The 138,191-nt window shown below is 42.3% G+C and overlaps 1 protein-coding gene across 2 annotated transcripts; it reads left to right on the forward strand.

Annotated features, from left to right (window-relative positions):
- Positions 1 to 979: 979 nt before the first annotated feature.
- On the forward strand, positions 980 to 88,091 carry PAWR (pro-apoptotic WT1 regulator). 2 transcript variants are annotated; one of them, XM_048500589.1, is made up of 7 exons: positions 980 to 1,341; positions 1,648 to 2,294; positions 50,853 to 50,981; positions 65,229 to 65,263; positions 77,557 to 77,698; positions 78,868 to 78,972; positions 83,917 to 88,091. In XM_048500589.1, the coding sequence occupies exons 2-7, from the start codon at positions 1,800 to 1,802 to the stop codon at positions 84,001 to 84,003; spliced, it is 993 nt and encodes a 330-aa protein (XP_048356546.1). In that variant the 5' UTR covers positions 980 to 1,341; positions 1,648 to 1,799; the 3' UTR covers positions 84,004 to 88,091. The 2 variants fall into 2 exon arrangements, with proteins under 2 accessions (XP_048356546.1, XP_048356545.1); XM_048500588.1 differs by having other exon boundaries at positions 980 to 1,110.
- Positions 88,092 to 138,191: the final 50,100 nt, after the last annotated feature.

Genomic DNA, 138,191 nt, shown 5'->3' on the forward strand with positions numbered 1-138,191 from the left:
ATAAGCAAAGTGTACCATTCAATCAAAAGTTAATGGCAATGATCAGACACAGTTTACGTCCCAAATGAGCCACACACACTTAGTCCAACTTGTCACAGGGCTGGCATGATGATAAAATGGAGGAAGGGAAAATTATCCACACCACCTTGAACTCCTAGGAAGAAGGGGAGAATACAAATATGACTGAAATTACAGTAAAAACACACAACATGCTGCAGTCTTGTACATTGTTACTTGAATGCCATGCCAATAATTTCATTCAGTCCTTGGCCATAAAGTTTAATTGCTAGTGGCAAAACATAGTTCTTCTAGAAGACTGGACAAACTGAACCCAGAATGCCAAATATTTTGTTCCCTTCTTGTCAGCAGCAAAAACTCTTTAAAGGCTTTCCCCCTTTTAAACAAACATGTACCCCAATGCCATCTCAACAGATTCACCAAACTGCCACAGCCAGCCAAGCCTGGCTACATAAGACAAATCTCTATTATTTGAAGGCATAGAACTCATCCCAGATCTTTCTTTTCCGTCTAGTTCTGATTGGTAGTTCTTTGATCCATGGCGCTTCTGATTTTTTCTAGCACCCATCGCTATCATTGTGAAGAAGGCAGGCTTCACATCCATAGCATATAGATACAGGTGCTGTTAGCCAAAGCATAGGTCTGATGGTGACAGTGCGTGTGATTTATAAACCTGAACACGACTCCCGCTGGAATTGGCTTCGGCTGTGTTTAAGGAACTGGGTTGTGCTCCAGATAGTGGTGAGTTTCCTGTCACCTGGGCGGCCCGGCGAGATAACATGAGCCGGGCAAAAGGGAGGCACAGGCGCTGCGATCAGGTTACACACGAAGCACCGCTGGGGAGTTACTTACCCACACGCAGGGTTCAGAGGAGCCTCCACGCCCCTTCACCCATTGTCGGGGCCACCTCGGCAGTTTCCGCTCCCGCTTCGGCTCCCTTTGTCTCCGCCCTACGGAGGACGCTCGGGAAGCTTCGGAGCTCCGCTGACTCTTCCGGGACTCCGCAGAACAGCGCGGCGCCCACCGCTCACCTGCAGCAGCCGCGACCGCTAGCAGTCTGCGCCGCCCGCCCGGCGCTCGCTCGGGAGCCCGGTAAGAAGCGCAGGGTGCGCCAGGGCGCTAGAAGGGTGTCTCACGCGGTCTGCCCGACGGTTGTACCACAGGCTCAACTTCTCCCGGACCTGCTGGGAACCTTGGAAGGAAAGGGAGGCGAGGCGGCTCGGGAGCATTTGCAGCTGCTCGTGGAAAGTTCAGCGGGAGAAGAGGCGAGTTTGCTGGGGGGGAGAAGAGACGGGCTGGGGAAGCAGGAGCGAGACGAGCTGGGTAGGATTTGGATGAGCGATCGTAGTTGAGGAATATGTTGGGGAGTGATAGTAAATCGAAGTTTGGGAGCGGAAGGGTTAATTACCCTAATCCCTGGCGGTGTGTGTGTGTTTCGGTGGAAACGGATTGGAGCCTCGGAAGTGGGGTGACAAGTGATGGAGTGCCGAACTATAGTGGGGGCGGCGGGGGGGGGGAGAAGAGAAGAGCAGGGGTCCTGTGGCTGCCGTGGGGGATCCCCCGGGATTCGAGGAGCAGTTCCCTGGAGACGGAGATGCCGCCTGACTCGCTCCCTTTTGTCTCCCGCAGGGTGTTTGGTGTCCTCCCTGTCCCCCTGCTGGTGCCTCTCCCGAGCCAGCCCCATTCGCGTGCCCGCCCGGCTCCTGAGGCTGGTCAGCCCGAGGGGCTGAGTGGAGGCAGCGCACTCTCGGTCGCTCCCTTCGCCCGTCGGGGAGGAGAACATGGCCACCGGGGGCTACCGGGGCAGCGGCGCCAACACGACCACCGACTTCCTGGAGGAGTGGAAAGCCAAGCGGGAGAAAATGCGGGCCAAGCAGGCACCACCGGCCGCGGGGCTGGCGACGGCAGGGGATGGCAAAAATTCGGGGGGCGCCGCAGTCCCCCCCGCCGCCACCATTTCGCCTCCCCCCGTCGAGCTCAACAATAACAACAACAGCAGCGAGCGAAGCGGGGGCGTCAACTGCATCCCTCTGGCCAGGTGTGGCCCCAAGGAGCCCCAGTCGCCGTCCCTGGCTGGGGCCAGGAGTGGCGGTGGCGCGGAGGCTTTGGGGGGCAAAGCGGGGGCGGCAGCGAGCCCTCCCGAGGAAGAGAAAGTGGCGGCCAAGGGCAAAGGCTCCTCCGGCCCCAGCGCCCGCAAAGGCAAAGGGCAGATCGAGAAGAGGAAGTTGCGGGAGAAGAGGCGCTCCACAGGGGTGGTGAACATCCCAGCCACCGAGGTAAGGCGACGGCGGGACGGGAAGGGTCCTTCTGGGGAGCCCGCGCGCCTCTTCGGAGCCGCGGCCGGCGCTGCACCTGAACAACCTGGCGGCTCGCTGGGCGGTGGCTCCGCCCCCTCGGTCGCAAACGCGGCGCCTGGCATTGGTTGCTTCGACAGTTCAAAAATGCGGCTGCTCACCTACGTGTTGCTCCACGGGGCTGGGAGGCAAAAGTGGAATTCGCCTTAATTTACAGTGAGATCTTTGGGGCTGCCCCGGAGCCGGTGGTTTGTGGACCGCACCTGGAAAAGTTTGTTGCCACCTTTGTTGGGGCTTCAACAATGTCCATGAGCAACAGGATGGGTTGGTTCTTGCAAGAGGAAACCTTTAGCTCAGACTTCACTTTTGGAGCTGCCAAGAGCTGGTAATGGCAGTGTGAATATTCAGTATTGCATAGGCTAGTATGTTGGATTGGTGATAATTTGGAAGCAGGTGACTGAAAGAAGGAAACCACTTAACAGGCACTAAACTGCCTCCATGCCTTTTCCGCCTCTTCTTTTGCTCTAATATTATGAATTATATGTACATATGATTATTTTAATCTGGTATGGTGGGTCTGTCCTGCTTCGCCAAAGTCAGAAAGGCAAGTTTTGAGAGTATCAAGTCTCTAGATGATTTATATGCTTATAAAAGTCTCTAGATTATTTATATGCTTATAAAAGTATATTTGCATAGAAAAGTTAGGTTTCTTATGGTCACCTGTGACCTTTAACTAGGATGAAACTGGAATTCAAAGAAAGGCCTTATAGAACTTCATGCTGTGTAAAAAATTCCATCAGCTCTGCATATTCTGGAGTAGTTATCCCAGTTCTGTTTTCAAAGATCGAAATAAAGGTTTGTGAATATTGATCTTACATTTTCCACTTTGTTTCTGCCTTCTGTGTCAGTCATTTCATCAGATCATTAAAAATTATCTTGACCAAAAATAGTGAATAAAGGAAATTAAGATTCAGGTGTAAAATGTAGAGTTGTTTTAAATCCAAATCAATTTCTTGCTATAGAAAAAATGCAGTGGTTTCAGAAGGGAAGAGAAGAGTATTTTTGTTAGCCAACACAACTGCCTTCTGTGGTTTTCTGCTAGTATAAAAATCTGGCATTAATTTTAAAATGATCTTAAAGGAATTTAAAAGCATAATAATCATATTTACCTTTTTTTCTGAAGCTTAGAGGAGAAAGATTTGGATAAATTTAGTGCAGGACTTTCTGCCCCATCTTTTGGTCCTATTCAGTAAACCAGTAAATGTCACTATAGTCTAAGCATTTGTGACTTGTTCTGTGTATAGGAATGTTGTAACAGATTCCTAAAAGTCTGAGAGGATTAAATCCTGTTTTCTCCTGAAGTCATCTAATCCTTCTTTTCATAACTACAGAACTGCTATAGAATAAGTTGTTATTCTATAATGCAAAAATGTGCTCAGGTGAGTAACAGGTGGGGGCAGATTCTTATTCCTTGTTGTTGGGGTTGATTCTGCGAAACTACATCAAACACAAAAGTTAAGTGAGAGACTGAACTGAAGCTGGATCCAGACAAGATTGAGGCGGTGTTGGTTGAGAAAGTTGATGATCTAGAGGAGACTGACACATCTCTACTGGGTGAAATAAGATTACTTTTATCAAATAAATTAACAATTGTGGAAGTGTATCTGCCCCACTAAGTGTTGTTATGGGATCAGTAAGGTTTTACAAGCTCCTGCATTCATCTGCAATTGGTTGCATGTTGTTTTCCCTTCTAGATTCAGTGGATCTAGTCATGGTGATCCATGCTTTTCTAATCTCCAGACTAGATATCTGTAGCACAATCCATGTGGGCTGCCCTTTAAGGATTTCTAGATGCTACAGCTGGCACTAAATGTGGTGGCGTTCTTGACACTAAATTGTTAAGATTATTTTGTACCTGAATAGCTTTGTTGGTAGTCCATTTGTTTCTGGTTTTAATTCAAGATGCTGCTTATTACCTATAAAACTATTCATGATTTGGCACTCAAGTAGCTGAAGGACACTCTCTACTACTTTATCAGCATATCTTCTAGTTGAAACCCATTCTACAAGAACTTCTTGTTGCAATTTATCTCCAGCTTTGCTCTACTGTGGTGAGATCTTGTACTTTTTTGTGTCTGCTTTCTTTCTCTTTCTATACTGTGTTTCACAGAAATGTGTTAGTAGATAGTAAGTTCCTCCACCACAGAACAAAGCATGCTGGATCTTCTGTGTTGCAGAATGCTCTACCTGGGTCCTAGTTCTTGTCTAGCCCTGCTCCTTTCATCCATTTGGAAGTCTGAAAAAAAATGCATTTTGACATAAATGCTCTTGTATCAAAGTACCATGTTCATTAATGCACAAAATAATGATTTTGACAAAGGCAGTGCATAAAAATGAATGATAATTCTCTTTCATTTGGGACTATACGCTAATGTGGAAGCATACAATTTTCTCAACTACTGCACCTCAGCTGGGCAAACTAACATCTTTATGTGATCTGTAGTAATGTTGTTCTTGTCTGTGTATATCCTGATTTCTTCCATTGGAGCAATTTTTATATTCTGCTTAGATTCACTGTTAATCTGTTCTAATTGTCTCAACTCATCTATGAAAATACAGCCATTACTTCTCCCGTTCTTTTTTGTCATAATTACATCTTGTTTTTTCTTTTTAGGTGATGAGATTTCTTGTTCTGAGTCCATTTCCTGTTGTCCAAGCTCAATAAGCTCTTGGGCCCATGATTTTTCTGTTCCATTATTCTTATTTTTGCAGTTTAGCACTCTAAATTATCGCAAATTCAATTCCGAAGTTTCTTCTAATGACACCAGCTCTTCCTGATAGTGATTCAACTGATTAGTATTATTATATTTCAAATCCTCCTCTTTGGGTGAGGGAAAGAATAGAGCAGATAGAGGTAGTAGGATGTCAGAATTTCCATAATTATTTGAGCTCTTTGTTGATATATTCAGGAGATGTACACTGTCATTTAGACTTTCACAGGATGACACTTCCATGTGAAATTTCTTATATTTTAATTGAGGAGTTGAGTCATTCCTCTTCCTTTTGTTTTGTCTTGCAGTTGACATATTCAGGAGATCTACTCTGTCATTTGAACTTTTACAGGATGGCACATCAGTATGAAATTTCTTATATTCCAATTGAGGAGTTGAGCAATTCCTCTTCCTTTTGTTTTGTCCTACAATTGGAATATGCAGAGTCATTGAAGAGGGCTCCTTGCTATCTATCAGTTCTTGGGTTAGTGATTTTAGATCTTAATTATATTGTCTTGTTCTGCACCAGTGAGAAAAAGGATTTCTTGAGGTTTTCTTACAAAATGTGATTATTAATCAATTCCTCATCCTCCTATTTTACATCAGTGATTGGCCCCAGTTGATTCTACTGAGCCATCTGATCAGTATGACTAAGAAACTCTTCATAAAGGTCATTATGTTTAATGGTTGCTTTTTTTATCCTTTCCCCTTGAAATCAGAGGTGCCACAGGTGTATTATGGAACACCTGAGTTGGCATCCCCTTTTTTGTTTTGCAGGGGCCTCCCCACCATGGGTGGCCGCTGTAATGCTGGAATCCACCCCCAAACAGCATCACTTTCAGTGGTCTTTAAACTAGGGAGCCCAGATTCTCCTTTTAAATCTACCTTAAAGGGAGAATCTGGGATCCCCAGTTAAAGCAACATTGAAAGGGATGCTGTTTTGGGGTCGATTATCCCCCACCCTGAAACAGCATCACTTTCAATGTTTAAACTGGGGACCTCAGGAATTCCTCCTTTAAATCCATGCCGAAGGGGGTGGATTTAAAAGGAGAATCTGGGGAAATTTGGGGGGTGCCTGCTGTCAGGGGTACAATTGTTAAGCTAGCAGCACCAAACTTTCAGGGTATCTTTAGGAGACTCTCCCGATGATACCACCGAGTTTTGGTGAAGTTTGGTTCAGGGGGTCCAAAGTTATGGACCCTCAAATGTGTAGCCCCCATCTTCTATTAGCTCCCATTGGAAACAATGGGGATGGGCCACCCCCTTTGGGAGTCCATAACTTTGTCAAAGGCAGAGCTACCACAGGGTGGGTGGGAACAAACACCCCAGGTGCAGGCGTGGGGGCCTCCGCAGCCCCCACAAATGCAGCCTGCTTGCTTTTTTAGCTTTAAAAATGTAGGTAAGGGGGGTGGGTGTAGCTGCCATTTTGCCCTGGGCGTCATTTTCCCTTTCTATGGCACTGAGTAGAGTTCACGATTTATCATGTGAAATGCTAATCTGTAGGAAATGTAGATTAGCCTCAGACAGTGGAAGATTTTCAGAAGCAACTGTGAATATGCCTAAAATGGACCAATATGGGAAGATTTGGGAGATTCAGGTTTTGAATCCCAATTCTGTCATGAAAGTTTTCTTGGTGACTTTGGACCTGTCTGGTCGTACCTTACTCTTTCAGCCTAGCCCACCTCTGAGTTGTGGTTATAAGGCAATGTTATAAGATGCTTTAGGATCCAAATTGGAGAGAAATGCAGGGTATAAATACATAAATAAGGTAAAGTTCTTATTGTATAGAAAAAAGATTCTAGTGTCTAGCAAACCAGGCTTACAAAATGTAAATTGCTTTATAGGTAAATATTTAGTTTATCTTAGTTGCACCTCTGTCCCATACAGTGGCATAGTAGCCCCCATCTCCAATGGGCATGGGTGGGGAGCGATGCCCAGGGCAGAGGAGTGGAGGGTGTGTGGCAGGGGCCTAATGTTCCGGGGCAGGGGCGGACGGCTCCGCAGCAGGGGCGCATGCACACCCCAGGTGCAGTTCCCCTTGATCCACCTCTGGTCCTATACAAAACACAAACATTATATAATTCAATAAGCTGTTGCTCATAAAAATCACCTTCCTTTGCCCTTTTAATTTGACTGCACTTTCCACCATCTTGAGGGCTTAAAGCTCTCTAAAAATGAATGTGCTTACTATTGTTGCTGCTAATAAGATTTTCATTCCTCTATTCCTCCATGCAGGTCAGGGGCCTACATAGTAATCTATCTTATGTTATCTTATTGTGGCTACAAGGCAAGTCCAAGATTTCTTAGTGAAGATCTCTTCATAACAGCATAGGGTTTTGAACCTTGTTCTCCTTCTGTCTTCTAACTGCTATGTTGCAGTTACGTGTTATGTAACATGTATGACTGTAGATGGTCCATGTTCAGTGTGCTGTCAGTTATGAAGTGACATTACAAGAAATTTGAATGCTTCAGTGAGAAATTTCCATTGTGCAGTGCCAGTTTTTGAATCAGGAATGTAAATTCTCCACTTCATAGCTATGAACAGCGTTTCAGATATTCTGCATCCCCATTCCCTTAAAGTTCTGTGTCAAAAATTATGGGTCTTCCAGATCATGCTAATTAGATAGATCTGCCAATATTTAAATGTTTCAAAGTGGATTGTGCTATGGATGGGAGAGAACAGAGCCCCTGAAGATTTGAAATTTTACCCTGCCACCTCTCCCATCAGAAATCCCAGTAACGATGTCCACAATTTTCCAAATGCAATGTCACAACTAAAGATAGGTTTAACACAAACGTACTGGATCCCTTCCAGTCTGGCTTCCGCGCTGGTCATGGGACCGAGACGGTGCTGGTCACTGTTGTGGACGACCTCCGACTATACTTGGACAGAGGCGGTTCGGCGCTGTTGGTGTTGTTAGATCTCACCGCAGCGTTCGATATGGTAGACCACGACCTTTTGGTCCACCGCCTCGCTGGTATCGGGGTTCGAGATTCAGCCTTAAATTGGCTGATCTCGTTCCTCGAGATCGGGGACAGCAGGTGGCATCGGGGGGTGAGATCTCCAAGCGTCGCCCCATTATGTGTGGGGTGCCGCAAGGAGCGATACTCTCCCCGATGCTTTTTAATATCTACATGCACCCCCTGGCGAGTCTAGTTCGGAGTTTTGCGCTGCGGTGTCACCAATACGATGATGACACCCAGCTCTTGTTCACAATGGAGGGCAGCCCGACCTCGGCCCCTGATGCTCTCCAGCGTTGTCTTGATGCTGTGGCTGGTTGGTTGAGTGCAAGTCGGCTGAAGTTGAATCCCACTAAGACGGAGGTCCTGTGGCTGGGTCGGGGGGAGTGTCCGGTGGCCTTTGGCCTGCCTACCCTTCTTGGCGAGACGTTAAAATTAACTTCGTCCGCCAAGAGCCTGGGGGTGACTCTGGATCCATCTCTATCATTGGTGGCCCAGGTCACCCAGACAGCCCAGGCAGCTTTTTACCATCTGCGGCAGGCACGGCAACTGGCCCCGTATCTCTCCCGTTCTGATCTGGCCACTGTGATCCATGCCACGGTCACCTCTAGATTAGACTACTGTAACTCGCTCTACGCGGGCTTATCTTTGGCCATGATCCGGAAACTGAAACTTGTACAGAATGCGGCAGCCAGACTCCTTTCCGGAGCAACAGCAAGGGACCGGATTACTCCGGTCCTATACCAACTGCACTGGCTGCCGATCGAGTACCGGGTCATGTTTAAAGTTTTGGTCTTGACCTTTAAAGCCATTCGCGGCCTTGGCCCTGCATATCTAAGGGACCGTCTCTCCCTATATCGCCCTTCTAGGCCCCTCCGTTCATCGGAGGCGGACCTACTGGTGATCCCTGGCCCCAAAGCGATCCGGCTGGCCTCTACAAGGGCCAGGGCTTTTACGGCTCTGGCCCCTACCTGGTGGAACAGGCTTCCAGGTGAGATCAGGGCCCTGCGGGATTTACAAAGTTTCCGCAGGGCCTGTAAAACGGACCTGTTCCGCCAGGCGTTTGGCCAGCCGGGATGATATCAACCGCAATAATAAGTAAACATCTGGCCTCCCGTGGGTTCATAAAAAGGGGAATAGAATAGAATAGTTGAAGCCATCTCTAGTTTAATATTTTATGTATTTTAATTAACTTATATTTATGATGTTTTAAATTTTTATGTTGTTGGAAACCGCCCTGAGCCTTCGGGGAGGGCGGTATACAAATAAATAAATGAATGAATGAATGAATGAATGAATGAATGAATGAATGAATGAATGAATGAATGAATGAATGAAAGCTGGGAATCTCAGACTATTGATGACACCTTTACCCTTTCCACATAAAGACCTAAGTAACATTGTTTCTTCATCCGCCATTTCTTCCTTCTCCCCCCCCCTCCACATGCTCCATGCCCCCCACTTGTCACAGCCTGGTCCAGACCAGACGATGCATGGGGGGGGGATGGAGCACATGGGGGTGGGGGAGAGGAGAAAATGGCAGATTAAGTTACAATTTTTCTTTGGTCTGGTGGAACAGGGTATAGTATTGCATTCTGTTCTGTTTTGTTGTCCTACTGGAATCCCTGAGAACAACAGCATGGTGAAACGGAAAGGTGAGAGGACAAGACAGTCCAATTTAAATCAAGTTTGTTTTGCTTACCACGTGTTCATGTGAAGGTGAGAGATGCTGTGGGAACCTTATTATGACTTGAAAGCAAGTTCCAGTGCTTTCGAAATGTGCATGGAAGTAGTTTCTGAACTACACATTCTCGTTCTAGGGTCTAGAAGCATTCTTGGAAGAACCCATGGCTTCACTTGATAGTCTGTTTTATCTTTGGTACAAGCTCATATTTCATTTCATCTCCACCTCTTTCTGATTTTCATATGCCAGGCATCACACATTTAAGCCAGTGTCTTAAATTGCTCTGACATAGGAATGTCAGCCTTGGATTTTTCCCTTTCCCAAAGTGTCTCTTAATACAACTTTGATGTCTTCTAGTTCATGTTTCTCTTTAACATTTCTTAGAATGTAACGCAGCTCTGATTTTAAAAGTAAATGTACAGGAGAAAAAGACATAGGTTTGATGAGAAGTAACTAAAATCTCTCTGCTATTTTTAAATTTGAAGGCTGTATCAAATTGAAGCAATCACATCAAAACACTTTATTAGGGCACACCTAAGCCCTTTTGAGAGCTCAGTTAGAGGCATAATTGACCTTGCAGAGCTTTTTAGGAACAGAAGAATTTTCTTGCAGGATTAGACCTTTTTATCCAGTATTCTTTTTCCAGTTCAAGCAAGCCAGGAACCTCTGAAGTTTTTGCTATGTAAAGGTTGATATTCTCATTAATTGAAGTTCCATTTAGGCATCACGAGCAACATGTAATTTCTGTTAGAACTGAAGATTTAATAGACTTCTGCTGCAATTAATGGCACAGCTTTCTAGTGCAGAAGAAGTAAATAAGAGGCAAATAGTAGTAAGGATGATTAAATAGGCTGACAATTTGATTGGAGTATCACGGTATTCGCATTTCAGCTTGTCATACAGCAGCTTTCATCCTGCCTATTGAAGTGATCAGAGTGACTGACATGGAAAAGCCAACTGAAACCCTGAACTACGTACACTTAACCTATTCCCCGTGTAGGAATGGCAGATTTGAAGTTGGTTTTCCATTGTTGCTGCCCGGAACTCTTTTGACTGGAGCGTTTGTAGTTTGTGAAACTGGTTGTAATTCCTGCAGGTCTTTGCATAGCATTGTGCATGCTTGTGCAATCCTATCCTGAAACCGGATGAGCGACAACTGCCTCATTTTAGAAGGAATAATGGATGCTTGCAAATGAGCCAGTTTTTGAGCTTCTTACACCACTCCCTCACAGGTGCAGCAGCACTATTCCCATAATCTACTAAATTAGTCATCTGATCAAACAAAAGAGATGATTAATCTGACAGAATGTTTCATGATAATTCCATTCTGACTCCTACAATCATTGGATTGTTTTCAAATTGCTTACCATTTGACAGATTTATAAGCTGTCCCTGTATCTTTCCATTTTATAGTCAGACTGATTGGCTGGTAGTTTGCCAAATGTTCCTTTATTCCCTCTTTTGGAAATTGGGACATTTGCTCATGTTCAGTTATTTTGACACTTCACTCATTCTCCCAAGATTTCTTGTATATGATGGAGGTTTTGAGAGTACCTGAGGATTTCCTTTTATTCTCTAGAATGCTATTTGACAAATGATGTACTGATTTTAATGTAATAAAAAAATAGATCTCAATAACAAATGTCATATCCAGCATTTCTCCCCAGTGGGAGAAACCCTGTGAGGTAGGTCTGGCTGAGAGAGGGTTACCCAGCAACGTTCCATGGCAGATTGGGGATCTGAAATTGGATGGTAGCTATTTGCATTTTGTAGGGAAAAGTCAAATGCACATTGGGGATGTCTGCAAGTGGCATGGTGACTCTGCCCAGGTCTGCAAGTGGGCATGCTCCAAAGTGGTGAGTAAGCAGTAGATGGATTCTAAATTGGGAGGGGGAGGGGCAGAAGCCCTCTTAGTTCCCATGGATAGAACAATTTGCTAATACCAAGGAGGATTGAAGGAAGGCAGCCTGCAGAGGTCAAGATGGACCCTCCTCCCCACTGCCCCAGGAAACAACATTCTTTTTAGGGATACTGCTTGGTAATGTTGTGGAGCACCCTCTGCTTACTTACTGTGAATATTCCTGTCTTATTTGTCATAACAAAACAAATAATTTTGCTTGCTGGGGTGTTGTGGGTTTTCCGGGTTGTATGGCTGTGTTCCAGTAGTATTTTCTCCTGACGTTTTGCCTGCATCTGTGGCTGGCGTATTCAGAGGATCAGTACGTCATTTGTCATATAGCAAAGTAGCCTTTGCAAAGGTCTTCCACTAGTACAATAATAATAATGACAACATAGTGCAATGATGGCGAACCTTTTCGAGACTGAGTGCCCAAATTGCAACCCAAAACTCACTTATTTATCGCAAAGTGCCAACATGGCAATTTAATCTGAATACTGAGGTTTTAGTTTAGAAAAAACAGCGCAGAGGTGCATGTTACTCGGGAGTAAGCTTGGTGAAGCAACCGTGCAACTCTTCGAGTGGGTGAATCACGACCCTAGGAGGGTTTACTCAGAAGCAAGCCTCATTGCCAGCAACCAAGCTTACTCCCAGGTAAAGGATCACACCCAGCCAGCCTAGGTGTGTGTGTGTGGGGAGGTGATTTTCTGCCCGCCCCACATGATGAACTCTGTGCACGCATGCCCACAGAAAAGGTTCACCACTGCTGACTTAGTGCCTCAACTGGGAATTCTAATTTCTGTTTCTGTTCCTCATGTATAACCACTAAAAACAATTACTGTTCCATTACCATGCACAGGGTGGAGTGTGGGAGAAGCATACTTTGACTTCTTTATTAGATAATGGGGCACTATTAACTCCTTTTCCCTCCTGTTCTTAATATTAACAAAGGTTTGCTCTTATACTGCTCTTAAGTACATTCTAAGTTGCCAAGCAGGATAGGAATGTGAAGAAGTTGAGACCAAGACTTGAAAGGTGGGCGATGTGGAAAAATTAGCTGGAGAGTGAGGGAAGTGAATCAGAAAAGTGTGGAAAAGAGGGAGAGAAATTAAGGAAAAGGAAGAGAAATATTATTTTTATCTTGCTGTAACATACTAATTACTACTTTGCAAGATCTTGCTGAGCTGGGTTCAAGAGAGGATAGACTATTTGAGACAACAACCTTGTTAGCAAGCTGCAGGCTGGCAGATATTGTTGCAGTCATCAGCCATGCTGGCTCGTCTTGCTTCAGTGCTTGCTTGGTTGATGGGTTTAGTGCTTCCTTGGCTGATCTGTTAGGCAAGTTTGCTTCAAGCTTGCAGAAATTCAAGTCTAGCCAACAGCCAGCATGCCTTTTACTGTGCTCAAATGTCCCTGTGCTCCTAGTGCAGGGGTAGGGAACCTGCGGCTCTCCAGATGTTCAGGAACTACAATTCCCATCAGCCCCTACCAGCATGGCCAATTGGCCATGCTGACAGAGGCTGATGGGAATTGTAGTTCCTGAACATCTGGAGAGCCGCAGGTTCCCTACCCCTGTCCTAGTGCCTACAGCCAGAACTGTATTTAAAAATTTAAAAGAAATTCTGCTGGATGCAGCATAACAGTGGCTTTAGGGCACAGGTGTCAAACTTGCGGCCCTCCAGATGTTCATGACCTACAATTCCCATCAGCCTTTGCCAGTATAGCCAATGCTCATGTTGGGAGGGACTGATGGGAATTGTAGTTCATGAACATCTGGAGGGCCGTGAGTTTGACACCCCTGCTTTAGGGGCTCCCAGTTCTCTTGGACCCCTTTAATTTTGTTACTCAGTCCCCGTCCCCCCGCCCTGCAATTTAACAGCCCTGCTGCTGTTTTCTCCTTTATGAGTCCCTCTATCAGTTAAGCTGAATAGATGAGACCAGGTCCATGTTCTATTGCTAAGAAATATATCATCTGAGTCTGAGTAGGAACTGTTTAGAAGTTGCTTCCCACTGTATGATGTTGTCTTCTCAGTAATATCCACAAATCTCTTTTTTTGCAGGGAGGAATCTGTTATTACTGGAGAGCATAATAGGTGTTTTGTTCCCTACCGTAAATATTTTTCCTTTTGCAAAGTTTATATTTGAACAGAATGGAAAATTAGAAGCAATGTGCTTTGAGCACATTACTACTTTATAAACCTGCTTAGTTACTCACCTGCCTTCCCTTTAGCCACAATTCTACTACAAAACTACTTATGCAAAAATTATGTTCAAATTACTTAGTGTAATGTTTGTATATCCATATTCAAGATTTTATATATATGGTGCATGAAGACTACAGTGTGTACTCATGCAATACTTTTCCCTATTTGGTTTCTTTCTCATAAGTGCCAAAGGAAGATTTGCAATTTAGACATCTTTAGTGCAGTAACTTTCCATCTCAAAAGTATCCCATGATATATATTTTATTGTGACTTCATCTGTTTCCATTACTTCTTTATTTTTCCTTTTATTAGATGTAAGGTACCTTCAAATATCAGTTTATGTTATGAAATGTTAGAAGTTTAAATTTATTGATCTAATGGCCATAATAATGACTATAATAATGAGAACAATGGTATGTTTATAGGAGCTTTTCCATACTGATTTGGTGTACGTGTGTACCATTTACAACTATTCTCCAGAAATCTTTTCTGTTAACCAGTTCACAAAGTGTTAGAGAAATCTTAATAGACTTCTTACTAATATATATCTTAATAGACTTTTTACAAGTGTATAATTTTAAAATTACTTTGTTTTTTGTTTCTTAATTCCATATAGTTTTAGAGTCTCAAAACTAAATAAAAAGAAGCCCAAAGGGAAAATGAGATGAAGATTGAAAAAGAATTATTTTACTTTTAAAGAAGCAAAAAAAATGACCACCTTTACAAATTCTTACCAATCAAACAAGACAAATTATTTATTCTGAGGTTAATGTCCTAAGCCTAGTCTTTAACAGGGGTTAAAGTTCTCCTCAGGTTTTATCTACAAATATTTTGGGGCAAATTAGGGACTTCTAGAGTTTTAGAATTCCCTGCTCCACATTGCAATGGCTTTTGACAACCAAAGGTCAATAGTATATTGTTCACCTTACTCTCAGGATAATATCCCAGATCGTCAGTTTCCCCTCCCATAAGAAACAGGAATGAAATTTAAACTGAGATGGCTGATCACCAATCAGTATATCAGTATATCAGCTGATTAGGCCTATGAACAGATAAATACATCTTTCTATAGAGGTTTGGAAGAAAAAAATCTGAAAATGAAAGAAAAGTTAAAGGGATTTTTTTGAAGCTTCAGACCTCATCAGAGGTGGGGCTAGATTTCATGGCATATTGTTGCAAGATCTTGGCCAAACATTTTGCAGAAATTGAGGGAAGTGTTGCTGCCACAACGAAGTGAGGTGAGAGAAGGCGGTGAGTAAGTGAAAGCCTGGCCTTGCTCACGCTCAGTTTATTAAAGGAAAGTGTTGAAAATGCCTATTGGATTTTGGACTTTTAAAATGTAGCCACTGTGTCTATATTATACAAGATGATTATAAAACTATCCTGACCCATAATTGTCTAAGTGTTGGAATGTTGTGATGACAAACCCTCCACCAATCAACAAACCCTCCTCCAATCAGCGAGCAGGAGCAAGCCCAGTTCTGCCAGGCCTCCCAACACCCTCCTGGTTCTCTGCACCCTTCCACAACCCCCAATAGTCCAGCCCTGCCAGTGGGGCAGCAGCGCCTTGGTGCCTGCTGCTCCACCAGCCCTGCCAATACCCCCTCCACCCCCAACAGCCCATCCCAGTCAGCAGAGCAGTGACGCCTTGGCACACGCTGCTTTGCCGGCCCGCCAATACCCTCCCAGTTCTCCCCATTCCCAACAGCACAACCTGGCCAGAAGAGCAGCGGTGCCTTGGTGCACACTGCTCTGCCAGCTCCCCACCCAACAGCCAATTCTGCCCCCCCCCACCTCCAAACAGCCAATCCTGGCTTTGGCGCATGCTGCTCTGCTGGCCTTCCAATACCCTCCCAGTTCCCCTCACCCCCAACATCACATTCTGTCTAGCAGAACAGTGGTGCCTTGGAGCATGCTGTTCCACTGGCCTTCCAGTGCCCTCGCAGTTCACCCCACTCCCAACTGCCCATCCCAGCTGGCGGAGAAGTGGTGCCTTGACACACTCTGCTCCAGCGGCCTGCCAATACCCTCCTGGTTCCTCCCCCACCCAAGCCTCCCCATTCCTCTGCTACCCCAATCCTCACCTTTCTACCCTCCCCCACCTCAAGCCACACCTTCCAACCCTCCCCTACCCAAGCTTCACCTTCCACTCTGCCCCACCCAAGCCTCCCCATTCCACCTTCCCCATTTCCAAATCTCCCATTTCAACCCTCCCCCACCACAGCCACACCTTTCCGCTGCCACCACCATAAGCCTTACCTTTCCACCTTCCCTAACCCAACTCACTCCTTTCAATCCTCCCCCACTCCAAGCCTCTCCTTTCCACCTTTCCCACATGCCAAGTTTCATTTTCCCACCCTCCCCCACCCCAAGCCACTCCATTCTACCTTCCCTTCCCCCAAGACATACATTTCCACCCTCCCCCCCATCCCAAGTTACAGACTCAGGACCAAGTAGGTGGGAACTTGCACTGCGCGTGAGGGGGGCTGCTGTGGTCTTGGTAAAACCCATTACAGGGGAAAATTCTTGCTCACCCTCCCCTTGCTCAGGACCATAGCATATCCCCCCACAATGCGCTTTGCTGCTAGTGTTAATTTATAAAATACATTACTATAAAAAGTGTTAGTACATACAGAGCAACATAGATTTAAAATATTCTCTATTTCAGGAAGCCGCAAATTGAGAGACAGCTGAGAAAACAGGCATTGTCGTGAGAAAGCCAAGAGGCACTATCAGAAGTCCTCTGAGGTGTTACTTTAGTTCCCAACATTGATGGGAGCTCACCCCACCATCCTTGGTTGCTGGAGATCACCTTAATAACTAAACAGGGTAGCATAGGCTTCCCTTTTCTGTAACCATCCTTGGCACTGGGGAAGGGCACTTGCTAGGATTGCCTCAGCTGACATACTAGCAGAGTCCCAAGGATGTGTAAGGAATTCCATAGACGCAGAAATAAAAGGCTTTGGTAATGAAAGTCCATTTATTAAGACATCTTAGAAAGCTCAAGTACACGCAGTGGCAGGAATGACACTTCCCGCCAGAAGCACAGGTTATAATACCATTCACCCCATCCCCCCTTCCTGATTCCCATGGGAACGAGACTTCTACTTCCGCCGCTAAAGATAAAGTCTCCGGCCGGCGCATCTGCCCATCACCGTGGCTGTGGAATGCACTCAAGGTTACTTCACCATCAACACTCATTGAATCCTTTACACTTCAGTTTCCTAAAGAAGACCCTTCCCCAGGTTTCCATATGAAAGGCGCCGTGGAAAGCAGAAATAAGGGTGGGGGTTTAATGTTTTCGAATAAACCCATTGATTATACCCAGGAATATTCCACCTAAGAAACTAAATATTGCAAGCGTTTACATTAAAGCCAGAGTCCAGGATAGCCACTGTGAGTGCCGGTGGCCATCAATAATAAAGGTCGGAGGGGCCTCCGGTCGGGTACAGGCATCGGAAGCCGGTTTGAGCAAGCTGGAATGGAAGACAGGATGATGTTACTAAGAGAGTTAGTAAATCTGCCGGCAGGACATCATTAATCACTTTTAGTAATTTCCAGTGTCCCACAAATCTCTTGCCAAGTTTTGGAAGATTTATGCACGCCTCTGAGATTTTGTAGATAATACACCCAGGAGCCCACACGCAGAGGGAAATCTGAGCGTGTTTATCCGCTTGCGCAGTTTTTTGGGAGTCCTTGTTTGCTAAGCATGGTTCGACCGACTTCCATCCTCGCCAGGGATGAAATCCATTGTTGGACTCTAGTCCAACGCTGCTGCGGGTAGTTGTATGTAACGGCGAAGCCGGCTTTTAACAGACACAATTTCAAAGGGGTTTTCTTTGTACTACTATGAACCGCGACATTAGAAGGCGACTCGCGAACGAATAAGCTCGCGACCAATTGTCTTGGTGGTAGTTAAAAAATAACGAAATACTCGCTCTTTAGGTTCTGTTCTGCTTCCGCCTTCGCCACTTTGAACGGTAGGGGCGGCGATGCCGGGCTGCTCCCAACAATCCCAAAAAAACGCTTCCAGAACTTCTTTGAGATGAATTGGGGTCAGCGGTCGAGACCACCTTAACGGGCGAATGGAGACGGTAAACATGTTGAATAAACAGCCGTGGCTAACTTAGGAGCAGAGGATGGAAGCACATGGAACAAAATGGGCTTGCTTAGAGAATAAGTCTACCACCACCCATAAAACCACCGTTGCCATGACTTCGCAAATCTGTAATGAAATCCATGGAGATAATTTCCAAGGGCTGGAAGCTACCGAGAGGTTCTTCAAATATCCATGGGCTTCCCCGGATGGTTTTGGCTTCAACAAACCGAAGCAGCCTTTAATGCTCAATGTTCTTTGTTATCATACGCCAATACCAGAACTGCCGGGCGTGCTGCGTGCAGAGTTTTCTGTGCCAAAATGTTCCAGCCGGTTCGGCACGGGCAAGAACTCTTGGCGGAGGGGGGGAGGCACGCATCAAGATTCCCTCCGCCAACCTCCATTCTCCAAACGAATTGGGAGTCCCTTCAGCCGCTAGTTTCATGCAGCCCGCCTCCACCTCGCAGGAAAGCGAGAGACGAATCGGGGAACGGGGTGGAGGAGGCTGACGCTTTGAGATCGGTGACAGCCAACCCCAACTGGGAGTAGAAAGAACGGTATGCGGAATGTCTGTTGCAGCTCCACCCTCGGTATGAGCCAGCCAGTTTGTTGGTTTTCCCAGGAAAAAAATGGACTGTAAAATGAGAAACGAAAGAAATCGCCCAACTAGTTGTTTTATGGACATCTTGAGGGGGGGTGGAAAGAGCCGCCAGGTTTTTATGATCCTAATTAAACTTGAAAGGAGGTTTAGCCCCCCAGCCAGTGGCTTCAAGTGAGAGTGCTGCTTTGATGGCTTCGAAGTCTCCTTGTCTCCCACAGTCCAGTTGAGTTCGGCACCAGAGAATTTTAGATAAATAAGCACACGGAACCGCCTACCATCTTTATTTTTCTGCAACAGGCTGCCCCGAAAGTGTTTTGTCCTAGGCGCCCACGGAACTACAAACGGGAGATCTGGTCAAGTGCTTTAGGATAGGTTCCGGTGGTAAACGAGATTTTAATAGTTGAAAGGCTGTTTGACATTCCTCAGACCAGAGAAGGGGGGCCCCGCCATGGACAGTGAATCTTTACCCTTAGTGCTTAAGAGAGGCCCGTGAGGAGAGCTCAGTTCAGCAAATTGGGGTATAAAATCAATGCGATAGAAATTAGCAAAACCAAGAAACGAATTGAGTTCTTTATGGGTTATGGGGCAGGCCATTGAGGATCGCACCAATTTTAGCAGGATCCATTTTAAGCCTCGGCGAACTGTAACCCAAATAGTCAATGGAGGTCTGATGAAACAGCATTTGGAGAGTCATAGCAGAGTTGTCAAGCAAGCGCTTCAATACCTCTCGACCAACATTTCATGCTCTTCTATAGTTTACAGTAAATTAAAACGCCATCTAAATATACAACAACCCTTTGTACAAAAACTGCTGAGGTCCTCGATAAGGGCCATGAAAGTCTGGCCCCACTTAACCCAATGGCATTATTAAATATTCAAACTGTCCAAACTTTGTATTAAACGAGTCAGGTGTCATATCCTTCAGCAATTCTGACTCTGTAGTAAGCTTCTCAAGCTCCATCGAGTAAAATGCCCTTGCCGAAAGTGCATCTAAAGGTCCTTGATCAAAGGCAAGCGCATATTTATTGGACAGGGAGACCGACAGACCTCGACACCAGTAAAGCCAGAAGACTCCATCTTTCTTTGACAAACAAACGGGAGTGCTGTGTGGGTGGTGAGTCACCGTGATGAAACCGCTGAAAGCAAGCGTTCTTGGTTCCGCGGCAAAGCTAACGGTTCCTTCTCCTCATTGGGACTCATGCGCCACTCCTTGGGCAGTTGCTCTGGTTGTATGATACCTTACAGTCAGTGTCTCTGTGGTGGCACCAACGTGATTCCTGCTCCTGAAAACCCTAAGGATCCTGATATGCGTGGGATGTCATTGTAACCGAGCAATCACTGAGGAAGCCAGAGAGGGGAGTGGGAGGAGACGGATTTCTTCCCAATTCATGTGTTCACCGCAGGAGGGTCAGTGAATTTCAGGATCCTTTTCCAAATGAATTTTGGTTCTCAACAACAACCAAGGCATGCCCAAACTATGAGTAAGACACTGGCGCTTAAAATGAAACTAATTTTTCTCCCAATGGTCGCTGAACGGAGGAACCGCCAGTGTTTTGAATTCGGCCGGTCCTTCGCTTCCTCGAGGGGGCTTTTGCCCATTTGCAGGAATGGTATGGGCTTAGCCAGGGAATTCGGCCCAGACTCCAGCTCCTTCTGCCACCTGGGGTCAAAGATTAAGCAGTGGGAGCAGCCTTTGCAACCACAAGGGCCGAAGGTATGCCAGCCGGGTTACAGAAATGCTTGAACAGTAATGGAGCGCTGCCTTCACTCACCGCCGCCAGAGTCGCCCATGTCCATGGGGCTGAAGAAAGACAGACAGCTGCTTCCCTCCTTCTGGTCGCCGTCACCGCTTAGACGAGCCAGTGGGAGGTGGCGCCCTGACTCCGCGTGGTGGTTTCGCGACGAGTACGCTGGAGCTGGAGAGCTAAATTGGTTTGCTTGGGACAGCTATGCTAGGGATGACCTGGCCCTCCGCAGTAAAGACATCAACCTGTCGGGCGACGGGCGCTCAGAGGTGGTTTTTCCTGCATGCTGGGTTTCGACTCTGCGGACACGTAGTGGTTTCGGCTGGTGGCTGCCTCCCTTTGACGAAGCGAGATTCCAAACGACGCCTACTTGAGACCCCAACTGATCCACCTGCAATGGTGCTCGGTAACCCCGGATTAAAACACAGTTTCATCGAGCTTGCTATCCACAGCATCCCAGAAGTATTCGTGATCTCATGCTCAGGCCACAGGAGGAAGCTCCAGCAGCCGCCGCATCTAAATTCCCTCGACAATTCTGCAAACGGGCGGTTGCCTTTGCCGGATGGTTTTGATGGTGCGGATAGCTTCATTCTCGGGCGCCTGGATTCTTTGAAAAGCGCCTTCAAAGCTTGGAGGAATGCGGCACTGTGCGGCGAAAGTCCTCATCCTGCAAATCCAAACAGTCACTTAACCAGTCGGCTGCCGCTTCCCATTCAGGACTGGAGCCGAAGGTTCCGTGATTTTTTCGGGCGCTCAGACCGGTAGAGATCATCAAGTAGTCTTCCCAAGTGGGCATTGAGTTGCAAGATGAAGTAGGGAAGTTTGAAGCGTCCCATCAAAACGCTGGTATCGGGGTCGAAGTAGCCCCGCTCGACGCTCTTGGCACCTGCTGGGGAGGTATTGGCGCTTGGCTGAGCAGGTTGGGCAGGCTGCTGTTGTACAGGGTTGAATCGGGCGCTGGCGGTGCCGCTGGCATTTGGGTGGCAGGACCCGCACGTATTCCCCTGGCACCGCATGGTCAGTAACAGCATAGTTCCAACTTTGCGCCCTCTGGTCTGCTGCCTCCTAGTTCCTCTCCAAAGCAGCCAGCTCCCTCCTTCTTGCAGCCAATGCATCTTGGTGCGATGCAAAGCAGCTTTTTCTCGCCTCTAATTCTAAGCAGTTCGTCTCCGCTTTTAAGCGGGCTTCTGCGAGTTCACTTCGCGCAAGAGAGCCCAGAACGCTACATTCGCGTCGCTGTCATAAATCCAGTCTGGACTGTTCCAGGACTTTATCATCATGGACTGACAGATTCTGGCAGCGTATTGCCGCTGGAGCTGCAGTTTGAAGCACGGGTCCGATAACTCGAGCTGGACTTTTTTTTTGCGTTGCTGTTCCCGTCCTCTGCAGGTTTTCGCGCTTCCAGTTTGCTGCAACTGTGCCCTGCTCCTCCTCCCATAGTTGGCGCTCACGGTTCCATGCCGCTGGCATCTCGGTGCCGCCTCTACTTCCTCATCCCGCAGTCTTCTCGAGCGGGAGAGGAAACCGTCCGTTGGGAATGCAGGCTTTCTTTCAGACTCTTCATTATCAGGAAGCGAAGCCCTCGGAGATTACCGTGAGCTGCCAGAAGTTACCGGGTGGCTCCTCGAGGTACCCTTGTAGGTGCGGCCGGACCGATGGGGTCCCATTGGGAAGCCGGTAATGGATACCCTCCTTCAATTCCAGGTTGAGTCCCGGTGTCCTTGACGGGCCCCAGTAAGCAGCCATGTTCCTTGGGGAGCATCACCAAAATAACAGAGTCCAGGAATCGCCTACACGGGATTCCTGGGTTGCCGCGATGAAAGGTGGTCGCTCCTCGCCTCTCCATGGCATAAAGCTGCATCTTGAGGTTTGTAATCCACACGGTGATCTGGTAGAGATCTCGCCCACAGGCGCCGCATCCATGGATTAGCGCCCCAAACGACTCATGGAAGTCCCTATCGCCGTTGCCACGCCCCTCGCTCCTAACGGAGTAAAGGAAGACTCGCGGCTGGATGACGAGGACGGAAAGAGCCACTCAGCTGCAGGCCCGCCTCTCCCGCCGGTTTCCAGAGATCCAGAAGGGAAAGGTCAAGCCCTTTGGGGCTACCGCACCTTCCTCGCAGTAACATCTCAACCTCCATCGCAAGACAAGAGGTCCACTGCACAAGAATATAGATGAATTAGCATTCCTGCCACAATCTAAGGAATTCCATAGACGCAGAAATAAAAGGCTTTGGCAATGAAAGTCCATTTATTAAGACATCTTAGAAAGCTCAAGTACACGCAGTGGCAGGAATTCCACTTCCTGGCAGAAGCACAGGTTATAATACCATTCACCCTAATCTCCCTTTCCTGATTCCTTATGGGGAACGGAGATCCCCATCTCCGCACAAGAAAGATAAAGTCTCCGCCGATGCATCTGGCCCATCGCCCGGGCTGTGGAATGCACTCAAGGTTACTTCACCATCAACACCATTGAATCCTTTACAGGATGCTTGGAAAGGTGTGAGGACTATCCCAAACCCTTGCAGGTGTCCCTGGAGGTGCAAGAGCTTGCTGACTAGGACTGTTCCACCTGGCATGTGTTCAGAGTTCCAGAGATGGGTAGAAAGGGGGAAAACTTGTTTTTAGCTTGCCTGAGAAGGTTGCAAAGGTAATTTGAATCATCCCACCCACAATAAAACTATGATTTTATTTCAAGGCCCCAGTTGTATAGTTGTATTTGCTTTGTCTGGAGTGCTGTTTAATTTTTTCTTATGACCTGGGGGATACTGCAAAAATGATGTATACTTAGTGGTCAGTAGTGGATTAAAAGTTAACCATTGTCCTAATCAAGCTGTATAATTAAATCATTTGCATTGGAGTGGTAGGCCTTCTAGTGTGTTTAAGGGGTGAGGTATTAGAGGGTCATTATCAGCTGTAAATTACATGCTTTCTTCCTGTCTGTATTGGATGAAAACCAGGAATGGGAAATCTCACCATCCTCGTGTGACCTAAATAGCATCAAATTATTAGGAACATGGAGTGCCTTATGTCTAATAAATAAGTATTGCCATATGTCTAATAAAACTATGATATATACAGTAATTACAGTTGTTTAAGCTGTAATTATTAAATACTAAAGAAACTACAGATAATTGAGGCTGCAGACTGATCATTTACCTAGGAATGAGCCACACTACATAAGGTAAGACTTACTGTTGAGTAAACTTTCATAGCATTGCCCTGTAATGATGCATTGTGATACAGCTGAAATCTGTTTATTTCATCATTCTTAGATTAGTAACTGCATAAGATTGTGTTGCCAATAATCCTATTTTCCTGTATTGTGTTATTCATTGATATTAAAACAAGAAATCCGTAATTACATAGCACAAAACCTGTCTATGTTTATCCGTTACAGTTTAAGAGATCTAATGATTGAAAATAGGAAAAAAGTTTTTTGTGTGTGTATTGGTACAGAAAGGGGGATTGTAGTAAACTAGAAGACCGAGAAAGGAATCTTACATATTTTCATACTCAAAGCACATGTGATGGAAATGGACCTGTTCAAATCTGATGCACGCACACACCTCTCAGCAGCTTACCTCAAATCAGGCACCTGCTCAAACTCCATTCTTTCATTTGGGTATCAGTTCTGCCTATTACATTTTTATTTCATGTATGTAGTGCCATACTGGAAGTATGCTCACCTGAGAGAGAAGTGCTTGGCAGAAGAATGAACAATCTATGGGAAGGTGTATGCATGCGTGAAGTTCTTCTTTTTCCATCACTGCAACATGAATAATTTTCACTTTGATTTTGACTTGGTGGGTTGTTAGAACAATTTGCACTATGTAGCACTTTTTCTGTCTCAAAGGGGCTTTTCCACATAGGGCTTTTTGTTAGTTTTGGCCCCATATTATTCAGTTTAGACTGATTTCTGGGTGTATTTTTGTGCCTTTAATTTCAATTCATTTTTTCCCCTAGTTTTTTTTCACAGCTCTTTTGAGATCATTTAAAAAAACTGATGTCTGAATTATGGGGTTTTCAAGGAATGAGACATTCAGAGGTAGTTTACCATTGCCTATCTCCACATCACAGCCCTAATATTGCCTGGAAGACTCCTACCCAGGTACTTGCTTCACTTCTGAGCTCTGATGAGATCAGACTAGCCTGGGCTAATACCCAGTGTTTTTCTGCAAGCTGATTTTTAGTTGGCTAGTGCATGTTTCTGTTTTTTTTCTTTGTCCCTCCTACATCCAGCCCACTTTTCAATGGCTGCACTGTGATATTGTGAAACTACTCTTCCAAGACAAGTGATTACATTTTTAAAGGCCCCAAAATAGTGATATAACGCAATAGTCTTGCAGTGATAGGTTAAGCAGGTTCTCTGAATCCACAGCTTTCATTTAAAAAGAACCCTGTTAACCCCTTTCTTCATGTCTAAGGGTAATAGCTAGAGACTTAAATCTGCATTATTTTAACCCACCTTTGGAGAAAAAAATAAACTGAATCCACAACTGTAATAAATGCACAGGGAACATGCAGAACCACCGAAGGTTAGATGAAGTGAAACTTAATAATATTACTAGAAGTGGATTTATTGGATTCTTGTTTTTCTTGGGGTCAAAATGAATATTTAGTGCATTTAGGTCATTTCCAGTTGCTTTGGTGCATTGTTCTGCATCTTGTCCTGCTTTTTTCTCATAGAAATTTTAAATAAATGACAAGTGCTCTTTTCTTTCTCTTTTAAATTTGGAAAATGATGTAACTTTTAGTGTAAAAACAATTTTTTTACATAAGCACATGGAGGTTAGAAAGAGAGCAGAATGATTTATAACCAAGAGAAAGAATTTCCCCCCAAGTTGACCACTACTTTTTCTCTAGAATGGTTTGTTTAAATAGCAGTTTGCTAAAACCTGTATTTTAAAGTAAACTTGAAATTCAGATTGTAGCAGTGAAGTGTCTTTCCTTTTAGACATATTTATCTTTCAAGTATGAAGCTAAATAGTGCTTTAAAGGACTACTTATAACTTATTATTTCAGTTGGGACTGTTTATTTAAACAAAAGCATACTCTAGCTGTAGTCACTTGTAAAGAATGCAAAGAGCAAATTACTTAGTCTGGGGACTTTTTACACAGACTCAGTTTAATGACGTTTTATGGCCAGTGTGTTCAACTTTGTGGGATATTGTTTTCTTTCCTAGCTTTAATGTTGAAGAATTAGTCAATCATAATGTCTTTTGTATTAAATTGAAATGTGCAAATGAAACACAGCCATATTTCATATGTGCTTATAGTTGTAAAACTTTCTGAACCAGGTATTAATAGCCCTGATCAATCTTGAGTCTTTTCTATATAAATGCTGTTAAAAAAGTAAATTGTAAGATACTTTACAGGTTTGTTCTCTTCCCACAAGAACACTTCTCCTAACAGTATCCCAAGTATTCAAGGACAATACTATAGCAACATATTAAGATTTGTTTAAACTGCAGAGCTGCAGATACCAAGTAAAACCATTTTTAGTATTAGCCATTAAAAAGCATCAATAATCAACTACCACCTTTTGTCCCACTATGGCTACAGGCTATACTTCAAACCTTGTCAGTATGTGTGTAAGAAGATCCGGAACTTTAAAGTTACTCTTGATTAATTTTATGGATAATCAAATGTAAATTGTTTTAACATTTTCCTTCTCCCTACCTACATTGATCCATGTAGGTAGTTTTATTCTATTTTTATTTTATTTAAATTTATTTATATGCCAATAAAAGGTGTTATGTTGTTGTTGTGTGTAAAATGCCATCAAGTTGAAGCCGACTTATGGCTGCCCAGTAGGATTTTCAGAGATAGAATTTCTATAGACTATGTAATTATTATTATGTTGGAAGTTCAGTCACAGATTTCCAAATTGTTTACTTGTTCAATTTCATGTCCCTTAATTTTCCAACAGTGGCTTCTCCAAGTTTCGGGGAACAATTAAATAGAATCTTCCTAAAATTTATATATAGTAGATTAGAGTTGCCATAGTTCAAACGTAGACAGCAAACATCTTAAGATCTTCTATGATAGTGATACTACCACAGAATCATCAGCCAAAAATAATAAGGGGATAGAAGAAGGGCCATCTACTAGTCTTACAGTTGGTGAAAGTTCATTTATTAAAAAATTGAAAATATAGGGGGCCAATACACATCCCCGTTTCACACTTTGATAGTGTAGGAATATCTCAAGTACATTCACCTTGAGGGTCATATCAAATTTGCGGCTGCTGGAGAAATGTCTCTTTATCAATAGAGGCCTTATTCAGTTTCTCCCATTGAAGTTTTCTTGGAATAGAGTTGAAAGCACCCTTCAAGTCAAGGAAAGAATTTTATTCAATTAAAAGAGGATTGTGCAACGTGAGGCAAGAGGGGTGGGGTAGCTTGGTAGAAGAAGAAGAGAAGAAGTTTGGATTTCATTAGAAGAAGAAGAAGAGTTTGGATTTATATCCCCCCTTTCTCTCCTGCAGAAGACTTAAAGGGGCTTACAATCTTCTTGCCCTTCCCCCCCTCACAACAAACACCCTGGCCCTTTCCCAAGACGTGGCGGCACTTATGGAGCTCTGGGAACGGGCAAGTAAAACGCCATCCCCAGGAGCTGAGCCATTCTCAGACATGACAGGTGCGAAAGCTGCTGTGCAGCCGCCGGGCCAGTTCCCTTGGCCGCTTCGATCCTGCGCTGGCCGGGTGCATTTCCCAAACTCCTCGCTGCAAAGTGAGAGGGTTTACAGGAAACGCCGGGCTTCTCTCAAGGCTTCTCTCTCTCCCCACTCTGCGACTCCTCACCAGTTCCTGTTCGGTTCATACTGGCTGTCGCTGAGGTTTTTTTCCGCTGGGGACATGCCCCCTTTGTCCCCGCGACTCCTAGAGGAAGTCATGCAGGGCAGGGGGCGTGGTCCCTCTGGCCTCTAACGACGCGTCGGAGTTTAGGTCAGCAGGGACTGGTGAGGTTGAGCCTCCGATCGACGGGCGCAGTTTCCTGGCGCTTGTCATTCACCTGATTCTGGGACCGGGTCCATGCAAACGGTCCCAGAGGTGGGGCTCGTGGGTCGGGCGTGGGATTTACCGGACTACCAACCCCTTCCACCTCCTCGCGCAAGTGAAACAACCCCTCTCAGTGAGGTGGGTGGGGCTTCTGGTGAGAGTCTCCTCGAAGCTTGTGACGCCTCTGAGCCCAAGGGTCACCTGAAGCTGCAGGGCAATGTGTGGGAGTGCACAGGCTAATCTTTGAATTCCTCCAGATAAGTCTCCACAACTCAAGCAGCAGAGCTGGGAATCAAACCAGGTTCCTCCAGATCAGAGAGCACCTGCTCTTAGCCACTGCTCTTAGCCACTACTAAGCTTTATTTATGGACCCATAATCTATTTTTTTTTTATCATTACAGAGAATCTCAAGTTAGGATGAATAACGATCCAAGTTTCAGAGAAATTAAACAGAAATTTGCACAAGACAGTAATTTAAAAGCTGACTGTTTTCCTTTTCTGTACTAGAATTCTACAAAAAAGTGTTTAGGACGAGAACATTGTTGTTAAACAGCATGAAGTCAGTCAGAGAAAATCCTACATTTGAGTAAACAAATACAATTGAATTTTGCCAGGAACTGTCTCTATTTAAAATGTAAATTTAGAAGATTTGATTAATTCATTCAGAGTAAACTTTTATCTGATACTCTTGAGTAATCATTTTGTCATGTTTAATCAAGAATTATGGTAGCAGATTCTACGGCTTGGTAAGGCATTGGATGCTAAATTGAACATTTAGAATTTACAAGTGTATCTTATTAAGCATTGCTGTAGCACTGACTACCGTGTTTCCCCGAATATAAGACAGTGTCTTATATTAATTTTTGCTCCCAAAGATGTGCCATGTCTTATTTTCAGGGGATGTCTTATTTTTCCCGGCAGTTCTGCCTCTCTGTCGGGCATGCTTCCAAACAAAAAACTTTGCTGAGCATGTCTTTACTTTTCGGGATGCTCCTTATATTTCAAGCGTCACTTCAGCAAAACCTCTACTATGTCTTATTTTTCGGGGATGTCTTATATTAGGGGAAACAGGGTACAACCAGTGGTAGAGGATTATGCTAAAAATTAGAGTGTGCGTGCATAAGTAAGTCTCAAGTCTTCTTTAACTTTAATTCTCAAACAGTAGTTTTTACATATTGATATCTTAGATGGCTTTGAAGACTTGCTAAGGAAGCTACATACTAGGCCTTATTATTTGGGGGAATCTATAGATTTATCCCATTTTATAGAATGGCAGAGTCTGTGGTTTGCCTGTGTGCGACACATTAATGGTACAGCTGTCCTTGTAACTTCCCTGATTGCTGTGCTGGGGACTGCTTTGATTGCTAGTAGAAAGGAGCTGCCTCCATTTCTCAGAATGTCATATAGATGGCACCTATCCCTACATTCCAGCATTTCAATGGCAACATGGGAATAAAACCAAATATGAGTCTTAATGGATTTTGAGCCAAAAAGTCAGACTCAGCTTGGTTTATAACTGGGATGCTGAATTGCTGGATGTTGTAGATAGATTATAAATTTTAACTATTGGGGCTAAAATTTAAATGAGCTGGTGGAGGGGTGGGGAGCATTAGCTTTGGCAACTATAAATCTTGTACAGTAGATCTAGATTTTAGTGAATTGGAACTTATTCCTAATCACTGTGGCCATTGAACCCTTATAATATATTCCAAAATGCACTTTTCATAGGGTTTAGAATTTAAACAGCAGTTGAGAGTTCAAATTTCAGTAATCCTTAAAACAACTCTGTCTTAGGCGGATTCCACATGGGCCAAAAACAGTGGTATGAAAACAGTGTGAAAATGGTGTAAAATGGTTTAAAACAGTGTAAAAGGGTTTACACCTTTTTCACACTGCTGTTTTTGGCCCATGAGGAGTCCGCCTTAGTGTAAGTATAGTCAGTATGTTAAACATAAGTTTGAGCTATCATTGTTAGCTGTTAAATATATTTTTTTAGTCAAATGCCTCTCAGTTTATACTAGCATTGCTAAGAGCATATACCTTGTATGCTAGTATATGGCATTCAAATCTGGTTTTTCAGTTCACTGAAATTACTTAACAAGCTTCAGATTTCCTGTTTTTTCCATAAAATTCTTGCCTTACTTCCATGTATTGCATCTTCAGTTGTTCTCTTGGAACTGGATCTTCCAAGAAATTCTATTTTAATTTGGAAAGCAAAAATCAATTTTAAATATAGGCTACTTAATGCTGAGAAGTGTGACTGAAGTATTTCCATTTATCAATCCTGAACCTAGCTTTCAGCACTGAGTGATGGTTACTGTACAACCTCACCAAATGAGAATGGAATAGAAGACTTGTACTTTCATAGTGCCCAGTTTTTTTTCTTTTAGTGTTAAGAGTTATCCTGTCTTATGAGCAGAATGTATATCTTGTGGTGGGTTCATAGTTGCTAAGTAGCCCCTCCCAACTTCTTTTTAAAGCTATACAACCATCGGCTTTTACCCCTTCAGTTGCAACTTATGTAAGGTGACCAGATGGTCACCTTTCCATCCCGGGACGGGGAAGTGGCTGTGCACGCGCGCAGCCACAGAAAGCCATTGTTAACATCGAAAGTTTGCGCGCTTGCCGCTTGCCACCCCTGTGACAGGGCGGTAAACAGCAAGCAAGCTTCCTCAGAAGCTTCGCTGCGGTGGAAACAGAAATGCGCGATCGGGAAGCTTGATGCGGCTTGCCGTTTAGTCACTCTGTGACAGGGCGGCAAACAACAAAGCCACTCCTGAAGTGAAGCCCGCGCCAAGCATCTAAGACGGCATCAAGAGGGAGTTAGCAGCAGTTTTTTTTAGCCTTCGGCGCTTCCCGGTCTGAAACAGGAAGCGCCCCAGAAGACACCGCTAAGGGCTGCCGCGAGTGCCTTTCTTAAGCTTTCCCCTGTTTCTGACCGGGAGTGTCAGCGATTAAAGGTGCGCCGCCTTTATGGGCGGCGTGCTCTCCCTGGTCAGGGAAACAGGAAGTGCCCCAGAAGCTCTCTAGGGCGCTCCCTTGTTTCCCTGACTGGGGAGCCGGGCCACGAAAAGGTAAAGCAGAAGCTTCGGGGCCATTGTCCGCAATCGGACAATAATGGCATAAGCTCAGTGGGATCGGCGGACACTCTAATTAAAAGCTGAGTGTCCCGCGAAAATAGGGACGGATGGTCACCCTAAACTTATGCCTTTTCTGAAGTGTTGCATGGGTGTCATGCAAGGGAAAGGTTAGAGTGAGAGTTACCTGATAGTTTTTAGTTTCACTTTCTGACTCAAATTAACATCTGCCTAAAAATGTCCAAAGCAATTATTCTGGTTGTATTTTCCCTACATAAAACTGAAAGCCTACAAGCTGGTAAAATATTACTTTGAGTCAAATCGTATATTTACTGTCTGTTTTTTATTTAAATTGTCAAATTCAAGACTGAAGTTCTTGTAGAAATTTTGTCCTAAAGGCCCATGAAGTGGCTTTTGTTCATTTAAATTTAGCCTATCTCTTCAAACTACATTTTCAGAAATATCACATTCTTTTTAGGAAGGTATTTCAAGTTCTGAATAATTTTTTCTAAATGGCTTATTAATGGCTCAGTCCATTCAGTGTTGTTTAACTGGAAAAAAAGAGGCAGAAATACATTCTATGTGGAGTTTACATATGTAATTTGAACTGTTTTACAAGCTACATAATTTTTCTTCAAAAATTATAATACTTCTGAAACATCAAGGTAGTATCCTGTCCCATATCCCTATGATGCAAGTCACTTTGAATGAATTTATTGCTGTTTTCAAATAACGTATTTCTAAAGATTAACTGTGTTGTGGCTCTTGCAATAACTAAACTAAAAGAATATGAAGTATAATAGACTACCTGGTAAACAAGCAGGTAATCAATCTTATACACACAGTATTACAAATGCTGCATCTGTAATTTGCTAAATACACATAATGATGAAGATTCATAAACATCCAACATATACTTTGTGAAAACACCGTTTACATGTGAGTAGACATGCCACAACTTCCAGTTGAAGTCCCAACTATTGTGTCTAATATACAAATGAAAAAAACAGGGTATTACAATATGAGTAGAAACTCCAACACCTATGTTTTAAGTCCAAATTGTTACATCCAATATGCAAAAATGGTCGTGTTGACAGGACCCTGAAATGCTCTGCTCATTTTGTAGTTCATAAAGTCTCGATTTCTTCAGATAGTCATTTTTGTCTCTTGCAGTTTATGTGACTCTTGAAATGTTACACAGAGAATTTCAATGTGATCTAGAGAATAGTTAGCCTTTAGTTACTCCAAGGATAGGAGGGAAAAAGCAGTAACCAAAGGATCAGTGGGTACAAATTAAAAAAATTGTTTTTATTTAAATCAGATTTTTAAATAAAGTCCTTTCTGAGGAAAAATCTATCTAAAGATAATTCTATTTAGTATACATTATTGTCACAAGGTTATTGAGGATTAGTTTCTAGTTATGGAGCATGAGGCTGTATATTCATGCAATGTCCAAATTTTTTGTAAATGATTTCCATTAATCCATTCACAATGTCATGCTCTTCTAGAGGTTTCCATATGATTATTCTGGGCAGTTTTCTAGAAGATATTATCACTGATGCTTAGTCTGTCTTGCAATTGTCAACACTGAATTTGTTCCTATAGAGATAACATGCCTCTTCTTCACAGCAAAAATGTTATAAAATAAACATACATAGTTGAGCAAAAAAACTAATCCTATTGTTTCTTTGCAATCTATGTATACAGAATTAACTCTTTACTTCTTAAGTGCTAAATTTCCAGAAGTCCAATGAACAGAAGATTGTTTGGACTGCACAAGGAGCTATGTATGGGGAGGGAGGGGCAGGCAGTATGCTAAACTGTTTACCCTTGCATTTAGATACTGCCAAATAGAATTGAGAATATTCCTGACTGTTCTGTTGAATATTTATTAGAATTTGAGGAGAGTTATTTTGTATTACTTGTTTGTCATACGTAACAAGCATGCATTTTATATTAACCTTTTTGTTCCTTAACTGATTAATTGCCTGTTGGGATTTGATAAATACCAATTAAAGTGATTTCATATTTACATAAAAGAACCATTATTGTTCCCTATATAGAAATACAAATCCAACACAGAAATGTTCAAGGTGACCCATCTCAGTTGTAGGAAGAAGCTGTCATTGAGTCATGCATTTGTTTTAATCATTGTGGGAGACTGAGAATGTCTAAAGAGTTATCAATAGCAGTTAATACTTTGCAAGACAAATTCAACTTGCAATGTAACTCCATGTTCCACAAAGTCAGAAGCAAACTGTCAGTAGTGACGAATGTAGGGGTTAAAATAAACCCTTTTGCCAAATAGGACACTTTTTAATATGCAAGCATACGCTATTGTGCAAATAATGTAACATTAAAGCACATTTTAAGTTTGCAGCCAAATTTTGATATTTTTGTTTGACAGAACTGTAATACACTTCTTAGAAATATAATCTGTATATATTCAGAAAATGGCACTTTATAATAGACAAATTCTTACTGTGTTCTGGCAGATAAAGTGCCCCGGGCCTATAGCACTCTCATTTTTCCAGTTCATTTCATTAGTGTTCTAGCTTTCCCTTTAATTTTTCTTTTAAAGTAAGATCGGGTGTTTGGAATGTGGCGCATGAACCTGTGGTATACAACTGACTCTGTTATTCTTGACAGTACATGAAACATGAAATGATACAGGTTTGCAAAAGAAGCTATGTGAGAAGATTTTTGTTTCTGTTCAGTATCAGGAAACCACATTGGTAAAATAGTGTTAGAAGTGCAATGAAAGCATCTTTCTGGAATAAAGTAGCTATGTGATGTAAATCTCAGTTGTGATTATTATATCACACTACTTATAAATGCAGAGTATACGCAATAAAGAGGCAGAGGCAGTTGCTTACTGTAAATAAAGTTTACTGACTATAAAACAGTGGGAAGAGTAAATTTGATACAAAACAAGAAAATATCTTTCTAAGTGGCTATCTCCATTAGCTAGCTCTTTGCCTGGCTGTCACATGACTAACAAGCTACTAGAGAGCATGTGCAGAGAATAACAAAGGATATATACCTATTGCCTAGTGCAGACCTGTCTGCTTGACCAATAGGGGTCAATTATCTGGTCACTGACTTCTGACCTCACTAACTAATTAGCATGTACAACATTAACTCCTTCATTATTGGATTGTGTGACTGGCACTTGCCAAATACCAACACTATGATATAACTGCTCCTTCTGTTACATCCAGTATTCTTCTTCTAATGATTAAAAAAGCCCGGAACCTTGTTTTTTCAGGATTGTAACATGTAACTGGCTATACATTTTCTCTACCTACCTTTTTTCCCCCCTTGATTGTGCTTATAATACCCAACTGTCCTTTTCAACCGTTCATTGTCTGTCTGTCTTTTTAATTCCAGAGTCATGAAAACTTGAGAGAAAGCCCAGTCAGATGTAATGTGCCCAGTGTCCTAAAATTGTTAGGAAATGTTCTTTGGGTTTGCGTACTCCCTCTATTGTGCAAACTCTCTTTCTCTTTTGGGTTTACTTTAACCTTGACATATCATGATGCTCCGTAATTGCCAGCAACTAAGATTTCATGCTTTGTGATTCGTTTTGTGAATTGTGTTGGTAAAGTCCTATAAATAGTTCATTAGCTAATACAGCTATCCTTTGCAGTAATCGTGGTTCTGAGAAAACATGGAAGAGAATTCATTCATTTTAATTCTCATGCATTTGAAAATAATACCAACAGTGGCTTACAAATTATAAAAACTGACTGTTACATAGATAGTAGTGGTATTTAAAACAGAGGCCGCTTTCCTGATCGCTCATTATCATGGCCTGGGGACGGGATAAATGTCATTCCCTAGGAGCTATTCGCAGCTGCTACCGGCATTCTGACTCGGCCCTTCCCCAGGTTAGCGGCTATTAAGTCGCCTTCGAAAACAACCCTTTAAAGGGTTGTTTTTTTTTCAACACGCTGAAATTCTCGGCGCTCGGGTGAAACAGTAGCACCGCCGGGAACAAAGCTAGTTTTCTCGTTTATTTCATCAGAATGCCGCTCCGTTGTTGAAAGGAATGCTTCATTTTCGCTTCCTCCCACCGTCCCTCCGGACTCTGAGGTCGGAGGGCAGCGTATGGCGACGCTGCGACGGCCAGCAGGCCGAATGCACGGGACATCGGTGAGTGGGATCGGGAAGTAAAGAGGCGGCTCCGCGGCGCGAGTCGCCGTTGCTTTCGCCGGCCTGCTTCGAGGTCGTTCGCGATGCTTCCATGCGAACGGTTTGCCTCCACGCCGGGCGTAGAATTCTGCCGGGCGTGGAGAGCAATTTCCACGGGCCGTAAGCGTGGAAACGGCCAGAGTAATAAAATCACAACATAAAATGGCAACAGGAATAGAAAAATCTATTGGTTATTAAGCAGCCCCAGTACCATCCTAATGTGCACCCCCCCAAAATGAAAAACATGTTAGAATTTTAAATGGTTAGTTAATTACAAAGGGTTTACTAAATAAAGATGTATTTCAAATTTAATATGAGACTAAAACTAAAGATACTAAACATACTTCCACAGAAAAAGAGTTCTCAGTTCTCATCAAAAGAGAAAAGCTTTGTAATTGGGTAATACAATAGGATTTACGATAGGTTGATTTTTCCAGCCTGTAGGAGGGTGCTATATTTCTTTCCCAACACTTCAGCTCCTGGAGATAATGATTTATGGAACACAGAAAATTTTATCTCCAGGAAAAATTTGTAAGTGAAGGATGGCAAACACCCACGCAGTGACCTCTCTGGCGAAACTGATGTATTTGACACACTGTCAAGGATCAGTGGTCTTGTGTTTCAAATCAGCAACTTCACATAGTCTTCTTTAATGAACTTTTCTGGCATATGTGATGGTAGTCTCTGTATGTACAGTCAAACCTCGGTCTTCTTTGCCCTCGGAGATCAACAGTTTCTGTCTTTGCCAGCTGCTCCTGGCTGTTTGGTCACCTCAGAGATTGGCGGGTGACTTTTGAATATCTCTGGTGTGCTGTTTGCGTTGTGCATGTGCAAACAGCATTGCGCATGCGCAAATGGCATACCCCGGAGTACGCCGTTTTCGATTTTCGCCGCCTGTTGCCGGATGGATTAGCAGCAAAAACCGAGGTTCCACGGTACATACATAGGAATTCAGCAGCTATACTGGTATACACAGAAATGTCCAGAGAAAAGAGTTCCCTTGTGCAGCTCCAGATTCCCTGTAACAAGTATCTTCATTTTCCAGTCAGAAGTTAAACCAGGACATGCACCCAAATCTGCCAGGATGGTTTTCCTGATAATTATCTTACCACCAAGCAAGGATCATCCCCATATCAAGTGGTGTTTTTTTTTTAGATGAACTTCTTTGTTGTGGCAACGAACAATACAGTTTCTTCTGTTTTGGTGCTTCCACATAGTTCTTCAGGGCCTCTCCTATGCCCTTACAGTTTCTGATGTGATAGCACTTGTTCCTGGTGATAGTAGCATTAGTTCACACCACCTCTGAATGGAGTCTGCTGTTATTAATCTTCATTTGCCCAGCAACTAGGAAGTTCTGTGCAGACTCTTTTCCTGCCAAAGATAAATTCTGTTTTTCATCAAGTCCAGGAACTTTCTTTTTCTCTAGTCTCATCATTCTCTGGACTTGTGGAGAATCCTTAAGATTGACATCCGCAGAACAAAAGCTATCAGAAATGCAGAATATCTTCTTATGGTATTTTGTTCAGTGATTCAAGGAAAGAATGTATTGAAGATGCCATTAAACTGGTGGCTACAGGACTGCACTGAATGCATTTATGGAATAGGGATAAGGGATTACAGTCATTATAATACAACATACATTTTTTTCAGTTCAATAAACATAAATTGTAGCCCTGAACACTGGTATTGGTATAATGAGTGATTTAATTAGCCTGTACCTTCTGTGGCTCAGAATGTTGGTGCAAAGAGTGTTGAGTGTTTGTGTTTCAGCAAGTTTTAATTTTTCTTTTAAAGTTGTCTGTTCCTGTGTAGGTTTCTCACAGTTAATCTATATTGCATACTTTTAGTAAAATGCTCTAATCAAGAGTTTTTCTGGGTGCTTGGGGTGAGGGAGGAGTCACATAAATAGACAATATAGTTTTGAAAAAAGTACAGATGGCTGGATTTTCCCCCAGCATGTTTTCAAACTGAATACATTTGAAACCAGACAGGCATCGTTCAGCTGTCATATTGAAATAAACCAGTTGTAAAGATTAAAAAAGGCCAAAAACCTGGGAACACACAGTAGTCAATATACAGTATTTTACAACCCTGGGTAAACCCTGGGATAGCAGTTTTGTAGATCTGCCTTTATAATAGTAATTTTGGAAGGCATGCTCTCCATTGTGCAAACCTTAAAGGTTACATTAAATTGAAAACACCTCATTTTTTGAAATATCAAAGCACATTTCTAGGTATTCAAGGTCATAGGCAGCTATTTGGGTTGCTGCTATAGATTATTAAACAGTAAGAAACTCCAAGATTAATTCTGTTCCATGCTCATATAGAATCTGGGGCCCTTCAGTTTATCATATAATTTGGCAGCTGGTTCTGGACTTCCAGTGGTCAGGGAATGATTTTTTTGTGCGTGTGTGGTTTGAATGGCCTTCTTTCCTCTTTCCCATTGTTTACTTTCTCATCACTGTAGCTGTTGCAGCAAAAATGTTTTGTCTTCTTTGGTGCACCAAAACATAGGCTAATGTGGATTGGGATCTATTAATTGTATACTCCTTGACCAAAATGATTCAGCATATCCAGATCCTTACCCACAGTGATCTTTTATGGACTACATAAATCCTAATAATCTGTGATGAAAAACATTATTCCTAAATAGGTGATGTCCTTTCACTGCTGATGCAATTGTCTTTTTCAGATTTCCGTTAGTTTTGCTTCATATTGCTCTTAAGTTTTTTCATCTCCTTGGATTTTGCTAGTGAATATTCATAAAAAATCTGTTAACCACTGAATATGATGAGAGAGGAGAAACTTTTCAAAGAGTTGGTGATTGGTTGTCTTTTATTTGTGGCATCTTTAGGCCCAGTTACATCACAGCATACCTGTGTGACATAGTTATTCTGCCTAGGTCAGGACATCAGATTGAATGTTTACAGACAGAAGCATTAAAAGAAAAGAAGTAAATAAACTTGAGCTTTGTATATGCAAACATAGCAAATTGGACAGAATATTTGAGTCTGTCTTTCTCCTCTGTTACTTCTGAATATGCAAATAGGTTTTTACATGAGAACTTGAAATCCCACATCTATAAAGTAGCATAGTTTACCAACAAATCATAGCATTGTTGATACTATGTTTTATCAGTGTCACAAGATCTGGTAAAACACCAAAATACAAATTCTCTGCCATACCTATTTAAGTAGGATGAATGTATGTGTAGACCTTACTACATTTTGCAAGACCAAAACAGGATATCCATATAGCATCTCATTTATAACCAAGTTGCTCCCCAGGTACACATACTTTAACATGCTGAAGGTACTAGTCCCCCTGTCTTATTCATTTATTCTACAGTACCTTGTCTTCCACTCTCTGCATATGTTCTTCAGACTAAACATATGCTGAAACTCTGTGATTGTGCTACAGCATTTATCAATAATTCAAAATGTTTCTCAGCTACTGCAGTCTATGAAATGGCAGACTATAAAATGCATGATGCCTTAATTTGTAGGTGAACCAGAACAGCAGTCATGTGGCATGCACACTTGAGGCAAAATATACCTAACCGTCCCCTTGGAGATTGTAAAAATAATATAGAGGATAAGGATGTGTATTGCTTTGGATCCCAATAGGAGAGAAATGGGGGTATGAATTAAGTAAATAAAGGTTAAGAGGGGAAAGCTGAACTCCAAAGAATAAAAACTTTAGCAAGTGGCACTGAAAAAGTTCATCTGAAGATTATTTGACGCAGGCTTCAGAAAACATCTCTGATAGATAGTTGGAGAACATGCCTTGCCTTTTGAGTCTATAGAATTTTCACAGAAGAATAATTTCTTGGTTAATAAAGGTATGCCATTTCCCCTTAGCATCATGAAAACCGCCATCTTCTAGATGTTTGCTTCAAGGAGATATAATGCAGTTTTAACTGTTCTTTTTTAACCTATGTAAGCTGCCCAGAGAAGCTAATATGAGGTATAAATATCATAAATAAATAATAAATAAGTTCCATTTTCCCATCAGTTGTTTTTCCCCTAACTGTGCATCTTAAATGATGGTTAAAAAAACCCCTTAGAATACTTTCTAACAGTTTGTACTGGTAGTTTTAGGTATCTCTTAATGTGACGCTGCCACTGTTGTCTCTATGGTGAATTCCTCACAGTAGAAATAAAATGTCTTTAGGAGGTTTTAAAAATCACTTTGGGAAAGAAGTGTTCACAGTTGTCTCCCAAAATGTCTTCAAAACATTCTATTTCTCTCAACCCAGGTTTTTAAAAAATTGCTAAACTAGCGATCTTTTTACCCTAACCAGGGTTGAAGGCACTTCTGAGCAAACAAAAGCAGGCAGGAAATGCTTTATTTCTCCCACCCAAGCCTCTTACTTTCATTTTCACTGCTTTGCCTGCCATTTTGTGTGCTGCAGCAGAGATTCTCTGAAGGTTCCCCATAGAGGTTTTCTCTGCTTGCAGCTCATCAGTGCACGATTTCTATGTAAAAAGTAGATGAATAAAGTTTATTTTGTATAGTGATCCCACACATGTCATTCCCCCCCTTTTTTTGTTTTGAGGGCGATGTTTGCAAAGCTACAGTGACACTATTAGAGAAGATGCAATATGTGCATATTGGTGTTGCTGTAACTTCACAGACATCCCCCTCAAAACAAAAAAAGAGGAAAGGCAACATGTGCATGGGATTTCTAGGCAAAACAAACTTTATTGATCTATTTTTAAAATGGAAATCGTGCACGGATGAGCTGCAAGCAGAGGAAACCTCCGTGGTAAAAACTTTCACCAAATGGCAGAGGCATGGAGAATCTCTGCAGCAGCACATGAAATAGTGGGCACAACTGTGAAACTGACAAGAGCTCCATGCTGTAGGAACATAAAATGCCACTATGGATCTTTTTTAACAGTCTGCAGGATGTTTTATTTCTGCTGTGCGGAAATCATCTCTCATCTCTGATTATTTTGCTTTAGTTCACCCAGTGTCAGCCTGTAGTTTGATATATATGTGAGAGGTAAACTAACATGTAAACTAACATGTGAGAAGTAAACTAACTAAAAATGATCAGACAGCATTTTTAACTCCTGATGATTGGTGGGAAGAGTACCCTGTTTCCCTGAAAATAAGACATCCCCTGAGAATAAGACATAATAGAGGTTTTGCTGAAGTGCTAAATATAAAGCATCCCCTGAAAGTAAGACGTAAAGTTTTTGTTTGAACACCAGAGCATGCAGCGGAAAAATTAGACATCCCCTGAAAATAAGACATAGCGCATCTTTGGGAGCAAAAATTAATATAAGACACTCTTATTTTTGAGGAAACACGGTATTAATTGTGGTAGTTAACAAAGTCTTCAAATTTACTAAACAAAATAAAACATTTCCTTTAGCTACAGACTCTGCTTAAAAACTAGATCTCAAAATTACATGTTTGGTCTTACTTTAATTATGTGAAAATATTGGGTGGGAACTAGAAGACTTGCAAAATAATTGAAAATAATGGGCATGTTTTGTGAAATGCCATTTCTCTCTCAAAAATCTGGCAATGTAAAATACTGGCAGAATCCTTGAGGCATGTAATGAAGAAAAATGCCTAAATGTTCTAATAAGGTCACTTGAGGTAATGATACATGATATTCAGCTCCCACTGAAATACAAGAGACTTAATGTATAATAAATCTTGTTCCTGATGTGAAACAAAGGATGAGACAACCGGGATGAAAACAGTTCAGTTGCAATTGCAAGACATGGTCACTCTTTCCGGCTTACAATTATGCATTTCCTTAATTCAGAGCTGTGTAATGAAGAAGATAAAGGGATCACGTAAAGACCCTTTTCTTCTTGAAGAATTGTTAAAGCATGAAGATTGCTATAACTCTTTGAAAAACCTCTTTAAATCTTGATTATCCTAAAAATTTCCTTGATTACAGTGTTAATTTTAGATTTTGCTTGCATTTAAAAATTGGAACTGATGACACTTCTGGTAATTATGAAATTCTGCTAACTATGGAATTCTGATTAACAACTCCCAATAAGCAACTGACATTTGCATATTCAGAAAGTCTTTGTATTTAGCAGGAAATCTACATCTAATTGTAACATTCCTTGAGAGAAGTCTGACGGTAATCTCAATCTAGGAAGATTTATCTCTTACCAATCAAAAGACCCATAAAGACCTTTTGCAACAAATAAATCTGGTATATTAGGATCTCTTATAATTGAAGGGCTTCTCCTTTTTAAGAAGCTGTGTCCACATCAGTACTCTGCCAATCGCTTTATTTTCATTCTGTAATTACGTTACCTGCCTTGAGTGCAGACGGTTCTCTGAATACATGTGCATGGTTCAAGTATAGACAGTTTTGGCACATAAATAAGTCTGGTGGATCTCCCTCCCACTTTCTGCCACTGTCATATGTTGCTTAAAAATGAATTGCTTCTATATCCACAGCAAACAAATAGTTATTCTGTGCATCCAGAAAGTATGGGTTGCTTTTGGATGTCGTGATAATGGCCAAGATGGACCTCTGGCTCATATTCTCCTTTTGCTGCAACTAGAAGATCAACATGTTTCTGACTCAGAATGAACTGTCACAATGTCTGTATTTGCTAAATGACCAATTATGATTTGTTCACTGGCCTGCAAACCAGGACTAAAATGTAATTTAAACTCCTAGTTTGTGGCTGGAGAACAAATCTCATTTAGTTGTTTTTGATTAATTTGAATATTAAGCAAACTGTGGCTAGTTACAAACTAAAGACTCTGGTTGAAGTGAAGAGGGGAGGCCCATAAACCTGGCTTGTTTTTATTACAGTAAAAATGTATGATACCTCAAAATGCAGCCATGATTTTGCTTCCCTCCAAGTCAGTATTCCAAACAACAGTTTAATCTGGTTTTTATTAATGCTTCTTTTACTTTAGATTGTCGTTACAGCCTTTTAATCTCTATGTGATACTTTTTTGGGGGGGAAAAAGAATAAATTACTGCTTACTGTGTAACACTCAAATCCAGGAGTTTTGGGGAGCCATTGAAATGGACAAAAAAGACTACTAGATGCATGGACCAATCTATTTTTTAAATTTTATTTTCAGGTACATTTTCCCTTTTAAAAAAACACTAGAATTTTTATTTCCTAGTTTCATTTCTATCAAATAAAACCAACTCCTTCCCCATGGGTTGGATCTGGTGTTTCATTTGTGGTTGTGGTGCAGTGTCTCTTATTTAAGAAGTGTTAATCGATGGAAGAAGCATTATCTGCTGGGCCAGAATTCTTTGTATTGGTAGTGAAAAAAAGGCACTATTTGTTACTGCTGTTCCACATATGGTGGAATAAGTAGAACATAAATATATTTTTTATTTGAATGGTGTAAAATGAAAGTCTCATTTAGCCTATTTGGGACATACATATGGTCTCTGTACAACACAGTGTCTGTCAGGGGAAAAATCATGACACTAAAAAACTGTTGTTTTAGTATTCTGACTGGCAGCATTTCACATGCTGCTGTTTCTATCCCAGGTGCAGAAAAGACAGGCAGGGAAGAGGTCAAAAGCTAACTCTCTCTTCAAGTTATATAAGCAGATAACGAAGACATGAATGCCAGGAATTTTCTGCCTTGGATTTAATGAGGAAAAAGATGTCAGACTGCTGCAAATAAGAGATGAAGGCCAGTCTCTAGTGTTTCTGCAGCTGAAATCTTTGACTAAATATCTGTCCTGCATACGTAAATACCAGATTAAAGTGGTGAGCCTCACTAGGGGTGAACCCAGAGTCCCTGAAAATTGATCAGAGACTAGCACAACTTACTTTATAGTCGTGTTTTAATTTCATTACAAGATGGACATTATGCTTTTAGTGTGTCTTCAAAGTTATCATTCTAAAACAAACAGCAATAGTTCTGTACAATAATGATTTTCCATTATGGTACTGTGCAGTTTCTTCACAGTAAGTCGTTTATTAAAATAGCAAGATTAAAATAGCAAGATTCATGTCCCATTAATCTGTATCTAATGGGGTAGGCTAGCTATTATCAGAACTGCTGTTACTCAATTGCAAAAGTGAAAACCCTGCACATGGACAAATGGAAAAGTACATTCAGAGTAGATTTTTTTTATTTTAGAAAATATTTGAAGAGTAACTTCCAAAATAATTTTCCAGTGAAGAAAAGATTAAAAGTGAGATGTTTCTGGAGTCTTGATGGGTTCAGAATGCGGAGAACAGATGTTAAAAACTACGTTGGGACTTTAATAATGTGTTTTAAAAATATTCTGCTCTTACTGGGAAGCCAGCTTGGTGTAGTGGTTAAGAGCAGTGAGCTCTAATTGGAGAACAGGGTTTTATTCATCCCTTCTCCATTTGAGTTGCAGACTAATCTGGAGATCTCCTCTACATGAAGCCTCCTGGATGACCTTGGGTCAATCACAGTTCTTTCAGAACTCTTCCCCACCTTCCTCACAAGGTGTCTGTCGGGGGCAGAGAAAGGGTATGTGATTGTAAGCTATCTGATGCTCTTTAAGATAGAGAAAAATGTGGTATAAAGATGTACCCTTCTTCAGTGGGTCTGCTAATAGTATTCTGTTTACACTTGCCCAGCTTTAGCTGCAATTGCTAAAGAATAATCATAGTGTTTCATAATGAGAGGAAGAAGTTGGATAACTGTTGGGTCAAATATATGTGCCCTAATCAAGGCTATAAGCAATTTTATGATTGATGATGATGCACTGATAATGCTGTAAATGTAAGTTGCTGGAAACTTCCAAGTACATGGTTTACTAAAAGGAAATGTTGAATTTTCTGTTTGCTGAGTTAATTTAACTTTGACTAATTCCTTCTTTTTTTCTAAATCAGTATAGGATTGAGTGGGAAGACAATAATTAAAATTAAAAATTTGTCATAATGTATGACAAATTTAGCTGAGTTAGGCAAATGAGCACATCTCTGAAACTTGCTTATCCTTTTCATCTCTCCTTTTAAAATCAAGAGCTGTAAGATACAGATAAGTATTCAGACCAGCATATAAGAGAGCTAGTTTGTGTTTGTACATGTCTGGTACTCAGGGATGTCAAGAAATGCATCGACTTGTAAATTAAGGCGTTACCGTAAGTAGAAAAAGGCAGTTGTTTAATAATATGCATTTTGTTGAATCCTGTCGTTCTATGATACAAGTGAATTCATAATAGGTTTTCCTGACGTCTCTTCACAAGATAGTCTCCTACCCCCACCCCAATATATGGGTTATGAAATCATGGGAACTAGGGTTCTCTGATGAGGAACACTGCTAAAAGAAAGAAAAAATTGAAAATCTTCTCCATACTTTCACAAGTAAAACAAGCTCTACAAATGGAACAAAAAATCAGGAGGGATGAGATTATAAATTGGGATCTCTGCCAGTTTCCCTTCTTGTACAGCCCCGCCCTATGAATTAGTTCCTATATTGTTCCTGGGGATCTGTAAGTCCTCATTAGTGGCTTTTTGGCTGACAGAGATGTTGTACTAGGTTGGGGAATTTCTTCTGCAAGCGTGCTCATCACAGAATGATTAGATTCAACTCATAATGTTTCTGTCCATTTCTAAACACCCACAGTTATTTCTGATTTAGAATGGATTGTTTCATATGCTTTCATAACTAAATTAATGAGATAACTATGTAATCTTAATTTCCAAGAATATATGTCATAGAAATTGGTGTTAAGGCCTAAATCTGTGTTAATACACTGGCACTCTTATATAACGAAGGTGCTGATGACAGTTCGTCAAGATAATTCAATGCGTGCTGAGTGTAATCTTTCATAAAACACAAAACATTACTTTTTGTTTGTGTCTGCCTTGTTTCGCTTTTCATTAGCGGTTTGTAGCATGACTAAATGTTGGGGTCACACTGGACACTTTTCTGTATACACATCCCATGCCCTCCCATTTTAAAAATATTCCCTTTTAATGGTATGTTGGGAATGAAGTTGAGCTTTTTGTCTAGTTCCCTAATTAACCCTTTTGGAGAGATTGTCATTTTCAATAGGTACTTCACCGTAAGAAAAAGGAGAGGCTGCAAGAGCAGTGGGGATAGGAGGAACAAGTATTCACTAGCTTCAAAATTATGGTTATATCTGGACTTAACAGGTTCTAATGCCTCACCAGGCAGTGTCCAATTTCTTTCAAAAGGAAAACTTCAAATAAAAAAATAAGTATAGCAATTCCATTTTGTATGACATATGGAAAGTTTAACAATAGAATGTTTCATTTCCAACATCAATTCCACCATCAATTTCACTCATGCCCTAGTTGGTTCAGCCTTAGACGACAGCAAAATTAAGTCCATAAATTAGAACTGTATAACTAAATCCGTAGTATAGAAAATGTGAAATTTCAAAAGGAAAGCAGTTTCACTTATAATTCTAGCCCTTCTTGTATCAAACTGCTGGAAAGAGTGAAGATTAATATTTAAAACATTTGATGTGAATTCATGTATTAATGTGTTGTGTTCGTGCTTCATTTTTGTGTTTGTAATCTATATTAAGTATTATACTCTGAGAGGAGGCAAAAGGTCCGAGTAATATGTATTTTGTTAATCTGTTTTAACACTTATGTGCAGTCAGATATGTGTTCAGTAGACATGTGTCCAAGTGAATATGTCACATTCCTCTGTTAGAGTCAATATGCATAAAAATATCCACTGAGTACTAACACAGGGAAGCTACCTCCATTCAATCTCCGATATCTCCAAATAAATGTATTGTTGGCAGTTAATTTCAAAGACCTCTGCCTGAGAACCTGGAGAGCTGCTTCCAGGCTAAGTAATAGACAATACTAGTCCTAATGGACCATTCTTTTCCAGTTATAGGGTGAGCAGTTAGGATGCAGAAAAAGACTTTTTTCATTTGTTTTCTGAGCTCACAGACTAAGGGAGTGCAGATTCTTGGGTCAAATTAAAGCTATATTCCATATTATCAAAGGAGAAAAGGATGCATTGGAAGATAGAAGGTGCATTTTTGTGACCATGGCTGACAAAGGAAGAGAAATGACTGGGACTCAGGCATGATGTGGTCATACTCCCTCTGTGGGACAAGAGCTAATGATGTCAGTGAAAAATCTTCTGTGGCAAAAGGCACACAGGTGTTGAAGGCTCTTGACCTTGATCTGATTTCCTGCTGTACTTTTGGGTAAGGTCTTCTTCCTCAGGCTCTTTCTGAAGCTTGCCTGTTTTCAAGCTTGTGTGATCTGATCAGTGTAGTCAATTTAAGAACATAAGAACATAAGAACAAGCCAGCTGGATCAGACCAGAGTCCATCTAGTCCAGCTCTCTGCTACTCGCAGTGGCTCACCAGGTGCCATTGGGAGCTCACATGCATGATGTGAAAGCAGTGGCCTTCTGCGGCTGTTGCTTCCGAGCACCTGGTCTGTTAAGGCATTTGCAATCTCAGATCAAAGAGGATCAAGATTGGTAGCCATAAATCGACTTCTCCTCCATAAATCTGTCCAAGCCCCTATTAAAGCTAAATTTCCCCATTCAACATCTGTCTTTTTACCTGTGCAGGGTCAGGTGGGCCTTTGATCAAGGTCAGCATGCATTGGTGGGTGGCAGGCCTTGATATCAGAACTGGGCTTTAGAGTAACATTACAAGGACCAGAGAATGGCATGAAGGGTCCTTATTTTATATTCTATTGAGAACCATACCTTCTTAACTGTATCATAAAATCACATTCTGGACTACTGTAGAACATATAATTTGTATTTTCTCTTACATTATAGCTTTTTTCCAAAAGAAGAAGAGGCAGAAAATGAATAATATTGGAAATATAATCCATAAAATATTACATAGCTTGATTAAAAGAACTCACTGATCTTGCACTCTCTAGTTTAGAAAGATGGTCATTCCAGAATATGTGTATTTATGCTTCTCTTAATGTTGTATAACTTCCCTTAATTTTGAAAATATCTAGATCTATAGGACATCAAAGATCTCTACAGCATCTCCCGTAGTGGTGTGAAAATTAAAGGAAGTAACACAAACAAAGCTATAAGTTTCAAAGCTATAAGTTTCATATTGGCTTTCAGTGAAAGTGACTTTTATGTGAAATTGTTCTCTATCTTAAAAGGTTAATACCTCCATATAATCTGTTCCAGTTACACACAGCTATTTTTATTTTTATGATACTTTATGTATGAACAAGGAAACCATTGTTTTTCTCTCATCTTTTTACAGAAATCAAATATGACATAGACAGTTTGGAAAGTTCTAGACTGGCATATAAAATTTAAAAGCAGTAATCTATGCTGTAGCATTCTGTTTTCATGTCTTCTAGTGAAGGTGTGATAAAGGTTAACAGCTGGGTTGCTACAAGAGGCTAAATCGGTGTTAGTTTCCATTTAAGGAAGAATGTCTGCTGCAACCCTTGGTATTTACTAACTGCGCCTGTGAAAACATTCCTTTTCACCCTCAGACCAGCAGTCTATACCCATGCAGTTTGGAAAACCTAAGTGGACATTTTAATAATGTGAGGAAGTAGCTTGTGATTTCTAATTCTCCCTCCCCCCAGCACTTCGCAATTTTGTTGCTGCGAAGCGAATATGTTGACAGTTCTAAAAAGAGCATGTTGTGGATTTTTTTAAATAAACTATAAACATTGTAGATAAATGAATGCTGCAAATTTATGTTTCTGTTGAACTAGAGGGATAATTCATTTCCTTTCTTTTTCTTTTCTTTTCTTGCCACCAAGTCACAGCAGACTTATGGTGATTCCATAGCACTTTCAAGGCAAGAAATATTCAAAAGCAGTTTGCCATGCCTGCCTCTGAAATGTTACATTTTTCTATATGTAGATAAAGTATTTGACCTCAGGATGTAGAGCAGAGTGCCACAGTTCAGTTACTACTAGCTCATTATTGAATTGAAATAGGCTGTGGTACATCTACTGCTAAAGCGTCTAACCCTGAACTCAGGAGAGTTTTAACAACTATTCAAGAATGTTCCATTCTTGAGCAAGGCGGCTGAGCAGATGGTGGATGAACAACTTCAAGCATTCACGGGTGAAGCAGATTGGATGCCTTCCAATCTGATTTCAACCTAGTTATAGGACTGAAGCAGCACTGGTTGTCCTGGTGGGTGACTTGCACTCAGAGATAGACAGAAGGAGTTAATTCTCCTGGATCTCTCAGTTGTTTTTGATACCATTGATCATGGTATTATTATGGGCTACTTTTCTGGGATGAAACTAGGTGGCCCTGTTTTGCAGTAGTTCCATTCCTGTCAAGAGGGTAGGTTTCAGAAGGTGGTGCTGGGGGACTGATGCTCAGTCCCTTGGCTGTTGTTTTTTTAAATGTGTGTGTATTTTATTGTGTTGTGTATTTTAATGTGATTTTAATTGGTTGAATGACGTGTTTTTGTTTTTGATCAGTCAGCTGCCTCAGTGGCACTAATGAGTGCAAAATGTGGGATATAAAGTCTGCAATTAAATAAATATTATGAACACGGCACTGGCCCACTGTTTCTCCCCTATGTGCCTGGTGCAAGTACCAGTTCTTCTTCAATGATAGCACATGTACCTCTCTAAATATTTTTCAAGAAACTGGTGGTAGTCACTTCACATGTCTAGCAAGACTGTGCAAGCCAATACTCTGTTTGACTGTGGGAAACAGTGTAGAGGTTCTACAACATTATTTAATTTTTAGCTTAGTTTGCAGGTAGCCTATATTTGCTATTTCTTTCCAGAATAAGACAAAATAGTGTGGAGGAAAGGGCAGTGAGGAAAAGGAGAAAGGGGAGCAGATTGTTAGGCAGATAGGCAAAAAGCAGCCAGCCCCCAGTTGCAAGTCATTGTTGGTATTTTGGAAGGGAAAAAACCTCTTGAGGAATGTTAGTAATTTGAGGAATGCTCATGTTAAGAAATAGACTAATTATCACTTGAAAGGTAGCAAGATTTTGAACATCCTGCTCTGACAAGGCACTTGTACTTCCATTGTTCAACTTGTTAGCTTTATGGCAACTCATGTAGTAACCTGGGACAAAGAGAACCTGTAGAACCTTAGTCTTGGATTATTCAGAATGAATAAGTAGTTTGCAGATGGTAGTTTCTGAGAGTAATAGGCCATAGTGGAAGGATTTTGTTACTTGCAGAATAAACAAGTTCTTGTACCATTTGAAGGAGGCCTTAGTAAAATTCCTTTTTCAAGCTTCAGGGCTTTGTGACTTAATAAATGTACAGGAAATTTTCTTTGCTTACCAAAAATGTGGGTTTTCCCCACATTTTCAAGTATTATTAACTCTGCCTCTTACGTGTCAATACTCAATAATCATGTACTAATAGGATGCAGCAGTTTACATCTCTGTGCGTAGGTAGTATTATGTACATTTGCACTTTTCCTTGAAGGAAAAATGTTGTTTGTTTAGATCATTTGTACCTTTCCTTTTTACTGATGTGGTTAATACCCAAGGCAGGTAATAATAAATAAAATGCAAAAATATTAAAATCTAAATTAAACCAGTTAAAAATAAATAAATTGGCATAAATTAAAAATAACTACAACATTTAAGAGAAGCCTATTCAGGCAGATTTCAAAAGTTGAAGAAGAAGAGGCAGATCCTGAAGCGGGGGCACAATTTGACAGCTTGCTTTGGGCACTGATTTCTATAGATATGCCCCTGGATAATCAAATTTGAATTGTAATCTCATTGTGTTCATTTCTTTGAGTAAAGTTACATACATTCCCTATATAATCTTGGCATACTTGAGAAGCCATTTATGACATCGGTTGTCCTTCATGCAAAAAAGGACAGCTTTCTAAGAATGAAGTTTACACAAAAATACAATTATGATAGCAAGCTCCCAAGGGGGGAAATCTCAGACTTCAGACTTGTGTACACTATGATGGCTTCACTTTATTTTGGGAATGCCCTAACTCAATGAACTGAATATAATGAACCTACCATGTGGAATCAGGCTGTTGGCCTAGCTGTTTTATACTGTCTATCACAACTCTTCTTCCCTCAGTTCTTTGGTTCATGTATTCACTTTCATTCTCTCCTTTTCCCACACAAATGTCTGGGGAGTGAATAGATATTTTCGTCTGCATGTTCCCATATCCCTCACAGGACATAATTTCCAGAAAAGCTTAGAAAAGTGGGGTGGAAACTGCTTCTTCTGAATTTATTTTGATCTTTCTTTGCTCATGTGTACTTTGTAGTGTCACTATTCATGGTCTCCTTCTTGAAGTCCACTACAAGTTTAACTGGGGTAAAAAACATCTTTGGGGATGTAGGTGAGCAATGGCCGTCATTCACAGGCTGGGTTTGACCTGGTTCTTTGCACACACTTCAGATTATGAAGACTAAATTATCAGTCTGGGCTTTCTGCCCAGATTTAAATTTTCCATCTGCTTTATTTCTTTTTACAGTTGCAGACATTTTTAACATGTTGTTGAAAAGAGTAAGAGCTGTGATAACAAAATGCTATAGCATCTTTCCTTCTTTATCCATTTGTTGTATATTTAATTGGTATCCTCTAAGTATGAGGAGAAAAGGCAGCATGGTATAGCCCAATTTAGTCAGATCTCCGAAGCTAAAGTATGGGTAGTACTTGAAACGTAGACCTCCAAGGGGAACTGCAGAGAAAGGTAATGGTAAACCACCTCTACTTTTCACTTGCCTTGAATGCTGGCTGTGATTTGATGGCACTATACCAGCGATGGTGAACCTTTTCAAGACCGAGTGCCCAAATTGCAACCCAAAACCCACTTATTTATTGCAAAGTGCCAACACGGCAATTTAACCTGAATACTGAGGTTTTAGTTTAGAAAAAATGGTTGGCTCCGAGGCGTGCATTACTTGGGAGTAAGCTTTGGTGGTAGTCAGTGGCTTCACTTTGAAGCAACCGTGCAACTCTTCCAATGGGTGAATCATAGCCCTAGCAGGGTTTACTCAGAAGCAAACCCCATTGCCAGCAACCTAGCTTACTCCCAGGTAAAGGATCTCGCTTTAGTTCTTCACATGAAAATCAGTGGGGTTTAACAGCATTTAACAGGGTTATCTACACTGCTTCCCAAAAACTAGGTCTTAGATTTAATGCTAATAATCGAACCCAGTGGCCCAGGCCAGCCTAGATGTTGGAGGGGGGGGGGGGCTCTGTTTGCATGTGCCCACAGAGAGGACTCTGAGTGCCACCTCTGGCACCCGTGCCATAGGTTCGCCACTACTGCACTGTACAGACACATTCTCGAAGTATATCTCATTTAACAAAACACATATTTGGTGGCTGATACATTCCTTGTGTTACTTTGAACTCTCATGCTGATTTTAAGCATTACCATGTTTTTGTTTTAGAGTTTAGATGAATATGATGATGATGAAGCCGGACAAAAGGAACGCAAAAGGGAAGATGCAGTCACACAGCAGAATACAATACAGAATGAATCAGCGAGCACTGATCCAAATTCTTCATTCATATTACAGGTGAGCAATTCTCTTTTCAGTTCAGTCTTGTACTATAATGTAACACTCCTATAATGTGCTATTCTAATTTGTAAAGAGTATGTCAGATTTCTTCATCTGGCATAAGTGTAGGTTTACATAAACATTTCTTCAGTATTCAACATCTGAGGATAATCAGTACTTTTCCATGAATAAACCTGCAACTCCTAATGGCATACTTAAAACAAACAAACGTGAACACATGTCCTCTGTCTGTAGGACTGGACATGCTATTGCAGACTCAACCAGTTGTTTATACAGTTTAACAGTTAAATGACATGTTATTAGCACTTCACGCTTTAATTGGTAAAATAATCAATGCTTTGTCTAATTGGCAAAGCCAGATTTTGAAAGGTACAGCTGGATATAAAAGACCTCTGGGTAATTTGGGTTCTTCTGCGCCACTGTGATATGTAATGATAAAAATATTAAGGTTGACCTTTTCTTCAAACTATGAATGGAATTTGTTGCTTTTATTTTGCTTCTACTTCCAAGATGGCATATGTGTGTAGATATTGGGGATAGGTACATTTTTTCTTTATTAATCTTCTAAAATAAATGATGGATCAACAAAAAGTTCTTTTATCATTGTTGCCTTTTGTGAGTATAGTTAAATCTACATGAAATTGGGTTTAGTTATTAAAAAAACCTATTCAGAATTTTTATACACACACACACACACACACACACACACACACACACCCCATATATACTCGAGTATAAGCAAACCCGAATATAAGCAGAGGCACCTAATTTTACCACAAAAAATGGGAAACTTATTGACTCGAGTATAAGCCTTCGAACTTGACTCAGTAGCAGCTAAAAACAGAAGATTTGGGAGCAAGATGAGATAGAGTTGCTTAACAGAGTTTGCATTAGGGATGAGCAGCTTTCCAGCACTCTAGGAACACAAATGAACCACTGTTTTCCTCCAAATGTAGAATAATTCTGGGATTCATAGCCATACCAGCCAAAACTTTGCTCCAAAGGAAGTCTTTGTCTTCAGCAATATCAGTATTCGGCAGTAAACCAATGTATGAAGAATTGTATTCATCTAGAATGCAATGCACCAATAACCCTCGATTTCTTTTAACACACACACTCCATCTACCATCTTAGAATTACCGCATATACTTAAGTATAAGCCGAGGGGGGCTTTTTTAGCCTAAAAAATGTGCTGAAAAAGTCGGCTTATACTCGAGTATATATGGTAATTAGTTGTTTGCAGACTTACAGGCGAGAATTCCGTGGAACATTTCAAATTGAATATTGACTTTATGTAGCAAATGTTCTATCTTGTGTAGTTTTTTCATTGCATTGAATAAAACAGCATGTTTCGATATTGCATATGTTACATATTCAGTTGTCTTGATGTTATTAGCATAAGAGTCTTTTAAAATACAAACATATGGTTGTTAATCTACATTCTTAAATTGCTTCTCGGGGGCAGCACTGTAATCAAACCTAGAAAGCTGCCTTGAGTGCCACAAAGTAGAAAGGCATCTAAAAAATCATTTGTATGCATACATACCAACCCACAAAATTTAAATACTTTGCCTTATGTTTTGTGACATGGCTCCTATTGCAGATTCTGGATTTAAATTAACCTGTATTTGAATCCTCACTGTAGTAGTCATGTCCTTCTAGACGTAATAAACAGATGTGCTCTGTTTTCCCAGTGCCCCTTTATCACTGACAGTGAACACTATTCACCTGCCCCCATTGTAACATTAATACTTTTATAATTTAACATATATTAATTAATTTTATCAATCAGTTTATAATTATGATTTTAATAATGCAACTGCCCGTGTTCATCAGGAAAGGATCTTGTTTTACAGAAAGCCAAACAGGAGGTCATTATAACTCTGGGAGTACTAGATTTTAACACTTGCTGCAGCTGACTGCCTGTTTATTCTCAGAATGTTCTGCAGATGATGCAGACTGCTTCCTTTCCTGAGGCCATAAACTGAATCAAGCAGCAGTTCTGAAAGGAAGGTAGGAATACGTTCCAAAACCAGCCCCTTTATCACAGACTTTATCACCCTGCTAGCCTGCTTCCTGGCATGGGTGGAGAATTTGCATTTTATATCACTGCTGCATTGTGAGTTGACATTTTCATCAAGTATCCATTACAACCACAAAGACCTCTTTCCCAAATAGTCACTCCAGCAAACAGTTCATCAGTTTGTGTTTAAAAGTTGGGATTTTTCATTCCAGTGTGTATTATCTTAAACTGAAATTAATTTGCCATTTTGTCACCCATTCATCAGGAAAAATATTTTTGGAGTTTCTCACAGCCAATTTTGAAGCTCTTCACAATCCTAAATCATTTAATCTAGACAGTATAAGAACAAATTGAATAGTACCTGCCCTAATAACAGTTTCTGTAGAACCCTATTGCTTACTTTTCTTCTTTGCTGGAACTGCTCACTTCTATTCTGTTATTCCTGTTGTTTCCTTTGCTGATCTCCCACTGAACAGGTGGACATTTGGTGGGTGTTTCCTACCTATTATCCAGGGAGGCAGGAACAAATTGACAACTTCCTGTTTCTTGTGGCAGTCACCCCTTGATTTCTGTTTTCTTCCCTGCCTCACAGGAAGAAGCAGTAGGTTGCTGTACTTTTGCTTCTTAGTTTTCAGTCTCAAGGCATTTTACACCCTTGAGCTTCCTTTCTATTAGCCCCTGCAAGGTTTATTCCCTCTCAACTCTCCCTTCCATCTTTTGAAACTCCCCACCTCAGTTTGCTCCCACATTGGGAGAATTATTACAGACGTGGTAGAATAAAGCCTTGCCTAAGGTGAGCATTATGCAAACTGATGATGATGATGACAGCTTGCTCTTAGAGGAAGATTGGAGGTATTGATCATGGGCCGGGTGGTCATGACCTAAGAGGCTGCCTTGACCTTAGCGAGTCAAGGAACCACATCAGCCATGGCTCTGTACAAAAAAGGTGGCAATTGACCCAAAATGTTGGCTGCCACCCCCAGAGTTCCTGCCAAAGTTGCAGCCGAGTCCCTTGCCTCTCATGGAGAACTGGAGTTTGCTCCCATGGCAGGTGCAGCAGAGAAGGTGCACAGAGTAATGATATCCAGCCCCAGGCTTCCCCGCTCTTTCCTGATATGTTAAGGGAGGAAATGGCAGCCTTCACAAGGGCAGAGGTGGTGGCAATCCTTCAAGAGGGCCCATTCACAAGCACTCTCCTGGGTTTTCTGAGGAGCAATTGAAGGCAGAATGAGAGAAATCCACATCTTATAGGCAAGGCACTGGGTTTGTTAAAAAGCTTTATTTGTTCTTCTCACACTAATGAGCTATTGCAAGTATCTCCTATAGATGCCCCCATCACAGCCCTTCAGTTCTCTGGGCTCATACTGGAGGATGGGGAAGGCCATATTCAAGAGAACATTGATTGGAAGGTGGATCAACTGTCCAGCAAAATGCATGAGGCTATATCCATGGCCATCTGGGCTTCAGCAATGGCATCCACAGTGTCAAAGGCAGCCATTGTCTGGACATGGAAGATCCATCGACTTCTTCCTGAGCCTGAACTGTGGCTCCATGAGGGAGCTTCCAGGGTTCTAAACACAGTGTCCTTTTCTGTACATGCAGCTCTGGATGCCATGACATTTTGCATCAGGGCTATGGCTTCTGTGACCACAACCAAACACCTTCACTGGCTTAGAGCACTCCTAGTTTATCATCATGGCTTATTTGTTTCAAGGGGAAAAGCTGTTTGGAGAAGCCCTCAATCACATTATTGTTGAATCCAACGATAAGACCAAGGTGATACCCTGGACCCTTCATAAGAGATCTAGAAAGGGACCCTGCAGCTACTCCTTTTGGAGCCAACATACCCTCCCTTGCTTCAGATGGAACAATCATAGATCCAGCTAGAATGTCCCCCAGCAGTTCACCATAAAAGGCAGATTCAACCACAAGTTCACTCTCAAGGGACTGATCAGAAGGGAAAAAACAAACCCTGACTCATCTGGCGTGCGTGCGTGCGTGGCGGGATGGGGGGAGATTGGTTCTATTTGCAGAGACATGGCAAAGTTCTGACTAGGACCCCTGGGCTCTAGAAGTAGTGTTCCAGTCTACACCATCTAGCCATCCCACTGGGGCAACTCCTTCTCTCCCCCTGATACCACATCTTTAGACATAACGTTATCAAATGGTGTGAAGAGGGAAAACTGGCCCTATGAATGTAAAGTGGCCAGGACAGATGACTGTTGACACGTGTGTGTGTGTGTGTGTGTGTGTGTGTGTGTGTGTGTGTGTGTGTGTGTGTGTGCACGTGTGTGTCAGTATGGCACATTTTTAATTGAAATTCACACCCCTCAGTAGACTATCCCAGTGTAATGAATCATAGAGTTGGAAGGGGCCATAGAGGGTCCAAGACCCTGTTGAATGCAGTATCAGCCTCAAGCATTCCAGGCAGATGTTTGTCCAGTCACTGCTTAAAGATTGCCAGTGTGGGCGAACCCAGGCAACTGATTCCACTGTTGCAGAACTCTTACTGTAATTTATTTCCCCTAATATCCCGTCGGAATCTTTCTGCATGTAATTTATACCCATTATTGCAAGTCTTATCCTCTGCTGCCAACAGGAACTGCTCACTGTCTTCCTTGATACTTAAAGAAAGCAATCATCCCTGCCCACTCAATCTCCTCTTCTCCAGACTAAACTTTCCCAAGTCCCTCAGCCTTTCCTCAAAGGGCTTGGTCTCCAGACCCCTGATCCTCCTCATCACTCTCCTCTGCACCAGCTCCATTTTGTCCACATTTTTTTTAAAAAGTGAGGCTTCCAGAACTGCACACAGGACTCCAAGTGAAGTTTGACCAATGCAGCATACAGTGGAACTATGACATCTTGTGATGTCATAGTAATGCACCTTTCCATAGCTTCTTACCATTTGCTGAGGAAGCTGCTGGATTGTTTCCTGATTATACCCACAGAATGAACTACACATCTAAATAATGTTTTTAACTACTTTGGGTCCCCACTGGGGAGAAAAGCAGGGTGTAAAAATGACTTAAGTGATGAAATCCTTTCAGAAACTTGGAAGGAAAACTTAAAATCCAAATGTGAAAATCAGAAGCATAATTTATTAAAAAGGAATAATGCAACACACCATGGCACATATAATTATGTATATATGTGCATACAACACTGAATGTAAAATCAAGAATCTGAGCAAGTTATCTCACTTGTGCAGGGAGGAGGAAGTGTGAGGATTGGGAGAGGGTTGAGAGAAAATGAGAGAGATTTGTAGCTACCAATATCAGGGCAAACACTGATTAAGTAATCTGGGCAGTAAGTAAATTCAATAGGGAAACATTTAGAAATTAAATCTCAGAAGGAAACTGCGCAGCTCACAAAATACTGCCAACGGGAACAACTCACTGTGGCAAAAATTTCTTCAAAGAAAAAAAAAAGATCACACTTTTGAAATACATTCTGTCCCTCATTATGGGACAGAAAGAATGGTGAAGTGAGGTCCAGCTATGTGTCTGAGGACCAAACATGGTGAAGTTATTTACTGATTCTAAATAAAATGAAGTTAGGATAATTTTGTGACGGGGGATTATAAATCTTGGAATGGGCAAATTCAAACGCAGACAAATCTGGAAAATAGAACATGGGTATCTAATCTAAACTGAATATATATCCTATGTGAGGCAGTAGAACCTGTAATATCAAGCAGTGCTGGATTTACTTACACTTCTCCCTCCCACATCGTGTCTTCCCACATTGCCATTTTGACTGACCCCAGTTGGAAAGTCACCCCCACCCCCCAACAACTGGAACTGCTCTTACCTGGAGGAACATGGGAGCTGGGAGCTGGTGATGGAGGCAGCAGCGGGCAAGAGCCTTGGTGACCCGCAGCTGGTATGAAGCTGTAGCAGCCAGGGGAGGGGGAGGAAGTACAGGAACCGGGAGCAGGCAACACAAGCAGTGACAGGCCTTGGGTGAACCATAGCTGGTGTGAAGCTGTGGCCACTAAGAGAGGGAGAGAAGGGACAGAAGCTAGGAACAGGTGATGGAGGCAGAGGCAAACGACAGCCTTGAGCAAGCCGCAGCTGGTGTAAAGTTGCGGCTGCTGGGAGTGGAGGAGGGAGAGGAAGCCCAAGAACTGGCAGCAGGTGATAGAGGCAGTGGTGGGCAAGAGCCATGGTGAGCCATGGCTGGTGTGAAGCTACGGCCACTGAGGGAGGAAGAGGAAACATAGGAGCTGGGAGTAGGTGATCGAGGCCGCAGCAGGCGAGAGCCTTGGATGAGCTGCAGTTGGTATGAGGCTGCAGCCGCCAGGGGAGTGGGAGGAAGTACATTTGGGTGGGCTGCACCTCCTTCTCCCAGGTGTTCAGCCAGGATTTTCCCTTCTCACTCGCCCTCAACTCTCTCGGCTCTCCTCACCTCGTGTTGACTGTGAGGGCAGGGCAGGGCATGGGGTGAAAGTGGAGGAAAGGACCCTCAGACTGAAATGTTGGGGCAGAGGCAGTGGAGCTGTCCCTGGGGTGCAACAGTGGTTTGTTGCCAGAACCCACCTCCCTCCAAAGACTTTACCAGCAGCCTTTCCTTTTTTGATTGTGCTAGTAGAAAAGCTAGCAGGATCTAACTTGCCAATTTTGTTTAGTGGTCAATTTGGATGGTGACATTACTTCAGACAAGGTACTTTTCCTTTTTAACTTTCCCCTTCCTGTAAAAACAACAGCTCGAGATTCTGCACCTGTTGCTTTCATTACCACGTTACCTCTTTTATGGTAAGGCTTTCACTTTTTCACATGCAATTTCTTACTGTGCCCCCCATCAGAACCTGAATTAACCAAATAATTCATATCAGATATCTTAGCTATTATAATATATGGACCTTCCCAGGCCACCTCAAGTTTCTTCTTTGGTCTGAGACGCAAAACTAAAACCTAGTCTCTGGCTTGAAAGATGCAATTCTGGCTTTCGAATCACTCCACTGCTTCTGTCTCCGTTCTTTGCTGAGGCTCGTGGCTCCTGCTTTAAGTTCCCTTAGATGTTGCTGCAAGTCCTGCACATAGCTGACAGTGTCCTGACTTTCAATGGATTTGGCCAGAAGATGAGCCATTGATGAGCACCCTTTGAGTTCGGTCAGTCAACCAATTTGAAATCCATATAATAGTAGCGTTGTCAAATCCTCATCTCACTAGCTTACTTGCAAGAATATTATGGGGCACCTTATCAAAAGCGTTACTTATCTTACCTTGATAAAAAAACTTGTAGACTTTTATGGTGTCAAAAATGATTTAATTCCTACCTACTAACAGTGTTTTAAATTGACATTTTTCATGGAGGTGCTTATCATACATTCCAATGTATCTTACTCAGAAGCTCACAACAGGATTTTAAGAAGTATTGTTCATTAATGTTTTTGAGGCAGTTATTCTGGTATTTGCTACTACAACATTGTTTATATATTCCGCAGTGAGAACCATGATTTACAATAGACAGATTCCTCATTTCTGTGTCCGCAAGCAGTGCTGATTTATTTTACATTCTATAGGTTCCTATTCATGGCCATGCTACCCCCTGCTTGTTTTGTAAAGGTGAATCATGTCAAATTAAAGAAAGGAGATCCATGTGTGGAGGAAGGTTCCCATGTGTGTAACCGGTGTACATGTAAATGCACATCTGGAAGCAGATGCACATTGCTTTCAATGCTGACTGGGCCTGTTGAATGACTTAATGTATTGTTCAATGTCCATAGGGATTAATTCCCATCTGGAACCACAAAATGTTGTTGTTGTGGCTTTATCCTCCTGTTGCAGATTATCTTGAGTTGATCCTTTTGCCAAAGTCACAAGCATTCTCTCTCTCCCAGGACTCACTCAAGCCAAAATGAAGGGGGTGGGGGGGGGAAGTGTTGGCATTTGGCATTGTGTGTCATTTGTAATTTTTCCCAGGGTGGTACTAGCCTTAGCTGAGGCTATGATTGCCCCATTCCTGGAGGACTTTTGCCTAGGGAAAAATAACTGAAATTTGGTCAGTTTGTGAAAGCTATTACTGCTTACTTTCAGTTTTGCCTACATTAGAATCATGCTGAAATCCAAAGGTGTGGTGTAGAGCTGTTCAGAAATCCTCAATAAATCCGAGCGTGTATTTTGGAAGCTACTATGTGTTGCCAGTACTAAAACATTAAATAGAACTTTGATTCCAGCAATGTGAAAGACAGTATGTAAAACTAATTTAGTGTCTAAAAGCCTCCAGTGACTATTTAATTATGTGGGAATGCAGAGGTTTGATGTATTGGTATGCGCTCCCATTAGTAAACAGAACTGAAAGCCTGCTTGACACCAGTTTCCCTAGAGCTTTGTAGATGCATGCTAATTGCCAAAAGTTTGTTCCAAACAAGTGGCTGCAAATTGCATGGCTTGCCACTACTATGAAGGTTTTAAACAATGACCAAGATATGAAAAAATATTTACTGTTCAAATATCAGCTTACTTTATATACTTATTAAAACATTTAATAAGGTGGTTTGTTGCAAGCTGTCCAAAGGACCACAATGCCTGATGTAACAGGATGTTTGTGAGGTTGTAACAAGTATGTTTGATGACTGATTGTCAACCATAATGGGACTGATAGTAAAAAAATAAAATTATTAATATTTTATCTCATTGTTCATCCAGGCAGCTCACAACAGCATACATGATTTATTCTTCCTCTGTTTTATCCTCAATGCAACCCTGGTTAGTACAAAGAAGGAAAGAGAAGGATGTTGTGTTTAGGCTGTGACAGCTATATTCATCTAATTTCCAGCTGATGAAAAAAAAATGAGTATACAGTGGAACCTCGGTTTTCATTGCCTTTGGTTTTCATTGGGTTGGGTTTTCAACGATTTTTTCAGTGAAAAAATTGTCTCGGTTTTCATTGATTTGCAGTAAGGTGCAGGGGTTTGTGGAGAAAAATCACCCGGACAAAGCTGTTGTAGGCCGTGTCTGCAACTTGTTTAATGACAATGTCTTGCCCCATTTCAGACAATCTTAAAGAGGTGTCAGAAACAGACCTCTTTGGACAGCTTTCTGGTGCAACATTGGTCCACTGGCTCTGAAGCTGGTCCTGGTGTTATTGTTTATTACTGTTTTCAGCATTAAACACTATGTTTCTTCACCAAAAATGTGTTTTTGGTATGTTTTTTGGAGTGTCTAGAACAGATTAATTGGATTTACATTGATTTTTATGGGAAAGTTTGCCTCGGTTTTCATCGGTTTTTGTTTTCATCGATTCTTTTCGGACGGATTACCAACGAAAACCAAGGTTCCACTGTATTTCAACTTCCTGAGGTGTCTGCAGTTGTATAAAATGGAGTGGGAGATAGTGTAAGTGTAGAAACAAGGAAAGTGTAGAAACAAGGAAAGGTAGCAAAGGATTTGGTATTTAATGTAATTGACCGGCAGTTAGCCCTGCCAGAAGTGTAAATCAGTGTTCTCACCAAAGCAGATTATTTTGATAAGTCTGTCTCTGCACAGCATTCCTTCAATCATTATGCTCTATCAATGGCTTACAAAAATATTCTGGAGACTCTAAACATTGTCCTATATTTCTGCTGTTTTTATCCCATTCTGCAGCTTGTGTTCTAGTATCTGTTCTTTGCTACTACATATGCTGAATTATTCAAGAGGGTTTTTTAAAGATAAATAATAGGGATATAGAGTGTAACAAAACAGTTCAGAAAGATGCAGGTAAAGGATTAGGTACTGTCAACAATGCTACTTTGAGTAGTTCATACTGGCTATTGTGGTAAATAGAACCTTACACTCTGATTTTTGGCATTGTTTAACATGTCATATTAATACTTATGCTGTGCTTCAGTGCTGTTTCAAATTTCTGGTTGGTTCTAGACTTGTACAATCCAAATCCTATTACATTGTTTACTGGATGTCTCATACTGTTGACTGTATTGACTTGCTCTTTGTATTCCACTTCAGTCCCAGTTAGAAAGGTAGACTACACACGCACGCGCACACACACACACACACACACACACACACACACACACACACACACACACACACACACACACACACACACACACAAATATTTAGCTGTTTAGAATTAGATAGTATGATCTCTTGAAGAGTGTGTAGGAGAGTAAGAAAGTTGGAAACCCTTGCTATTTAGATGCTGTTTGAGTGTTCCTGCAATTCCTTCTAATGCCAGCTCTAGTTAAATCTTCTGTGCATGGTCTCATTACATACAAGACAGAATTGTAACTGGCTATTAAATAGGGGAGCATTCCACTTTGTCCATAATTTGAAAGGGAGTACTCTACAGGGTATTTCACCGTAATTAAATAGAAATTTCATTGTAATTAAATAGAAAACAAAAACAAATACTGTTGGAAATGTGTTTCCTATTGAAACCAGGAAAACCAAAGTTAAAAAAACAAGAGGCAAAGAGAACCAACAGCAAACCAAATGAGGGTGTTAAGGAATAACTCAAACATGAGATTTTTTTGATGTAAATTCTTGTTGATAGTCTTGATTGTCTTAATACTCCTCACTGAGGCTGTTTCTTCACAGCCCAATAACAGTGCCCTAGGGCTGGTAAAAACACCGTCCCTGGGGCACTGTATGAACAGCTGGTTCTGCTGCATCGCAGCAGCGCTGTGCTTGTGCCAACCAAGCGGTGCAAAGACGCTGTTTTTGAACCTTGCTCAGGGAGCAAGGTTTTTCAAAAGCGGCGTCTTCTCGCTGGCATGGTGCAAACCGCACTGGCGTGAGGGCGCTGCTTTTGGTATCCCGTTTACTCTCTTCCCTGTGCAGCTCTGGAGGGCTAGAGGGACACGTCCATGCTGCCTGTAATGAACTAGGGAAAGTCCATTCAAAAATAACTCATCAAAGTTCTTGATTGAACTGGCAATCAAATACGAAAGCAAAACATGCGAGTTCTGAGGCATAGAACTCAAGCAGCAGTTTTAAAACAGTATCAATCCCTCCTTCCTGCCACTTGAAAGAAAACAAAGCATAGTTTCACACAGGCAAAATTTCTCAAAGAGATATCAGCAAAACTGGAGTCTCTGACACCAGGCAGTCCGCCAAAGCAGGCCAGTCGGCGGGAAGAGCCAAGGTCACCATACACACACACACACACAGTCCTGACACTGCCCCTCTTACCCCTGGAGGTCAGAGGGCTGTGGGGCGTGTCCCTCCAGCTCTCCAGAACTGTGCAGGGAGGAGAGGTGAGTAAACAGAATGAACCTGAGGCAGCTCCGTGCAGAGCCGCAGCTTTGGGGCTGCCCGCACAATACCATGCCCGCACAATACCATGCGAGCGGTCCCGAGCCTCCACCATCATTAATTACGCCGGTGGAGATCCGTTTCTGCCACCGTGCAGAAGCGGCCTGAGAATGGCAGCATGGTTTTAGAATATGGTTGGCATTTTAAATTTAATATAGAGCCCTTTAAACACTTTGGCTACTTCTTGCTTATTCAGAAGAATCAACAAAGCAAAGGAACTTCAGGTGGGAGAGGCTGAGCTAGCAACATAAGCGAAGATTTCTTCCTGTGCTGTAGTATTAAACCTTCCCATACTAAGGCCCATTCTAGGGAATAACTGAACCCTTGGATGGTGTTCTTGCAGGTATCCTTCTTTATTGTTGGAGAAAGTATCGTGAGCTGCCAAGCAAGAGTTAACCATGCTGCATTGGGAGCTGAGTGAGAGAGGGTAGTAGTTGGAAGACAATCTTGTCCCATCTAGGAATATCCACTTGTTCTTTCAAAAAACTTTGGTCACTCAGGCCCCTTCCGCACATGCAGAATAATACACTTTCAGTCCACTTTCAATGCACTTTGCCACTGGATTTTACTGTGCGGAATAACCAAACCCACTTTCAAACAGTTGTGAGAGTGGATTGAAAGTGCATTATTCTGCATATGCGGAAGGGGCCTCAGATTCTATTCTTGAAAAGCTGCTTGAGGGATTCAGTAGTTTTCTCTTTACTCTTGCAAGGTGTGCTTAATGACAGTTGATGTCATAGGGCCATCCTTTGAAACTGTGAATTTACATAGTCTCTCCAGAACTAGGTTCTACTGTAGGAATCTGGGTAAATGAATTATTATGAATTTTCAAAACAACATTATTTATTATTTCTTTGCTTACGGTTGCTGTTCCATATTGAGAGGCAGATAGATATGTAAAGTAATATTTACTGTTGGCTGTGCAGAATAACATAAACCAAGATTGCAATATAACTAACATGACAATTCTAAAATAACAAATTCTAAAATAACCAAATGTAACATAGTGGTGTAGAGCACAATCAACTTTTCCTACAAAAGTCAATTGAAATTAATTGCAGCTTCATGAGTGTGCAGTGGGATTGTGTTCTTATGGCAACATGTTTTAATGGCATGCATATTTATTTTAGCAGAATTTTAACTATGTCTGTGAAGTAGCCACTGCACAGATCTGCTTAGCTGCTCAACAAGGGCAGGCTACCTAATGTTTGCTGCAGTCCTAAAGACCTTGTTCTATGCCAACTGTTAATGTGGCATTGGAGAAAATGATAATATATAGTGACTAACTTGGATGCTATTTCACTTTCCCCCAAAATGTGTTGGGCCAATCTTGCAGATATCTAAATCTGTGGATTTAGGAACCCCCTCCCCCCGGTTTGCAGAAAAATCTTAATTTTTTAGCAAATACATTGGAGGATTAACACCCCCCCCCCCGAAAATTGTTGGTGTTTATACAGAGTATTCACCAGACAGTGTGGCTCCTGACAACTGGAATGGCCCTGTCAACAGGTCTCATGGGGCCCTTTAGACAGCATGGCGTTTCCCAGGAAGGGCTGGCACAACCACTGTGGCTCCCAACAACCAGGCCACCACCAAGGTTCCTTTTAAAACTTTCCTGCTGACATGTAACTGACCAGACTATGAAGACTGGCACTGGAGGGGGGCGGGGAACAAGGAGGATTCCGCAGCCCCTTGTCTGTTTCCAACATTACTTTCTCTCTGCAGTCTGGCCTGTTATAAGTCAGCTGGGAAATTCTGAAAGAACAGCTGAGCTGGCAGAGGCAGGGACGAGAAAGAGCCTCCTTGTCCACTCACATGCCTCAATAGTCACTGGTTCAGTTTTCCTTTGAAATTTATTCTACCATTTATTCTGACTAAATTGGGGGATGGGTGGGAGCAGTGGTTACATGCCCAGCAAGTCAGTGGGCTTCCTTCCCCAACAAGTCAAGTTGCCGAAAGTAAGCAGGCAGAGAAAACCTAGAGATGATGGGGAGGGGAAGCCTTCTTGGCTCATAGGCTGGTGGTACTCTTAGGTACTTCTGCTGTCTGACTGTCAGTTATACACAGTGCCTTGCAAATAGTCATTGCAAGAGGATATGCTCCCACAATAACAAAAGACTGAGTACTAAAATCACAAAAACTTACTGATAAGTCTTAAGTATGTTGCTTTTCAAAAGTAATGATGTAAGATTGTGGATTATAGGGGTTTTTATTGTGGTTTCTTTGCCATTAAGTCACATCTGACCTAGGGTGACTCCTGGTGGGGCTTTTTTTAAAGGCAAGAGATGGTCGGAGGTGGTTTGCCATTGCCTGCCTCTATGTCCCAACCCTGATATTCCTTGGAGGTCTCCCATCCACATACTTGCCAAGGATAACCCTGCTTAGCTTCTGAAATCTGACATGATCCCATTAGTTAGGTAGTTCAGGGGTACCACAGAAACAAAGCCTCATCCTGGAAGACATTTGCCTACCTTCCAGTGAAAATGTAGAATATCTTGACAGATCCTATTTGCTGATCATCTCAACTAACATATAGGTTCACATTAAAAAAAATGGTCCCTTATGTGATTCCAGATCATTTATGCCTTTCATGTTAAATGTCTGAAGGTAAGGTTTCTAGATGTAGCTATTCAAAATGACTGGGAGTGTATGGGACCGTAACTGAATTATGCAGCTTGTGTTTATAAGTAAAAACTTTCAATTCTTTGGGATTGCACACTTAAAATATGCCAACAAATTATAGTCTTCATGATTGAAAAAGAAGATAATGTGACCCAACTCTGCTAAAAAAGCAGAATTCAGAGGAAGTTTAGTTGTGAACAGAATTGTTAGTCACATTCCTGGAGCAAGTACAACTTTGTAATACTTCTATCTTATGGTTTAACCATTGTGATTGATGTGCAGATGGTTCGTACCAAATACAATAGATAGAACATTAACTTTGCTTTAATGTTTTTACAGGAAAACTCTAGGACTATGTCAAACAGATATAAAAGGTAAGCACTTCTTAATACATTGCTTAGTTATATACTTTAAAGTAAGTATATAATAATATAATACAATAGTAATAAGGTTGCACTGTACAAGATGATTCACAAACGTACTTGAATATATTCCTAGGGACTGTTGTCTATCCTGCTGTGTATAGTTTACTGTAAGTAAGATGCCATTATGTAATTTTTGTGCCACTTAATGTGTTATGTTAATACTTACGCTGCGCGTCAGTTCTTGCTGGCGGTTCCAGATTTCTACAATTCTAGTGCATCGTTTAATGATTGTACCATTTGTACTGACTCACTATGCATAATCTGCCTTGAGTCATGAGAAAGGCAGACTATAAATAACAACACCAACAGAGCAAACAGTAATTTACTAAACTGTGAATTCATCACATTTACAGTTCCTATGGTTCTATTGTTGCCCTGGCAGGCTGTGCATTAGAGCGGGGTCTGAAGTCAATTGTCTTTTCATTCCTCACACACAAGCAATCTTTTGATGTAAAAATCACACCCTGTCCAGTAAGCGGAGAAATGCCTTGCCATTGTTGCATTTGAACCTAAGGCTAATATTACTGCAACAAAGGTCTACTCAGAATGCTCTGCAGATCTAATCAATACAGCTTACTCCCAGGAAATGACAAAAAATCATAAAAATACAAGTGAAAATAACAGCTTTAAAACAATGGCATCTAGTTGTCTGTCAGCCCCCAGTATGGAGACATCTAGATTGTATTTTAGAAAGTATAAAGGGGATAACAACAAACCGAGCCTAGTTAAAACAAAAAGTAGGAGGCTAATGGAAGGGACTGGAAGAAAGAAGCAAACAAGGAGGTGGTATAGGACTTCCAGACCAGTAAATAGATTACCACAGATGTAGAACCATTACTGTCCTCAGTCATTAGCCTGATGGAGCATCTCTGTCTTATAGGTTCTCTGGAATGGGGAAAGGTCCCCCGGGACCCACATCTCCTTAGACAGAGAGTTCCACAATGAACAGAGAGTTTTATCAGGCAGGATCCATGGCCACTTAAGGTAGGCTTTTAATGCCTTGGGGCATTCCAGTAGCTGCGCCACTTCCACGTGGGAGCATCCAAGGGATTGATTTTCCAGTTTCAAAACCCCTGATATTTGGAGGTCTCCTTCTTTGGAGGTTTTTAAACAGAGGCTGGATGAGCATATGTTGAGAGTTCTTTGATTGTGTGTTCCTACTTTGCAGGGGGTTGGACTTTATGGCCCTTGGGATCTCTTCCAACTGTATGATTCTATGATAGAGGACCTTTTGGGGTGAGCAAATGCAGGGATCCCTGTGAAGGGTGGTCTTAAAGGCAGGCATCTTCTTCAGGCCAGTAGACCTCCATGAGGAGTTTGCCTCTGCTGCTTAATTCTGTCTCTTAAAATACTTCTACAAATTAAGAATATTCCTCCTATTCCAAACCACCATGGATTTAGGGAAAAGCCTTGGGAATTTCATTTGCTATTCAAACCAAGATTGACATATCTCTGCATTCTTTCTGCATCTTGGGTGAACCCCTTTTGTTTTTTGAAGGGCAAGGAGTTTTATAGAAAATGAGACTGGGGAAAAGTGTGTCTCAACTGTGTATAGCCCTTACCCTATCGGATCTTAGAATCTAAGCAGGGTCAGCTCTGGTTGGTGCCTGGATGAGAGGCCACAAGGAAGTCCTGTGCTATGCAGAGACAGGCAATGGCAAACCACCTCTGTTCTTCTCTTTAAAACCCTATTGGGTCACCATAAATCAGCTGCAACTTGATGGCACTTTCCCAAAGCCTAGAATATCTCTTGAGAGGACTGCTAAAGATGTCTACTAGGATTCAAAAAAGAAGATAAATACACTTTGATGTAATTATTTGTGGTCTGCATTTTTTAGTGACTGGGTAGATAACAGGATTGTTTTAATCTGCTGCCAAAAACCATTGTTTTTATTTTATCAGCCATGACAACAGACTTCTGCAGGATGAATCTTCATGTGTGTTACTAGTTTAATTAGTTACTGAAAGTTGCAGATGTTATGACAATATTCTTTCTTTCAGCCTCTGGAGAGTTTAAAATGAAATTACTCTCATCCCCAATATCATGATTGTAGTATATAAGGAATCAGAAAGGAAACTTGAAAAAGACCTGCCCTTCTGGGTTTTCATGATTTAATGCCTGTAGGTGGGAAGGAGAAGCTGGACTGGTATTTGAAAATCATGCTTGTATGTTTGGTTGTTCTACAAGGGGGTGGTAAAAGAAGCAGAGAACAGAATGGATGCATGTCCCTGCATTGCTTGCTGTTGGTACTGCCTCTTCCCACTTACTTCTTCCTAGTCACAAAAAAGAAGAAAATCTTTCCAGGCCCTTGCAGCTCAGCTGTTTGTTTCCCAACAGCTGAGCCACAACTCCCGCCTGAGCTGTGCTACAGTTGGCTTTAAAAAACCCTGTAAAATGGAGGAAGAATGTCGGAGCTTCACACTGCCATTTTGAAGCCAATGCTAAGCACCACTTCAGCACAGTTTTCCTATAAAATTGAAACAAAGGAGGATTTTTTTAATTTGCTCCATCTTTAAAGAGAAAGCCTCTATCTGAGTCTCTATCTGTACCCATCCCTCGCAGGGTGTTTGTTGTAGAGCAGCAGTGGCATAGTGGTTAAGAGCAGGTGCACTCTAATCTGGAGAACCGGGTTTGATTCCCTGCTTTGCCACTTGAGCTGTGGAGGCTTATCTGGGGAACTAGATTAGCCTGTGCACTCCAACACACGCCAGCTGGGTGACTTTGGGCGAGTCACAACTCTTCGGAGCTCTCCCAACCCCATCCAGCTCACAGGGTGGTTTTTTTTTTGGGGGGGGAGGGCATGGAGATTGTAAACCCTTTTGAGTCCCCTTACAGGAGACAAAGGGGGGTATAAATCCAAACTCCTCTTCTTCCAATCAGTCAGCGCTCAAGAAAGCAACCCTGACATTCTCTTGGCATCTAACAAACCATTAAGACTCTTCACCCTTTTTTCAAAACTCTGGAAACCCTAACCCCCAACCTCCCCCAAGCGGCAAACACACCTCTGCCCCCTCCCACTCTTCCCCAAGTGGCAAATGCACTTCTGTCTCCTTCCACCCTCCCCCAAGTGACAAACACCCCCTGCCCCCTCCTACCCCAACAATCTACATTTCATCCTCCCCCACACCTAGCCGCACTTTTCAACCCTCCCCCATGTCAAAACTCACTTTTCCGCCCTTCCCTATCCCTAGTTACACTTTTCAATCCCTCACCCCAACACTCATCTTGCCACCCCCAAGTCACTTCTCCCCACCCTCCCCCTATTTCCACCTTCCTACCTACCCAAGCCACACCTCTACCACCCCCGAGCCACAGAACGAGACTCAGGTAAGTGGTGTGCCTCAAGGAAGGATGGAGTGGGGGCAGCTACAACCCCAGTGAAGCCCATTGCAGGGAGATATGCTTTTCTTCGACCCTTTGCTAGGGCCCATTGCATCTTCCCCGCAATGGGCTTTGCTGCTAGTTTTAAATAATATGTGTGTGATTCAGTTGAGTCAGTGTAGAAAGCTTAGCCAGTGTTGAAAACTTACCCTTGAGTTCTGTGCCCAAGTACCTGTGCAAAAATATCTTAAGACAAAAATGTTTTTATTTTCACACAATTAATTTTAAAACCAGTCAAACTTCTCTCTCCTCTCTTTATAACCCCAAATTCAGCTATGTATGTCAAGATATTTATATTCCATCTTTCTGTGAAATAGTATTTACTGGATTTGCTTTCCATCCCGTCAAGATTTTATTCAAGGACAAAAGCTGATAGAAATAAGCCTGGAATGTTTCTCTGCAACCAAAGGGTTAGCATGTGAAGTGAAAAGGCAAAATATATTTTCTTAGAGCGTTTATCAGTTGACTGGGTCTTTGCTGCAGTATGAATTGAGCAGGTTTTAGGGAGTTAAAATATAAACTTGGTATGTTGCAACATGCATATCCTAGTTTTAAATAGATTTCTTTTTTAAAAAAAAAGGTAAGTCATGATAGATTAAGCAGTGCCAAATATGGTAATAGTATTAGGCTAAATCTTTCTTACAATTGTGTTGTCATGCTCTGAGAGGTCTGAAGTCGGGTGCATCGGGGGGAATGCTGAAATTTTGTTGTGCATGCACAATGACAATAAAAGCTTATTATTATTGTGTTGTTGTTGTTGTAGCCTAATGTAATTTACTTTAAATGAACCAATTTTATGCCAATTTTATGTATTGTCTCATTTAAAATTTACTGTTTAATATCCACATAAGGGCTTTCAGGTGGTAATGTTAAGATATTTTCTTTCAATAAAATTAAATATAATTCAGTTTTAGGTCCAAACATAGGTTGTAAAAAAATCAGCCTATAATACTATGGCTGGCTTATCTTATCTTATTATTTTTGAGAATTCCAGTTGTAATATTTTTTACAAGGTTATTAATCTGAGAGTCTTCTTTGAAATGGCTCTGGAAGCAGACCTGAAACTGGAGGAGCGTACTTCTGATTTCCTAATTCTAATTTGAAAACATCTTAAGTGTTTTGGATATGTGGAACCTGATTAAGCCTGATTTTAGTGTGTACAGCCTTAGCTTTATTTTATCTGTTTTTAACCTGTCTCTCCAAAATCTCATTTAACATCACTTAGAAACAAAACTGAAAGTAGTAAATGACACAAATTTAACAACAACAAAAATCAAAGAGTTTGAACATCAAAAAGCTTCCAGCAGTGAAATTCTCCATTGAGCAAGATGACATCTGGGTATTTGTCAGCTACCATTCAGGAAGGCAGGGGTTAAAGAAAAAACTTCCCAGGCTCCTCTCTGTGCTGTGGCTCCGCCCCTTCTCCTGGGCTCCAGTTTGTTCCCTGCCTTAGGAAGAGCAGGCATGGTGGCTCTCGGAGCCACCATTATCTAATTTTTTTACTGGAGAAAAGTTTTTCTTGGACTACTTTCTACTGTTTGGGAGAGAGATTAGCCTTCCTTTAAGCGGCTGAGTGCTCCCTTCGCGACCGCGCTGATCGGCTGACTGCCTTACAGCAGAAGCGGCAAAGCGATCGATCCCTCTACCTCCCTCTTCTCCTCTCTGCAATGCCTCAGGGGGAAACCCTTTTGTCCTCCGAAGAGGACAGTGAAGGCAGCCAAAGGTCCCAGGAGGGCTTTGGCAAAGCAGGCAAAGCGAGTTCTCAGCATCCCCGGCTGGGGTAACGTGAACTCAGCGCCATTCTAACGGCCAGGCATCTTCGGGCCTAAAAGAAAAGGCGCATAAAATGGCAGATGGCTGCAATGCCACGCTCTGCACAAGTCCAACGTACCTTGGTTTCCCAGGTCAGGACTTCAACATGCTCAATATAGAGCAAAATGAGAAGGGAGGAGAGACGGTGGAAGTTCCCACTATACAGGAGGAGAGTGGTAAGATCTCCTTAGGAGTTTAAATTTTTTTGCCTTTATTAAAGGAGCCTTCCAATAGGAGAAGGCAGTGATGAGAGAGGAGATGTTAACTCTTTATAAATCACAGATGGAGCTCTGTCCCCCCAGTCCTTCTCTCAGCTCCATTACCTCCATTTCCAAGCATTCTAACAGAGAAAATAAAAGGGCTGGTTCTGTTTAGCAAACTAAAGCTGCCCAAAACCAAAACCGAAACTAATCCCAGAGCCCACTGAGAACTCCTCATGTTCTGAGACTCAGAGTAAGGAGGAGGGGGAGATACTCTCTGATCAGGAGAATATAGAGGAGATGCAGGTTACTGAACAATCTTCTCACCTGTTTAAAGTGGAAGATTATCTAAATCTGTTGCTGCCTTGCATCTCGGAGAAGCCAAAAGCAGTGAAGGGTCTCCTAAACGTAAATCCACTTCTCTGCATGAGGGTGTGGTGAATTCTTTCCACTTCATCCTGACTCTAAAGGATTTTTTCCCTTCCCAGAATAATTTGAAACTCAGGTCACTAATCAATGGGACAAACTGCGGCCAATAAAAGGTGCCCCGATTTTTACGTAAATTGTATGACTTAACTGCTTATGCTAATAACATATTTCAAGTTCCCATTATAGATGGCCCAGTGGCAGCTCTACAGTCTTCAGGCCTGGTGTCTAAGGATGGCAGAGGCCAAATCAAAGACATGCAGGACAGAAGATCTGATCAGTTCTGCAAAAGAGCGCACGAAGCAGCGGCTATGGCCATTAGAGCCTCGGCTACAGCTTCCATGATCTCTAGAGCCTTGATTGTATGGGCCAGAAAAGTGTTGGAATTACTACAGCCCACAAATCCCACAGAGAAGGGGTGAACAGAATGCTTAGGCAGCTAGTTTTGCAGCTGACGCCACCTTGATTCAGTCACTTTTCGGCCCGTTCCTTGGTTTCCTCAGTGGCTACACGTCACTTACTCTGGTTGAGAGCTTGGCAGACTGACTGGCGGTCCAAGGCCATGGTTTCTGAAGGTGCCCTCCATGGACAGAAGATAATTGGTGAGGAACTTAACGAGTTCCTGGTCGATCCTAAAGAGAAACCAAAGCATCTTCCAAAACCACATCGTGGGTTTGACAAAAAAGTCATCCTCCCACTCCTTTTTTCGCCCCCAACAGAGCGACAGTCAGTTTAAAAGAGACATTTTTCGTCGCCCTCACTGGAACCAGGGAAGGCCACCTCCTGCAAAAGACCGATACCAACAAGACAATCGTCAATCCAAGGCATGATGCCAACTGCAATGCAGACTTCAAATTCCACCAGATTTGGCAAGCCTCGCACGCAGATGCCTGGTCCCTGGAAATAGTAACATCAGGGTATGTAATAGAGTCCCTCTCCTTACCCCCAAGTCGATTTATGATGTCTCCATTGTCCAAAGTTCTGGAAAAGAGATCAAGGAAATTAGAAGCCATCTCACATCTATTAAAAATAGAGGCTGTGGAGCCAGTCCCACAGGAGCAGAGAGAACGGGGCGTCTATTCCATTCTGTTTACGGTACCTGAGAAAAATGGGGAGTGGCATCCGATTCTGGATTTGAAGTATGTCAACTGTTTCGTAAGGCTGAAACACTTCAGAATAGAAACCCTGAGGTCCATCGCAGACTCTCTCCAGCCAGACAAATTCCTCTGGCCTCTGCACCGCTCCTCGAGTTTTCTCCAAACTCCTCATTAATCTGATAATGTTACTCAGGGAAAGAGACATCAGAATACACAGGCACTACAACACACTCAGGAGACCATCCAGGTCCCGTAGAGTCATGGCTTTCTTGTCTACCGAACCAAGAGTTCACTAAATCCTTCACGGAGATTGGAACATTTAGGTTTCATCATGGACACCACCTCCTGCAAAATTCTGGTCCCTCCGGAAAAACAACGAATGTTGAAGGCCAAAATAACTCAGATCCTGCACAAGAACAGATGTTCTCTATTTACACTCGCAAGCCTGATGGGTCTAATGGTGGCACTCTCAGAGGCCATACAGTGGGGAAGATTCAGATCCAGACCGCTCCAGAGGTTTCTTCGCCAATTTCAGGATCTCATTGCCCACAAACCCCACATAAAGGTGGTGATTCCGAGTTCTGTCAAAGTCAGCCTGTTATGGTGGATCAGGTTAACCTATTTAAACTTAGGACGGGTTTTTCTGGATTGCAGCCACCAAACAGAGGTCCTCGGACACCAGTCTACTGGGCTGGGAAGCAACACTCGAGGGAATTCCAATCCAAGGGACATGAATGTGTTAAGGACATTTGGACACTGAGACGTTTTCAACATCTTTTAATAGGATCCCATGTTCTAATCCGGACAGACAACACGACAGCCAAGTTTTACCTGAACAGACAAGGGGGTCCAGGTCCGCAGATTTACAGAAGGAAGCCCTTTTAATCTTTCAGTGGGCTGAGACTCATGTGCTTTCCATCAGAGCCGAACATATTCAGGGAAACTTGAACGTTCAGGCAGATTGGTTGAGCAGACAGAGCATCCATCCAGGGGAGTGGCGACTGAAAGAGGAGATTTTTCAAATGATACCCCGAACTCTGGGAACATCAGTCTTGGATCTCTTTGCCTCCAATCTGAACAAAACTTCCCAGATTCATGTCTCGATTCCATCACCCGGAGGCAGAGAATATGGATGCCTTGTCCTCCAGCTGGCCTCACAGAATTCTGTACGCCTTTTCCTCCTTTTCCCATGATTCCCAGACTACTTTGAAAGATCAAAGGAGGAGAGAGCAGATGTTATCTTGGTAGCCCCGTGGTGGCTCAGACGACCTTGGCTTACCAACATCTTACAGGTGTTGGCACCCAAACCTCTGAGACTCCCATCGCACAGAGATCTCCTACAACAGGGACCCATTTTCCACCCGGAACCAGAGCGGCTCACCTTGACCACCTGGAGGCAATTAGAGTCTCAGGGGTATCCCAAAACTGTACTTAACACCATACTGGCTTCCAGGAAACCTTCCACCAAAAGAATTTACGATTCAACCTGGAAGGTGTTTGTTAGGTGATGTTGGAGGAAGAGAGTGACACCTACAGAACCTAAACTCCGGGATGTTTTAGGTTTTTTGCAGGACGGTATAGAATCAGGTCTTAGAGCTAATACTCTCATGAATGGCAGCCCTTACGTCTGTAATACCCTAGGACTGGAAGGATACATTCCCACTTCACATCCACACATAGTTAGATACTTTAGGGGTGCTGCCCTGAAAGATAGACCAGTTAATCATCACTTCCCCAAATGGAGGCTGCATACGGGGTTACATGCCCTGACCAGAAAACCATTTGAATCCATAATGGAAATTTCTCTTAAGCATCTTCATATGAAGACCATTTTCTGGCAGAAAGGGTTTCGGAGCTAGCTGTCCTTTCGATGAACCTCCATTGTGTGTCTTTCATAAGGACAAGGTGGTATTGACCCTACCTTTATTCCTAGGGTCAATTCTACCTTCCATAGGAAACAGAAAATTTGTCTGCCCACTTTTTTTTTTTGTCCTAATACCAAACACCCCAAGGAGGTGTACTGACATACATTAGATGTGAGGAGAACCCCTTCTTAATTAGAACTCAGGAATTCAGGCGATCAGATTCCATGTTCATATTCATTTCCAACCATAACAGGGGTCAGAAACTATCATCCCCTTCCATCAGTAAGTGTTTGAGGGAATGTATTAGTGAGGCTTATAGGGTACAAAAGCTGTCGGTCCCAGTAGGGATCATGGCACACTCTGTCTGCAATGCTTCCGCTAAGGCGGCCTTTAAGAATAATGTACCTGTGGCTGAAACTTGCAGAGCCCTAACATGGTCCTCCTTATCCACCTTTGTCAGGCACCATAGGCTGAATGTCTTCAGTGCTGCCGATGCAGATTATGGACGCAGAGTCCTTCAACATGTCATTGGAGAGGATTTCGACCCCACCCTTTAACCGAGTCTGTCACTGCTAGGGGAGTTCACCCAGATGTCATCTTGCTCAATGGAGAAATAACATTGGTCTTACCCGTGAAGGGGAATTCTCCATTGAGCAATTGATGACATCTGCCCTCCCATTGGTCGTTATCCTGCTCCAAGATTAATTAGAAATTTTTCTCCTTTCTTATATATATAGTTATAAGTATAAACAGTTTGTTGTTCTGGTTAACGGCCCAGGAGGTCCTCTTTGTGTTGGACATATTGTTGCAGGAGCCCCTTGTTCCCTTAGCACCCAACAAGACTTCCTTTAACTGGTTACTACGGCTTTTTGCTCTTGTATTGGGTGCGAGTTTGAACGTTGTAATGTCAAGTTTTACAGAATTTTTCAGCTGGATACTGCTGTGGAGCCCTGGAATAGGAGAAGGGGCGGAGCCACAGCACAGAGAGGAGCCTGGGAAGTTTTTTCTTTAACCCCTGCCTTCCTGAATGGTAGCTGACAAATACCCAGATGTCATCAATTGCTCAATGGAGAATTCCCCTTCTCGGGTAAGACCAATGTTATTTCTCAGCAATCAAAGTATCTGAATGATAAAACAATAATCAGTCAAACCAGTAAGGTTAGGGTTGCCAACTCCAAGCTGGGAAATACCTGGAGATTTTGGGGTGGTGTCTGTGGAGTGTAAGGTTTGGGAGGGGAGGGAATCTCAGCTATGTATAATGGCATGTAGTCCATCTTCCAAAGCTTTTATCCAGGGGAACAGGTTTCTATAATCTGGAGATTTGCAATTCCAGAAGATCTACAGGTCCAACCTGAAGGTTGGCAACCCTAGTTTTGGTTGAGCTATTCTTTATTTAAAGATAGAATTATCAAAATCTTGTTTGAAAGGACCCCAAGTGGGAACATTTTATAAGGTTTATAGATGCATGCATGATGCGAAGTAGATCAAGAGAGATTTCTGTGGGGAATATTGGTATAACTTGAAGCATTTTTATCTGGCAGAATATCAACTATTACGAAACTGATACTATTTTGTAATATTCTTTTTTATGCTGCTTAACAAAAACAAACCCTAACTGGTATCTTTGTTTGAAGGAATTTTTAAATTTTTGTATTCTAAAAAAGGTTTAGCTGAACAGATTTAGTAGAAGCATCTGTTGACATTTGCCATTAAGTCTTCTCAGTTGGCCCTGCATGATAAAATGGTTCCAAGCAGGAAAAGTCTCAAGCATAGAATGTATAGAGCAGACTGAGGTTTTGATCCCATTGAGAGCATTCTTGTGATGTGCCTTCCAGAAAGAGTCAGCTTACATTTCGAAGGTGATACCTGCACAGATCTTAATGACTTGGAATATGTACAGGAAAACACTCTCATCTGAAGTTTCACAATTTACATTTGAATTTAGTCTGGGTAATTATGGCAGAAAGGGTCTTATAATATAGCTTGGTTTAGAAAAAATATTTTTTCAAAAAAATAAAATGTTTGATGGCATTGTAGAAGTTTTCATATAACAGTATTTGCAGTTATGGAATTTACTTATACAGAAACCTGAAGGTAATTTAATTTAAGAGCTTATCTATGACAGAGCAAATAATTCAAAGTTGTATCTTATATTCTAATATCTTTGAATATTTTAAGTCTGGTGCTGTGAATTGGCAAGACACAGTACACCAATCTAAAAATACATTGGGAGGGTTTTAAAAACTCCAAAAATGATAAAAGGAACACCTGTATGTTTAAGCAGCAGATTTCCCTCAGTGGCTGTTGCTAGGCAGCAAGAAGAAGAAGAAGAAGAAGAGGAGGAGGAGGAGGAGTTTGGATTTATATCCCCCCTTTCTCTCCTACAGGAGACTCAAAGGGGCTTACAATCTCCTTGCCCTTCCCTCACAACAAACACCCTGTTAAGTAGGTGGGGCTGAGAGAGTTCCGAGAAGCTGTGACTAGCCCAAGGTCACCCAGCTGGTGTGTGTGGGAATGCACAGGCTAATCTGAATTCCCCAGATAAGCCTCCACAACTCAAGCGGCAGAGCTGGGAATCAAACCCGGTTCCTCCAGATCAGAGTGCACCTGCTCTTAGCCACTACGCCACTGCTGCTCCTAGCATTTCAGGCTTCATTTTCTGTGAGTAAAAGGCGGGGGTGGGGGGGGCAAGGCCCTTTCTGGGTCTCTCTTGGCCTTTGAAGGAGACTGATTGGGGACAGACCTGACTGGTGTTGCCAGCTCCAGTTGGGAAATTGCTAGAAACTTTGTGGCAAAATCTGAGAAGGACAGGGTTTGAGGAGGGAAGAGGCCTTAGAATCCACCATCCAGAGTAACCATTTTCTCCAAGGGGACATATTACTGACATTTGGAGTTCAATTGTAATTTTGGGAGTGCTCCAGGACCCACTTGGAGGTAGGCAAACCTAGTTCTGGTTGCAACTTCTGGGTTACTTGATACCACCTGGCTTTCTTGACTCAACTAGGCCTGCCTACTTGGTACTGTTCAACCGCAGACACCCTCTGAAAGTCAGTGTGGTATAGTGGTTAGAACTTCAGAGCAGAGTTGGAAGACCCAGATTCAAATCCCCATCTTGCTGTGAACACTTACTGGATTATTTTGAACCAGTCATATACTTTCAGCCTAACCTACCTCATAGTTTTTTCCCCTGTGGCTTCAAAACTTATGGAAATTTTACACCTCTGTACTGCTGCTCTATCTCTTTCGTATGTCTTAAGTTATAAAAACATTAAATCTATGAATTTTGCAATATAAATGACTTTTAAATTTTACAGCACATGTCTGTCTCTCTAAATGAATTCATCAGCATTTATATAAAAAGTTTAGCGTAAATATAGAATACTAAAATAATGAGAGATGTAAAAAATTATTTGAATTTTTTTAACATTCGAAATAAATAACAAGTTGTATTTTTACACAGCACAACAGATGACGATGTTTCTAGTAGATACTCACGAGCAGCAGACAGGACAGGATATAACAGATACAACAGGGAAGCAAATTCTTCTGGGAATATCATACCAAACAGTTCTTTGGAAAAGAAAATTGAAGAACTTGAAAAGGTAACTATCACAATATAGGTTTTAAAACTGATTTATAGTATGCTTGTGAAATAAAGGTTTTCTAAGGACAATCAAATCTATTTTTAAAACGATATCTAAAAGATCTAAATAAAATTATAACTTCACCTGCCATATGTCAATCCAGATTCAGGATCCATGTCAGTCCAGATTGTCAGGCAGGGTGCTGCAGGGTGCAGTGTAGGGTGTTGCAGGGTTGAGCACTGAAATTGCCTTGGTCGTCCTGATGGATAACCTTGTCAGGGAGAGAAACAGGGGTCATTTAACCCTGTTGATTCTCCTTAACCTTTTTGGAGGCCTTTGATACCTTCAGCCATGGTATCTTGCTGGACCTTCTATGGGGGATGGAAGTGGGAGCCCCTGCTTTACAGTTGTTCTCTCCCTATCTCAGTGGGCTGTTCCAGAGGGTAGTTGTGGGAGATGCAAGCTTGAAACCCTGGGAGCTCTTCTGTGGAGTTCCCCAGGACTCAGTCCTGTCCCCTGCACTAATTAATATCTATATGAGTGCTGCTGGGAAAGGTCATCAGGAGTTCGGCATGGGTTGCCATCAATATGCTGATGACATCCAGCTGTTCCTTACAATTCCATCTTCATCAGGTGAGGCAATACAGGTGCTGAAGCACTGCCTGAAGTCAGTCATAGACTGGCTAGGGGTGAATCTAGTGAAGCTGAATCCTGGCAAGACTAAGGTGCTGTTTCTGCTGGATTCTAAGGTCCAGTCCATAGAGGGTCACCTTCACCTGAACAGGGTGATTTTGTTCCAAAAGGATTGAGTGAGAGATTTAGGGGTCTTCCTGGATATGCAGCTGTCTATGGAAGTGCAGGTGGCAGTTGTGGCTGGGGGGAGGGTTACCAACGTCTCCAGTTGGTTTGCCAGCTCCATTGATTTCCCAGAAGTGGGAAATCTATCGAATAAATAGATCCACATTGACTTTAGGGAAATTAGTTTGTTCCATTGCAAGTTCTGTTTTATATAGATAATGGTAGAAAAGACTTGGTTGTATGACATAATCACATACAAATTGTATTGTATACATGGGCCATCCACTGTATACTTATATCCGAGTAGTACAGTGGGACACTTTGGGGGCATTTTTAGGGTTACAATATAATTCTTCTTTTTACTGTATTTTCACTTCGTCTTTTTCCAGGAGCTTACAAAGGAGAGACAAGAAAACCTAAGGCTTGTAAGGATAGCACAAGACAAAGAAGAGTTGATTAGTAAACTGAAGGAAGAAATTGATTTATTAAATAGGGTAAGTATGTGTTCAGTATAGGAAGATGAAGGGACTGTGATCTTATTAAAGTTGTCCTCTCTAAAATTCAAAACCAATCAACAAGTGAATGCTGTGTCTTTTATTTTTAATTATAAATGATTTTGGTGAGTTATTTGGAAATCGTTCTGATTAAAAATTGTCCTATGTTTAGGGTTGAGGGACTATTAAAATCAATTATTACAAAATTTATTTTATAATGTTTACATAAATAAATATAAATATTTACATAAATAAATATAAATAAAATATAAGATTTTACAAAATCTTCATAAGTGTTTATAAACCATTAACAAAAATAACATAGCTAACCAGTTGACTCATACAAATTATTTTTTTCCTTTACACTGCTAATGATATGTTAGCTTTATTGAGCTTTAAGGTGTGGGTTGTCTTCAAGACAATCACAATGACAAATGGAGCCTTTTTCTTACTGTGTTGTATTTAATCAGTTGGAAATCACTAACAGCCCCATCCAAAGGTGTGGGAGAGGGGGCACACGCAAATCATTCTGCTGAAGCAGCACATGCCTGCACCAGGAAATTAACTTAACCAGGATCCTTAGCCCGATGGAAGGGCAGAAACATTGGCAGAGAGCCATCGCTGCACCTTGCAGCACCCAACACCTAGCCAGCACTCCCACAACACTGCATTGGCACAGTGGGGGGTGTTGACATCTGTTGACTTCTATCCCGGGGTGGCATAAGTCCATTGACCCAATAGAGGGCTCTCCAGCGGTGGTGGCGGAAGTGCTCTTTGCCTCTCCATGCTACCAGAAAGCTCCCGGGGCTCTGGATGGGGCTGCCTGCTGTATAACTGTTGCTGGGAACCTGCAAGATCGCACCAAATTTAAAACAATCAACATTAATTATTTAATTAGAAGTAAGTGAACTGCATACAAATCTTTTATTGACCATAGTTTTACTCAGGGATAATATCTCCTATCCTGTGGCAAAATTCTGTTCATTTGCATATTAAAAAGTCTCATGATGAACAAGAGGGCAAGTGGGTGCTGTGTGGTTTCCGGGCTGTATGGCCGTGTTCTAGCAGCATTCTCTCAGCATTAGGAGAGAATGCTGCTAGAACATGGCCATACAACCCGGAAACCACACAGCACCCAAGTGATTCTGGCCGTGAAAGCCTTCGACAATACAAGAGGGCAAGTGTCTTATCATAAAGAATCATATTTATTGTATTACGGGTGTTTCCACATTTTGTAAACTTTGAATTTAATTTGATGAATATTTTGACTCTATGTAGTGGCTATGTGCTTTCCATCTTTATGTATTATATTTATACTGCTGGTCTAAGACCATACTCATTCAATTTGATTTGATTTTGCTTAGAAGTATGATTTGAAAGAGAATATTAAACAATTTAATGGGAAACTAATCCTATATAGCTTCCTTTTGTTTTGCTGTAGCATTTAAAGTTCAGGCAGCTGTTGTGGTTGGACAATGTCCAAGTAGCTCATACTTCTTGTCCCCCTGGAATGCATAAACATTCCACAGTCTTTTTTATATTTTTGAGTAAATTTCAAGTATTTTGTCCATATGACCTAAAGCTACTGTGAGCTGTATCTGTGTTCCCTATCTGGATATTTTATGCTTGGTAAGTTCAGAAGACAAAAGTAAAACAGAACCTATTACATTGAAAAGCTAGTTGGTTTTCTTGTTGTTTCCAATATGTATAGTTTCTGAACTTGATTTCCCAAGTTTTTACCAGATGTCAGAAGATGGTAGATGCTGATTTCTGAAGCTTTTATCCTATGCTGACTGTTGTGGATTTTCTGGGTTGTGAGGCTGTGGTCTGGTAATTTTAACTCCTAACATTACACTCACATCTGTGGTTGGCATCTTCAGAGGATATCACAGTGACATGAGTCTGAAAATGCCAGGCATAGATACAGGCAAAATGTTGGGAGCTAAAACTACCAGACCATGGCCACACAACCAGGAAACTGACAACAGCCAGATAATTCTGGCCGTGAAAGCCATAGACAGTACACTTTTATCCTATGTTCCTTGTGAATACAATGTTCATATTATTTGAGACATTTATATTGTTTATTACATTCATATTATAACAAAGACATCTCCAGATTTATGTGCAGGGTTCTCTCACATGTGCACAAATGGCTCCTTTTGTATTTCAAGCACTGGCCATAATGTAACACTTGAAGTAACACTTAAGTTTTTAAACTCAATCTTCAGGGTTGGGCAGGGGCGACATGGCGACATAGGGGGAGGTCAGATGACCCCTGGGCACAAGCCATTTTGTCACATGGTGAGGTGCAAAATCGCTCCCACATCCCTCCTTCCCCCCATCCATATACCCTCCCAACCACCTCCCAACTTCCCCCCATCCATATACTCTCCCAATTCATCAAATTAAATTCAAAGTTTACAAAATGTGGAAACTCAAGCTGGGCCACAGAGGGTTGGAAACACCCACCCCACCCTTCCTTCTCCCACCCCCAAGCTCTCTGTGCTGCAGAAGACCTGGAGAACTCAAGCTGGGCTGCGGAGAGCCCAGTAAGAGCTTCCCTGCCCCGCTCCCCTTCAAGCTCGCTGGGCTACCGAGAGCCCAGTAAGAGCTTCCCTGCTCTACGGCCCAGGGAGCTTGAAGGAGGGTGTGGTGAGAAAGCTCTCACTGTGTTGTCCATGGCCTGGCTTGAGTTGGGATGGGGGGCATGATCTCCGGGCCTTCTGCAACCCAGGGAGCTTGAAGTGGGTGGGGAGCAACTCTCACCAGGCTCAGCGAGAGCTTCCCCACCTCCTTTCGCCCCAAAGCTCACCAGGCGGGCAAGAGCTTCCCTGCTTTACAGCCCAGGGAGCTTTGGGTGAGCAGAGGTGGGAAAGCTCTCGCCAACCCTAGCAAGAACTGCCCCCACCAGAGGCGTACCTTGGCAAACTGGAGCCCTGGGAAAAACCTGAGTTTGATGCCACCCTCCCCCACCGTGACCAAACAATGATTTTTTCCACCAGGTCGTTTCAAAGTCACCATAACTTTATGGAACATCCCTCAACTCACAAATCTGAATACAGCAATGGGCCATGCCACACAGCAGAAATAATTTTTGGAAAACATTTTCAGAATGCTTCCAAAATGTTTTATTACTGCTATGAAAACATTTTATGGTGTTGTGTCCAGTCCCCCCAATTGGGGGAAACAGCATCACTTTCAATGTTATTTAAACTGGGGATCCCAGATTCTCCCTTTAAGGTGGATTTAAAAGGAGAATCTGGGCTCCGTAGTTTAAACAAGTGATGCTGGAATTTACCCCCAAACAGCATCATTTTCAATGGTCTTTAAACTAGGAAGCCCAGATTCTCCTTTTAAATCCACCTTAAAAGGAGAATCTGGGGTCCCCAGTTTAAACAACATTGAAAGTGATGCTATTTTGGGGTGGATTCTCCCCCACCCCGAAACAGCATCCCTTTCAATGTTAAAACTGGGGACCTCAGATTCTCCCTTTAAATCCATGCCGAAGGGGTGGATTTAATAACAACAACAACAACCTTTATTAGGCATTGAGAGAATAAAAGAAAGAAAGAAAACAAGCATTGGTAGGAAGGGGGTGGATTTAAAAGAGAATCTGGAGAAATTTAGGGGGTGCCTGTTGTCAGGGGTGCAATTATTAAGATAGCAGCACCAAAATTTCAGAGTATATTTGTGAGACCCTACTGATGATACCAGCTAGGTTTGGTGAAGTGTGGTTCAGGGGGTCCAAAGTTATGGACTCTCAAAGGTGTAGCCCCCATCTCCTATTAGCTTCCATTGGAAACAATGGGGATGGGGCATTCCCTTTGGGAGTCCATAACTGAACTCTCCTCAGGGAGGTAAGGAACCTGCGGCTCTCCAGATGTTCAGGAACTACAATTCCCATCAGCCTCTGTCAGCATGGCCAATTGGCCATGCTGGTAGGGGCTGATGGGAATTGTAGTTCCTGAACATCTGGAGAGCCGCAGGTTCCCTACCCCTGCCCTAAACCAAACCTCACCAAACCCAGGTCATATCATCAAGAGAGTCTCCCAAAAAATTCCTGAAATTTTGGTGCTGCTAGCCTAAAATCTGCGCCCCCTGCAGGCCAACAACTGAAAAAGCACTGAAAATACAAAATCCCCCACAAATGAACCTGCAATTTTGTCGCCCACCACAAGGTGGCGCCCTGTGCAGCTGCCCACTTTGCCCAATGGGAGGCGCGCCTCTGGCCCCCACCAGAGGCCATGCCTGCTTGCAGCTTCCGATGGGGCGGGGGGGTCAGCCCAGCAGGCTCCCAGCCCAAGCCGACTGCTGCTGCCCCCCCACCTCTATTGAAGGCTGTGAGCAGGAAATGTCCAGGAATAACATTTTCAATGCAATGTGCCTTTCTGACATTCCTGTAACACTCATCAGTACCAGTAAAGCTAAATACACTTTTCAGTGCTTCTCCCTGCAGAAAAAGGAAGATTGCTTTTAAGGGCCTCTGGCACAATTCTGTAGGATGGCTTCTGGGGCACCAGCAAGAACTAGTCAAGGTTTTATTATTGGTGGCAGTCCAGCCACAGACCGTAAGAAGTGTGCCCCCAGAGAGATTTCACTACCTCCTTTTGTTGCCATCCTCCACCAACGTTTGAAGACTTTTTTTTGTTTCTTCTGGCATTTCCCCAATGATCTCTTCTTCCTAATCAGTTTTTAAAATGTTTTGTATGTATTTTAACTTTTAAAAATTGTTTTTAAAGTTGTTTGAATAATGCATGTCTGGAAGAAAAATTGATTTTAGTGACTTTATGGTGTTATTGTATCGTATACGTTTTAAATGATTAGCTGCCTCAGCCCTCGTAAGGTGGGATAAATAAATAAATACATGTGTTATAATCAAAGCCTTTAAAAATAAGACACTGATACTGCAAACTAATAGTTTATTATGTTTTCTTCTAAAAGGACCTTGATGATATAGAAGATGAAAATGAGCAATTGAAACAGGAAAATAAGACACTCTTAAAAGTTGTTGGACAGCTGACAAGGTAGAGAAGATGGATCTGCAGAGAGGAACAAAATATGAAAACTACTGATTGAATGTTAAAGATCAAGGCTAGAATATTTCCTGTGTTAAATATGTCAAAGCAATTGTCTTCGTATTTATTGTTGTGGGTGGGGTGGGAAGGATGAATGTTTTACATAATGCTCTTTCTTCCTTAAGTAAAACCGTTTCAATTTCTGTGACTACTCTTAAACTTTTTGTCCTCGATACATAATTCAAATGTTGACATCTCTTAAAACATCAGAATCCTGATATGGATGGGCCATTAAATATACACGTACATGGCCTAACTAACACCCTTTAATAAAAGCTGAGCACCAAGATTGTATTTTGGTCTAAGAAGAGGTTTCATTTTTCTCCTAAATGAAAGGAAGTAATAGGAGTAAACCTTGTTTACACGGATTCAAAATCTATATATATATATAGGGAGATATTTGCTGTTTGTTTAAACAATTGTAAAGTACAGGTGCCTTACTACACTGCTGATGTGAAACTGTTTTGTGTTCAGATGGATTACTTAAATCTATGAAGAAATCTTGTATTTTGTGATTTTTTTACTATATCTGAAATACTGACAATAGTAGATAGTATTTTTTTTCTGTGTAGCTGCTCTTTGACAAGGAAAAACATGTTTTATAAAACTTAAATAAATCACTGATCATTATCAACACTAGTGAAGTAGTTTTTAGGAAAATGCCAATGTTGCATACCACAGTTAATCACAATGCTTACACTTCAATAGTGAAAATGAGTGCTTGTATAAGGGAAAATCCACATAGGGAAGGTCTGTTTGCAGTGAATGAAGACTGTGAGAGTGGCACTTTGTAGTTAGCACCTCACACCTCACACCTGCATCGATACTATTAAAATACAATAAAGGAAGCCTAATGCATTCATTTTTACAGTAGTAAAATCTGATATGATTCACAAAGGATTTTAAAGCTGTGATAAGATTTTAACAAACTTAGTTTACAAGGGGAATGAAGGGTCATGATTTTGAGGCCCTCTAAGAATACTTTAGAGAAACATATATTCCAGAATAGCACTAATATTTGTGTAAAATAATGTTGCATGGTCTGTTTTACACTAATGTCATCTATCTGCATCACTTCTGCATTACAAACAGTGGAATAGTCTGTATAAACTACTGAAGTACATTATTCATTTGGAGTTTAACTAAATTCTGTTCATTTGGAGAACTATCCCAAAGTAATTCCTTTCCTCAAACCCAAGCTTTTTCTGGTCAAAGCCATTTTTCTGTATTTAAGATCACAAAAGTTAAAGACATGCATTGAAGGTTTTACTTAGCATTCTGTGCTGCTAATAGAATCATATATTCATTGTATCTATGTTCACTGCAACATATCTAATTTCAGTTTAGGCACAATTTTTAAAAAGATTTTGCAAAATCCAGTTTTGATTATAAGTAATCAGTGTATTTTATAACTGTGTTATATATGTCATACATCCATTACTCCTTGCCCTTTAGAGCAGACAAGAGTTGTGCAGCATTGACCCACATCCTCAGAGATGATACTCCCAAGGCAAGGCAGGAGGATACACTGGAACTGAATGATGCACCCCATTGTGGAGTAATCTGAAAAGTATTTCTGATATCTTGAAAAGACTATTCTGTTCTTGAGACCAGGTTAAACAAAGAAGAGTGCAGGACAGAAAGAGAATATTAGTTGAACTATCTAGTCATTCACAGGGAGGATGCTCCTCTTATTATTTTGCATGATCAAACAAATAAGTGTATAAAAGCAAAGTACACTTCTAATTTTAATCCAAAATAATAGTGGTTCTCAAAATAATGGTATTAATAGCTAATATAATTATAAATATTATTATAGATTAGATTGGAAATACATTTATAAAATTAATGAAGTTGCATGAAGGACTTTGCCCGATTCTCCAGAAATATTGGAGTATTTGAAATAGATCCTTAGCTCTAGTATACTGCCTATTGTTCAAAGCACAGAACAGTAAAATAAGCCACATAAATTGTTCTGGTGATGATCTGCATGACGACATATGCATAATAGCCTTTCGGAATTTACAATCTCTTCTTAAATTCTTGGTGTGAAGGCAAAATTACTCCTCATCAGTATATTTCCGTGAAAACTTGACAGTCATCTTCTGTCTTGCAGAAGTTCTTGAGGGCAAAAAAAGAAGGTAATGGAAAATGCAGGAAGGTGTTAAATGTGGGAATAAAACAGAGGACCATTTTTTTAACATAAAGAAGCATACCTTAACATTCTGACGTTGTCTTTGTACTATATAAATCATCTGTAAGATTCTGTGATTGTCACGTATTTGTTTAGGAGATAAATAGTGCATCCAAGAAGGGGTACTTGTATTGTCCAAACAACAGTTTACAATTGATGATATATGCAAATATTGAGTAACTGATGTGCAGGTATCCTAGAGGCAGCACTGGATAATTTGTTTATCAATGAGTACCCCATTGGAAATATTGCCAGCACACAATCAAAAGTTGTCTTTAAAACCACGAGAACTTTATTATTTAAAACTTTAAATCATCTTTTATACTGAAAATGGGCAATATGACAAGTCCTGTACTGTACTGTACAAGTGAGCCTTAGCAATCATACATTTTTCAACCATATCCTTACCAAAAAAAAAGCTATAGAAAGAAGACAGTGTGTATTTGAAAAATTGTGATGCTTCATTCTAAAAGCAGAACCACTCATGATACTCCACTGTCTTCCGAGTGTGGGGAAGGAAACTAACTTTTTTTCTTCCACTGAAGCAATACATTCTGAAGAAAATAATATGAAATATTAAATGCTGATGAGCAGTTGGCAGCTCTGACTATTTAAATTGAGAAAATAAAATAAGTTGAAGGCCAACTCTGCTTTTTAAACTGTTTTTATTGTAAGTCACCTGGTGCAAATTGACTAGCTGGCACAATCATTATATAAGAAGACGTTTATATAGGACTCAAGCTTTATTTTAAACTGTATCAAGATGTGTTTGGTTTATTTGGTATCACAGTAGTGTAAAATACCCATAAGAGAAGCAGAGGAAAGAGAGTGGAACAGATTTCTTTGTATTGGTAAAGAAAAGAGACGTATGACATCATACATATAGGGGAAAGGAGGCACATGATCAAGACTTATGTCATCTTACATATAGGGGAAAGGAGGCACATGATCAAAGCATCAAATATTATTTTCAATGAAACTGGTGTAACACATTTTTATGAAAAATGGTGTGGTGTTGTATGGTCTCATATGTTCTCTGTTCATAAAGAACTAACTTCGTTTTATTAGAAGTGTTTGAACTTTCAGCAGTGTTGGTCTGGCAGATGAGAGGTGACTCAGTTCCATTTCCATTAGGCACTGAGACCGTCATCCTATCCCTCTGAAGTCCACTGCCATTTCTTTGTGTGGACAGCATCACTCCCAAAGTGCCTCTAGCAACTGTGTACACTGAGCTTCTAGTCAACTATATAAAAATTCATAGAAACCCATTTGTGAGATCAAATGGTAAGAAATGACATTTCATACCCAACTTCCTGATTTCCTCCAAGGCACCTATCTAGGTGCCAATAACTAATGAATCTTTGCTGTGATGCCGAAGTGTAGTACTTTGCCAGCAGCAACATAGTGCATATAGGAAAACTGAAATTTGCAAATTTCTGTTGACCTTAGCAGGAAAGTTTCCATGTTGATTATTTTCAGCCAATGGGATTTATGTGTGTTTGTATCTCACAGTAGTGTACAGTACAAAGCAATGGAGTATGCAGTAATGAAATTGCAACTAAATACCAAGTCACATGCCTTAGAAAATAATGTGGGAATTTCATATCTCACTGAAACTGTCATCCATTAGTGTTTGTTTTATGTTCTGTTTTTGTAATTTTTTAAATGTTTTCTGCAATATTGTAGCTACTGCACTTTTTAAAGTATATAAGGAGCTCTTTTGTAGGTGCGACCCAGAGTCATAAAACTTGTACAGATAATTAAGAGTTGTTTCTATGAACTAGTAGTTGAACAATCACTGAAAAATAAACACTACGTAGTGATTTTATTTTCTTAGCAATAGCTAATTATTGTTTTGTGTGCTGATTTGCGGAGCTTCCCTTGCCCCAATAATACAATCCAACTTTTTTGTTGGAATAAAATTTGGCCTCAGCCTTCTTATGAAGCAACATGGAAGCTGGGCGAGCACAAGGGGCACATCCTAGCCGCCGGGCAGCCTGCCTGCTGAACCCGGCACCATCCCCAAACCCTATTGGGGAATAGAGACAGAAAGTTACTAGGTGCCACCTGAGCGTATGCCTATTAGATGACACCCCTTCCTGCTGGGGGTAGCGAGCTCTTGCAAAACCTCCGCGGCTCGCATTAGGTAGCACGCCCGACCTCAAGGTCATTATGGAGGCCCCCACCCCAGGGAGGTCTGGCACGCAAGCACGGCCTCCCCCAAAAGGATGTGCTCCTATGCCCATACCCACCACAGAGCTGGCCTTCCAGCTCCCGCCATAGCTTCCTAAGCATTTAGCCATTGCAGCAGTGTATAACGTATTGAATGCAACCAGATGTCCATTCCCCATTTGGACAGGTGCACTCCATCAGGGCGAAAAAATGCCATTTGGTAATGGGAAATGTCATTGTGTGGAAAAACCTCTCCGCCCAATTCCCTTACCACCTGGGCTGCGGCCTTGCAAACCTTCCTCCTGGCTCGATCAACCTTCCCCAGGTTCCCAGCCCCCCGCCATGCCTGCCTCTGTAATAGGCAGGACCAAAAGCATTTTGCTCCTGGCATCTGCCAACGAAGCTCCCTCAGATCTGCCATCATCTGGTAAGACAGCACCACACCCTTCCGCTCCGGGATGTCATTCTCTCCCAGCTGAATTATGATTGCTTGAAGAGAGCCAAACTGGAACACTGCGTTACAAACCGTGAACAGTGAAGAGTCCCTCTTCATGCCCCCACAACCCAGCCAGCGAACTGAGGCGATGTCTCCCAGACTAAGGTCCAATCCCCATCCAGACTTTGCAGCGTACTGCCCGGCCCAGTGCACAATGCTGTGTCCCACAGTCCAGACACTGTTCCGTTGGCCTGGCAAAACTAAAAGGAAAAAATCAAAGAATGAAGTGAGGCTGCACATAAACCCTGTATGCCAGCGAACGGCGTCATCCAATGTCCCGAATCTGGTCAGGGGAGAAACCCTCCTGCGCTGTTGATGTGGCTGCACCTATATGAAAAGAGTGCGGACCAAATTCACCCGGGGCAACCCCAATACACCAACACACTGTTGAAGCACTGCTGCAAATTGGAAGCGTGATAGCGGTGACCCGTCCTGGTGGATCAGGAGATGACCCGGGGTTCCTGGCCGCATAGCCAGGTAAGCTGTAGTCATGGCCACAGGTCATGGGGACCCTGCTGGGGCTGCTGCTAGATAAATTCTGGTCCCCCTATGCAGTTGGTCTGTTTTTGACATGGCCAATCAAATGTACAGGCCACTATCTGTCACTGAAACATCTGACAACTGTACGGCCCAAGATCCTGTGGACTTACAGGAAGGTGCCATCAATTCGCTTCACCTGAAGGCACCAAAAAAGGCCAAAGTGAAAGCTGCTTGGAAAAGCTTACCTTCAAACTGGGACGAACAAATTGAAGTTAATACCATCAGCAAGGACTGTAACATTTCCTTGGTGATGGTCCGATGGCTATCTTCAGGGGGCGGAGCCGAACGGTGCCATCCTGCTATAGCCCTATGAGCTAAAAATGATGTAGTGAGGTCAGTGATCCCAATTGCCCTGCAAAAGAAAGATAGAGCTGCCAAATGAATACACACAGTCCTTGGAGCGAAACCTTGAGCCCTCAAATGGCTAAATATTGCAAAAGTAAACCTTCAGGGATCCTCTGGTCTGCTGCCAGGCCTTACGGTGAGGCAAAGACAAGGAAGGCAGCCACTGCTCCTTGGTATGAGCTGCGGGTGGCTGGAGCTAGGGACTGGAGGACACCGTCTGCAATCATTCGCTGCCAAGGTTCCAGAGCTGTTCCAGGAACGTATCCAGCTCCTGCTTGGTCCCAGGTGCAAGAGAGTGGAAACGGTCCACCTGGTGGCAAGATAAGGTGTCAGCAATGCAGTTGGTGATCCCTGGAAGAAATACTGCCTTTAAAGAAATATTATTAATGATGAAAAGCAGCACCAACTCCCAGACCAATCGCATGATCCGTCCCGAGCAGCCTATTCACAACCCGCACTACTACTGGATTGTTGCACCCAAAAAGGGCCGTGTGGTTTTTGAAAAGGCCCCTCCATATGTGGACAGCAACCACCACCCGGAAAGGCTCTAAAAAGGTCATGTCCCAAATGATGCCCGAAGCAGACCAAGAAGGTGGCTAAACTCCCCAGCACCATCACCATTATGGCTAAACTCCCCAGCACTATCACCATTATGAACTTGCAACCCTTCACTGGGTTGAAGGCGGGGGGGGGGGGTGTTCTGCCATAAAGAAACCCCATTATAGTGATCTAGAAACTGAAGCCACACCTGTAGGTTCTGCTTCAGCCCGGATCTAGCCCTAAGATGATGGGGGCCTGGCAGCCGGCTGTAGAACATGTAGCTGAGCGCAAAATGCCCGCACTGGGGCCACAACCCTGCAGGCAAAATTAAGGTGCTCAAGCAGTGATTGGACTTCACGCAGTGTGCACTTCCTTTTTGGAATGGTGGTTTCCAACAAATCTCAAAGCATTACCGGCTTTTCCTGTGGGAGAGACGAGGTCCCTACCCAGGGAAGCCCTGCCCCCAACACACTGGGATAGGTGCATGAGGGTATTAGAAAGCCCCTGCATAAAATATCAGTTCGCCGGAACCCCATATGATATTTCCTATTGCTGCCAGACTTGTGTGACCTGCAGCCGACCCTGTGAACATCTGCACACTAGCTGGCACAGATGTATATGGCCCTAGCCAACTACCAGCCACAAGAGAGCCCACATACGGTGTTAAAGGAGGTGCTGTGGGTGAGCCAATCTCTGGTGGCGAGTCTCCCCTGGCCCTCCCAATTGGCTTGGGATCAGCTGGCCAGCTGAGGCTGTTGATCCCACCAATTGGGCGTGAGAGGGCTGGCCTACAAGATCTGCCACGGATTGGCAGGTCTGAGAACATGCTGCCCTCCCCTGCTGAGCTGGTGTGGTAATGAGACCTGATCCGGCCCCAGACCTGGCTGGTCTGACCCTCCGTTCAGAGTGGTTACTTGTCATTTTCTTGGGTGTCATGCTCAAGCAATGGCCCAATAATTAAGGAAAAATATACTCAACTAATTAACACTACTAACTACGAACGAACTACTAACCATGAACCAGCTAACTACGAACTAACTACTAACTATGAACGACTACTAGCTATGAATGAATTACTAACTATGATGAACTAACAGCCTATCAATTTGCTCTAATTACTCTTAACAAGTTAATAATAATTTGAGGGGGGTGCAGCGAGGGGGGGTGATTACCCCTAACTACCACTTAAGCATGCCTTTTGCCAGCCTGTAAGTAATGCTGGCTAACCCTGCTGCCCCAACATCTCAGGTTATTAGAAAGGAAAAGGAAAAAGCCAAACAGCTATATGGGGGGGGGAAGGTAAGCCCACCCCTTTAAATTACCACTAATGCCTTCTAGCTAGGCCTGCTAAACAATGCCTGGCTACCTGTCTCCTCCATGCCTGCCCCAGCTCTGCTGCTAAGCAGAATAATAAGTGTGGTGGAAGAAGGAGGGGTGGGGTGAGGACGGACATCCAATGCCCCTGTCATTTGCTGCAGCGGCAGTACTGCACCAGCCCTGGCCCTGAGCTCTTCAAAAACAAAGGGGGGAAGGGTCTAACCCTCCTAGGACACACACACACACCAGTTGGTGTGGTCTTTTGTGCTCCAGCTCACTCCAGAGCACCTTCAACAATGCCCAAGCTCTGCTGAAAGCAGCTGCAGCTCCAGCCTAACAGCCTATGCAGAGCATGCAGCCTCCAGCAACAACAAGCAAGCAGCTCGCTGTCAGGCCTCGAAAGAGGTCACAGCATGGTGGCCAACACCTTATATAGGTGCATCCGCCCACTCCCATGTCACAAGAAGGGGCCTCGTCATGTGATGCAGAGCTGAGCATGCGAGCTGCTTGCCACTTGGGGCTTGCTAGACCCACTCTTGGCTGCAACAGCAGCCACTACTGAATCCGGGGCTGTGTTTTCTTTTGGCCCTTTCCGCACTGTAGGATTTGACCTTAGTTTGACGTAGGTCTAAGGTGACCAGATGGTCACCTTTGTGATCTGGGACGGGGAAGCGGCCGCGCACATGCGTGCGCAGCCCCAGAAGGCAGTGCACGCGGCCGCAGGAGCGCCCAGCGTTCTGGGGCTTGCCGTTTGCCGCCCTGTCACAGAACGGCAAACGACAAGCCCCAGAAGGCTGGGCGCTCTTGCGGCTGGACGCGTGGGAGGCTGCCGCACTGCCTTGCGCCCCAGAAGGCAGTGCGGCAGCCTCCCAAAAATCAGGACAATTTGCAGAACCCGCGGGACAAATTGTTTAAAGGCGTGACGGTCCCGCCAGAAGTAGGACGTCTGGTCAGCCTACGTAGGTCCGACCTGGGTACTCCGCACAGCCATAGAGTTCGACTCGCTCCCTGCCACCCTCCCTCCCTCCCCTTTCTGGTGGCATGTTCTGACTGGGGTGGCAAAACGAAAAAAAGGGACACGCACTCACGTTTCCCGCCATAGAACGGCAACCAATCGGGAATGAGGAGCGAAAGACGCGAGGAGGTAATCCTGCCCTCTGAACTCGGCAATAACCAGTCTATTTTTCTTAGAAGGGACAAAACATTTTGGTGCTGAAATGTACTATCCCTATCACATTTAGGCCTTCATTTACATTTTTATTAATTAGAGATGCACTGCTCTTGTAACTGTTGAATACAGATTTCCCACATCTCATCTAAATTGTTCTTTGGGTAACAGTTGCCCATGATCAAGAACTTCTACTACATTAAAGCACTTGTAGACATTATGGAACCTGTAATTTGTGTGCATTTTGTCTTAAAACATGTCCTTAAAAAACACATCTTTAAATCTGACCATGATTATCACTGGTAAGTTGCACTAAATGTGTTCTGGGTATTTTGGAATGTGGGTGCCATTTCTTGCTTTGCATGGTGTTTCCAAACAGCACACAAGGCAAGAAGAAGAATATCCAAGGTTATTTTCAAATAACACTATTCCTAAAAATAATTCCATGTTTGCAAACTTGTGAATCATACTTCTAAACATTTGGGGTTATCAGTCTTTCTTTCCTTGTCTTGCGATAAGTTCAGTTCTAAGGAAGTTTGATACATCATTCCTGAAAGATTTTTGGAAAAGGAGGACAGAAACAGCCCATTGATACTTGCCATGAGACCCTTCAACAATACATTGTTCTAAGTTGGTTTGCAAATATCTTCCTTGTACTTGCACTGCTACCTGGGAACTGTAGTTCATTCCAGTGAGTTCTAAGCATGTGCCTGTATGATAAATGCTTTTGATAGCACTGCGTATTATTAAAATGTAGCTAATTTTAAATGTTGCATATCATGCCTGTTATGACCCTGTAACATAAATAATCCTAACCAGACAATAGATTGTGAGTGTGCAAAATAATATGTTAGATATGATAACTTGCACAAATGCAAAATAGCTGAAAATGCTGCTCATACTAAATTGAGCAACCATCAGTAATATAGTCAACTCAAGAAAACATGGACATGGTGGACAAGATAAGTTTCCTTTCAAGCATCAAATGATCACTGCAAGTATGGCTATGACAGTTCTTAAGCCCATACTCTCTAAACAAGCTTGATTACTAAATAGACATGAGCTATGTACCGCTAATGCTCTTTTCCAGACTCCATGAAAAGAATAGCAGTTGTCATTGCACATGCTCCATACTTGATTAGACCACTGTGCCAAAAATCTATAGTTTAGCCACACAGTAATAATAATTTTCACTGTTCTTTGGTACACTGAATCCAGGAATTTAAACAGTATGCTTTTGTTAAGAACAAAAGGGATGTTCATCTCTTTCATAAGACTGTATTTTTAAAAAAGCTTCTGGTTGACTAATGGGTATTTGACACAGCCCATTATTATCTCTAATTTGGAAAGATTATGTAGACCCAAAGTATTTTGAATGGCCATGGTTTTTTTCTTCAGGAAGAATGTTAATCTCTGCTTTTGCTTGAAGCCTCTTGGTAACAGTGGAGCATCAGCTGGCATTAGTTGGTGAAGGTGAAGTTTAATAGGTTTGGAGGGGGATTGTAGATAACATACTACGTAGTACATTTATTTTAAACTCTCTTTAAAACACTCCAGAAACACCAGTTAGATTTATCTATTACAGTGAAATTCTAAGCAGACTTGTTTCTTTCAAAGTCCACTGACTTTTTAAGGATTAGTCAACTTTTAGTCAACTTTATTTTGTAACAAATTAAGAAAGAAAATCTATTAGTAGCATGTTGAAATATACTTGACAAGCTGGGACACGCGAGAAACTCATGGAAAAATTACCTTGGTGATCCCTGACGCCTTTCCCTGAGCCACCTTTTTATACCCCATCTTCTCACTGGAACCTCCCATCTTTTTCTTCCTCCCCCCTTATCATCAACACTCCCCCCCACACCTTCACTTGCCCTCCCACTGTGCCCTCTTTCCTCAAGTCCTTTCCACCACTCTTTTTCCTGCCTCTACTCACCATCATCCCAGCATTGCTGCTTTATCCACCACCCTATCCTTCTTCCCACTCACCTCACCACCACCTCACCCCTTCTCCCTCATCCTCTCTGCTACCTCTTCTTGCTGCTGCTCTACTCACCTCCCTTCTTTCATGCATCTGGCATGTTCACCACCTCAGTGGTGGCAAAGGCTCCCCCAAGCACACAACTGCTTTGCTAACTCAACAATAGCAGTGGCCCTCCCCCCAGGACCCAGTCGCTTCACTGCCTCAACAGCAGTCATGGTAGCTCCCTGGAGTGCTCCTCTAAACACCTGACTACTTCAACCCCTCAACAGCAGTGGTAGTGACTTCCCTGGCTTCTGTCCAGTAGTTTTGCTCACTTGCTTGTGTGACCAGCTCCCTGCTTAGCTGCCTCAACTGCAGCAGTGACTCCCATGCCTTCCTATTCCAGTGGATCTTTTCTGCACTTGCACAGACAAGATTGTTTTGGTGGGAATTTAACCTCCCCTTCATTTTTTAAGATATTTCTGGAAGTCTGGGGGATTCCCCAGCTTTGTAGGAAAAAATCTTGCCTCTGTGTAAGTGGCCCCATGGTATCCACAGAGGAGGACACCATTGGTGATTAGAATATACAAACAAGGATCTAAAAGGAAGTTGTGGGGAGAGCGCATTTCAATCACTCTACCTTCCCTTCCTCTCCTCTCTTGTCCTTTACCTTTTCTGGGACACTATTGCCCCCCTCTGTCCCATCATTCAGCAAGAGACTTGCTTGGGAGAGCTCTCTCCCATGTCCCTTACTGGGTCTAGTAGAGGAGGGAGTGGGGGGGGGGACTCCCTCTCTTCCTTAACCAGTCAGCCACCACCACTGCTGCCATCTCATCTACAGTTTCACCAGGGAAAGAGAATGGCATAGGGCAGCAGGGACTCCCCCTCTTTCTCACCAACACACCAATCCATGGAAAACAGAGTAAGTTAAGTTTGAACCAATCACAATATTGCTGATGATCAACGTTTGTCCTTAATGGGGGTTCTCAGTTCCAAGCACTGGTGGGCTTCTTTCATTGCTATCTTATTGTAAATGTTGAAGGAGTTGCATAGCCTGCTGTGATGTAGGTTGGACCATTTCTTTCCCCAGTGCTTTTGCTAATTTGGAGATGGGCCTTTCTATTGAGAATGCTTAACTTTGGCCATTGTGGATCCGTTTGTTCCTCCCTTTCCCTAGCACATACAGTTTGGCTGCTGGAACAATACTGTAGCACTTATTTGCTTGCCAGAACCTCCTGTGCAGACAGAAACATACCTGCTCTTTGAATAACTCAGTGGTGTGGCTTTTGGAGCTGGGAAGAGGGAGACAGTGGGGGAGGGCAATTTGAAGAGTACTCTCACATTTGAAGCTGGGGTCAGTAGGATTGGTACCCCCATTGTACATCAAGGTTCCCAGCCTTGCCTGGCCAAAGAACCCCTTTCTCTGACAGGTTTCCAGATGTTTTGAGGGAGGGGAGCCCCAGCCATCCTAACAAGTGAAGATTTCATTCAGGCACTTCTCAGCCGGTTCAGGAGGGTTACTACAAGTTGATCAGACAGGCTCTTCTACAGAAGGCCTTCAGGTCAGAGAGCAAAGAGCCAACTGGACAGAATCTTCTTGCAAACAGCCTATTTATGGTTGAAGGCACATAGCAATCAAAAAGGTTTATGGTCACATATGTCAGTGACTCCTTTCGACCAAGATGGCTTCAGGAAGTCAACGAGAAAGCAAGATGGGCTTATCACTTCTTGCTTTAAAATCCCAAGCCAAATTTACAGCAAAACACACTCTCAAACAAAGGGTACAAGATATTGCCAGACAACAAGATTTGCTCAACTATCCAGATTTTATGTTAGCTGCATCTTGTAGATACATACAGTCGCCAGCCCCTTATATATCTAATATTGACATACATTCACTCAGAAGGGCCTTTACCCTGGTCCCTCGCTTCCATCTGTGATCTTAGAAGGAAGATACAAGATACCCAAAGAAAGGGGGATCTGTTCCTGTGATCTAGAAGAAATGGACACAACAGGCCACATCCTCCTTCGCTGCCCTCACTTCAGATAAATAAGAGTCAAGATATTAGATCCAATATTAAATAATATCAGGGGCTATCCGGAAAATGTATGTATAAGGAAGACAAAAATCCAAATTGGTCTAGACTGGTTGCCAAATTTTGTACATTTGTTATTAAAAAAACATAGATTAGTGAGCAAGCAGTAGACATAGTATTAGTGATACACATACAGGCATGCCTGGATCATAATTATTATCAATATTATTAATATTATTATTTTAATTTAGGACTGAATAAATGGGAGTGCAGATGGGCCATAATTCAAGAGGCAGACAAGCCCACGCACATATGAATAATTTTAACATAACTTCTCTTAATGCTAAGTAATGGATTGGCTAAGTGAAAAAAATTAGGCATAGGTGTAGGTTTTGATTTTAGCATATGCCATATGTTTTTAGTTTATGCTGAGAATTGCAAAGCTGGGAGAGTGTACAGAATTTGCTGGTCTTTGACTGTAATAATACATTGATTGACTGAAGAGCCAACTGTGAAACACAAGCAAAAGTAGTGAGGATTATGGGAAATAAGATGCACTCTCCATTCTAAATCTGTAGCTCTCTGAGTACACAGGCTCATTCTCAGATCCTGAGAAGGAAAGTGTTTTAAGGTACCTGAAGGAAGGAGGCTTGCCCAAGTCTTCTGCCAAGACTGGGAAATATTCTTGCTTCCCATCCTCCCTAGGGGCCCTCCGGGGATGGGGCGGTATAAAAGTTTAAAAAATAAATAAATAAATAAATAAATAAATAAATAAAATGGGGGAAGGAGCAAGGGCAATGAAACTCAATCAGAAACATGCCTTCTGGCCTGTAGAATGAAACAAATGAAAAATGGGCTCAGAATTCTCTCTGAAGAAAAGTCAAACCCCTGACATTGCCTACCCCCCCCCCCCCACACACACACATTTCCTCACTGGGAAAACTGCATAGGGATATCCAAGCAAAAGTCTCATTAACATTTTTGGCAGTTGGAGGAGGTGGGTAGTAGAGGTTCCCCTCCTCCTTGTCCATTTGGCCACCTCAACTATAGCCTCTGGAGTTGTTTCAGCAAAACTTTGCCATGCAGGTCCGCATGCTGTAGTGAGACTGCCTCAGCAGCAAGCAAGGATGGCCCCTCTTCTGGCAACAATGGCTTCTGGCTGCCCAATATGTTACCTGTGCTGATATTTAATTACCGGTAGTTAAAAGAAATGGTTGCTAGGCAACCAGGAAGTACCATCCTTGTTTCTGAAAAACTTCGCCCCACAGAAGCAAAATTAAAAAACCAGGGGTTATCCTGGTAGCCATGAGTTCTCAAAGTTGTTGACAAATTATGAAGGAGAACTTGTAGAATATCTTTCCATCTGTGTGATCACAGCATTCTAAACCCAACTCTGAACAGCCTGAATGAGCTGGGACAGTCCTGAAATTTGTAGTTTCTTATCCTGGAATCTTACCCCCACACTCCAACTATTACTTTTTAAACTTACAGCTCTGCTTGTCTGTATTAGCAAAGCATTAATGTAGGCCACAGTACATTTTTTTTTTAAAAAACTGTCTCCTAAAGTTATGTACATGCTGCCTTTACTCTTCCTCAAATTTTTCCAAGGAGTCTGCAGTACGCAATGTAGCAGAGTTCTGACCTTCTCTGGGGGATTTCCCATTAAGAGTATAGCTCCTGCAATTCTACTGTCCTAGGCAGTTGCCTACTAGATGGATAGATGCTCATTAGCTATATGTGTTGTATGTTACATTTGATCTCCATAGTTTGCTTTTTGTCTGCCTGTGTACCTACTTGATAAAGATGCACAACACATTTAGTGGGACTATTAAGCCTAGAAGCAATGTGGCTTTTCATACTTTCTAGTAAGTACAGTTGAGATCACGTAAAAAATAATAAATATTAAATGGTGTGTGATGAAAGGGAGGCATGGTGGAATCAGGAGCTGGGGCATTTCTAATCCTTCTTGATCAAAAAAAGTGACCTTTCCCCTAATTTTGGACAATTGCTTTCTGATCTGGATCAATTTGCTGTCTCTTTGATACAACCAGTCTCTCTGTGTGAGAATAATTCAGGCAAGAGACTGGGGCAGAGTTAAATCTAAGTATTAAATCCCTGCTCAGCAAGTGCTTCCAAAATGAACAAAGCAAACAGAATTTCTCTTCTCACATATACCTCTCTTCACCCCAGTCCACACTTTCTTTTTAAAAACTATGTAGCATCAGACAACAGATGTCACAAAACAAGTAGAATAAACTTGTAGAGAAGATGACTAACAGTAAGAATGACTCAAATACAGAGTTGTGGGGTCATGACACCAGCCTTGCATGCATAGTTTCTAATCCTACTTAGTATTTCCTGTAGGACATGGCTGTGTGACAAGAACAAAGTCAGTCCAGTAGCTTTTGTTAGTTTAAGGAAACAACTATGCTTGTTTTATATCCAAAAGGAATTTTTTAATCATAAATGTCTAGAAGAAGAAAATAGGTTCAGGTTGCTCAGATGAAATGTTCTGAACATGAAAGTCTGCACACTTCTTTTGTTTGCCAAAATGCACTGCGCAGTAAGGTCACTATGCAAGCATAGCACATTCCTCTTAAACCAAGAGCAGCATCTGTCCTCATGTCCTTTATTAGTACATTATTATTATTATGTGTTTAAAATGTGGTCTGAGGAACACTAACTTGTAATGAATTGACCATTTGTACAAATATAATCCAAGGACCAATTGCAAAAGCCTAGAGTGCAGCAAAGTAAACAGCTCAGAGAAACATACTATTTTGTTGTCAAGATATCCTCTTGATGCAAAACTAGTCTGAATGTGAAAAATTTATCCCAGTTTAATCCTACTATGAGGTAAAGGATGACAGCTTCTGGGCAAAATAGGGTGAATAGAGCAGCAGCCAGACAGCACCAGGGCAACACACTAGCACTGCCTCTAATAGGGTTTCAGGTGGTGTGATAGAGGGGGAATATTTTTAAAACCTGAATGCCTGAAAAATCCCATTGGGAAGACCAACTTATTCTAACGTTTTTGGTGGTATAAGTTGGCCTGTGGTGAGGGGTGTTCCTGGGCTTAAGCCCACGGAATTCCCCCTGGAATGCCGGTGCAGCCTCCTGTGCCACAGGAACGATGATTTGAGGAACAATTCCTGGATCCTGTGATACAGTGCCCCGCTGCTGGGTTAAGTCTTTTGGTACCAGCATCCATGCCACTTTGTATAGTGGTGGTGGCATGGACACACACTCAACCCTTTTGCTGCTTCCAATGTGCATTTGGATTGCACAGTAAGTCAATAAAGGCAATCAATGATGAGATAGGAAGGCAGTATAAGACCTGATGCTTTCATTTATTTAATCTGACTTTTCATGGAAATACTTTCTTAAATATGTAATTTAATTGGAGGAAAAAGCTCCTAACTAAACCAGATTTTCTCCTAAATTTGTATCCATGCGTATATTGTGCTTTCTTATTGTTGAGACTGTGATTAGATTTCTAAATCAACACATTACAGGAATCCTGCTGCTGTTAAGGGAAACCAAACAGACTGAAGTAAATGTTCTAAACCTTGGCAAAAAGCCACTTCCTTGCTAGTGTTGTATTTTGATTGTCTTTAAAAAATAAAATCTTAATAAGAACATAAGAACATAAGAACAAGCCAGCTGGATCAGACCAAAGTCCATCTAGTCCAGCTCTCTGCTACTCGCAGTGGCCCACCAGGTGCCTTTGGGAGCTCACATGTAGGATGTGAACGCATTGGCCTTCTGCGGCTGTTGCTCCCTATCACCTGGTATGTTAAGGCATTTGCAATCTCAGATCAAGGAGGATCAAGATTGGTAGCCATAAATCGACTTCTCCTCCATAAATCTGTCCAAGCCCCTTTTAAAGCTATCCAGGTTAGTGGCCATCACCACCTCACTGTGGTGCAGCATATTCCAAACACCAATCACATGCGTAAGTGAAGAGTGTTTCAGCGCTTTATTAGTCCCTAATTCTTTTCCCCCCCAGCATTTTCAATGAATGCCCCTGGTTCTAGTATTGTGAGAAAGAGAGAAAAATTTCTCTCTGTCAACATTTTCTACCCCATGCATAATTTTGTAGACTTCAATCATATCCCCCCTCAGCCGCCTCCTCTCCAAACTAAAGAGTCCCAAACGCTGCAGCTTCTCCTCATAAGGAAGGTGCTCCAGTCCCTCAATCATCCTCGTTGCCCTTCTCTGCACTTTTTCTATCTCCTCAATATCCTTTTTGAGATGCGGCGACCAGAACGGGACATAGTACTCCAAGTGTGATCGCACCACTGCTTTATATAAGGACATGACAATCTTTGCAGTTTTATTATCAATTCCTTTCCTAATTATCCCCAGCATAGAGTTTGCCTTTTTTTTTACAGCTGCCATGCATTGAGTTGACATTCCCATGGAACTATCAACTAAGACGCCTAAATCCCTTTCCTGGTCTGTGACTGATAGCACTGACCCCTGTAGCGTGTATGTGAAGTTTGGATTTTTTGCCCCTATGTGCATCACTTTACATTTTGCTACATTGAACTGCATTTGCCATTTCTGAGCCCACTCACCTAATTTTTCAAGGTCCACTTGGAGCTCTTTGCAATCCTTTGTGGTTCTCACCACCCTACATAATTTGGTATCATCTGCAAACTTGGCCACCACGCTACCCACCCCTACTTCCAGGTCATTTAGGAATAGGTTAAAGAGCACTGGTCCCAAAACGGATCCTTGGGGGACACCACTCCCGACATCTCTCCATTGTGAGAACTTCCCATTTACACCCACTCTTTGTTTCCTGTTTCTCAACCAGTTTTTAATCCATAGGAGGACTTCCCCTCTTATTCCTTCATTCGCTGAGTTTTTTTCTCAACAGTCTCTGGTGAGGGAACTTTGTCAAAAGCCTTTTAGGAAATCCAAGTAGAGCAATGTCCTAGTCCACATGCCTGTTTACACCCCTCAAAGAACTCTAGTAGGAGTTTGTAAGACCCAGGACTTGCCTCTGCAAAAAAGTTTCACATGCTGACTCTTCCTCAGCGAGGTCTTGCTTTTTTCTACACATGTTTTATAATTTTATCTTTTAATGATAGATTCTACTAATTTTACCAGGAACAGATGTCAAACTGACTGGCCTGTAATTTCCCGGGTCCCCCCTAGATCCTCTCCAAGCATTGGTGTGACATTAGCCATCTTCCAGTCTCTCAGGGATGGAGCCTGGGATTTCAGGAATAAGTTGCATATTAAAGTGAAGGAAGATCCAGCAATTTCATGCTTGAGCTCTTTAGAACTCTTGGAGTGAATGCAATCTGGGCCAGGGGATTTGGTAACATTTAGTTTATCAATGGCTGCCCAGACACTTCTTCCTTGTCTACCACTATCTTCAAGCTGGATTCACCGGATTAAGCCTCCTACAGTTTTCTTTGGTTCAGGTGCAGGAATGTTCCTCACCTCCTCTTAGGAAGACAGATGCAAAGAATTCATTCAGCTTCTCTGCAATCTCTCCTGCCATCTTTTAGCACACCCTTGTTCCTTTGTCACTCTAACGGGCCTACCGCTTCCCTTGCTGGCTTCCTGCTTTTTTTGATGTACTTGAAGAACTGTTTGTTGATTGTCTTGATGTTCGCCGCCATGCGTTCCTCATAATCCTTTTTTTGCCTCCCCTTTACAGCTAACTTTGCTTCTCTTTTGCCACCATTTGTGTTCCCTCTCGTATTCTTCTATCAGCCAAACTGGACTTCCATTTTCTAAAAGATACTTTTCTTTTTTCGTGATAATTTCATCAACCTCTCTTGTTAACCATGTAGTGGTTTTCTTTTGGACTGGGTGCTGCCTTTTCTAACCTGTGGAAGACATTCCAGCTGAGCTTTTATTACTGTTTTTTTAAATAACCTCCAAGCATCCTGGACAGTTTTGACTTCCTCTTGATTTTCCCTTTCAGCTTCCTCTGCGCACTATCCCCCCTCATCTTTGAGAAACTTCCCGCTCTGGAAGGCTGGTAATGTAACTACATTAAGTAGTTGCCAATTTGTCTCGCATGCTGAGATACTGAATCTGACAGCATTGTGGTCGCTGTTCCCTATCGGCTCAACAACACTGACTTCCTGGGTCCCACATAGAATTAGATCTAGGATCACCTCTCCCCTAGTTGGTTCCACAACCATCTGCTCTAAGCCACAGTCATTTAGCATAATCCAGGAATGCTCTCTCTCCTTTACTAATGAGCCTGAACATGCATTTTTCCAGTTTATATGGGGGGGATAGTTAAAATCACCCATTACCAACTACATTTTTGTTTTGTTGGCCTCTCTAATTTCTTTTTTCCATCTCAGAATCCTTCCTCTTGTGCACTTTGGTCTGGGGGCGATAATATATTCCTAATATTAAACTGTCCTTCACACCTGGTATTGATATCCACAGTGATTCTGTAGGGGAACCAGCTCCCCTTGCATTGTCTATTTTATGTGATACTATGCTCTCTTTGATGTAAAGGGCAACTCCACCCCAATCGCCCTGTCCTATCCACTTCCCTGCGGGGAGCCTGCTTGGCACAGTATAACAGCATCCCACTGGTTCTCCTCATTCCACCATGTCTCTGTAATGCCCACTATATCAAAGTCCTCCTTCAAAACGCTGTAGTCTAGATCCCCATTTTAGGTCAAATGCTTCTACTATTAGCATAGAGACACCTGTATACCCTGTCTCTGTCCTTAACCTGGGATTTATGTGCTTTACCCTCAAGTCTTTTGCAGACACTATCCCTTGTCACATGCACATTGCTATGTTTCTCGCTTGTATGTGGTTGATTTAGAAAAACCTCCCTCTCTGTCTGCATCCCCATAGATACTGTATTCCGAACCGAAGTCACCTCAGCTCCTGTCGGCTTTCTTGCAGATTATATTGTATCTTGGTACAAGGAACAGAAATATTTAAACCTTTAGTCTGGTTAGATTATTTTTCAGTCCTATGAAGCTTTGAGATACATGGTGCATTTTCCTATACACTGGCACCAAATACACTATTTTTCACTACACCCAATATGGCTTAAAGCCACGCTCAGCTCTCCAAATGACAGAACCAAAACATTTTTTTAACTTGAGAGAAAAGAATACATTGTCTTTCAGTACAGGGATGGAAAACACCGATTAATATTTACATGTTCATATTAACTATAATTTTGTTCATAAACTAGCCTAGCTTGGCACCGTTTTCTGAAAAATTACAATTGTTTCATTCTGGAAAGTTCATCTATTTATTTTAGGATTATTACATCTCAAGTAGGACTATCATCTCAGTTTCCTATTCACATTTCTGGAAGTCTACAAAAAATCAACTAAGAGTTATGTTCCCCTTGTCCTTAGTAGCATTTGCTAGAAGCTATAGATGGATATAAAAGAGGTCTTGCTGATATGCAAGTTCCTTAGTTCTACCTAACAGTCTAACAAATAAGAATACAGATTGAGAGACACAGAAAGAGAAGGTAGAAGGTTTAGACTTGTTAAACGGCAAACTGGTGTGAACAAACTCCTGGATTCAAATTAAATGTCACAGTGTCAAGGGAAATACTTTGTGGATTAGGTACATTTTCACTGATCACTCATCTGCTATTACTTGGAAGATTGTTTATTGTCGCTCTACTCTAGAAAGTTCTTTTTCACTTCAGGAACTATGAGGTCTGACAATAACAAGCAGGGTTAGGTTATGTGAAAGGAAGGAAAGTGAAGAAAGGAGGATTAATTTGGAGATAAGTGTTGCCTTTTTGATAGGGTAAGGAGTGAACTGAATTCCCAGCCTGGGTGGGGCAGATACCAGAATGCCAGAAGACACTGAAGATCCTTGTTGCTGGTACCTGCCCAGGGAGTGAGCAATTTATAATAAGGGTTGGGAAGTGCAAACAGAGCAAAAAGAAACCAAGTTTATTGCAATGGTATCTGAACTAGTCCCATTCCTCAGCTGGTACACACTATAGTTGCTAAGGCCCAGAGTGACCACTACAGAAACAAAGTAGAGCAGAACTGTATTGCTGGAAATATTAATTGGGTCCAATAATGTATCTCTATCAATGGCTGACTAGATATCTCTGGACTTTCACAAGCGTGTCCCAGTATAAACATATGCTGTCTCTGATCAGAGAGGTTCTATTTCACTACTATTAGTGATTTTCAATTTATATGGTCCTCCACCCCATAAACATAGTCTACCTACTAAATGTTATGATGTGATATAACACCACTGCTTGCTACCTTCACCTTTTCTACCTACCTACATTTTAAAAATTTAAAATGTGTGTTTACTGAACAGTTATAACTCCTAACACACACACACACACACACACACACACACACACACACACACACACACACACACACACACACACACACACACACACACACACACACACCTCTATCTCATACAGAAAGGATGTTTAAAAGACAAATTGTTATCCTGGTTTTTCCCTTTGCATGACTGCCTGTTTCTATGAAGGAATTGAGTGAAGACTGGGAGGAAATACTCCAGTTTGTTCGCACGACCCTGCAAGCATATCCACGCATGCGCAAACATCCCTGGTGTCCCGCATTCTAATTGGCTCTTGTTTTTGGGCAGCAGCAGGGGAAAACAAAGCCCCCCTTTTCCAGTTCTGGATAAGGCCTGGCGCAGGCCTCAACACGACAAGTGGCATAAAAAAACAACATTGCATCACATTCCCACTCACATTCTCATATTTTTGTGGAAAATGAGTCTCCTCCCATAATATGCCCACTAACATTCAGCCCAACATGCACATCTCCCTAGCTATGTGCCCCGAGCAACCAGTACATGTACAGAAAAGAAAACAGGGACATTTTGGGTTTCCACTCCTGATTAACCCAGGTGAAATGGCACCCGGTCGATACCATGAGCAGAAAACGTGCTTGGGGGAACATTTCGGGAAGGATAGGCTGCAACAATTGGCGGCTCAGCAGAGTTGAAAACTGACATGATGTCAGGTGGGGAGATCAGGGGGGTGGGCGGTGGGGCAGGAAAAATAAACTGGTTCTGCTCCCATGGCATTTGCACGGTAGCAGGTTCACCATGGGATTTTTGAAAAGAATCACCAAATTGGCGATCTTTGAAAATCCAGGGATGAGGGAAATATCGCTGGACAAACCTGCTTTAGGACCGGGAACCATGTGAACTTCTTGGCCAAACTGGGGTATTTCCCTTGCTCAACCCAGGATATTTGAACCATGCAGAAACAATCTTAGAATAGGGTCAGCTTCTATACCCGCTCTAAATATTAATATCTCCCTTGTGTTTGGGACTACAGATATCCCTTCCTCCACTACAGGAAGGCAGTTCTCTTGAATGCAACTGGTAGAATTGGCCTCCTTTGTTTTATCAACTAATCAGCAGTTTTAAAAAAACAAAACAAACTATTATTTTGAACAGTATTAGCATAATTGTGACAGAGTCCTACCACTTGCAGCTGAGAAATTATTATTTGTACTGGATGCTTTTCACATCTGTCTGGGGATTTGGTATACATCAGAAGAAGCCCACTCATTTCTTCCCCTAGGAATTGCATCTAAAACTGGGGAGAAGTTAGAGCAAACAATGGCCTATCTTTAATTGACTACTACAAAAACAGTGGGAGATTATTCTAGGCTAAATGGGTCAGTAGCTTGATTAATTATAAAACGGTTCCATATACTTTTCTAGAGAAGTCTGCCAGGTAGAATGGGATGCTACATGCCTGATACAGAGATATTTTGTGACTGCAGTCCTAGCTGTGTTCTGTATCAGATCTGGACCATAACAAGTTGTACTATGAATATGTCTAGTATACAAGACAGTACTGGAATTATCTGTGTCTCTATCACCTGCTGCCTGCTCTTCTTGACTTTCTCAAATTCCTTGGCTAACAGAATATCCCTCATAACTCCATCAAAAATAGGATCAGGCTGCTTCTCTAAATAACTTGCTGTTGTTTTATCTTGGACTTCAGGAGCAAACTTGAATATGGGTGGTTGAAATACTTTTAGCAGGATGTTAAGAGAACAGAATTCAAGAGGAACTGGAATCCATCATTTATAAAGTCAGGTGGAGAGGGGACTGCAACTTCATCCTGAAACAGTGATCCCTTTTCCACATTATAATTTTATCAGATGACAAATGTCTCCTATGACTGTATAGGTGACTGGAATGCTTAAAAGTATTAACAAGGACTCCTAGCTAGTTAGCTAGCTAATCATCTTAAGCAATCAATTATTTTTTTAAAACCATCTTGTGGGCTAACTCCACTTTAAAATGGGAAGTGTAGGAAGAAGTCCTGAAATAAAAACAGGCAGTGAAAATTAGTATGCAGACATTCATACTACTGTTGTTGAGACTAGCACTTCTTTAACAGATATGAAAAAGAAAAATAATATATGCATATGCATTTTCCTGATCATTGGTTTTTCCCAATTAGAACATATTTTAAAAACTCAGTAATTAAACAGGGCACATATCACCTTAGATAAGCTCCCATCATAGATATATCACATCAAGAAGAAGACAGCAGTTCATTTCTATTTCTGAAGACAGCACAGCCCCAGTACGACTGTTATCATATATTCAGGTTAACATTTGGAACATCTTTTATGTTGCTTAGGATTGCTTAGCCCACTGCTGTTAAGTGATAAAAAAGTAGAAAAAGGGCAAATGAAATGTTAAGAAATGGTGACACCAAACTATGTAGATGTCTTTTTTCCTGTGTCTCTGGAAAAAATACCGGTTTTCCAGCTGGGAAAGTAGTTTTCCATAGTCATCCATAAAATAAATTAAAAAACTTGAATACCATTGCTAAATACTAGATGCTGTTAGCAAGGGAACTGCCATATATAAAACTGAACCTCGGTGTAATCATATCTAAAAAAACCCACCCTCGCTTGGTTCAAGCCAAGTTGCAGATTTCCATACCTCCCAATCACTCTTTGGAAACTGGCTTCTCCCATGTTCAGACTTCCCATCCTTTCCAGGTTTTCTTTAACCATAGTTGATAGTTATATCCAAAGGTGAGAAATCTATAATACTAACCAGAGATGACTTATTACCCATTTTTAAAAACCATTTGTAAATTATGGTTTTGGGACCAGTACAAAGCATTAAATATATATCAGGGGAGTTGAGGAGTTAATGGCTGAATGCCATCTGTTTTAACTAATTATGAATTAGGAGTGCTGCTTTTAACTGATATGAATTTTTAGTATTTTATGCTGTTATCCGCTTGTTTATATTGTGATGTGAACCGCCCTGAGCCCTTTGGGGGAGGGCCGTATAAAAGTGGAATAAATAAATAAATAAATACATACATACATACATACATACATACATACATACATACATACATACATACATACATACATACATACTCTACAGAAAGCAAAAATGAAAGCAGATATACAAGTCTAATAATGGCATTGTAGAATGGGACTGGTTGTATGTAGTTTCCTGACGGCTGAGATTCAGTGTTTGCATTCCTTCCACTCCTTGTGTGCAAGTCACCTTCAGGTGTCCATAAGTATGCTGCTCAGAGCCCTGAAATGATAGGGATAATGAGGCAGACAAAGTTGTGCTGGGGCAGGCAGAGAAGCTGCTGACTCGGGAAACTTGACAAGCTGAAGGCAAAGATTTCAAGAGTGTTTGTGAAACAATTATTTCCATGTCTGGAATTGTATGAGACCCGAGAAGAAAATCCCTCAGGGTAAAAAAAGAGAAATTTTTAATGTGATTAAAACAATGTAGGATTTTTTAAAAGAACATACAGTTGTTCCTCATAGTACATGTTACAGTGCACATTTACAAAGGTGTTTGTAGTTGTGATTTGATTATTTGGGCATAGTTCAAACTTCCCAAATGCATGCCACTGAATGTGTAAAAATTTTCATGCACAGGAGAGAACTGGTGACAGGGAATCAGTCAGAAGGGACTTCCACAAGTGGGGCAGGTACAGAGGAGAGACTCTTGTCAGCCCTATGCCAATTCATGATTTCAAGCTAGCCGTAATTTAAAGTGCATTCCCACCTCTTGATTTCACAAGTCAGATATTATCAGTTGCAAATGTAACACTGTGAAAGAAAAATATTTTGTATCACATGCCTAAAACTTTGATCATCACCACAAAACTTCATTTTGGCTATAAAATTCAGACCAGACTTCCATATTAGATGCTGCAACTCAGACTCCTATGGTCTTTATAAGAATAATGAAAGTTTATCTTTCACTTTAAAAAAGTGAGGCATGAGAAATTTACTCAAGGAGATTTATAGTATCACATTTGATGGAAGAAAGCATAATTTTCAGGTATCTCATGTTTGGTGCATGTTGTCAACTGGATAAGAAGAAGAAGAAGAGTTTGGATTTATATCCCCCCTTTCTCTCCTGCAGGAGACTCAAAGGGGCTTACAATCTCCTTGCCCTTCCCCCCTCACAACAAACACCCTATGAGGTAGGTGGGGCTGAGAGAGCTCCGAGAAGCTGTGACTAGCCCAAGGTCACCCAGCTGGCGTGTGTGGGAGTACACAGGCTAATCTGAATTCCCCAGATAAGCCTCTACAGCTCAGGCAGCAGAGCTGGGAATCAAACCCGGTTCCTCCAGATTAGATACAGGAGCTCTTAACCTCCTACGCCACTGCTGAATGATGAATTCATTATTGACCAAGAAATGCTGTTAAATATTTGAAACAATTTGTCAATACTGAAGCCAGCAATTATAGAACAACTTATTAAATTAATGTTAAAATCACTAGCATGCCTCAGTACTCACCTACAGAGTTCACTGACTTTCCCTTCCTGGCCTGAGAGTGGAGAAAAGGAGGGAGGAGCCTGCAGGCCTCAAGTCACCCGTCCACCTTTCTCACTTGGTTGCCAGTCTGCTGCTTACTCTCTCACTGGTGGTGCTTTCCCTTCCTGGCCTATGGGCAGGGGTGAGGGAGGAGCTGCCTGCAGGCTGCAGCTCACCTGCTCCCTTTCTCTCATGATCGTTGACTTGTCATCCACTCTCTCACTGGCAGTGCTTTCCCATCCTAGCCTGTGAGCAGGGAGCGGGAGGGAGGGGGCGGGTGGCCAAATGTACTCCCCATGTGACTGAGGCGAGTGGTGCCTGGGCTGCAAGACCCTGCCCCTCAAGATACACCCATGTAAGGAATGGATTTGATAAGAATCATAGAACATGCTGGCATCTAATTTCAGGGGTATAGCATGCACCTTTCTTTTTCTGTTCTCTAGAAACAATGCAAATTTTTAATTTTACCAAGAGTGAAATGGGCATTTATATTTCATGCTGTGCTGCTTCTAAAGTAAAGCAATCATGAAATTAAAAACAACAGACATGATACAGACAGGACTGGTGTTTGCCTGTTTGACAGAGTAGCTCAGCAGAAATGGATTCAATGCTAGTGCACAGATCCCCAAAGTTGTACACGTGGGCACCATAGTTCCTGCTGACACTCTTTCTGGCCTGCCTAGCAGGAGTGTACCAACCATGGGGACATATGGGGTCAAATGTCCCCGGGCTGTGACCATTAATCATGTGGGAGGTGGAAAATCGCCCCCACGCCCCTTCTCCTTTCCCCTGGGTCCATACACTGACTTCAAGACCTAATGCAAAAAAATGTTGTTTGGTCATGGTGGGGGAGGGCGACCACCCATACCGTGCCCCCCCCCAAAAAACTCAGAGTTTGCACTGGGCTACATTTTTCCTAGATATGCCTCTGCTGCCAAGTGTTTTTAGGAAGTGGATGGGGCCAGGTAGATCTTTTACCAAGCAAGGCTTCTGATTCACTACTGGAGATTTTATTGGCTGTGCAGATGTTGATTTGGCTGCAACTGCCACCACAGCACAAAGGTCTGCACTGTGTTACTGAAGTTAAGCTATGAAAATCATTTGGTGTCTGCCAGTTTTTTCACTCAAATCTCTTTTAATCCTTCCTTTCACAATAGTCACTCTCATTAATGACTTTTATCCCCATTTTACCCATGATCCCTGGGCCAAAAGAATTATCTCCACTTTTTTTGTGAACTGAAAAGATAGTAGAGTACAGGCTGTTTGGCAGTGGTCTAGTATTTTAGCTCCTAATATTAGGACCACAACTCAGAAAACCAACAGTCAACTAACAGAATTATTATGGCATAAGATTTCATAGACTGGAGCTCATTATCTAATCCACAAAAGATAATGCCACAATAACAGTGCAATCCTGAACAGAGTTAATACTTCCACACCATTCAACTTTAATAAATTTAGATGTCTAGGATAGCACTGTTTATCTGCTAGTCTTTTAAGCGTCATGGGTCTTGGGTATCTGATTTTTTAAGCAAATTGAGGAAGAGTGTTTTAAATTTTTCACAGTTAACAGTGTGCAGCCTCCCTGTTCCAAATTTAACAATATCTGAAGATGGTTTCCTGTTACTTTATAGGGCAAAAACATGGAGCACAGTAAAGTCTGCAAGCGAACTGGATGTGGTATGAAATTCTTTTTTAAAAGGGAGGGAATTCCTTTAAGTGCCCATGCTCCACTTAGAACCTCAATACTAAGAGCTTAGATTGGAATCAACATTGTTAAAATTCAAGCGCATGGAGCTCTAGTATCATATTGGCCGAAATTTCAGCAAAACGATTGCCAAAGAAATGTTTTCTGAAACAAATATCTAAAAGTATTAAGTCCAGATGGGCCAAGAAATGTGATATGACTATGTCAAAATATCAACTAAACCTTGGTGAACTGAAAGATGCCCCTGGAATTCTGGCCAATAAAAGCATAATAAAAGACATGAAAGAGATTAATATACAAGTAGATGTGAACTGCATTTAAATCCTGCCACTGTCTTGACATCTTTTTGTGAGCTATTCCATTTAAAGGCATTTTTCTGTATTGTTGATTTACTTTCTCTTGTTGGCAATCATGTTCCTTTTTTTGGTTCAGAAGTGTGTTTTGTGGTTGGGATTTAATTTTTTTTTCAAAAGTAGAAAGAAAGCATTCATTAAATACATGAAATACAGAGTCATAGTAGAATAATATGCAGTGGTATAGAGTTATAAAGCAAATCATCATTTTGAAAAATATTTGGCTAATTTAAAATCCCGCTACTTGCAACCCCCTCCCCACATTTTTCTCTATCCTTCCATTTTAGAAAATGCATTTCATGAATTTATGTGCAGAATATATCAATGAAAAGATGTGTCTGGGTAAAAGGATGTGTCTTACCTAGTGCAGAGTCTATCATATTCAGTTCCAAGACATACATTTTTACTTAATGTCTCAGTGGATAGATTTTGATAAGATTACCCTGTATACAGTGGTGGGATTCAGCAGGTTTACATACTTTGGCAGAACCGGTTGTCAAAATGGTGCTTGTAAACAACCGGTTGTTAAATTATTTGAATCCCACCACTGCCTGTATACAGGACCTACAGGAGGATCTCTCTAAACTGGGTAAGTAGACAACCACATGGCAAATGAAGTTTGACATAGTTAAGGATAGAGTGGTGCATAACGGAGCAAAAAATCTTATTTTAGATATAAGATGATGGAGTCTGAACTGGCTGAGAAAGAAATTGAAAGAGATCAATGAAAATGTCAGCTCAGTGTGCAGTGGTGGTGAAAAGGTCAAGTCTATGCTAGGAATTATTACGAAGGGATTTAAAAGCCAATATTGCTATGACCTTGTTCAAAGTTATGGTGTGATGTCATTTGGAATGTTGTGTTCTGTTTTGGTCACCATATCTCAAAAAGGACATTTCAGAACTAGAAAACATAGGAAGGAAGGCAACCAAGATGATTAGACAGTTGGAGCATCTTTTCATCTCTCTCCCATAATGCTAGAATTCACAAGCACTAAATGAATTTTTTGGGAAATAAATTCAGACAAAGGAAACACATCTTTACTCAACAAATAATTAACTATTGAATGCACTACCAGGAGAGGTGGAGATGACCACAAACACTGATAGCTTTACAAGAATGTTAGATTCATGGAAGAGAGGCCCATCAGTGGATACTACCTGTGGTGACAGAAGGCATCCTCCATATCAAGAGGCAGCAAGCCTCTGAATATCAGTGCTGCAAGGAAAATATCAGCAGCAGGAGAAAGACTCAGCCTCTATGCCATATTTGTCCTGCAAAGCCACTGTGTAAAGCAGGATGCTGAACCAGATAGACCACTAGCCTGGTTCAGCAAGTAATTAAACTTTTTCTTATGTTCTTATACTTCTGTAATGCATAAACAGAGGTTGGGAGTTGGTGCCCTATTTGGTGATCCCTTTTTTGTGCACTAAGGAAAAATCTTCCACAGTGGAGCAGGAAACCAATACTTATCCCCTTCCCCCTCAACACAGCAAGGCATGGCAGTGAGGTAAATCATTGGGAAGTTGCTGCCAAGCATTCTTTTTGCTCTCCACCCACTTTGGCACCCATTCTTTCTCCTGCACCCCTCTCCGCACCAGCCCAACAGCTGGCAGGTTAAAGGAGGAAGAGGGCCTGTGGAGGGAACAAGAAAGAGGGGAACTGGTACCTTGCCCACGATAGAGGGATAGAAAGATCAGGCTCCTTAGGATTGCCAGTCTCCAGATGGGGCTTGGAGATCTCCCAGAATTACAACTGTTCTCCAGATTACTGAGGTCTGTAGAAAACACCTGCTTTGGAGTGTGAACTGTATGACATTACACTTTGTTAATGTCCCTTTCCTTCCCAGATCTCCCTCTCTCCAGACTCCATTCCCCAAATCTCCAGGAATTCCCAACTTGGAGTTCTTCTCACTTTTAAAACTAGCCTCTGTCAGTTGGAAATTAATAGTAGTGTAATTTATTATAAGCCATAGGCCATCATAATCAAAAATACCATAAACCGTGCAATCCCCTACATACTCTGGCATGATATCTCCATCAACATATCAATATAAAACAGTAAAATTCAAACATCTCAGGTTACATTTACAGTTTAGCTTTAAAATTCTGGTTTGCAGCTAGCTTCCTCCTTGAAGTGGTTGCCAAGAAAGTAAAAGTATCAGGAAACTTTAGGAAAAACATCAGCTAATAAAAATCACAACCTGTCTTCTTCTGAAGCAGTAATTTCAGATGAAATTGTGTTGAGATGTTTAATTCAAGTAACATTGTATAGGGGGCACCATAAGACATAGTGGGCTAGATCTTTTGGCTGGCCATGACCACAAGGGCAAAGATGCTGGTCCCCTGGAAGCTTTCGGTATCCACCATGGAGATATTCAGTAAGGCCCTTTCCGCACGGGCGGTATATGGCGCCCTGGGGACGGCAAAAACGCCGTCTCCAGGGAGCCATTCGCACAGGGGGCACAGCTGCTTCGCAGCCGCGCCGCCCTCAAACCGCCCGACTGGCTCGAAGCCGCCATTTTCCGACCTCGCTCAGGTAACGAGGTTTTCAGAAAACGGCGGCTTGGAGCCGCTGCCGTGCGAACAGCAGCGGCTCCAAGGCGCCCTCCCCCCTTCCACCCTTCACTTACCTTGTCTGGAGCAGTTGTGCAGGGCCGGGGGACATGTCTCCAGGCCTTGGCAACGTTCCGGACGGCCAGAGACACGCCGGGTCGGCCGGGCGACTGTGCTCCGCGCGCCGTCTTCCCTGCTGTTTCTGGGACCGTTTGTGCGAACGGTCCCAGGGGGGTTGGGTTGGCGTGGGATGCGCCGACCCAACCCCCATTGACGCCGTGCGGAAACAGCCTAAGAAAGGATTGAAAGCAAAGGCTCCTAAATGCTTTTCTTAAGATGGCATTTGAGAGATAAATTAGATATTGGGGATAGATTTTATTTTTCTTGACTTTAGGATACCAGATTGAAAATTTCGAGCCAACTGGTCTCTCTATTTTAAACAACCAGTCACAAATTTTATTAGTTTCCCATAGTTTAACTGTCTCAATTGATGGCAGAGAATATAATCGTAAAATGGGAGCTAATAAATTGGATCAAAATCTTCACAAGAAGTCAATAACAGAACTTAACCAAGTGGTCCTCAGAAAAACTTTTGAAATTTTTTTTTGTAATAACTGTCTGAGACAAACCCTTGTAGAAATGGCAGATAGGCCCACCTCCAACCTTAACAGTGCAGCAGAGGTAGCTTGGGGAAGACCCAGGATCGTCCTCAGAAATTTGTTCTGAATTTGTTCCTCAGAAATTTGTTCTGAATTTGTATTGTCGAAAGCTTTCATGGCCAGATTCAACTGGTTGTTGTGGGTTTTCCGGGCTGTGTGGCTGTGGTCTGGTAGATCTTGTTCCTAACGTTTTGCCTGCATCTGTAGCTGACATCTTCAGAGGTATATCACAGAGATGAACTCAGAGGTATATCATCAGAGATGAACGGGGCAGGGGCTGATGGGAATTGTAGTCCATGAACATCTGGAGTGCCATCGGTTCGCCACCACTGCCTTAAGTGCTGGTGCAACCAGCTGGCCACCCTTTCATTAATAGAATTTTAATAAGGTGCCAATTGTGTGTCACGCTGTGATAAAATCTGCCTTGAAGTGGGACTGCCAGTCATCATAGTCCTCTGCCATGATAGGGTGGACCCAAATGTCTGAAGGATGAACATTGTTCTAGTTCATGTCCTTGAATGACCTATTTATGCTTGGTTATCTCTGAAAATTATCTCTGAAAATTATCTCTGAAAATTACTACTTTAGTTTTACTGTAGTTAATTCTTAGCTCATTCATCTTATGATACTCTGTCAATCTCATGAACACCCTTCTAAGTCTAACTTTAGTAAATGACAGTAGAGTCATATTGTCAGCGTACAATAACACTGAAGTTTTCCTGTGTTAAACTAATGGGCATATACAAAGCTTGTATCCACAGATAGGTCTAAAAATAATCTCAAAATCCATTGAAAGGAAAAGGCTAGGGCTCAACTTTTTATCCCTAAAAATCCAGGTTGCTTGCATTTGAATGAAAGGTTCAATTGAGCCATGTTTTTATTATTGTGGTGAAACAAAATTAATTTGTAGAAGTGAAAGTATTTCTCTGTCTTTCTGAAAGTAAACTTTTTAGCCTTTTAAATTCTGCATGAAACAACTGTTGGGATAAAATGACAACTTTGAGCAAACAAGTTAACATTTCCCCGCTTTCACCTTTTCCCCCTAACTTGCACTGTTATTGTATGGTCTCTATTTATACATTCCAGGGATGCAGATCACTAGATTGGTGTTCATGGATTTAAATAGTTCAAAGCTGATTTGGCAGAGAACTGATAGGGTGTGTAGTTTGGATTAGAATCAAATTGGGTTTAGTTAATCCTGATTTGGCTGAGTTGATGTGAAACAAAATAACAGGGGGAAAATCCCAGTGTAATGGTAATCAGCTTCTGGGAGTCTTGGACAATAGTGCTTGAGTGTACGATGATAAGCAGTGAACAGATTAATGCTGCTTGAGAACTTAAAATGCATGAGAAATGACCAGAACTTGGCCTGAGAACATTTTTTCCAGTGTTTCTGAATTACCCAAGGAAGTTTGAACCACAAAGTGTAAGGAATATTGCCCAATTGAAACTTACATTGAAAATGTACAGCAAAATACTTGTCATGAGCATAGTTTCTGCTTCTATTTTGAGTTATAAAATAAAGTGTTTGATATTAACTCAACAAAGCTGGCTTTAGTTATAAAAAGCCCCAGCATATTTCTTATTCTGTTCTCCCCTCTCTCCCACCACACCATCTCCCTGAGTTGAAGACTGGGCAGCCAAACCTTTCTCTCTGGGGATTTGGAAGAGGGCTCTGGCTTTTAAATTGAAATTCAGACTGTTTTGTTCCAGCTTTCTGTATTCCTGTGGGAGCCTCAGCAGCATAGCTTGCCAATTTAAGCCTCATGGTATGTGTCTTTTGCCAGATCCCATACTTGTCAGATCCCATACTTAGAAGTTCCCTGACTTCCAACTTGCTTAAGCAGAGCTGTTTTCACAGTAATGAGGGACTTGTTGCTGTTGGATAAGATAGGGCTTCTTGGAAATACATTTTCTCTGAAGCAAGAGGCAGAGTGCCCTGACTATCCTAACACAGGTCAAAGATGGATGAGTTTTGTCATTCAAGGGTGAACTCTCAGAGTGTAGTTTATGTAGTTTTGTCATAGAGAGTTCTTTCTTTGTTTTGCCAGTCACAATTACTGTTCCTATTCGAATGCAGGGAAAAAACATTCAGTAGAAATAGAATCAAATCCAGTGCATTTTGGCATCATTTTCTAAAATGGAATATTTTGTGCCAATTTGGTACTGCAATAGCTCAGTTTGTTATACGTTTTGACTTTAAGTGTTTTCATGACACTTTCCCCACCCCAGATTAGAACTGATTCTAACTAACAAGATGCCCCATGCCGTCTTCCCATGCTATTTACCCAGCAGCTTTCTCTACAGTGCACCTGTGGCTGGATCAGAAGTGCAGCAACATAAGGAAAGGTGTGTAACTCCTTGCCTGTTTTTCCTGCACTGGCAGAACCCAAGGCAGGAATGGCATCACATAGGTAGTAAAGGTAGCAGAAGCCACACCTTCTGCCTCCTACCACATTGCCACTGGGTTGATGAGTCACCTGTTAGTTGAGGATGACACTACCCTACATGGCCACTGATAATGTCCTAACTTGAAATAGCACATAAAAATTCCAAGTATAATGAATAATAACCCCTTCTCCTACAATGAATAATTAAAGATCTTTATGAGACTTTTATCTTGATTACATGATACATTGTTGACATTGCAGGCCAACGTTATCAGGCCCAGGCATGTCAAAAGATGGTGAATACACTTTACTGGGGTTCATGGGTTTCTTATGTCTTTTTTATGTCATTTCAGAAATATAATAGCTTTTAAAATTTCAGAACTTGTGATGTTGTAGTGAGTTGGGGTTATACGTTTCCATGTTATGTGTTGCTCCAGAAAAATAATACTGTGGTCCTGAACTCTCTCATGCAAGCAGAGGCTGACTCTCAATCTCCTTTGCCCTGATATAGGCTGGCCATGATATGTGCCACTCCCAGTGGTGGGATTCAGCAGGTTCGCACCACTTCACCAGGACCGGTTGTTAAAATGGTGCTTGTAAACAACCAGTTGTTAAATTATTTGAATCCCACCACAGGCCACTCCCCAAGACCTACCGACAGACATCTCATTTGTAAAAAAAATAAAGAAGACCTAAGTATTTTAATAAAGCTAACAGCAGCCAGTCCTGAGAAGAAGACTGATTTTTTAAAAAAGAGCAAAAGTGCACAGGAAACAATGAAAATGCTTGGCCAGGATCCGTCAGAGTACCTTTCAGTTCTGTGCTTTACTCTGGCCCCTGCTGATGCACATACACTAAGTTCCTGTTGGATCTGTCTCCTGGTTTTAATCACAGGTAAGTTCATTTCACCTAGTGTGAAACAGCAGCATGGGCTCTCCAGTGTGGCCCATTCCGCACACGCAAAATAATGCGTTTTCAAACTACTTTCACAACTGTTTGCAAGTGGATTTTGCCCTTCTGCACAGCTTCAAAGAGCACTGAAAGCAGTTTGAAAGTGCATTATTTTGCATGTGCGGAATGAGCCTGAGACACCTTTTTGCAGTTTGATTCTGTGCTAAACCTCTGCTTTGGTGCTAAAGAGCTGACACGGAGGTATGGGAAAGCCCCTTGCAGATACTCTCATTTCAGAGGAGACAAAAAGGTTTCACACAAAGGAGAAAAAACCCCACCCCTGTATCTGTCTTTGAATTTTCTCCTATGTGTGGAACAAATCCAGTAAGGCTGTGTTGTTTGCAAAGAATGTTTGCCTGTTGAAGTATTTATCGCACTGAAGCTGCAATCCAAAAGGATACTTACTTGGAAATATTAACCAATAAAATCAATCTGTTTGAAATCAGAATGTGTGTCTGGGCAAAGGGCTCCAAGGACGAAAGATGGTATTGTTTATTACTGTTATTCATATTTTAATGTGCCAATGTTAACAGTTTTCACCCTCAATGTATCTAATCCTCAACATGCACAATCTGCGGGTATGTAAATTCAATTGCTGCAGTCATAAACAGACAAGACAAACTTCAGAAGATACCCAGGTTTGCACAAAAATCTGGCAAACCCCCCCAAACACTGAGGGGGTTAACCCTCCCAATAATAGAAACAATAGCTGTGCCACTAAAAAATTAATGACTGCAGTAGCCATTCCTAGGCAAACACAACAATATTTCCAGCCTTGATTTCTGTCAGTGAAAGGCAGGGGAAGGGGCAGAGAACTTCCCAAGGCTGTTATAGCCTTTGGAGGATGACTTGTTTCGGGCCAGGACAGGCAGCCCTGAGTGACTTGCTACCACCTGCCTTCATGACTCATCCAGGCCTGGTTGCTCACTACTGTTCAGCAGCAGCCACCCCATAAAAACCCATGTTGTGCACTGGTTAGAGTTTCTGTATAGGATCTGGAGAACCCAGGTTTTAATCCCTCTCTTTCATGGAAGATCACTGGGTAACTTTGGGCCAATTGCAGGTTCTCAGCCTATGTCATAGGGTTGTTGTGAGAATAAAATGAAAGAGAATGATGTAAGCTGCTTTGAGTCTTCATTGTTGAGACAGGTCTATATATATTACTATATATTACTATAAACAAAGTAAATATATAATAACAGCTGAGGAATGGGGGTGGGTGGTGGTAAATAAAAAGCAGGTTTTTGTTTGTTGGATGGGTGGGAGGAAAGTAGGAAAAGGTGAGGATGAGGGGCTGCCAGAAGAAGGAAAAGGGGAAATAGTGTGGAGAAAGTGAGGTGCTCCAAGAGGTCCTTGTGGATTCTCTGCTGCGCAAGTGGGTCAATCATGGCAGCCAACATGGCTCAGAGTGTTTCCAGGGCAAAACTGCTAGGAGGAGGGAAAGAGTGAAAGCTGGTGGGGGCAAAAAAGGTAGGTTGGCTGATGGGTAGAAAGGAGAGAAGGAAGCAAGAAAAGGGGAGAAGCTATAGGGGCTTTTCGGCATCAAGTCACATTTAACCTATGCCAACCCCTGGTGAGGTTTTCAATGCCTCTGCATTATGACCCTGATATTCCTTCGTGGTCTCCAATCCAAATACTTGCCAGGGTTGACCTGACTCAGCTTCTGAGATGAGATCAGGATAGCCTGGGCTATCCAGGTCAGGTATAGCAGCTTTTAGCAAAGGAAAAGCAGGAATAGTGATGCCAGGTTCAAGTACGTTCAGGTTTTGCAGATACTTGTCTTATGTGTTTGTTTATTTAATCTTACACGAGCTCTGAATCAGAATCTAGTTTATGGTTTCTTCTTTTACAGAAAGTAAACTGTAGACTGATTTTCACCAAACCAGGCCACAATCCTGTACAATTGTTCATGCTCACTGGTTTATATGTGCTTTTGGGTTTGTGCCCAGTTATGTGCATGAGTGCAGTATGACTTCAAATTTATCAGACACATTATACACACATTGAAGTCTAGCCTGAGGATTTTTTTTTGGCTCTTTCAAAATTAACATAATATGTACCTTTTAAAGGAGCAGCAGTGGCGTAGGAGGTTAAGAGCTCGTGTATCTAATCTGGAGGAACCGGGTTTGATTCTCCGCTCTGCCGCCTGAGCTGTGGAGGCTTATCTGGGGAATTCAGATTAGCCTGTACACTCCCACACACGCCAGCTGGGTGACCTTGGGCTAGTCACAGCTTCTCGGAGCTCTCTCGCCCCACTCACCTCACAGGGTGTTTGTTGTGAGGGGGGAAGGGCAAGGAGATTGTAAGCCCCCTTGAGTCTCCTACAGGAGAGAAAGGGGGGATATAAATCCAAACTCTTCTTCTTCTTCTTCTTCTTCTTCTTCTAAATTGTGTTTCCTCTTTAAGAATATCAAGCATGACTCCGGTAAATTTTTAATTTTTAAAGGTATACATTCATATTGCCTGATTTTTTGTGAGTGTGGTTCATGGGAAGTGGAGATGTTGCACTTAACAGTCTTCTTCTGCCATCTTGTGACAAATACGTTCCACTACAACTTAGAACTCAGTTCTAATTCTAAGAACACTTTCATGGAAGTAAGCCCCACTGAACGAGTCCGATTTTCATGTAGATCTGCTTAGGGTTGCTGTCAACATGTACACTATTATCAGTGCCACCCATGCAGACTTACACCTTTCTAAGTCTATTGTTGACGCAATGTGTAGCATTATTTTGGTTGGTCCAAATAAGAGGTTTTGCATGGGTTTTACATCTGCTTGGCATAACTCTGTACACCAAACAGAAGTTGGGACACACAAACTTAACAGTTAGAAATAACAACACTGCTACTGAAATAAGAGATTTAGAATTTTAAAGGTATGTGGGTTCTCATACCTTACAAGGGGAAGGTATCACCATATAGTAGCCACCTGTCTTGCTTGTTCAGCACCAGGGTACAGCCGTTACCAGAGAGGCTGGTCGCTTTTCTGTCCATAATACTCCTAGGCTGAAAGAAGGAACTGTGCAGATTTGACAGCTGGTGCTGGTCCATCCGTGACCTGTAGCTGGGGGCTGGGTGGGCAGAGCAAATGGTTCATGTTCACTTTGAGGACTGGCTGGGTACATTTAAACAGTTTTATTGAGTACCCACTGTCAGAGCCATGCAAGCATACTCCCACATTGCAATAAATGCACTAGAATTGACTTTGCCCTTTTCATAATATGGCTTCTTCAGAAACCTTAAAATGGGGAAACTCACTTTGTTATAAAGCAAAGATTAGCCAGACTTATTGCACACTGAAAAGCTCAAATATCATGAAAAGACTGCATGAAAAATTTACAGTTGGCTCCAGGATTCATTGCAACCTTGGGAAAAGTTGTAAAAAACGTGAAGAAAAATCTGAATTATTAGTAACAAGCCTTTATTGGCATAAAATAAACATACAAAATAAGCATACAAAATGCCCATTATTGCTCACAGTTATAGACACTGGTACTAAAATATATACATGGTCCTTTTGTAACTATAGGACATTCCTTCAGCTAAGTTGACTCACTTAAACGTCATTGGATACTGACAGAAGCTAGAAAAATTACTGCTGGCTATATGTGGTCATAATACATAGACATTGATTGGTATTCATCTAGACTTACGTCTATTATCGTTAGCAGAAGTTTTGCTACATTCTCGCACACTGTGGGATCCATGTTGTTCAAAAGCATAGGTATCTTAAGAGGATCGGTTAGATTGTTATACAGAAATGGGATAAGTGCAGATTGCGACATTCTGATTTTTGCCAACCTTACACAATGAAAGAGGGTATGATCGAGTGTCTCCACCTGACCCATATTGCATGGACATATCTGAATTATATGTATTTTTAATCAAGTGTTTAGATTTTGTTCACTTTTTAAAAAACTTTGTGGCTAAGAACTTGAAGCAAAACTTTTCTTTTAAAAATTAGGTCACATGAAATGTGCTAAATCTTTACACTTCTGCATGACTTTTAAATTAGCTCTCCAGGGCTTATTTGCAGCTCAGTGTCCCTCGCTGGTGACAAGTAAGCTTCACCGTGACATAGGCTTTAGAATCTCCTGAAGTTCATTTCCTTTCAAGCTGCCTCCTGCTTTCTCTCCACACCTGCTTTCATGATTGGTTCTTGCTATTCCTTTAACCTGAAGTATTGGCCCATGCACGTTGAATGGATAGGTATGTGTTTAATTTGAAGGAACCTCCTTGTTTTTTTTGTTGATATGAATTGCTCTTTATTTCCACATCTTCATTCCACTCAGCATTCCAGTCATTCAGAGCCTAAAACTGTTTGCATGGTCTGATGCCCTGTGGTTATGCTGTACGATAGAAAGAGGGATATTTAGTTTCTGCTAAAAATGATCCATTGGGGGAATTCCTTCACTTGGATTAACGAGCCTCTGTGAACACCTGGGAGGAATTAGAAACTCTTGCTTGTTAGAACTAGTAGAACTCACTGAGGACTTTATAGTTAGTATAGCTCCAATAGACAACACTATTATACCTTCCCCAGATGTTATGGCTGCTATATTACTACAGTTTGAATGCTGCTATTGACTTCCTTCATTTCAATCAATGCTGAAATTGTGGAAATTTTCACAGGCCCTTTGTTTCTGCCTTTCTCACTTTATGGTGGAATGTCTCATATCATCTACAGCAATTTCCCATAAGTATTATGGTATTTTGAATTGTATCCACAGTGGCTCAGAGGCAAGGCATCTGCTTGGCATGTAGAAGGTCTTGGACTCAATCTCTGGCATTTACAGTTATTGATTCTTGTTTCTTTTGCAAAAAATGAAAGAAAAGGGAAAGGAACAAACAGAAGTGAAAACAAGTGATAAGAACACAGAGGCTGTTTCCACATGGAGATTTTTATTCAAAGAAAGGCAGAAAGCCTTTAAATTAAATAGGAACATCCACATGCAATTTATGCTAAAGCCCACTTGTGGGCTTTCTAGAGTTTTCCTCATTATGTTGTATCAAAACTAAACCTCCCATGAACCAGATCTGTGGATTGACTGCAGATCAGTCCATGGCAGATGCATCAACCACAGCCAATACAGGGAGGGAAGTGGAACTTTGACCTTCTAAATTGTGGTGCCCTGTTCTGCATTTCCCTTCATTTTAAAGCCCTTTAAAGGGATCTTTTCCCTTTCTCATCTGAGCTATCTTAAGCAATAAAATACTAAGGGATGGAATGTTGCGATGACGAACCCTCCACCAATCAGCAAGCAGGACCCTCCACCAATCAGTGAGCAGGGCTCACTGCCAATCCTGTTCATCCATTGGTGGGTGACATTCCATCCCTCCCCTGCCCACCTTCCCCCAACCCAGGAGCATGCCCTAGCATCCACATGGATCTGGACAACTCTCCTCGCTTCCCCCTCCCCCCAACCATCCCCATGCCCTCTTACCCTACCCTAAGCCTCCCCTTGCCACCCTTCCCCACCCCATGCCTCATTTTTCCACCCTCCCTCACCCCAAGCCACACCTTCCAACCCTTCCCCACCAAGTTTTGCCTTTCCACTCTTTCTCACTCAAACATCTCTATTTCACCCTCCCTCCATGCTAAGCCTCACCCTGGCACCCTCCCCTCACCCCATGCCTCACCTTTCCACCTTCCCCTCACCCCAATCCTCACCTTCTCACCTACCCCAAGCCAAACCTTTCCAACCTCTCCCACCCCCCAACCACAGACCGAGGAACAGATAAGTTGCAAGCCTTGTGCTGGAAGCAGGCAGAGCGGGGCTGCTATGTAAAGCCCATTGTGGAGGGAGGTGCCTGCTCCCCCACCCTTTACTATGGCTAATTGCATCTCCCCCACAATGGGCTTTGCTGCTAGTGTTGTAGTATAATAGTGTGGCCTGGAAGGGAAATGGAAAGTTTCAGGCCATGCTACAGTCATCACCTTCCAGGTAAGGCATGGAGATCTCCTGAAATTACAACTGATCTCCGTTCTGCAGAAATCAGCTCCCCTGGATAAAATGGCTGCTTTTTAGGATAGAGTCTATGGCACTATACTTAACTAAGATCCCTCCCCTTCCTCCCCCCAAACCTTGCTCTTTCCAAATGCTACCCCCAAATCTTCAGGAATGTCCCAGTCTGGAGTTGGCAACCCTAGGCCACAGATAATATTGCAATTATTGACACCTGTGTGTTTTTGTGGATCCATGATGGACAAATAGAAGAGGAGTGGGGATGCAGCAGCCATCACAATGCCCAACAGGATGCTATTACTGCTCTATTTACAGCTGCTGTCTTATTGAGGGCCTATAAGGGTTCATAGGAGGAATAAATTCCATTTTCTTACTCCTAACTACTGCATTGGGCTCTTTCCCTCTATCTCCACTTTTGCATCTTCCCCCTCAGTCTGTCTGGCTTGCCTTCTCCATGTCCTGAGGTGGCTTTTTTTCTTTGCAATTCCTGCACATGCACAGATACTGTTATTAATTGGAAAAGGGCTGGTTGAGAACCAGCATGCTGTAGTGGTTAAGAGCAAATGAACTCTTATGTGGCAAACTGATTTGTTCTTACGCATGAAACCTGCTGGGTAAACTTTGGCTAGTCATACTTCTCTCCGAACTCTCTCAGTGCCACCTACCTTGTAAGGTATCTGTTGTGGGGAGAGGAAGGGAAGGAATTTGTAAGTTGCTTTGAGACTCCTTAAGGTTGAGAAAAGCGGGGTACAAATCCAAACTCTTCTTCTTACACCCAGAGGTGGGATCCAGCAGATTCTCACCAGTTCCTGAGAGTGGGTTACTAATTATTTGTGTGTGCCAAGAGGGGGTTACTAATTGGCCTGCTTTTCTGTTAGAAATTCCATTAGGTCCAAAAATCATAAAGTCCTGTTGTTTCCTATGTGTCTGGTTAGCGAAGGTAGAAAACGGGATAATTCTCCCTGTTTTAAAAACATGTTTTAGAAATATGGTAAAGTTCCTTGTTTAAGGAAAGTATCCTTCTTTTGATTTCTAGAAACAAAATTAAGTATTTGAAAGTATTAAGTATTTGACAGGCAGTCAATTAGAGGAGTAGTAGTTGTTTCTGTTGGCAGTAGACGATAGGACTTGCTATAATGAGTTTAAATTATGGACAGAAAGATACCAGCTGGAAATTAGGAACTTTTGGGGAGCCCTTTGGGGATCGGGCGGTATAGAAATTGAATAAATAATAATAATAATAATAATTTTTTTTTACAGTAAGAGTTTTTTACAGTAACAGAGAAATTATTAATGCCCCGCCCACGGAATGCCTGGCTATGCCCCCGTCGTGCCCCGCCCCGCCCCATTGGTGCTATGTCACTGTTTGAATCCCACCACCATGGGAACCTGTTACTAAAATTTTTGGATCCCACCACTGCTTACACCCCCCCAAACACTTTTTTATGAAGATTTTTTTTTCAAACATAGGACTTCCTCTATGTGGAATATAATAGGGAAATGTCTTTTGACTATTTAAAATAAGGATACAATTCATATTATGCTTTGAAATAGTCACACAACACAGTTGCTGAATGAGATTTTTCTTCCAGTTTTTTTGACATAGCTGTTTATGATTAACAGCGTGAACTCAAAAGTCTCCTGTTCAGAGTCTCACCTCAGCCATGAAATGAAAAGATGGCCTTAGACCAGCTGTTCTCACTCAGCACCAGCCCTGATATGCAATATGTACTTAAAGATACAAACAGTGCTTAAAAATACAGACTTAAAGATACAGACAGCCTAATAGAGTTATCTCAGGCATTTTCAAGGTGATATATGAGAAGGTCTTTTTTACACTCAGGAAAAGGTGCTTTGTTCATTTTATCTATTTGAGGATTTATAATCTATTTTTTAACTCAAGTGAGTGCTCTAAGTAGAGAATGATTTTAAGAACCAATGTCCCCCATTAAGATATTAAAAGAAAAATAGCACTAGCTTAATAGCAAGAACCATGTAAAAAACCTAAACAAACTGCATCATACTTGAAAGTTAGAAGTCTGCTTACAAAAAGTTTAAAAAAGCCTTACTAGTCTGTCTAAGCAACTCTCTGATCCAGCAAATACTTTCCATAAATGAAGGATCACAGCAGTTAATACTCTATTAAATACATGGCCTCTAATATAATGCAATGCAATATAACCTCCAAAGAAACTGGCACTTGCACCAGATATTTATGTCTGGATCTGTAATCAAGAAGCTACATAAAGAAGCAAGCACCCCATCAGCTTTATCAGCCCCTACAGCAGTGATGGCGAACCTTTTCGAGACCAAGTGCCCAAACTGCAACCCAAAACTCACTTACTTATTGCAAAGTGCCAACATGGCATTTTGACCTGAATACTGAGGTTTTAGTTTAGAAAAAAATGTTTGGCTCCAAGGTGTGTGTTACTCGGGAGTAAGCTTGGTGGTAGTCGGTGGCTTTGCTTTGAAGCAACCATGCAATGCTTTGAATGGGTGAATCACGACCCTAGGAGGGTTTACTCAAAAGCAAGCTCCATTGCCAGCAACTGAGCTTACTCCCAGGTAAAGGATCGTGCTTTAGTTCTTCCCATGAAAATCAGTGGGGTTTAACAGCGCTTAACAGGGTTACCTACACTGCTTCCCCAAAACTAGGTCTGAAGTTTAATGCTAATAATCTCCCTGAAATAATTACACTATTACCACACTGGGGGTTTGGGAGGGGAAGGGAGAGGGATGTGGGGGAGAGGGAAGTAAAACTTTCGCTTTTCAAAACCCAATACCCCCCCCACCACAAAATAGAAGTAAAAAGGCATTCAAGGAAAGCAATCCTAAGCAAGAATGCTGTGTGAGGGGTGGAATAACTTCAGGAAAGCTAAATTTGAAAAGCAGCCATCTGATCTGCGGTTTTTCCTTCACATGTCATCACAGCACTTGACTTCCCACAAAAATGCAGCAGGAACAGAAAAATAAAAGCATGGAGAATATTTTGAAATGGACCTCTCTGTCCCACATTTGCCTCTGTCAGAATGGCCCTAATTCTGACAAGGGGGGTGGGAAAGGGATGCTCAGGGTGGTAAGGGATGCTTCTCTCCCTTTCCTGCCAGTTGGTCGGGGCCTGGTTTAGCTCAATTCTTTATCGGTGTGAAATGCCTTTTGTCTTTTGTACTTTTGCCTTGATCCTGTGGAAACGGGATTGGCGTCACGAGCCTAGGGACCTTGAAAGATCTCTCCTCCCCGCCCTGGGCTCCCAAGTACTAAAAGCCCCATCACTCTCTCTGCCAGGGAAGGGGGACCCTTAACAAACAGTTCACTCCAATCAGGGTGAGCGCCTGAGTCCCACCACTGTGCCTGCCCTGCTCTTGGCAGACGGACTCCTCCCAATGGAAGCCCCTCACTTGGACTGTTACTTTTTAATCCTACCCCCAAAGTTTTAGTTTGGTCCCAAAAATTACACACCAACGTGCCAGCCTCCAGTCTCCCAAGCTTTGTGGGTGAGAGGGGTACTTGTGGGGCAGTAGATGGTACTTACAGCAAATCAGGTCGACTCAAGAGGACCTCCCTGAAGCTCAGCCCCAGCCAGTAGAGCGCCTTGTGCATGGCGAGCCTGTCCAGTGTGACTCCCAACGCATTTGCTGACAGCTGCCTCTGGCTGGGCGAGGGGAGAAGGGGGAGAGGGAGATGACGGCATGCATGCCCACAGAGAGGGCTCTGAGTGCCGCCTTGGGCACCCATGCCATAGGTTCGCCATCACGACCCTACGGGGTTCTAACAATATGACCCAGTGCCTGAAATGACTCTAGAAACATTGTGGTCACTAGTTAATCTTTTGTAATATGGATATTATTTGCTCCGAATAGCCAACACATATCCCCAGCCTGGCAGCTGCTTTCTAAAAAAATGAAACTATCTTCATGGAATGTCCCTAGTTATAGCGTGTTATAGTATTGTGGTTGAGAAGTCTTCAGGTCATGCATAATAGTTGTAAGAGCCTTTTCTAGAAAGCAATACTGTGGGCCTTTCAGCTGTTATAGCTGATAGAATGTGCTTCTTGCCACTGCCTCTGCCTGAGATTTCCAAACTTTAACCCTGTTCTTTCAAGGGAAGTGATCCATACAAATCTGTCATGAGCCATTTCACTTGAGTGGATTAAATTTCAATTCAGTCGCCACATCCATCCTATTAATTATTTCAGGCAAGACATGCAAGGTTAGCATTGCCATCCTTGGTTCAGATGGAAGGAACAGGTTTTATCAAAATGACCTTTCCCACCCAGAATTTTCATTCAGATATTAAACAAGCATGAAATAAGAGAGAAATCCCTATTGAAAAATAGCCTTTCAGCTTTTGGTATTTCCCAGTGAGGTATGAAACATGTCCCCTATTTCCAGACCCAAATGAATATTCAAATTCAATAGGATACCACGATTAAAAAGAAACACAGTGGTCAAGAAAATCAACTGGGTCACACTCTTTGGTGAACATCATCTTCCAGGTTAAACTAGGCAGAACTAGATTGGGCTGGAATGAGTTAGGTGATGATAAGTCATATAACCCAGGAGTCCTTGTCTACCCCTGTCCCCACCTGAATTGCTGTATGACTTGGTGGACTTCATGGTATTCAGTGGTATACCTAGGTAAACTGGAGCCCTGGGCAAAACCTGAGTTTGATGCCCCCCCTGGGCAGCCACCCTCCCCCACCATGATCAAACAATGATTTTTTTTCCACCAGGTCGTTTCAAAGTCACCATCACATTATAGAACATACCCCAACTCACAAATCTGAACACAGCAATGGGCCATGCCACATAGCAGAAATAATTTTTTTGAAAATATTTTCAAAATGCTTTCAAAATGTTTTATTACTGCTGTGAAAACATTTTATGGTGTTGTATCCAGTCCCCCCAATTGGGGGAAACAGCATCACTTTCAATGTTATTTAAACTGGGGACCCCAGATTCTCCCTTTAAGGTGGATTTAAAAGGAGAATCTGGGCTCCGTAGTTTAAACAAGTGATGCTGGAATTTACCCCCAAACAGCATCATTTTCAATGGTGTTTAAACTAGGAAGCCCAAATTCTCCTTTTAAATCCACATTAAAAGGAGAATCTGGGGTCCCCAGTTTAAACAACATTGAAAGTGATGCTTTTTGGGGGTGGATTCTCCCACACCCTGAAACAGCGCCTCTTTCAATGTTTAAACTGAGGACCTCATATTCTCCCTTTAAATCCATGCTGAAGGGGGTGGATTTAACAACAACAACAACAACAACCACAACACAGTGATACTGATAGATTATACCTTCCCTGGAGATCTGGAGGCAGGGGCTTACTGCAAGTACAGCAAACAGTGGAAGAGGAGAAGCATGCACTGGCCGATTATGTGAAGGAAAGTCAAGACCAGGCATTGATTGAAGTGAAGAACAAACATTTGCTGCAAACCCAGAAAACCAAACAAGAATACAGAAAAAATGTGATTAAAATGAGAATTGAAAGCTGGCACAACAAAGCACTGCATGGCCAATTTCTGGAGAAAATCAAAGACAAGGTGAATAACGAAAAGATCTGGCTGTGGTTAACAACTGGAACTCTGAAAACGGAAACTGAATCCCTGATTTTAGCCACCCAAGAGCAAGCCATTAGAACAAATTTGATCAAGGCCAAAATCGAAAAATCCTCAGGTGATGCAAAATGAAAATTGTGCAAAGAAGCTGATGAGACTGTAGATCATGTCCTCAGCTGCTGCAAAAAGATTGCCCAGACTGAGTACAGAGACACAACTCAGTGGCCAAGATGGTCCACTGGAATTTATGCAAGAATTACAACGTAAGAACAGCTAAGAACTGGTGGGAACATTGTCCAGATAAAGTAATGGAAAATGAGAAGGTCAAGATCCTGTGGGACTTTCGAATCCAAATGGACAAAGTGTTGAAACACAATACACCAGACATCACCATGATCGAGGACAAGAAAGTGACCATCATCGACATAGCAGTCCCCAGTGACAGCAGGGTCATTGAAAAAGAACATGAGAAGGTCACCAGTTACCACAACTTGAAAATTGAGCTTCAGCGTCTATGGCACAAACCAGCCGAGGTCATCCCAGTGGTAATCGGCACCCTGGGCGCCATTCCAAAAAAAACTAGGGCAGCACTTGAAACATCTTTGAATTGACAAAATTAACTTCTGTCAAATTCAGAAGGCAGCCTTGCTGGGATCCGCACGAATACTACGCTGATACATTACAACTTCCTAGGCCTCTGGGTGAGGCTCAAATTGTAATGAAGGCCAACAACCAGCTAAAGATCTGGCAGCTGTGAAATCTACAACAACAACAACAACAACAACAACAACAACAACAACAACAACAACAACAACAACAACAACAACAACAACAACAACCTTTATTAGGCATTGAGAGAATAAAAGGAAGAAAGAAAACAAGCATTGGCAGGAAGGGCATGGATTTAAAAGGAGAATCTGGGGAAATTTAGTGGGTGCCTGCTGTCAGGGGTGCAATTATTAAGATAGCAGCACCAAAATTTCAGAGTATCTTCGTGAGACCCTACTGATGATACCACCCAGGTTTGGTGAAGTTTGGTTCAGGGGGTCAAAAGTTATGGACCCTCAAAGGTATAGAGCCCATCTCCTATTAGCGCTCATTGGAAACAATGGGGGATGGGGGCACTCCCTTTAGGAGCCCATAACTTAGGGCTCCCTAAACCAAACCTCACCAAAAAGTCTCTGGAAAAATCCCTGAAATTTTGGTGCTGCTAGCCTAAAAACTGCACCCTCTGCAGGGTGAAAACGGAAAAAACACTGAAAATACAAAAAAAATCCACAAATGAACCTGCATTTTTGGTGCCCACCACAAGGGGGTGACCTGGGCAACTGCCCACTTTGCCCAATGGGAGGAATGCCTCTGATGGTATTCTCAAACGTATTATAAAAGTGATTCTGGTGGTTATGTTTTATTGCCATAAAGCTTCCCCTACCACTAAAGGCAAGTTTCACAGTTCAACAGAGGCATACCAAGGTATGGCACCCAGAGACAAATTGTCTCCGAGTGCCACTCCCTGCTGGGGGTGGGGCTCCACCCCATTCACTGCCACCCCTCCCCTGCACCGGGGGCAGGGCTCCACCCCCTTGCTGCCGCCTCAGGGGTAGGGCTCCGCCCCCATGCAGGATGGGACTCCGACCTACCCCTCCCAGGCAGCAGCCAGCAGCCTCTTATGCCCTCCCCTCTGGGGAGGCCAGAAGAGACTGCAGTCCCCAGCATTGGAGAGCTTCTTTTATAAACACTGAGGCTGGGGGGCGGGTCTCAGGAGTGGGGCCACACCCACACCCCACCTCTGGGAGCATGGCCATGCCTTCCCAAGCCCCACCCCTGGCCTCAGTGCTTATAAAAGCAGCTCTCCAATGCCGGGGACTGCAGTCTTTTCTGGCCTGCCTGGAGGGGAGTGCAGAAGGGACTGCTGGCTGCTGGCTGAGAGCCCAGCTGGCAGGAGGGTTGGAGGGGGCAGAGCCAGGGGCAGAGGGGGGCAGAGACGGACACCATTGGCCCTACCCATGTCCATGTTGATGATGACATGGATGGGGTCAAGGGTGCTAGGAGATGACAGCAGCAGGAAGTCCTGCTGCCTTGTCATGTTCGAGCGCCCTCGACCCCGCCCATGTGTCATTGACATGGGCAGGGTCAAGGGTGCCCGCCTCCACCCACCACTGCCATCTTCCTGGTCACATGGGGCGATTTTGCGGGCCCCCCCACATGACCAAAAGAGTGGCGCCCAGGGACAAGGGGGGTCCTGCAGTTCAGGACTAAGCAATCAAATTGACAACAACAAAAGATAACATTTTTTGCTCTTTTCCTTTCATCTTTTGAATGCTGATTCAAACAAAATAAAATGATGTGACTTTGTTCTGAGTAAATGTGCAAAGGATTGCACTACACAGCCAAAAGGCATGGCGGCTCCTTGAAGCATAATGTTTACTTTTATTTTATTAGATTTATATCCCAGCCTATCCCCATGGGGCTCTTGTTAAGTCCACATCCATGCATGGAAAGGGGCATATGTATTTTGAAATGTGAAATAAACAAAAAAAAAGTCCCTTTTCAGTCTATCACATATGACAGCATGGATCTACATTTAGACACGTGGATCCTGCTATCCCTTTTGTGGCTTTAACAATATAGGTTTAAGAGTTAGATGTGTTATTTCCATACAGCAGTGAGTGGTCAACAATAACTGACTAAGTTGCACTCTTCTTGTTTCAAAATGGCTTCAAGTATATGGTTCAATTAAAAACATCTGCATCCTGTAGGAGAAGCTTGTTTAGAATACTGGTATCATCTCTGTTGCATATCTTTGGCTAGATAGAATGGAAATTACATTTGCTGCTCATCCCCATTATTACCTATAAGACTGAATATCTTGCCAAAAAAGGAAAAGAATTTCAGTTCCTATGATGTAAATCACAAGTAATGGAGTGTTGTAAGAAGAATGTTTTCCTATCAACCTTAGAAGTTGTGATTTGTCACTTATATTACCTTATGTGATGGTGCATTTTCCCATTTAGAAAGACAAAACTCTCCACATTTATTTTTCCTTTACTAGGGGGAAAGACTCAAGCTACTTGCATCAAATTCTGCCACCTGGCACCTTTCATATGGGATCAAATTTCTTTGAATTCTTTATCTTTACAGAGAACTCTGGGTGCATACATATGCACATATTAAACTGAAAGGCAATATGGTTTAATAAGTATGTTATTTCTTCATTCATGCATACTGAACAAAAATGTCTTTTGGACATACTAAAGGTGGTTCTGCAGGTAGCACATAATTCATTATTGGATCTTCTGCTTTTCTTCCCCCACTGTGTGGAGCTACAGACAAAGCTGTCTGTGTGAGTAAAAGATTAGTGTGACAATAAGGTTTCAATCTGCCAAAGATTCAGTTTTCCAACTGAAAGTGAAGGAGGGATATCTAATCAGTTTTGCTTTATGGCATTCTGAGTACAGACATCAGATCTCTGATCTGAATCAGCATGAGCAAGCAAAGGGATTCATGTAAATATTTACACATGAGTCACCTTGTTAATCTCGAAACTTTTCTGTCACAGCTGTCCAAATAATTTCTCCCAAGAAATTGTATGATTTTTTAAAAAAAGTTTCCTTTGTTCATTTATTCAGTAGATTAAATGATCAAACAGGTAGAATTGTATCTCCAAAGAATAAGTGTATAGCAAATTGATGCTGCAGCTATAATTGATCTGGGCACATTTAATGCAATTTCATCTTGTCAATGCATGCTATACTGAATATTTTCTGGGCGTCTGTCAATTATTATGCAGTGTATATTGCTTGAGCAGGCACAATGCATATGTTCTCTCCACTTCAATAAAATTGACTTTTTTACATGCTGTGATGTACAACTTTGCACTTAGTTTATTTTTATCGATTAGAGCATTTATATGTCGCATTTCTATTTAATAATACTCAAGCTAACTTACAATGCTAAAATCATACATATGGTTAAAATGATAACAGTGGTCATTAAAATCTTATAAAAAGAGACATAATTTAACTAAATCTTTAGACATTAAAAAATTCTGTTGATGCTGAACAACCTGTAAAGAAGGAAAAATCCAAAAGGCAGGGGAAAGTTCAAAGGTTCTACGTAGTTTATCTCCCCCAGGTTCAAGGCTGCTGAGAATTGAAGTTTTCCCATGCTATCCTACAGTATTACAGTGTATTAACATACCACCCTCGGTTTATTGGCTTTCCTCTGGTCATGACCGCTCCGAGGTGCTCCATCTGTTGGGAGGGATGGACAATGCTTTTGGATTGGAAGCATGACCAGGATAGGAAGCATGACAATGACCAGAAAACCATGTTGTTGTAGAACCTCTGTGGTGTTGTAGAACCTCTAATGGCTTGGGGACTCTGTCCTGTTGAAAAGGTTTGTCTGGCTTAGTGTTGGGGCAAAAGGAACTGTTAAAGTTGCCTGTTCATCTGCAAAATGCCTGCTGCATCAGCCAATGCCTGCCACCCCTAGAGGATCTAGGAAGCATCTTGTGGGACCTATAGGTGGTTGCAGGTCTGGTGCTTTGGCTGACATAGTCTGGCTTAAGGAACTTGGGCATTGCTTTCTTCTTGTTCCGGGACTTGGTCTAGCTCTTGGCCAAACAAAATGCCCCCCCTGGAAGGAGTAACCTGAGACCAGCTGTTTAGAGTGGAAAACAGCTGGCCAGGAACGTAGCTAAGCGTGGTGCCTGGCTACTACAGTGTTTGCCATAATCCTGGCTGCAAGCAGAAGGGCATCAAAATTGGAATCTGCAAAGTAAGAAGTAATTAGTACTCTTTTTACCCCCTTTCTGAATCCCTGATTTTGGATTGGAATCATATCCAGAAGGCTGCAGAGCCATACTATGGTGGCTCTGGCCACTGTTGCTTAAGAGGCCAGGGCTCTGGTGGCAGCCACCAGACCTTCATGAACCCTTTTTAGTAAGATGTTGAACTGTTTGTGTAATGGGTCTTTTATGTTACTATCACCATCTTTTGACACCAAGCCACCCGATTGGAGCATGGGTACAGGGGCATCCACCAGTGGGTTTGTAGCATATGATTTATATAGTCTGGGACTGGGTACAACTTTTTGAAGGAAGATGGGAGTCTCTTACTGGCAGATGGATTTATCCACTCCTCCCGTATATGTCTTTCAAAATATTCTGGAACATTTGGTCAGAGTTTTCCTCCAGCTCCTGCTCACTGATTTCCTCTTCACCTGGGAAGGCAAGATGGTCATTTGAATGATGACTGACTCTATCCCTATCCCTGGAAGATCTACCCCTAGAAGATCGGGGGGGGGGTGGAGGGAGAGGGAGGGGAACGTCTCCTGTCCCTAGAGGAGTGCTGTTCCTGATAAGTCTGGATTTCTTGCCTCATGGTCTCCCTGAACAGATTGTCAGCTGTTGAGGGGAAGCATTATGCCAAGAGACTTGGATTGGAGGTTCTGAAGATGGGGCTGTAGTCTCCTCCAGCCCACCACTGTCACAATCTTGTCTGATGCCAGTGGTGGGATCCTCCTGTTCCAGAGAGTCTGGCCCTCCACGCCCCTGGCTGGGTTCCTTGCATCGCCTGTTGTGATCTCTGGGCTCCCCAAGCCTCCTACTCACCCCCTGGTAGGAGGTCACCAGAAATTATTCCAGCTTCAATGGTCAGGCAACTATGTGGACCAATGGTCTCAAGAGATCATCTGGTCCAGCTACCTTATAGAGTTTGCATGCATTCCCCCCAGTGCTTCTGGAGCTTTCCAATCAATTCTAACCTTGCAAAAGCCCACAGAACCCATCAACACCTCCTCAGAATCAGAGCAGTAGCGGTTCTACAACAACATGGAGGTTCCACAACAACACGGAGGTTCCACAACAACATGGTTTCGTGGTCAACGTCATGCTTCCTATCCAAAAGCATCGTCCATCCCTCCCAACAGATGGAGCACCTCAGAGCAGTCATTGACACCTCCAAGAGCACTCTAATTGTACCTCAGGCCAAAAGGGTGAGGATTCAGCAGTTGGTGAGCTTCATCATCGCAGCAAGGAGGGCAGCCCTTTTCCAGCTAGTCAGCCTGCTCAGGCTGATGGTGTCACTCTTCAATATGATCCAATGGGGAAGACTTCATGCTTGGTCACTTCAATGCTTCCTTTGGCCATACCAGTACCAGATCATGGTCAAGAAGGGCCGCACCCTAACCCTTCCATGTCAATTACATCAGAACTTGTGGTGGACTCAGTCTCTCCAAAGGAAAGGTCTACCTACACCTGAAGAGAATTCAAGTGTTCACAGACACAAGTCTACACGGCTGGGGAACTACCATGCAGGATCAATTCATCCAAGGTCTCTGGTCACCTGAAGAGACATCTCTCCCCATCAACATCCTGGAAACCAGATGCATCTTCCTGGCACTGAATCATTTTCAGTCGGAGATACAAGGAAGTCATGTCCTCATACACATGGACAATATTGCAGTCAAAACCTACCTGAACAACCAGTGGGGGATCCAGATCCTTTCGGCTGCACCAGGAGACAATGTTCATCCTGTCATGGGCAGAAGACCACCTACTCTTGCTGACAGCGGAGCACATCCAGGGCCATCTGAACATCATCACCAACTGGCTGGGCCGCAAGACCATCACAGAGGCCGAATGGAAACTCAAACCATCTATTTTCCACCTCATCTAACAGAAATTCAGCAGGCCGTCAGTGGACTTGTTTGCATCACCAGAGAATCACCAACTCCCAGTATTCATGTCCAGATTCCATCAACTGCAAGCCCTGGAGGTTGATGCTCTTTCAGCCCCATGACTGAAAATGCTCTTATACGTGTTCCCGCAGGTACCGATTCTCCCCAAGGTGTTGAAGAAAATAGTGACAGAAGAGGCCAGAGTGATCCTGGTGGCTCCACACTGGCCATGCTGTCCGTGGTTCTCCTCCATCCTCGAGATGACAACCTACCCCGGCTTCAAGCTTCCAACTCCACCAGATATGCTAACCCTGGGCCCAGTTTGACACCCGAACCCACAATGGTTCAAATTAATTGCGTGGCTGTTGAACAGAAAATCCTATGGCAGAGAGGCTGAAAAGATCACAGATACCCTCCTGGCATCTTGACAACATTGACAATTGCTCATGGAAGGCATTCATCAGGTGGTGCAGGAGGAAGTCAGTAGATCCATCCTCACCGTCTTTACCTCAAGTGCTACAATTCCTCCAAGAGGATTTGACATGGGGTTACACAGTGCCACACGAAGATGGCAAATAGTGGCACTAGCCACCATTCTGCCCCCTATCCAGGGTATCACGGGCTGGCAGCAAAGGAGGCATGAGACAGGTCATAGCTAATACTAATAGCTTTACTTAAGACTTGGTCAGAATACAGTTGAAGAGGACTAGTGAAAGCTCACCAATATGTTGGTTCAGCAAAGTCCACAAGAGCAAAAAGCAAATCCGGGGGCGGAGTCCAGGGTCCTTATCCAGAAGTCAAACACAGGGTTCAGATGGAGGGCAGCCATCAACGTGATGTATTGCCTTCTGCAAAGGCATGAAGAGTACTTACCAAGAAGGGGCCTTCTACTAGAAGGATAGGAGGACATCTTGGCCCTTACCAGATCATCATTAGTCTCCAATTATCCGTTCCACACTCCTATGCACTAACCTAGTTTTTCCAGTTAAATATGCCAGTTTCATGTTGAATGTATTCCGGTTCCTGTTCTGATGTTGTTATGTTGCTTCCTAAATTTCTGAGAGGAAAAGATTCTCACTGCTTTGACAGTCATCTATTGGAGATCAAGATCAGAGCCCTCCGGGGATGGGGCGGTATAAAAGCTTAATAAATAAATAAATAAATAAATAAATAAATAAATAAATAAATAAAGAAAGATGGGCGACCAAGCAGTTCACAGGAAGTGACAGTTTTGAAGTTCCTGCCACCCTGAGAACGAATTGGAAAACACCCATCAAGATGTCCTCCTATCCTTCCAGTAGAAGGCCCCTTCTCAGTAAATAACCAATAGACCATCTTCTCCATTTTATCCCCACAAAATCTGTTAGATATGTTAAACTGAGAGGCAGAGTGGGGATTCAAAACGGGGCCTCCTAAATCCTAGTCTGATATGATACCTACGTTTTTAGCAGTGGAGAAGCAGGCAATGGCTTAAGTGGCAAGTAAAATTGTTGGAGAACAGTAAGGACTAAGAAGTTCTTTTAGAATTTGCCATTCTTGATAAATTATCGAATATACCCAAAAAGAAGAATCTGGAAACTACTACAAAGATTTGGCAGCCATTCAATGCATATCTTCAAACTAAGACAGAATATAAAAATATGATAACATATATTTGGTGCTAGAATTTGGTTAAATAGTAGTTAAGTTGTGTTAAAATATCTAGACCACGGGTCGGCAACCCACGGCTCGCGAGCCG

Source organism: Sphaerodactylus townsendi, linkage group LG06, assembly GCF_021028975.2.
Source record: "Sphaerodactylus townsendi isolate TG3544 linkage group LG06, MPM_Stown_v2.3, whole genome shotgun sequence".
Lineage (NCBI taxonomy): Eukaryota > Metazoa > Chordata > Lepidosauria > Squamata > Sphaerodactylidae > Sphaerodactylus > Sphaerodactylus townsendi.

What these genes read in the sequence shown, in the direction of transcription:
- PAWR (XM_048500589.1), top strand. Translation starts at nt 1,800, where the DNA reads ATGGCCACCGGGGGCTACCGGGGCAGCGGCGCCAACACGACCACCGAC. An exon ending in TGAACATCCCAGCCACCGAG is followed by an intron (nt 2,295 to 50,852) that starts GTAAGGCGACGG and finishes TTTTTGTTTTAG; the next exon opens with AGTTTAGATGAATATGATGA. An exon ending in ATTCTTCATTCATATTACAG is followed by an intron (nt 50,982 to 65,228) that starts GTGAGCAATTCT and finishes ATGTTTTTACAG; the next exon opens with GAAAACTCTAGGACTATGTC.